Raw genomic sequence first — 144,179 nt, 5'->3', positions numbered from 1 at the left:
TAGCCTAAAGTTTATAATGGCTTTGCATTACATAACGCGGTCCATTTAAATAAGATTAAATATTTGGATACGATTTTGAGCTCTGTCTCCAGCACCAGATGGTGCTTTATTAAAAATTGAAGATCACAAATAGAATACCCATTCAAAGAATTCTGCACCCTCATAGCTAGTACCTGTCCGCGGCCACCTCCAAAGGAGGCGACAAAAAATATTATGTTAATTTCTAATATCGAAGTATTATTCATAGTTGCCATAATAGCTTTGTTATCATTATTCGGTAACATTTTGTTATAATTGTGGGCGGTAGGACAGCGATGTTTCGCCGGCTTCTTCTCAAATGGTAATAACAAGGTATCGGAGAATAGTGCACTTTTATGCTTGTCACTACAACCTCAATCATGAAATAAACAAAAACATATTTCAAAAGACGTTTAACTTTACAAACAGTTCGTCTATTTCATGTTATTTAGTTTGTTTCTTTACAAATATTCTAAATTATAAATTATAATATACCTTAACTGTTTTTTATCTAATTACTCGTAATAATAACAATTGGAATTATACAATTGGTGTGAATTAATTATAATTATTTAATTTTACTCTCAATTGAATATGTAAACGAAGAAAGTGTCAAAACCAGTGATCAAAATATTAATATAAAAAAAATACAATCTCTCAGATCTCTCGCCGAAGGTAATCATGAATTTTGAGGTCTGACGGACGTAACGAGGCGTGATAAAGCAAGCCAATACAGGCAGGGGGGCCGCGGGCTTTGGCTGCCCTCGCGCAGGGCGACGTCTGCGGCGTGCGCTCTGTAATCCCATAGTCGGTATCGGCTTACGGCGCCTCTCGCTGCAATTATCATATTCCACCTAAACACAATATTGTGCACGCAATTTTAAAAATAACCTGCGTCCGGGCCGACCTCAATCGTTGTTGATTTATAGCGAGCAGGGTGCCGCCCGCCGCGTCCACATTTTAACCGTATCACGCCAGAAATTGCATTCCTTACACAAATAATAACATTAGTTGTCAAAGGAAGAAAGAACCCTTCTCAATGCAAACTTAATTCCGAAAAAAGGAAACAAAGGGCCGAATACCTCTGGTTATTAAAAGAAATTCAACAATATCTACTTATAAGTATATTTTCAATCTAGGAAGTATCCACTAAGTGAAACATTATTAAAAGGAAAAGGAGGAAGAGGAGTAATTAAAGTATTATAATCATTATTATTACCATAATAAAAATCTGTAGCACAGTCCAGTGTTTAGAAAGTCATCCGTCATTAGATACAGGAACCTGAAATGAAAAGAACTTATCATTTCGCGGACGAAGCCGCAATAACTATACTTATTTGGCTATTTTTATGCTTTTTATATTAAAAGGTACATATTACTATTTTCCATTTATAAATTGTTACTAGGTATTTAATTATATAATTGCTATTTAGGTGATCACTACACGTATCGTCTTTGTTGATGCACATACTTACATGCTTAGGCTAGGTATTTTGTTGAAGTAATTTTACAAGTCAGTAATACTCAATTCCAGGTTTACTATCATAAGATGGTGATTCAATAGATGGTGATAGTGATGTGTGTTTGTGTACTTTATACATATGTAGCTATAGTAAATATGCAGACTTACGTAATTATGACAAACTTCATTCTGTTGGTAATATTTATAAAAAAAAATGGCTTCTCGACAATAATACTACTTATTATATTATTACTACCATATATAATAGTCGTAGTCGTATAATAGTCGTAGTCGTAGTACTAGATATTATATAAATGTTTAATATTTAGATGAGACCTTGTCGTCATTTCAGATATTTTTACATCATGATGAATCTCATTCAATTACTTGTCGCCGATGTAAATAAGGTCATTGTGTGTGTCCTAGCGCGCATACAATTTATGAATCAAATGCATGAATGAGCTTGCGTCTGGCCACGTGTCTGCGTTCTCACGCCTGCCGACACCGACTGCTTTTTATCGCAGGCCGCAGCTTCTGCGTTGTGGAGCGATGTGTCGCGTGGACTACATGTGCGGAGCGCACGACCCCCGCGATGTACCACATGGCGCCAGCTTCGCTAATTACTTCATCGTGGATCAACCACCTCCTTAAATATACAATTTATCTATGAATAGACCACGTATCTAATCCAAAAATAATAATGCCCGCAAGAGTCCGTATTAATCGAACAGAAGTGCTAATTCAACTGAATAAGTCAAATCTTTTATTTAAACTGACATGCTATGCTGAACTTGTACCCATGCGGAAATAAAAACAGACACAAAAGAGTAAGTAGGTATTTCAGACAAATTGTATTCGCGCGTGCAAATTGATCAAGTCAATACTCGCTCAAAGTTAATGCAAGAATAGAAGACCGTTTTCTTTTTGTTCGCCAATAGTTTAAGAAACGTCTGTCACGACTTGGGGGCCCGACGGTGAGACAGGGATCGCAGCGCACTTGATTACATCAATAGCAGATACGGATATTTTATAATAATGAAGTATAAGACAAGATACCTATTTGAAAATTTATGAAGTCAAATTAAGTTAATATATGAAATGGCTAGGATTGTGATACTTTGTAGTTTACTTCCAATATAGGTAATGGAGAAAGTATGTCAAACTAAAGGTGTAAATTTATTTGTGCCCTGTAGATTGATTACGCTAAACAGAGATGTTACGAACGAATTACTTACCGTATTACCAATTTTTTATTTATGTATGTCAAATAATTTATGCTTGGCTTCTGACCAATCTATTCTACGAGACATTATTGTCTCGAATCTATAATATAGATTATTTTATAGATTCGAGACAAGTATTTTACAACTTATTTGAGTTGATAGGTTCACCTCAAATAAGTAATAGTTTAATAATTTGTATGCCTAAAGAATTCTGTTAATAACTGTAAATTAACTTTATAGAATGACTATTGTATCATCTACTCGACTAATATAAGCCTCTAGATTTTAAACAAACCTTTTATCAGAATGGAGAACAGAAGCTTTAAAAAAGGTATCATATATTAACCCTTAAATCACATCCCGCATTGAGCAAACGTGTATTTTTTACTGTAATGTGCAAATAAATCATTTTAATGTGTTGGAAAGCTCGCTCAATATGTAACCTTTGAAACGCAAATCTAATAAACTAGACTTTTTTTATATCTCTAGAATAATATAAGTATTAAAAATTTAAACCGTTGCAAAAATTCGATAAATTGATTAATTATTAACATAAATTTACTTGCTACACAGACGTATTTGATAGTCGGTTTTAAATAACATCAAGCGATGATAATGCTTTGATAAGTAAAGCTTTATGCCAACATTGCAGTAACTATAAAGTACCTACTATGACTACGGTTTACAAAACGGCAAATAAAGTTAGCTCTGTTCGCTATCTGTCATCTCCTCTATAAGTTCATTGTCCTTTTAGATTTCAAGGCTTCTTTACATTTCAGGATAATACGCTCATGTACATAACAAAAAATTCAGCTAATGAATAAAATGTGTAGGTACGAAATAAAGTCAATTGAAGACATTTTTTGTCTCGCAATGTAGGTATTTATTCTAGTAAATAATGATAATGGCTATGAAATGCGTCTACGATGAGTAATATCAAGTACTGACTCTCGGCCAGGCTAGAATGATCAATGAGCAGTTAATAGTCATAAAGAAAACAATTTATCTCTGGTGACAGCAACTACGGACGTTCAAGCGAGTGTCACCTCTTGCTCGTAGAACATAGAAAGTATGTATACGTAGAATTAATAGCCTTTATCTATTGAGATAGGATAGCTAAATGCTTGTAGCATTACACAAATATATATATAACAAATGCTAAAAAATAGTATGGTAATATTCAATACCGTTGGTAAGGGAATTAATTATCGTTCAATAAGGTATTGTAACAAAACAAATATGTTTTGTTATTTAAATACCCATATGTTTATAATTTGGTCATAATTGATATAATGTAATAATGTAGAGTCGGAAGGGAATTAAAAATATGAGAATATTAAAACGAATGAACTAATTTCCGGCCTCCACTTTTATAAAAAAAATACAGTTTTTCAATGGTTCATAACAGACAAAAATTTTTTTTTCATTTAACTTTCATTCACTATGTTACTCTCTGTATTGAAGAATTTTAGAAAAAACAAGTGTCTCTTATTTTCAATATTAGGGACTAACATGCAGTAGAATAAAACAATTATACATAATAATAACTCAACTAAACATATTTCATAATTCAACCTTAGTCATTTAGGGCATTAGGCACAGGACTTTCAATATATTGTCAATGTAATACACTCAATACACTCAATAAATATTATGTTATCAGTGCAGTTTAAAAAATCTATTTGAGTTTCCTGCCAGTTGTTCTTAACTAAAGTTGTCACGTAAACACATTATACAAATTAGAAGTAAAAATATTAAACATGCATATAAAATTTCAATTTTCATAATTAACAGCCTTGGTGGTCTAGCGGTTTAGCAACCGCCTTACTTTCAATGGTCGCGGGTTCGATTCCTCGCACGGCAAAAACATTTGTATTTATTGGTATGATTATTTGTATCGGTCTAGTTGTTTTCTATGTATAATAAGTAGATATGTATTTATGAAAATAAAAATATATCTATGTGTTTGTATGAGTTATCTAGTGCCCATTACACAAGCTTTAGCTAGCTTAACTTGGGTCTAGATGGCGCTGCATGATGTGCTCTGTAATTATTATTATAATGCCATATTACGCAAAAGATGGAGACCAAATTATTATTTTACTCTGCATAGTTTAACAACAGTAAGTTTGGCAACCCTGTTGTCAAAGGTCACCGTATGCGCCACCGATGGCTGCGGCCGTTGTTTCCTGCGCGCGTCCTGACTCAATTAAAACTCATTGCTGGGGCGTGCGAAGTGACCGGCCTCCGCCGTCGACGCACATCTCCCCCAAGCACACAGGAAATAGTGCTTGTCTAAGTTGTATCTTCAGGTCAATAAACTGTATATTCCTAATATAATTTCAACGACTTTAACCACTAAATGTTTGATATAAGATGTGACTTTTTTATTAACTAGAATGGTATAAAAGATGACAGTTCGCTCTATGCTATGTGGTAACCGTCGCCTATAAATAAGTAGTATAAGGATATTAATAATATATATATATTAATAAAAAATAAAAATTATAATAAAAAAATACAATGGAACACATGTACAGGATAATTAAAAAGAAATATATATTATTAATATCATTATATATGTATAAATATCTGTACCACGGACATCACGTCACCTTTTGATTACCACAAGATTACCGTAGTACCACTTATACGTTACCATTCCGGAAGAAATCATGCTACCGTACTGTAATTACAGGGTAGTGAAATGTTACTGCCTTATATCACCATTCCACCGATTTACATCTTACAAAGTAAACACATCACAGTTCACAGTTTTCTTAATATTTTATACTATAATTTAATATAATACTAAGTATATTTATTATTTCTAATAGACTTAAACACATTTGAATAGTGTGTGAAACATCAGTATCTATATTAAATATTTAAATACTATACTATACTATATACTATTACTCTATACTATACGTGCCTATACTGTTAATTTATTAGATCATAACTGAGACATTTGAGATTACAAATATAATTTGCCATAGCTGTATTAATTCATATATTACTATGCATTCATGTTGTCGATAACGCCCCCATAGCTGATGGGGGCGTTATCGAATGGCTCGAAAGAGTACTTACTCATCGACATAAATATGTAATTCGATCGAATTTGAGTATGACCGACATTACCGTACCGATAAGAACTTTACAGTATTTCGCATAACATAATATCTAATAAACTCGTTGTGACTGGAGCGGGAACACTAAGATTGTTTAAAAAAATCGGTAATAAGTCATGAGCAATTCCCAAGAGGACTCAAAAAGAAGTCAAATATATGACACTTGACAAAAAAAGAGGTGTTAAATGATACAAATATTTATAAAAGAAACATGGTAGCCAAGTGGCCAGCAACAATCGCACTTATACATTACACATATTAATAACATCTGTAATATATAATCAAATATTCTGATATGAATCTTCTTTGTTTTTTGGAGACTGGCAACTTTCTGCAGTACTACACATTTGGAGTTTCGGTGCTATTAAAGCGACCCCTCTTATAGGTTGAGAAACGTTGTCATTTAGGAAATCCAACAAATAATATAATAAACCGGACATTATAGTAATATGTAACGTTGCTTATGAATAAATAGTATATAATAAGGTTTTTTTTTAATATGAGTCTGTAAACATCGGAAACGCTTAATACATTAGTTACCCTGTAGAAGATTTCGTATGATTTATAAACTTTCCAACAAAACAATCTACTTATCGTTATGGCTAGCCGAAAGTTCGACGAATTTCATGTCAAGGAAAGTTACCATCACTGTTACCATCTTGTATAGATCAACACAAAAAGTCACCAATTTGGGAGATTGTATTTAGAGCGCTATAAATGTATTTATAGAATAGAGAATGACTATGAAGTGAGGCCCGCCAATTCTGTCTACCATCGATTCAAGGCCCGCATGTCATTGGCACGTCCGCGATTCGCGCCGCTATGGTTTTGTCGCACCACCGACTCACAGTGTTGTCAGATGACCGTCTCGCTTTCCCCAGAAATTTGCCCAAAATTCCCTCAAAAGTCAGTCTTGAAGAAAATTACCATAATATGTAAAAGCGCTAGACCTTACGGATCGTGACCAGTTCCCTATACTTTAATTTTGCACAACACCGTAAACTTATTAGTTTATATCTAATAATTAATAGTTTATTATAGTATATATTATACTGTTGTTTATTTGTTTTATTTTATTACAAAAGTTGTAAAAATTAAACAAACAACAATTAATAATATTTCAAGTAAAAAAACATCTTTTAATCGAAATATTATAATCTTGTCGGCATAGTTGAGCCTCACCAAAACAAAAATGTAATGTACGAATGAAGCAAATTTTCCTATACAATTTTTTCTTATTTTTTAGGTGATATAATGGGGTATACTAGATTTAATGGGGTTTAATCCCATTATATCTAGTATTTAATTTTTCGTAATTTCTTAATATGTGTTCTGTGTCTAGAATCGAAGCAATCATTGCAAGCACGCACTGTCCGTAGCCGTCAAACGATATATCTATTTATAGGGGTCTTGAGCACGTTTACCATACACGCTTATCATATATCTATCTTTATTTACTTAAACGTATAAGGCTGATTATGTTTGGTTTTTATAATAGATAGAGAGACTAGATAGATGTAGTTTCATTAATTATGTAAATAGAGCAACATTTCTATTAAAAATGTAGTTTCATTAATTATGTAAAAGAGCAACACGCAAGTTTCTTGCTCGTTCTTCTTGTGATGAGAGTGTTCTTAAGTTTTGCGAATGAGCGGTAGATTAAAAAAATATAACAGTTACTATTCAAAAGTGCCTAAATTTAAGTTTGTTTTAATAAATTCTTTCTATTCCATTCATACTTATCACTCTTCCTATAATTTCTCTAAACAGCAATAGAATGATTCGGCTTACAATAGTACCGTATAGTACTCGTATGTATACTTCCGAGGCAGATACAAAGTATCGTGACCGGTATAATTAGTAAAATTATACATATTCCTGACTAAAAATATACAAAGCAAACCTAATAATGAAGCAAGGAAAGATATTCATAACTTTTGAACTACATTCAAGGGCTAATTATGTTACAGGTTTTATACCATTATCATCTATTAATACACAAATTAATCTATGCGCAGCCAGTCAGATAGAGCATAGCAAGCAAGCAATTTTTTATAACCGAAAGAAATCCAGAGGGAATTATATTTCTATTGAGGTATAAGCCTACTTAATTTATGTTATTGACGTATAGGAAATTGCATATGTCAGAAAGCCATAAGATACACATGAAACTGGATGAGAGGAGTGAGATGTAAGTACATTAAAACTCAAAATACAAAGACATATATAGCTATGTATACTTACAAATATAAGCGAATAAATACTGAAGAACATTTCGCAACTAGGTAGGTATGCAGTAAGCAAATTTAAAAACCGTCTCGCCTCGCCACATCATTGAGGTACAGTAGGGAGAGCCCGCTCACCCGCTCCCAAACGTCGGGCTAAGAGGCCCGATAAGGACACGGCTTCCCGAAATAAAGGTTTTTATTGTTCGACGAACTGACTCGAACTGGTTTTAGGCCTGTGCGTCTCGTGTGAAAAAAGGCGTTAAATTTTTTCCCAAAATAACCGCTAGTTGTTTTAATAGTCAAATAGCAAATTCATAATTTATTGACTTAGCGTCTCTGAGCATAGATGTCGTGGCTTAGTGGTTTACTACCCAAAAATTTTCACCTAAAAAATCGAAAGATCAAATCATAACAAGTAAAGCACAAACATGTGTGATTTGTATTTCTGACTGGCTCAAACACAGGTCACAAACCAATAATTAATCCAACTTCGTACCCAGTGAAATATGTCGCGTTGTTTTCACCGACACGTCAATAATTATCAATTCTTCTGACTACTCCGCTTAGCATAATTGTCGTGGTGGTACGGTTTTTGTTATATTTCATTTACTAAGTTTTAAACTATCACCGAAGGCGAAATGTACATTATTTATTTGTAACTTTATATAAAAAAAGACTTACATCTCAATTAACAATACATAAAAAAAATAGAAGAAATTATTTTTAAAGGTATCTGCTTAATTTACATAAGCACGAAATATTCAGTGGTTCATCCATCCAAACAATGACAGCAATGACAGAAATTTATATTCCCTACAGTTGAATATTATAGAACTAGGTTACAAGGTTATAGATATGTTAACATTGTCAATTGTTTGGAAATCTTGATAGCAGAACAGGGGTACCCACAGCGGCAAGAACATAAGCTACGTGAATAAATTTCAAAACACGCGTAGCAACTGTCGACAAAATTCTTGTAAAATTTCTTCAGATATAAAGTACAAAATCGTCTAAAAATACCGCAAGAGTCAGCCGTGCCAACAAGTTTTTATAAGTCCTTGTACAAAGTTATCAGTGGTGTTTTAGCGTACATCTGCCGAAACTATGGACTGATACCTACCAGTTGATATGTTATCCTTAGGGTTCACGGTCGCGCTGTGGGGGCAATTCTGTATAGCTATCATCTGTTTCGGCGTTTTCTTGAAGAGAACACGTGAACTCATTGCCTTGAGCTCTTTGCAATTATCAAAATTTTATTAGATATATAGATATAATATAATATTTTCTTCTTTGTAAAAAGGTATTTTAATATTTCTTGCAATGAAAATAAGCTGACAGCTCCCAGGATTAAAGAGGTATTAGGTAACCATCACCTGCACATCTTAGCCTTCAAACCGGAACACGGCTCACGATTTCTTACACAGTTTCTTATTAATTCGAGCGGGATTGAGAAGCTGGTAAATGGTGTGGGCTGTAGTAACTGTTAAAGGGTCATGATGAAAAATTTAGCAATTGCATGTGTTTGAAATGAGGAACGAATCCAAAAGTTGAATATTTAATACCCTGGTTTTAGAGTCATGTTCCTTGTAAATCACAGTACGTGAAAACATTAGGTAAATATCCTTTTATCCCCACGATGCCATAATACCTGAGCAGAGATGCGTCGCGGAGATGCGTCTGAGCAGCACAATGTAACTTGAAATATATCCCTACATCTCAGATGTAGGGATATATTTCAAGTTACAGTCGGACTATTAATAATTTAATATTATTTAAAATCGTGAGAAGTGATCTATGACCAACAATGCGACGATAATGTCATGAGGATAATGTGATGTACTATGTAAACAAAAGTAGTTATAGATTTATATAAAACACTAAAAGTTTTACCAAAGATATGAAAATAATTTATTGTTTAATTACACCGATAGATCTTAAGAGTATATTGGGTTTCGTAACCACTTTAGGGGTAATTCTAATGTATAATCGAACTTAGGTTATAAAATTATTTAATTCAAGCAATATAGTCAACGTGAGGTGTTAATTTTTTCCCACGGTAATTGACTTACACTGCGTCATCCTGCTTTGTTCGACGCGAGAATTCGATCAGAGTCATCAAACGTTACACACGTCTAAAAACAGCTTCGACCGGTCGGTGGGACAGAGCTAGCCATTTTTCATAGTATTCAACACTACTTAACTATTACAAATTTCTGACGGAAAGTAATTACACGCAAATAAATTAGAAATAAACTGCTTTTAAAAATCTAACAATGTTGTAGTTTTCACACCGAAGAAAAGTGGCTAATTGTTCTACAATATATGTCCGAAATTACAGCGTAACGTGCAAGAAATTTTCCCATATAGATATTAGCCCTTCTTAATACAATTAAAATAATAAAATTAAGAGCTAATTTTTACTCCATCAGTAATCATAATACATTAATATTTTAGTGTTAGATAAAGTAAGATAATTTATCCATCATTATATTAATGTATTTATTGTATTATTAAAGTAATAAATATCGCAGCGATTCAAAATCCAAACAATGTTAGATGACATTTGTCCTTGTGAATTATTTAGAAAAGTAACATTAGTAAGAGCTAAGTCGAATAAAACGTTATGCATTATCAAAAAATCTAATGTAATTTTATGTATAGTAATATTATAAATACTGAGAGCAAATTTTGAGGAAAGTCTTTTTCCAAATTTTGTAGCTGCTTCTATTTGCATAATATTTCGTTTGTATTCGTTTGTATAGAAGTATTTTCGTTTGTATTTATGTCCAGCATAAATTAGTTCTACAACGCCACAGCATCTTAAGTCTTGGCATGTTGAATATCCAGATTTACGCTGTTGTTTATGACTAAAACATCGTAGGTAGATGGTAGGTAGTAGATGCCACACCCACTTTTCGGCCATCTTTGTTCCCATTATTTAATATTCAACAGTTTAAAAATATTAAAGTAATCTATGCTTGCACGAATTTAGATACCAATACCAGTACAAATAATTTTTATAGTAATTAAAAGAGATGTGATCTTAATAATGACTCTAAATCTATAAAATATATTTTTTTACTAAAAATAAGTAATTAAAAAGAGTAACCCAACCAAAACATATCGAGTCACTGTCATTAAAAATAAAGATTAAAGTTGATTTTAATTTGCTATTAAACCACTACCATATTATTAAAATACCGATCCTGAAAACCGTTCAATTTGTTAAATATCCGTTATATTCGATGATGAGAAATATACAAATTTATGGTGAATAAATAAATTAAAATACTTAGTCAATGGAATGAGCACAGCAGCGACTTTTTGTTGCGAGGTATCCGCACGCACAGGTATTGGTCCATTACTGTTACAAAGTTGCAATACTTTATTAACAAGACCGTAAGTACGTTACCTTACTTATACACCATGCAGTATAGTAGCTATGTGGTGCAACTGACAGGCATACAAATTACAAAAACTTTTACCAATACAATTAATATTGTGGAAAAATGACATATAGATTGTTTTAGTTTTTTTACAGTAGATACCTACTAAACGAATTGCAGCAACCTCCTTTGGTATCTATACTATATAAAAACTTTACATATCAGATAATCAGTTTTAAATACGGTGTACTGTACCACACTTCGAAATTATTGGAAACTTTTAAGGGGAAACATGATTGTTAGTAATTTGGTTTGATGATCTTATTGCTAGCAAAATACCATGTCAGGTTAACCTCCACGTGGTTCCCCCTGCAAACCATCGTGATCATTTCTTGGCGAATTTATCACGATGAGCTAACTGACTTGACTTCATGCTCATCTTATCATCTTTCGCTGGTGCCCCCAGCAAAAATCGTGCGCAGGCGGATGTACCATTCCATTATCATCCTTAAAAAACACAAATGGGCGCATACTGTACAATATTTATTAGTTTGATAATAGTTTTCAAAAGAACTTACATAGAAAATATTAAATTATCAATATCTTCGATGCGCTTGCGTGGGTTGCTACTCGGATATCGGAATGCCACCTGGACGGACGGCATTTCCACTTTTCACAAAGCACTTTTTGAGGCCGCTGTATATCTCCTGTACAATATTATATATCGTCGTAGTCGTCACTTACCAAAGGAAGAACAATCACTTTTTTCCGCAATTAAGGCGAAGAATAAACGGTATATGTAATGAAAGTGCAATTTTCGTATATTACAACCGGCATATCAAAGGTACAAAAAACGTATCAATACATACGAGAAAACAAGTAAATCGCCGCACGTATATATGTATATACGTGCCTGTTCAAGCTTATGTATATGTGCCGCCACGGCAATCGAACCCGGAACTAAAATATAGATATTATCTATACCCTTAATGGTTCTCCCGCGTTTGTCATATACTATATATATTAGAAATTATTAGAATACATCAAATAAAAGTAGATAGTTTGTCTTCTCACCCATACAAAACACATACACATATAGAATTAAAATAATGACTAATCGAAGTCTAACAATCATAACTAATATTGTCTCTTAATCGATTTTTTTGTTAAATACAGTAAACCTTTATAAACTACGTCAGGAAGCTACGTAGTCGTCATCCATATTCGCTACCTATTTAACCGAAGCAACTTCCGTCCCCTCTTCCTTAAAGGACATTTTGTTATAAATATTATTACGACATTTCTATCTAGAAATGGTCGTTAATTAATTTTAAAAGAATAGGAAGATATAGAAAAATATTGAATTCATTTGGGGTTTGCTTTATACGCACCCAATGATACCTATTAGACTGTGGTAAAGTTGGTATTGTAATATCTTCCAACGCCAGGAAAACTCGAAGGTCTATTGAAACATCAAAGCAATTTTATGGCGTACGTTTATAGAATACCTTACCGATGACTGACATAATGACCATTATACTCAAGGCCACTTGGGTACAACATATAGGTATACATATGAAGAATTTATAGCACCTTGTTTCCGGTCACTGGATATTTTAATATACTTTTGATTTGTAGAAGTGATGTGCTTTATTACTACATTCTCAATTCAAAGACGAAGCACTGCCTACCTACAGAATAAAATAGAACAATAAATTTTAATAAAGTATACCTGACAATATAACTTAACAAATTTTGTTTGAGATCTGTCTGTCCAAAAAGATATTCACCAGACTACGTGTAGCAAGATCCTTTCATCTTGAACAGACTATAGAATAGCAAAATACGCCATATTTGCGAGTGTAAGTCCTTATTAAGTAACTTATTACTTTTATATGTTTATTATGTGTTTACAATATTGATACAGGGAGGACACCTAATCGGTCACCTAGTCGGTCACTATGGAGGGAGCGCTAGTAATAGTACAGTAAGTAAGTAATGGGGAATCAGCATTCTTAGCCTCACTAACTTGAGACAGCCTTGTAGAAGATGGAGTATGGACTAATGACTTAATTGCTAGCAAAATGCCATGTCAGGTTGACTTGCATGTGGTTTCTCCTTGAAACCATCATGCGAAATTCCTAGTATATTCGCCACGATGAATAATTGACTTTAACGTATGCTCATCTTATCCTTTACTGATGCCCTCCATTTAAACCGTTATACCAGACGGACCATTCCTTTATTGTACTTTTAAAAAGACGTGCTATAGACAAATCATTCAGTTATTACGAATAATTTTAAACATTTGTGAGTTCAAAGTGGTGTCAGGTGTTATTTTTATATAATTGGAATGGCAAATAAGGTGACGGCCCACCTAATAGTAAGTGATTTTTTTTATGAATGTTAATAGGAATGGTGTCACCCCTGCGTTAACAGTTTACGCTGGCGGGGCACCAGTGGAGGATGATAAGCTGAACATGAGATCAGGTCAGTTTAGGTCAGAATTAATCATAATAGTTTCCAGGGGGCGGTTCCCCCTGGAAACGTGGAGTTTAACCTGATATGGTACATTGCTAGAACAATCTCCTTTTCTCTCCAGTAAGTGGTAATTTTTGCCATATGTACTGTATACACAGACATCTTATCGTGTAATGACGGTGATAACATTCATGCATTGTTATTCCGGGGGCTAAGATGTTGACCTATTGTATAGTATGTACTGTATGTAGAACTTACAAAGCTCCTTGGCGGCTGAAACAGAAGATAATTTTTATAAAGTCTACATCGGGTGTAGTCTCTGTTTTTTAATTAATGGTTCACTATTTCACCATTATATCAGCTGTAAGGTACAATAGAATTCACGCAATTTTGTGAGGGATTTATTATGATAACATAAGATACAATTTTAGTCTCACATATCACGATGTGAAAGGAACAATAAAAAAGCTTGCCTGAGCGAAAATAAAATAAATATAATATTTTGATCTTCTTACTTTCTACTGTACTATAATAAAAGGTATAAATTCTATTCTGTATGCTCTATCTTCAGTATTTAAAAAGACCTAGCAACCATGGGTGAGTATCTTAATTGGTATAAGTACATACAGTTTTAACCTTTACGCTAGATTATCGACTATGCGTGCCCTTAACTATATTCATAATCAAAGGACTTGGCCGCACATCACGCTATAATCAGAAAATATGTCTTAAATATAGAAGAAACATTCAATAGGCAAGTTGTAACTTGAAATCACTACGGATGTATCCGTAGTGATTTTCTTTAGTTACAATTATTGTATCGCATAGCACTACCATCGGAGACAAACGCTTTGGTCCGTTCTCAGTTCCCACGGGGCGAGTGCCAGCGAACAATCCGGTTTTTGCGAACTTAAATGTTTGTTGTCAAATTAATCTGAAGTTATTTAGTATGCGCCACGAGACCAGTCAGGCGACTATTCATTCATAGCGGTTGGATTGCTAGACCGCTTGAGTGCCAGTGGCTCGTCTCGTCCGACCTTCGTTGGCGGACCGGCCGCGGCCTCTTTGCAAAAACAATATGGACTACTTAGAGGTTCTCTCAAGTATGTTGATGTAGGATGACTGGTGTGTAAGGATCGACTACATGTATGTAACAACTGATTACTTGCCTAGTATAGGACATAATTCCTGCTTCGCCTTATTATCTCGTAACACTACTTCTAAAATTTTTATAATGGTCAGTCTGTACCCATATTATAGTGCACAGAGCTATATTACGCAAACGAAACCTGTACCACAAAGTTACAAACGTAACCTGTATCAGCAGACTGCACAGGCTGTCGTTAAGCCATTAAAGAAATTTGAATTTAACGGTGTATTACAAACCTGGTATCGATTAACTACAAGAAACGTTTTAACGAATATTTTCACATTAGGTTTATGCTTGTTTGATATAAAATCTCTAGAGAAAACGACTTATACATATTACGTGTTCTGAGAAAAAAACGCTTGTATGGCCTCCCAAGAATAAAATAAAATTTAAAATACTTGCCACTCGCGTTGTATGATAAGTAAGTATGACGTCATAAAATAATACGAGCACCGGCTGTTGACTTTTAATAGTTTTAGTACTGGTAGTGGCCCCTGAATATATGTAATTACTATTATTAGTATGTATAGGTCCTTTTTAAAATTAATCTCGTTTGTTGGGATCCTCTTTGTTGATCATCCGGCCGAAGCTTACTATTCTTGAAGTTGATTACCAGAAAGTCGATCGTAGTCGGTATGTTCGACCCTAATATCCAGCTGATAGAGCGCATTTCATTAGCTTAATATACCATATGTCCAATACAATAGATAGTTTTAACACTCTCCCACATTGTTGAAATATTCATGTTTAATATCTTCACGTATAAAAACTATACATATTAACTTAATATATATAGTTTTTATCAAGAATATTTTTATGGTAAATAAAGGTTTTTATAAATTGTTTACTAAACGCAAAAGTAAATAAGTACTATCCCACAAGTACACTTTTATACTAAATATGTGTAATATTTTTATTTGAAACATCTTTGAAAGTATAAACTTATAAACATTTAATGAAAAGTTTATATTATAACGTTCAATCGCCAATTTCTGCCATCATTTAATGAACAGCACCACAGACATCATGTTGTCATGAGGATCACTATCCATCATGAGGACTATCAACTTGTTCCTGTTGCATAGAAAAACGCTTTAATGCAACATATTAGAAAATAAAGTCCAATCTTAACGAATGTCAACAAGTAGGTAGTTTAATGTGGTAATGACTGTTCGCATTTGAAATATAATAGTATAAACTGACGTAAACATTATTAATGTTAGTCGTCCTTTAGTGCCAGTTGCATACCAATTTTATTTATCATCATCATTTCAGCCAGGTCGTCAACTGCTGCTCAAAGACCTCATTAATCCTCATGACGATCGGCTGCTTATATTCTGCTCGCATCCAACTCCTTCCAGCGGTCTTGACCAAATCGTCGAACCACCTTGCTAGAGGCCTACCCACGCTTCGTCTTCTTGTCCGCGGTCGCCACTCAAGGAAGTCCTCGTGTGTGATTTAAGCAGGGACAGTAAAATTACTGTCCCTACTTAATTCATATAAGAACATAACATTTCTCAATTTTGTCTTAGATCAATTTATTCCTCTATGTAAATGGTCCCAATATTATACATTCACTATCCATGTTACCTCTAAGACATTGCTTATAGTGATAAAATAGTATTTTGAAATTTAACATAAGTATCTACTGTGTATTTAATTCTTGTCATTGCATTAAGTAGAGTCTTATAGGTTATATAAACATTTTACCTATCAATATGTAATAATATTTTAAAATTTTATTTAATTAACATTTTGTGGAGTATGACTCTAGCCTATATCTCAGTGTATTTAAGTAATGGAGATGCAAGAGACCTCTACACGGTCCCCGCTGGGTTCTAGCGTAGTCAATACCTTGAGAGTGCGTCACGATGGGCTACCACTATCCGACCTGAGGTCATCCTCTGCTATCGTTCCCAATGGTCCTGCCAACGTATACCGTAACAAGTGGGTCCAATGCTACGTATTCATCCATTAAATAAACTTTATATAGGTACATATTATATGTATATATTCAATAAACATTACTGTTTCGGGTCAATGATTCTATAATATACTGTGGTGCTTATATAATAATACCACTTACTTTTTTGAAGTCGGTTAATAATATTTCAACAGTCACTGACCTCATTATTGTCTGCTATTTATGAATAGAAATTTAATGATGACTTGATATAATTTTATTATTATGCCACCAGTTTCCAGTTCAATTTTAATGATCTGATAGCAATGATTTGTAATTATTGATTAACATGTACCGAGAATAATATTTATATTTCATTATTTTAATGTTTCTAAAAGCATTTCTACACAATTTGGGTGGAATTTCATTAATCTTATTCCTGTCAGAAGCTACATTTAGAATGTAGTATCTATAATAGAATAAAAAAATGTATTTAAAGTAAGTACATAAATAAATATAATAAATACGACTTCTATATATAGTAATTTAGGTATATATAATATAGTAAATAGACTTAATAACCAGAGGACCATTTTTAAGTTTAGTTCAGCGTAGGAATATCCATATTAAAAGACAAAGATAAATAATTAATCATATGTTTTAATATTACTTATGTAAATAAATAACATTAAACATACGATCGTATACCTAGTACCTTAACATCTTTAACCCTACCATCCAGTTCCACTAGCTACTTCAGTTGAGAAGAACTGGCCAGAAAATGGTATACTGGTTCTTCATTTTAACATTACGTTCAATCTTGATTCCATTTCTATCTTAGAATACTTTACCAGCTATTCGAAATGACTAAATTCAAACTTTACTTACTATAAACAAAGGTAGTTATAAACTAAATGGGAAGTTCAATTGAAACTGAAATAAGTATTTTGAAATATCTCTGGCCAAGACCTCATAGACGTTTTAGAGAGTTAAAAACTATTTACTTAATAGTCAAAACAAAGAAGAACAGAGGTAGACATATGGAGTGTGGCCTCCGCTGAAACCCATCGGCACCTCGCCGGTGACGTCACTCCGGCGTCTCGGTCCCGCGCCGCCGCCGCCGACCGCCTCGCCAGCCCGCACCGATCAAGGACAGTAAACATTTACCAGGTCAACGCACGCTGCTGTCTCTACTCGCTTTTTTTTAACTCGACCATGACTGCCCTACCTATACTCATGAAGCTCATTCTGCCCAAAGAGGCCCATTAATGACTATACTACACGAACCTACGTACTTATCACGGAAGAAGTGAAGGACGCTTACGTAACCCGGCTACTCTGATGAAAATAGTAATCCTTGACCTCAAGGGCTTGCAATCAAGAGAACATAGATTAAAAATCGTCTCATTCATTAAAACGAAAACCTGAACGAAGTTCCTCGTTACACTGCATTTTTATTGTGAATATTTTATAATTCTATGTATTTAGGTCCAATTAGACTTAGTAGTGTTTAAAAAAATCTAAAGTATTTATTACACGTTTAAAACGCGATATGAATTTGTTTTAGATTAATTAGAAATAATATTGCCTTTGGTACCTCTACTATTAGTTGAATTAAACTCGGGAAACAAAGAAACAATTATGTAAAAAATATATGCAAAACCTGTCCTATTGGTAGATGCGAAACAACAATTTATATAAAAACATTGGTAAACGCACCTTGTAGAATTAGGCCTCTCTTGCTAAGTAACATTGACGGACTAGTATGTAATTTTTCGAACTCAGGCGTAACATCCAGCCGTTATAAATCTATGAATATTCTTAATAAAAACATACTACGCCGCGTTGCGCCGACCCTAAATAAAGGGTATAAAGAAGAAGCATATGATGATATAATAGATAATAGATATAAGATATATAAGAAAGATTATATACGAGAAGACATATGAGAAAAAATATTATTAGGGCACTCTAACAACAAGTTATATAGGTGAACCCAAAACAATGATAGTTAAAATATTTATTATCTGTACATTTGTACGCGCTAATCTCAGAAACGATTTAACCGATTTAAACACAATTTTTACTAATGTATTGCTAAAATTTAGTGTTTTTCATTACAATTGCATTACAAACAAAAAACTTATGCACTAAATTTCGAATACAATGAGGAAATAAGGGCTTAGCTGATATCCCAATACTTTCTCTAACAATCCTAACATTTTAGGTGTCTTGGTACGCCTATCAAACTATTCTTTATTGTTTATTTATATTTCGATTTTATTCCTAGTATAAATCATTTCCTATAGAGCTTTGTATAAAAAAACTTAAATTGTGTTGTTCACAAACTGTTACTCACCATTGTTTCAACTGCAGCGTTCTTATTAATTCGCATACGAACTCCTAGAAATTCCGCAACGATAAATACTACGACACGTACCTGTTATCAATCAGTTCCATTGTTCCGTATTTACACTACTTGAAAGAAATATTCGAACAAGAGCTACTACATCTCATTAACAATTCCAACATAATAACATCTTTACCGTCACTTAACTCGTAAAACTTTTAATGCACTTTTACGTTTTAATAAACAGTATGTTGTTAATATCATAATAATCACTACACTATGTTCACACTTTAATATAATTGAATACATACACATTTTGAAGAAATGTAAAAACATAATAGGAAGCGTTTATGCTGAACCAGCGAACGGTCTCGGCTTCGCACGGATGCATTACAAATCATTGAATTTTTGAATCGGCTTGTTCTATACTACATATATATAACATGTATATATTATACAAATAAATCATCCTCCTGAATCACTGTACTTTATTTTATACTGTACTGTACTGTAAAGATTTAGTATACAATACACAACATAAACGCCACAAAAATATATATATAAAATATGTACAGCAACAGATTGTTTCACATATGAATAATATACATTATATTACTTTATGTAGGGTAACTAGTAGCGAAATAGTATCGAAAGTAAATTTAAAATAATAGTATCAAAGAAATTAATTATTTTATTATATATCGACCGTGTGTAAACAATAACCTATAGTTGTATTGATAATATACTTTATTGCTTATTTAATATTATCATTAATAATACTTTTTTGTTGTTAATTGTGAAAATTTATGTTAAACCTTTACAAAAATGTTATGTGTTACTTTACGTAAATTACATATTTTGGTGCATGTTATTCACAAAATAAAGTATTTCTGTGGAACTGCTATAGGTAGATATAATAAAAAACCAATTTATCTATTTTTTCCAATAAATAAAAACAGGTATTTAAACTTACATTATTTCTAAAATTGGTTAATAATTACCAATATTTCCCTATTAAGACATAGTTTCGTACTGATTTAAATTTTATGAATTTTTTTCAACTTTTTTATTCCATTATCATTTACAGTCATCTGTCTATCTATAAGAAATAATCTAGTTGTTAACGTCGATACTAGAACCTGTACTAGAATAGAACTATGTGAATTGCAGAATAACGAATAGGTACATTTACTCATAAATTTTAGATTCACAGCGAAGCAGGGTCGTATTCAAGTACAAACAAATGAAATCAGCCTACATACTGGTCGAATTTCTACTTACATTCAGAGATTGAATAGAAATGTCATGGTTTAGCAAATAAAAAGCTAAAAGCTTAAATACTATAAAAAAAACTATTTTTTACGTTATACGAGATGAAATTACTATGAGACGAACAAGGAGAATAAACCCTATCAGTTGCAGTAGTATTGTCCAATTGAGATGAAATTAAAGATTATTTTACATTAAAATGCGTAGTCTCTTAGAAATAAAACATCATTTTATAGCGATACTCTCTCCATGACCACTAAATATGTTAATTTTCTCTAAATATTAATGACTTTTATAGTTCCTAGTATAAATAATTATCTGTTCGTTAAAAAGGAAACAGTGGGCAAATCAAGTATCGTAGTTTCTCGTAATTGGACTGAATGTACAGAATTTATGAAATATTACCCGTAACCCGCGATTTCGGCTGATTTTGAGATAAAATATAGCCCATCTTTTCGCATAAATGCTCAAATGAGATACGTAAAAGAGAATGCAACATACAATAAAGTACAATATGTCACATGTTACATTTCTTTAAGATCCGCTCAGTAGTTTACTCGTAGATTAAAGGAACAAACAGACAGACAAACACAGTTTTAATATAGTTATATAGTAGTTAGGAGTATAGTAGTAATAGTTGTATGGATGTATATGCAAACAGCACTGAATACGGCACTGATTACAGGTGAGTGGCCTGAGTCGGAGCGCAGTGGGATGCACCAGCGACTGCATCCGACCGGCATCGGCAACCAACCGCGACGCATACCGTGCCACCGCTTCGAGAAGTAAACAAACGTACAACCGACGCAACACAATGTGTCGTCTGTACACGTAATATTTAGTTACTCACTACGTCCCTGCGTGTTTTAAATGCTTTCAACCGCCTTTGAAAACGGGGACGTTCTCAATTAGACTAGGTATATAGTTTTCACGATACATGATGTTGAATTTAATTTACAGAACAAAGTTTTATTACAGCAATTTTGTATATGTAGACACAATCCAATCAATGATACTTACACACAATAAGCACCAATCGATTAAAGTAAACTAGAGTTTGTTTTGCAGTACTGATAGAATATACATCATAAAAAAATGTAATATCCAAATATACAACATGAAGACGCTAACGAAGAACTTTATCATTAAACAACAATAAGTTGCTCACGAGTATACTTTAATAATTAAGTAAATTAAAAACTAATAAAGTTTAAATAAATTTACAAACAGACAAACAAATAAAACCTTATATCCATGAATAAACTTCATTTAATTTAAAATTATAACCACTCTCTATTTAGCTTTTCAAATAAAGTCATTTTCACGGTTTAATTATCACGTGTTTATTTTCTACCGAACACCCCCTGCAATAAAATGTTCTAGATCTCAAAATAAAAGTTCTATTTTAACTGTATAAAACTGAATAACGGTTATTAGTATAACACTCGTCTATTTAGTGACCGTTACAATAGTTGCCTAGACTTGTGATGTTGCTAAATGCATAAGTCATTCCTTGAAATTATATAGTTATTGTTTAGTTTTAACTATGATTATGCAGTAACGGATGATGCTTTATTTTATTACCAATAAAGTTGTTATTTCCATACCTAATAATTATGAATTGCTATATGCATCTTTCCGTACTGTAGACACTGGTGTCTAGTGTCTCAGGCGTCCATAGGCTACGGTAACCGTTTACCGTAGTTGGGTCACACTTATGCTTGTTTGCCACCATCGTTGTATAAAAAAAAGACTTTTGAACCTTGTCACTAAAATATTCTACTAAGTAAATGCTATTTGATAACTATTTAGAATTGACAATAATGTCACCATTATTAAACCACTGAAATTAAGTAGAACTTTGCTACTTATGCAAGTAAATTTTTTTTATTATCCTTACTGTTCGGCCAGATATTTCAGTTGCGCAAAAGCTGTCCGTATAAATCCGTATTTCAATTTATTATTGAAGTGCGACACATTTGTAATATATTTAACAAATTGTATTAAAATACTTTTCCCAAATACAACTAATATGATACACAGCCGTGTCTCAAGTAATTGATTACTGTGATAGATTTTGATAGATATTTTTTTTTATTTATTGATAGTAGACAATAAATTTATAAATGTATGACTATGTAGTGACTGCACAATTGAACAACATTGACAAACTTAACACCAGAGAGTAGCATAGTGATGAGCCATTATAATTATAATTAACTAAAGAGGATTTTCCGGACTTTTCATATTAAATTCATTATGTGACCCTGATGAAGGTTTGAAATCAATTTACAATTTCTCACCTTGCTACTTTGAGAACTTTGATTTATTTCATCCCTGCCTCAGCAACCTTCTTTACGTCTAATCCTTTATTATATAATAGTAGTATAAACTTTGTGTTTGCAGCACTAGCTAAAGTGATTACATTCATCCACGGAATATTAAGAATAATATTGAAATGAACTATATTGATTTTTTTTCTGTTTATTTACACTTCGAAATTATAAATCCTTAAGAACGTATCCCAGACTGATATTATACACAATTAACTTAATTAGTAACATGCGCTCTTTACAAGGCAACCTAATTTCAGAAAAACACTAACTGGTTGTATGGATAGACAAAAAGTCATATTGGCAGATTTTCTGACGAAAAAAAGTAAACGAATATAAATAATATGTTGTAAATTGAGAATTGAACCCTTTGGCAGTTGTTTGATAATGAAAAAGAATTTTAAGAACATTCTCAAAACAAGTAATTTGTGTTAACAAATCAAACAAACAGACACAAGGAATATGACTGAAATATAAATAATCATATAAATAAAAAGACAACTAAATTATGTATCATACATTAGTCCTACTAATGTATAGTTACAAGTTAAGTCAAGCTATAGTACTAATGTAGGTTTAGATCATGTGATCTCCGCTGAACGCTGACATTTTCATATTATTGCATTGAAAGTCATCTTGGAAAATGCTTACGTGTATCTAATTATATTCATTTTATATATTTAAACATTGGAGATCATCCCAATAACATTTATAAAAATAAAACTCAAGTACTAGATGGTATTTACAATTAATCTGCGCCTTAGTGTGCGCTTTATGAATGTAAAATTTCCTCTGTCTCTGCATCTTTTTTAGGTATATTTATTTAAATATAATTGATTTTAAAACAGATAAGTACTTATACTTTATGTGGATAGTCGCCTGGCCAGTGAACGGTGCCGGTTGCATTCCATTTAGCCGTGTTTCATTACGCAGCCTCGGGATTCCAAGAAAGACTGATGTCCCACTCGCACCAACCATTCGGTGTTATTGCCTGTGTTTCGGAATTTTGTTCATTGTTTGCGCTCAAACCAAGTTCATTTTCAATGTTCATTTCAATACATACAAGGAAACACTAAGCTCATCCCTGGTCAAAGGTCCTCCAACGTAATTTTGTTGAGCATTCATAACATTTTACAAAAAGTCATATTGGCAGATAATTCAAGAATGAGAATTTTAATGTCGATTCAATATTAATAAACTCCTTCAATATAGGTGGAATGGTAAAATGAAACCTATTTACTTTAATCGTCACATGTGTACCTAATTATTGCATAGAATATAAAGAAAATTCCAGCTGCTTGTAATAGCATACAACAAGAGGACGTTGTCAACACTGGTTGACTAAATGCAACAAGAAAAAATAAGCAACGAAACAATAAAAGTGTCACCCCTATGTTTGCCAGTGCTGTCGCTGGAGGAAGCCGACCAGTCGGTGATTAATGGTGCGCGGTTATAGCATACTTCCTGCGTTGCACCGTATATACCTACTTGTACCACGACTGTGACTGCACACCTCCAATTTGGATTAGCAAAAAAGACCACGAATGATTTGATTGCCACGCAGGTCATATTGCCATAAGCGGGCATTTTATATGGCCGTTGACATTAATGGCACAATGGAAACAAATCGCCAATCTATAGAATGCAAATTGGACACGATCGATCGTACAGATCGGTCCAGTTTATTAAACGACGCTCTGGACCTCTATTTTACAAACGAGATAAACGTGAAAAAATAGTACCTACCTATCTACAGTCCTGCACATAAAGTTTCTATTTTTATTTTTAAATAATGCGAATAAAACTAATACAAATACACATTCAATTATAAAAAAGTTTTATTATTGTCACTTGGGTGTTAGAAAAGTAACGGTTCATATGAAAGTCTAATGCTAACTTCACTGCACTCGATAGTTTTTATATCATATCATTTCCTTAAGAAACCCGTATACATCTCATCAGATATTCCAAATTCTATATGTTGATTTGGTGAAACAGGGAACCGCTAGAAATCTGCATTTATTTCAATCGTAAGATATATCGATTTCTTTTAGTACCTCATTAAATTGTGAATTCTTATTTTAAATGCTATAATATAAATGACAACAACAATGTTACCATTACAGAATCACTTATGCTTTAAAGGTATAAAATGAAATGATCATCAAAATCATATCCGTTCCGATTAAACTAAATTGTATCACGTTTACAATAAAACGTTCATAATTACTCTGACTAGAGCAGACAAGTAAAAACCTTTGAGTTTTTTACACTAAAATTCGCTTCAAGTGTATCCATAGATTTTTCGGGTCAAACACCGGAACCTTTTATTTCAACGAATCACGTAATACGTAGCTACCTAACTAGTCAATGTGGCAATAGATATTTTATGTATATACCTACCTACCCATATTCATTAAACTCACAATTAGTAGCTACTTCAATAATACCTACTGTTTATTACCTACCTACATCACGAAAGATATCAAATGATTGCCCAAGATAATAACTATCTGAGGCTTTACTCGCGCCATCTCTTTTTTTTCATTCTAGTAGTGGATTTGTTAGCTCCTGAAGGTACGAAGTCAGTCATTTACTCTGGATTGATCTTTTCACTCGTAAATGCTTTATTTGGGCCTTTTTTAAACTGGAATAACAAACAACCTGATGGTTCACCAAATGGAAAATGACAATGGACATCATCACGATTATCATGTCGTGATGGAGCCATCCCTTAGGATTAAGGTGTCATGCTTCTAAACTCTGTAATTAAATAAGTACTGCAGATGCTTCACGGTGGTCTACTTTAAGCAAGGAAACTTACGTTCAGCATTCATTGGTTCAGAATTGTCATTAGACATTAGATGCGATTATTCAATCTCTTAATATTAAACATTTACCCTCTATTCCATAAACTCTTCGTCTTTAATTATCCTTTTCTTTCCTGCCAATTATTTGATTTCAGAGAAACTTACAAAATAATCTTACACACATTTTACTGTTTTGGAATAAGTAAATGTTTGGGTAGTTTTTAAAGGTTGTATAACACGGGGCACTACACGTTATATGACTGCGATACACCAGTGGAGGACAATGAAATAAGCATGAAGTCGAATTCACCAGCAATTACGGTGGTTTCTAGGATGAACCACACTTAGGTCGATTTGATATGATGCATTGCTAATAACGGGGTCTCTAGTGCCCATTACTGTTAATCCCGTCCAATTTGAGTAGTAGTAGTTATAATAAAATTCAAATATATAAAATGATTATTGTAGCTATAAATACATCAAAATCCTAAATGATATTTCTGATTACAATTCTATGACATGTGTTAGAGAATTCCACGAAAATTACCACATGTTTTAAAATTGAGGTGGACTAGGTACTAATAGTGCTTTAAAACACCAAATAGTATATTTTACAATAATAGCATATAAAAGTACACAACATACTTTTTTAATTACAAAAAAAATACTAACGTGACCAAATATTTATGGAATCAATAAGATCGGTATTGATATCGAAAAAAATAATTAAAATCTGTCATGAGTGCGTCAAAGATATCGTATTACATTACATTAAGTTAATTAAGTAGATGCCAACTTGCACACAGTGGATTCCGCACAGAAAATATCTTAAATGGTTTGTCTATAGACAAAATTAGGGGGGGCAATCGACCATTTTTATTTGATTCGTAGGTATTATTTACTTACAAAACATATTTAGAGCTTCAATCGTCTTTAAGTCGAGGGCGATCATTTGTAATATTTATAAACAAATATAGCAACGTTTCAAAGTTTTAATAGATACCTAGATTATCCATAAGCTATATTTCCCACGGAAATTCCCACGGGAATGGGAGTTAATGAACTTATTATACCATCGGGTTATTATATTTTTGCATTGTAGTGTTAACTGAAAGGCATTAATACCTGTATTAATTCAGATTATCTGAATACGCTAACGTTGTGCCCGCGCGAAACCATTTAGTTGCGATTCCCGTGGGAATTTTTTGGGAAATGTCTTTTGAGTAATTGCCGACTTTATAAAATGGATAGGTCAAACTGTGCTCATAATTCACTAAAATTTTCGAGGTGTACCCCACAGTGCTACTAACAAGTCAATTATAAAATTTCGTTGGAATCCGTTCATCTATATCTTGTGACAACGTAGACACAAATTCTAATGATTTACCTCGAATTAATTTGGATTATTTTAAAATAAAATAATTACCATAAACCCCCATGAAATTGTAAAAAATACTTTTCATACGAAAAAAAATATTAGATAAAATTTATTCAAATATAGTTAAAATTAGATATTGTATGTTACGTGGATTTAAGTTATTACATATACATTTCTTTATTAAACGATTTGCAGATAAATATAATTGTATCCAGTCGTGTTTCCTGTAAACATTACCCACGTAGAATACCTAATTGAATTTTCGTTGTTATGGAAAGTTTAGGAAAATATTTTCTTAAGACTTACTTAGATTACATGAAGGAGCAAAAGGGATAAGTTAGTGTTAGTCAATACGCACTATTAGTCTGCATACTAGTATTGAAGTCCACCTCCACGTAATCACATCTGGAATGCATCGTAGTGAATTCCTTATAAAACCACTAAGTAAATATATAATTACTCTATTAATTTTATTAATGTAATTTTCCTGGTGCAATAAAGAGTCTATAAATAAATAAATAAATAAGTAGTTTAGTAGCGAACCGCTAAGATATGACTACTCCATCGTCATCCACAATAAAACCGAAAATTTCGTGTTACTAAATCAAAAAGTTTCGCCTGAATTTTGTTGATCTTTGAGTCTTTGAGTATCCAATAAACAAACTTTATTCTATGTGCCCTTTATCTTATACGTACCGTTTTATTTTCTTGTTTCTTGTGTCTATTGGCCTCGTATAAATATTGAGTGAGAGTCACTTTCAATGGTACCCATATGTTTTTACTTTTAAATTATATGTAGTAATACTCCTTTATTATTATTACTATACAATGAAGAAATCAAATTTTATCTAATGGTTCGCTCCAACATTTGTGACAAAACTTACACTTTTAGATTAGGTTAATACGCATCAGTCATACAATTTCATAAAAATCTTTAATTCCATAGTTGATGACGTACCTACTATAAGTGGATTTTTACACACAGATATTCAAATTCAAAATACCTTTTTCATGTAGGATTTATTACAGACTCTTATGATATGTCAAATCTACCGTCAGTTCGGAAACTTCGGAATGATTTCGTGAAGTGAAGGATGATTCTATGTACGTACACTTTATATAAGATTAAAATTATTTTCATCCGTTTTCTCGACTAGAGGAGTAGATATAAAATTCGTGTTTGTAATTTAATTTAAAGACACACATAGAATATTGTAAAGAAAATAGACTAGAATAGTTCCCACCCCATTTCTATCGTTTGGGGTTGAATTTCACAAACAGCAAATTTATACATAATTATTTAGTTTTCCTAAGAAGTTATATTTTAATTTTTTGTTTTTCTTACTTATAAAACGACAGACTTAATTTTTACCACAATATCACCTTATATTTTCAAACACACTAATTTATGTAGGAACTTTTTTATTTTATTAATTTATAAGATTCAACATGAAATTTTATTCTTCATATTTCAAGACTACTTTAGGTACTTCCCCTACATAAACTTTTTACCTCTATACTATCGTTGTTGCACCATTTTTGAATCAATGAACCTAGGCAGTATGCAGGGCTGGTACTTGAGGAGGAGAGGTAGGTAGGTATTGTTAGTAAATGGCACCATTCCATCTTTTCTATGATATGATTGTCACCTACCTGATATTATTATTAGAACATAACTCATACTGTAGGTAGCACCTACAAAATGAGTTGTCTTCTAAAAATAAAATTAATACGTATACTAATGGTACCCCACCAAGTAAGTACCTAGTTTGAGAAGCTTAGCAAGGTCGTTTATTATTTAGATACATAAGCAAAGTAAGATTAGGGAAACACTTATCTATACATTTTAATATTTACTTCTATTTTTTCCTTTTATAGGTAGGCCTATTTACCGACCAAATGCGCACATGTTTTATTATAATAAATAAACAGACTACAGGACTACCTATACAATTACCTTTTTATTATTGTTAATATAATTTTTATAGATGTAAGTACGAATGTACTAAAATAGAAAGAGAAGGATGAGAGCGAGTGAGTCAACAATATCGTGTTCGTGTTATGTATTTAAACATCGCAACAGGAGAAACCTGCGTGCGGGCCTCACCGCCCCGCCCTCCCCGCGCGTCCCGCCGATCATATGTTCGCCGCCCTGGCGCAGCACACTGGCCGCTCACTGTGACTCGGGCTGTCGCCGTCGTCACATCATAACGTAGACTGAAATCTACGCTACTCGCTCGCGCACGATCAGCTGTCCGCGTACCAACACGTCGCCGACACTGCATAGCGAGCCATCAATAAGCCGCAGTGCGGTGTGACATGGAGCTGCTGTGTGCGGAGCGTGTGAGTCCCAGTAGCAGCGAGGAGCCGCGGACGGCTCCGGCGCCGCGGTCCGCCGCCCCCGACCCGGTGCTGCTGCGGCGCCGCGTGCTCGACAACCTGCTGTCCACGGAGGAGCGGTACGCCGTCACTGCCAACTACTTCGGCACCGTGCAGACCGAGATAACCAGCCACATGCGCCGGCTCGTCGCCGAGTGGATGCTAGAGGTGAGCGCGTCCGCGCCGTATGCATGCCGCACCCACACCGCACACCGCTCCACCCGCGCGACCCAGTCGTTCGCCATTTTGTCGCGTTATCCGGCCACGTGTAGGTACACACCTCGTTCCCAGCAGCTCCAGTGGCACCTGTATGTCCATCCCACTGCTAGCTGCATCACAGATGCTGTATGGTACCCGACCGTGACTCTCGAACCCCAACCATTTGTTGTGAAGATGTGTTAAGTTTGTTTCTGCTGAGTGTTGCACAGATTTCAGATACGTTGATAACTATGACATTGTTTACATGAACAGCTGATTGCGATCATGATCTATACTCTCGTTTACTATGATTGAAATATGCATTCTCAACTGATAACTCACAAGAATACTTTTCATCATAGCATATTAGGTGTAGGAATATATTTGTTTAAAAAAAGTAGACATTTTAAATCGGTAGATTATATAGAAGTACCTAAAGTTCATAATACATTACGAAGCGCGAGAGGCCCCGGCGCGCGGCGTGGAGGCGCGCGCGCGCCGGCGGTCGCCGACCGATGCGATGTCTCGCTCGTTCTATTTGAATAATCAGCTGATTTTGACACACAGCTGACGCCGGTCGGACGCTCACTATTATCTCGCTATTATAATAGCTAGATGTATCTACAATGTGCAAATAATTACTAGTGCGTTTATAGTTATTACGTAGTCATGACCTAGATTATGTCTAATAATAGGTACTGTAAGTTTCATTAATTTTACCTAGTGCATACACGCAACGGGAAATTATTGTTTCGTTCACATAATTAGGTAGGTACACTAAGATTTCTGTATGAAAATTTTGTGTAACTGAAATGTAGGTACAAGTAGTCAGCTGTGTGAAATTGTTTAGGGCCACGTGGTCGTGCTAGTCATAGTCAGCCGGCATTGCGGGCTGACGTCATGCTCCGAGAGCAATGGCGGCGAATGCGCCACGAATCCACGATCCTTCTTCACCGACACCTCGTGGGTACACTCAAACCAGTCACATACCACATTTCAGCACAAGCAGACCGAAACGTTCCTCTGCGTCTGCAAGGTCAATGACATCTTAACGTGTACACGTTAACCATACATTAACTTTAACGTCTACACTGCCTACATACATAATCACTGAGCGCATCCACTGATTCGATAAGCTTAATTCTCTTGTCATATCATACTTTCATCGTTCATAGATTCACATCTACTATGGGGGTCCAACTGTGTACCTAATATGATTCATTCAACGGTTTCTGATAAGACAGAGGTTCTTATCAGTTTCATGTTTGGCCTCAATTCATCAGATTTTGCATACTAAAAGGAAGACACTCCATATAAACTGGACATAGATTCCATAAAGTATAGTATAGCCTCATAAAATTTCGCAATGACCATTTTTTAACAAAATTTTACTTGGACATCATTCTAATGTCTCTTAAAGATTTGATGAAATACCTATAGTCCTCCCCCTTTATCATATCTTCTAAGTTTTGTTCGTATGAAGTCAATAGTTTTCTATATATTTATGTTTATTTTTAAAAATAAATTAAATTACGAAGTAATTTGAAGATACTATTCGTATAAATACGTTTAAATGAATCTTTGTGTATTTACCAGTAGGTTAGTTTCTTATTTTTAACGGCCCTACTTTCTCACCTACTTAAAGATAAGGAAGTACAATAGTAAACCCATTGGTATGTCCGTCTTTTGTACCCCTTCAAACTTAAATGAACAAATGGTGATATTTATCTATTTTTGACTAAATATAATTGAACGACAAACTAAGAAAACATTTAGAATTAAGTAAATGGTCAAAAATATTCTAATTTTGCATTAGATCTACAAGTAGTAGTGATAGGTATAGGGTTCAAAAATATGTTTATTTTATAAAGATAATAATGTTATTTAGGTACTTACGAGTATATGAAGTAGATATTATATAAACCTATGTGTAGGTATTTAAACTGAGGCGTTAACGGATTTCCGTTAATGGAACTCATGTTTGTTTGATAAACTAAAATTTTGATAGGTACAGCTACCTACAATGTCAGCCCTTACCAAATCAGTTTAGACATGTTCACTACCTTAGTTATAACTACTCCACACCAAGACTATTTATGAAAAACGTGATAGGATCACATATGAGAACAAATTTGGCAGATTTTCTTTAAAAAAATCTTAAAGTAGTAATAGTAAGTAATGCCATTATTTTTTATTTTATTCCTTATTATATATCCTGTGTGCAAAACTTAAGTTAGAAATAGAGAACCCTCGTATCTCCCTAGTACAAGTTTAATATGCCCTTATTCGTGCAAAGTGATCATTATTTGACCGACCTCTTTATGATTAGGTACTACAACGTGACCAACCATTAACCTATAATGATTACTACAACTTTACCAATAACCTACTATGCTGATTGCTGATATTGAGATCGCTCTTGCCACCATGCAGCGGTTTCTAAATATAGTTCACGTTATCAGAAGCAATTTTTTATACTTATTTAAAATTACAACTGCACACGGGATTTGCAGCATAGTTCCCAGTTCCCAAGTCGACGTGTTAATTCAAATCTAGTCTCCATTCGTTATTGTTTGTCTGGGAATTACGACTGTTAGGACGGTCGGTACATCCGTTAATCAGCTGACAACATATCCAAGAGCGTGAGACAGTGAACGAAGCTGAGATACAAGTAGGTAGCTAATAAGGGGATACATGTTTCACGATGACTGCGATACGAGCCGCGGCCATATCGACATTCGACACAGCAGCGTGCGAAACTATTTGACAACAATATCAGACAATTGGATATCTCTCATTACACTCTCCACTTACATACTCATATTTACATTCTGGGCATTTTTTTCTCTTTGCGCATGTTTTTATTTCAGCTATACTCTAAAACCTTAATTGAATGTAACACGATCTTTATTCATAGTACTCCAGTTAGAACACATAATTGACCGTTCGACTTATTATCTTCTCAATGATAGATATTTCACTGAAAGCTATCATTGATATGTCACCTACTAACTATCGAAATATTGATTCTGTTACGCCTAAGTACGTGTGTGTACTTCTTTTCCAGTTAGAATTTGCTACCTACGTACGTTTACCATTCCCGCTGATAAGAATTATAGCTGCAGGAAAGCAATACGCGGCGTGTTTATCGCAATAATTTTATATATGGGTTATCGGGAATTCCGGACGATAAACTTAACGTGGCCTGGGTGCGGCGTTACCAGCTAGCTACTTCTTACTAATATGACTGCTAATGTAATTTGAAAGCTTAACGAGTATTTTATTACAGATATGTGAAGACCAAAGCTGTCAGGAGGAGGTTTTTCCGCTGGCAATATCATACTTGGATCGCTTTCTGAGCGTGTGCACAGTGGGCAAGAGTCAAGTGCAGCTACTGGGCACAGCTTGTCTGCTATTGGCGTCAAAATTACGGGAGCCTAGTTCACGTTGTCTGCCTGCTGAACTGCTTATCTTCTACACTGCGAACAGCATCACCCTGGCAGACCTCTGCGTAAGTACCTATATCATAATATAATTAATATAATTTCTAATCACATAATGTGTTGATTTATGTATATTGAACTTCTTGCGTCTAAGGAAATAGGCGAAACAGCTGATCTTGTTACTCATGCAATTTCTTACAAACGCTTTTTGCATTGCACACGCACACTGATTTTGCAAAGCGCTTTCGTGTCATTCACTCCACTGATTTCTGAACATCCGTGAGAGATTGGAATTCCAGATTTATGATGGCTCATTAATGAATCCCATGAAATTAATACGTGAACTCATTTTTATAAGAGGTTAACGGTCATGGATAAGTACCTATTACATTGAATCACTCATAACATGATCTAGTAAACGGAAAATAAAAAGTACTACTTATTTACTCGGCTAGAAGACTATGTATATATACTATACTTCAGTCTTCGTTATCTACTTTTAATCTAAACATGGATAGTGTCCTATATATTATTTATTATGAATGATTCCTATATAAATTTCAATAACATATGACTCTTAGTCATATGTTAAGCTACATGCCTTCCTTTTCTTCGCTAATCTAATAAATATTTTCACATTATGTATGTTATAATGAGACCTGCTTGAGCAGGTACTTATGACATAAAAATAATCCGTTAACTAGTATATAAAATCTTTATTTAGTATTTGTCGCAAGTCGGTTACAGTTAGGATTTATGCACAGCCAGCCAGAAATTAGGCTCAGGAGTTGTTACTCGAATTAGTCTAGGCTATTTTGACCTAGGTGTTCCTTCTAGGCATATTCCTAAATTGTAACGGTACAAAATGTATTTTCGCCGCGAACAACGGATATTCTTCTATTATTTTGATAACGGTCGACGATATTCGAATTACATGGACACTATTTTAGTATGACACTCGTATAGTATGAGTAAGTGGGAGTATATTTAGTGTTTTGGACAAAACATACTTATTAACATTGTATAATCGTCGTGTAAGAAACAGAGATACCTATAAAATAAGTAGGTACTCACTCCCAAAATTTATAAGTAAAATAGGTGCAGTTGCAAAATCTGTTTACCTATATGTATATGGCTGAAATACTCATCATAATGATTCACATACCAAACATATTTCCTAATCTTCTAATTGCATTATTGTTTACTTTCTTGGTCTCTATGGTTCGCATAGAACTGCAATTGTAGTGTAATTCCCGGCGTCAAGACACATCGCTGTGTCAACAAGTTGTTGGTTTTGAAGCGTGGAAATGTATTTAAATATTTGCATTTAGTGTACACGTATGTAAAATGTGGTCGTTGCAGTTCGGTCGGTGCGGCCACCCGCGGGGGCCCCGACCGTCGCCGCTGTCTGCGTCCCGTAGATAATAAGTGCACGCCATCTTCGCACCGCATATTGTATTCGACCTGTTTTTTTTTACCTACTAACGCATTCCGTGCACTTGTGCAGTCAGACTTTCACTTACAGCATGATAATAATGCTATCACTTAACTATTATAATGGAATAGAAGTTATCTTTGTTTAAATATTTTTTTACTTCTTTATACGATATGTTGATATCTAGAAAAAAACGTTTTTTCATAGGCTATCAACTACGTAATTGAGTACTTTTTAGTAAATTAGTCGAAAGTCGTGGATAGGCAAAGAATTTCATTAAACAAAGAAATACTACTATATACTACTATATGGAACTTGTTCTTATTTAGTATCAGATAATCGCTATGGAATGTAGAATGCCATGGTGTGGAATACTACTCTGCGGACACTATACCGCGCCATAACGAGCCGATCAGCTTCTCGGAAGAACCGCCGAACGAAACCCGCGTTTCAATCAGTCCAATTACAGACGAAACATGCCGCTTATTTTTTCTCACGCCGCGCCACCGCCGACGCCAGAGTCTTCTTTACTTTTCATCTAGTACCAAATGAAGACTTAAAAGCCAAAAAAGTAATATGTAATACAAAAATAATATTTACTTTATCAATGTCTGAACGTTTTGTTTTGTATTGATGGGACAGAGCATATGTTACACACTTGTCACTTGTGTTTGAAACAGACTTGAGTCATATACATTTGCCTTCTTACAATACAATAGTAGGTACCCATGTTCGTCTCGTATTTTAATTTTCGGTATAAATATAATAAATTCTCAATTGGTGGACTATCATTATATTCTCAAAGCAACAAATTTAATATAGTTTATATTATATTTAACAGTTTATAATAAATGTAGATTTTATTGCAAAAGATACATCCGTTGTTGCGTGATACAATATGTATATTTGTATACAAACAATCATACTAAAGTAGAATTCAAGAAACAATCGTTTTTAATATCAGCTGTATTGTATTAATTATGCTCGTCTGTGTAGTAAACTCTCGTATTGTATTAACCTCCTTATTTTATTATTATATACACATATTATATCTCTATATATTTATTTCTAATGATATTTGTTTATACACTAAATTCCCGTGCCTAAACATGTGTACTTTTTAGTTTTTGTAATCAGAAAAATATCCTTCAAAATTTAGTTTAACGCTAATTGATCAAGTATTCGTAGCGCCCTCGTAGAGCCTCTACGACTCTTCGTAGAGCTCAAGTTAACGATATATGAATAAATTAAGGTATATTTAAAATTGGGTAAACAATTTTTCTAAAAGTATATAAAATTTGCAAAGATTACCTCGATCTGAAAGACATATTACGGCATTGATTGTCCCCAAAACTCACATTATTAATTAGTAATTATACTATACTATAAATAATAATACGCGATCGATCATCGTTATTCTACATTATTTTAATCACTACATGATAAAAGAAATATTTCAATTAATGTTATATGTAATTAGATACTTGTATGTTATTAAGAATGAGAAAATTATGTTTTGGAAAATTCTCCAGATGAACTGGTACTTACGAGTACAGTCACCGAAGATTGATTGTTACTGGAATTAATTTTAATTTGATAAATTATATTTGTTTCTTATATAAAGTTTAAAAAGCCGAGTGATTGGTTTGATTGGGCTGATAGTCTGGTTGGTTGCGCCACGTCTGCGGCCAGCCTCGAGCAAAAAGAGCTCTGGCATCCGAGGCGGGTTTAATGCTGGGTTCCCGCGGTCGCCCGGTCGCCCTCGCGCCTCACCGCGCAGACTATAAAAGCTCGCGCATTCTCACATCCACACTAGCACCGTAAAGGTTTATTATAATTGAAGCATAAGTTTACGACTCGCGGTGCCAGTTTGTCAAAAGAGAAAATTCAATATCAACCACGGTTCACTCGAATGTTTCATGAGGGAGCCGAGAATTTCATTACTTATGCGCTCAATTATGCGATTTACAAATCTTGCCGTTTTTAATTTGTAATCTGTACTTATACCGTAATTGTAGCTGTGTATCAATTACTACATATATTATACATGCGATAATTATATGAAATATAGGTATGACCAGGAATATATACTATGTTAGGAACCCCAAATTCAATGTATTTGGTGTTTCCCGGTTTTACTTAATAATTACATATCAATAATATGTGGATCGAAAGACGATAGTGTATAATAATTGTTAATTATTATAGCTCATAAACTTGTATTGTTCATGAGGTGAGGATGAGAATATATATATATATACCTTATCTTATAAGGATCATAGATATATTTGCCCATCTAAGGGTCCGAACAGTTTTGATCATAAATATTTGTAATAGGTACCCATGTAACATTTAGCTATAAGTTACTGAACAATCGACTGTGTATAATCTTGCTAGTTGGCGTACTTTTTGACACATGACAATCACACAAAGATAACGCGTACAAGAATTTATTAGGCAGATAAATAAACACTACTTCTCGGCTTACAAAAATATTTAATTTCTTTGTTCTGCAAAACTAATTTCGCACAATTAAATAAGAATTGAGAGCACACTTAGCCATAACATACGTATCAGTAAAAGGAAATGAAATCTATTGTTTAGAATAATATGAGGAATGAGCATATTAGCACGACCGACGGGCGGCGCGGGAGTTGTTTGCTGATCTCACGCCATGGCCCGCTTGTTTCCGTTGCAAATGAAACTTCCCTTACTTAATGGTTCAAAACAAAATACTTCAAAGAAATCCTTTTTCTTTCCTTCATGTAAAATTATTAGAAATATATAAACCATCTAAGTACAACGTTAAAATTCCTTAAAATCTTAGTGCAAAGCAACAGGTTTCGTTTGAAACCTTATTACTGAACTGACTCCAGGTATCATGAACAATGTGGAAACTGAAAAAGATATATATACAGCAAGCAAAAAGTATACCTATTGAAGCTGTAAAGACAACAAAGGTTCTTAATATATCTAATAATAGGTTTTAAAATTTTATTCTACACTATTGTAAAAAATGACTAATTACTAGACATAGGAGGACGAATAAAGTTATAAGTACTAAGTTATAAGTAGTATGCTACTATAATGATAAGCCTTACGCTACATTTAATAATGTAGAAGTCTAATTTTGTGTAGTCTTATTGAAATTTTATATTACATTTATTTACATTATATTTTACTATTATATTGTTATAAATTTAAAATATGTTATAGTAAGCCAGTCATTATTAATTAATACAACTAACAAAGTGAAGTGTCAATATAAAGGTTCTCACAACAACGATAATAAAATTCCAACGTGTACCAGTTGAACAAGCTATCCTATGCGGGCGGTGGCCATGAGGGAAGAAAAAAAAATGAAAATTTGTGGTTGGGAGAATCGCGACGCGAGGCGAGAGCGGTCGTTTCATGGTTACCTGTCATATCGAAATTCGTAACATCAAAATTTAAAATGTTACTTCTTATTCTAAAATAACTTAAAATATTTATTGTAAAAAGGAAAGATCCGATTTTTTATTTGTCTTTTCATTTCGTTGCGGATCAACTCAAAAAATGCTGAATCTACTTTAAAAGTTCATTAACCTACAGAAAGCTGTACTGTCAACGAGAAGGCTAGGCCTGAATGTAAAGACGTTTCAGAAATTAGCTAACAAAAAAATTTAAATCATTCTTTTGGGTTTTAGTGCGTTGATATAATCTCCTATTCATAGTTTTTATCATATATCTTCCATATACAAATACCGATCAGTTTAATTTTTATTGTTGTGTATAAATTAACGTTTGCTACAAGTAATACTACCTTATGTACAAAACACGTGACAATATCTATGAATGTTCTAGGAAGATGTAGATCAGCAATTTTGTACTTATGAATGATCTACTGAGTGTTATTGCCAGTCATAAGTTGACTGACTTCGACTTGTAGACTTCAATATCATCGTTTTACAGGAATTTGCTGATAATAATGACTTACGTAAGTCTTGCAAAATTTTACAGGCTTAACACGTTTTGTACGCTGCGCTCGAAGTAACTTAAGTATTCAACGCTTGTTCGTTAGGCTTCCGACTGATAACTATCATAGTAGCAAGAAAAATGTTTGTAACGTATTCAACAAAAATTATACTCACATTATCATAATCCTTACCAATATTATAAATGAGAAAGTGAGTTTATCTGTTTGTTATCTCTTGGCAGCTTAACGGTTAACGGCTTTGAACTACATATAAGTACTACCTGTAGGTAGATCAATTTGATACGTTTTTATACTTTATATCATCTATGGTAGCAACTATTATGGTTCTAATCTAAAATTCTAAACTAAACATATCGATAGTTAACTATTGTATAAGTATTCAAATTTGAATTATTAATAAAACTAGTGAATTTAATTACATGCTGTATCCGGACCTGGAAAATTCCGTAGTTGTTTAGTCTCTGGAGCGGAGCGGCGACACGACACCGAACTTATTGTTCGATCCTAACAGCGGTGCAGTCACACCGTTCAATGAAATTGGATAAAGCATGGGAACCGTGCAAGGAATTCAGCGAGTGTGTCGAGGGCTGTTTGCATAGCTCGCTTTATTGGCTGTAACGCGGCCCGATAACTGCTGGCACAGCCGATCCCGCTCTGTTTTAGTTAACACAACCTGCCTATAATGAACAGGCCTGCTTTACGAGCTGCATTCCATCAGTCTCGGGTTCTAAACCAAACCATGCATACCTACATTGCAACAGGCGTTAGATAACCTTATACTGTACTATACAGTTGATCATATGATTATAAACAACTAATATATTAAATAACTATATATATATCAATTTAACAGACATAGTGCTGCGTCCATATAGTAGACATATCCATCTGCCATCGTATACAGCGGAATCTGTGGTGAATTCTTTATGAGCGCATTGTTTTAGTAGAATTTTTCAACCACTCGTGACTTCTGCGAAACACCGAATCTTTACATTTCGCGGTCGACCCGCATGCGACTACTACCATATCGTTAACTGAATCAGTACACTTGTCTTTTTATTTTCTGTTCTCAATTAGTTAGCTATATTCATAAATGCGTGGACATCATACCTACTATTTCACAATTCAATTTCACATCTGTGTTGACGCTACGATGTTATAGCCCATACTGATATACAGTCTGATTTCAACTCCCAGTGATGAGACTTCATTCATTCACAAATGCGACGCATTGAAAACCGACAGGCCCTAAATACTAGGTCCTGCCACACGACAACAGACTCTAACTCTTCAGTAATGAGAAACAATTTTGTGTGTAAGAAATGTTTGCTGGAGCACAGTCGCGGTCGACCCCGCCGATTGAGTTAAGTAAACATGAGTATTATCTGTCAACGGACATGCACCACTTACATATATAAATGTGTGTGTCTATGTCTGTATATTGAATAATCAAGTTATTCATAAAATTAACTGACTGACAAAGATATCAGCCAGAGTTACGTTTTTCATTTAAATTTATTGTAATATTAATTAATTTAATCTGGGTCAGCTGTTGACAAAAACATTATAGTTGACAAAATGATAAGAGAAGCGCTTTTTAAGTATTATTAAGTGCATTTAAAATTTCTGCTCTTTGGTAATATGGTAGATATATTTGCAAGAAAGGTCTTAGGTAAGTATAATGAGTAACGTACGAAAAAAACGTCGTAGGTATAGATTACGGGTTCTATTGTATACAATGTATTCCGACCACTAGGTAATGTCTGTTCCTGGAATTCAAAGTGAGCCTTGCTTGTTTACAACTAAACAACGGATGTAGCAGCACGAATGTCACATTTCTTGCTCCAATCGTCACCTGAGTAGACACACTAGACACTGCAAATGTATATTAAATCAACAACCACCAGGCAATTATTAAATGTGCTAAACTATTCGTGCAAATTTTACTTATCTATTTAGCAATCACTTGAGTCATGTAAGAAACAAATAATTGATGAACATTAAATGCCATCTGTGAAACTTGCCAATGTTTTTAGTTAGCGTTTCTATAATTCGAATCATTTATTTTAAATCATATACGTAGATATCACTTTTTATTATCAATCTGTAAAGAAAAGTATATAGATTTAAATCTTTATTACATATTATTTTTGTTTTGTTAACAGAGCTGGGAATTGTTGGTCTTGGCGAAACTCAAATGGGACGTGGCTGGCGTGACAGCACACGACTTTTTGCCACTACTTCTGACAAGATTACCACTACGGGATCTCGTTAACACCGAGATGGTTCAGAGACATGCGCAAACCTTCATTGCACTGGCTGCTAGGGGTGAGTAATAGAATATTTAATGAACTAATTTACCAATATTTTCTTAGGGGCTGACTACACGTTGGCAATGTACATTTATTTTTAAATGAATTTACTGAGAAGTAGGTAGAAGGTAATAGGTATTTCTTGTTTGTCGCGGTAGACAGTAATTAACATCTAGATAGCACGTCACAACACGACAATGTAGTCTAGTCGCGCTCTGACTTGTACACGTTTCTTGTCATTATGTCAATGAACCTTATAACAATATAAAATCCACAAAAACTACGTTTACACCAAAACTAAAAATCATAAAAAAATATTCGGTTGTTATTATTATAATAGTTGAATATAGCTGCAGTTGATTTCCTTAATCATTTGAAGTGAGCAACAACAAAAAAGCAGACGCTATCATCCAACTTGAGATTACGTAGGTAGGTATTAATCATTTTTATAATTAACTTTGCTGTCGTGAACACTACATCTGTAGGAAATCAGATTAATTAGATGGATGAGACTATTAACGCTTATGATCATTCGATACAATTGCTGTGAAGTACTGTTCCACGATTCTTATAATCAGACGTATAGTTTACATATATTATTAGGTATGTATGCCATCTAGTCGGATTTCAAATGTAGAGGTCGCTATGTCTTGTTTACAATGAGGGTAGAGTAGAGTACGAGTAGAGTACAAGGGGACAAGGGCGGCACGGCGGACTGTGTGTGTGTCCTGCCTGAGCCTGACTTGGCCGCCGGCGGTGGCTGCGGCGCCTCCCACGCCGCTCGCTCGAGCGCATTCCAGCACGCCTCAGGACTCCCCCGCTCCCCGTCACCGTCTCTCGTCTCACCCGTACCCTCATGGGATCATATGTTTTTGTGCAACGGTTTTTGTTGTTCGCCGCCGCTGTCATATCGCTCTATTTTTGTATATGAAATTTACGTTCCCAGTTACTTCACTCTTCGGATCATTAACTCATTATTTGAAGAAAATGTAATACAATTTGTTTTATGGCACTATAAATAAGCCACTATTTATTTAAAAGCTCAGATAAATAGGCTACCAACTATAAGTGATTGTTATATTTTTAACTCAAGGAGTCTCGAAGGTCAGTTCGGCCCAGAGCGGCGAGATCGTCAAGTGGAGAGCTCGCATATTCCGCGATATCGAGATAGCCCGCATTATGTATCATTATTTGAATGGCACAATTTACTCGGGAATCATAACTCGTTGAGATATTAAATTATAATGGCTTGATTTACACGGCTCGGAGGGTTCAAATGAAGCAGTTGGTATTTTGTTAATTAAAATTATTTTACTCTGTTCGATTTCATCATCCTCATTTGGATACCGCATCTGCTAAAATTATAAACTTCTCGTTTATACCACCTACGTCGATATATTAAGATGTTTTGTAAGTTCCCATCAATGAACACCAAGTGAGAATACCTCTACGAACGGTCTACACGAGTAGAATGGTATGCTTTCCTATAATGTTCAGTAATAATTTGTGATTGAAAATGGCCAGTATTATGTATCTGTGGGGGCCAGTACGGGTGTTTGTTCCGGTGGGCACCGCGACGCATACTAGTACGGCCTCGGCGGAACGTTCACCTCGCAAATAAGCCGGGCGGGCCGCTCCGCTGCCGACGTCTATTACCACATCTAGTGGTTCCACGTTCAAGGGCAATACGATGATTATGTCACCACAGTTACACCGTACTCCTGATGAGCCACCGCCATGTTGTTTTCATGAAAAAGCATACTTTTATTATATATATGTATATATTATGAATTGATTTGTAGCCACTTGCCTCATTTTAAATGGTATAGCGCCCGCTATCTTCATCTGAATTTAGATTAAAGCATCAAATCCACAACATTAGCATTAACAAAATTACGTGAATTCTCCTTGATCTTAAGAACGTTTTTACGATTCTCGAAACTCTATGTAAGACGATATATATACTTAAAACACTAAACAGTATAAGAAGGAAAACCCACTCGATTGGTATAAGTTCTTCTTTAGGTCAAAAATGTAATATCGTCCCACGATGCTTTTGTCAGCGTGCTATTAGTACCATAAAGTAATAATTGACGGAATTGTCTTTAGACCATATTGTACAACATTTCATCATTTATTCCGGAGATGACACCTAATAACAAGTATGTGTGGAGTTTTGTTGAGATCATGACGAGGTATTCTGTCGTCGTCCCCGAATCACCCGTCGCCAGCTCAGCCAGTAGTAGGTCCGATGTTTGATTAACATCAGATTATGCAAATGCTTCGAGTGAGCGGCCGCTCTCGTTGTTTCGTCCTTTTCGTTTTGTTCGTTCCTTCTGCCCGTTTTCTTTATCTCGAGTTTGCCGACATGCAAATAAAAAAAATGAAAGTAAATCTTTTAAATGAGCTGAAAGAGTGTTCGATATCCATACGTTGTGTATAATGGAGACTACTTAATGATGAATAGAGGCCCGTTGAAGGGTTCAATCGTTTTGTCTGCGAATTCGTGTCTGGCGTGGCGGTACTTGTGGTTTTTCACGTCTCGAACATCATTCCTGCCATAGCGTGGGAACAATTTTAGAAAATCTCTAATAAATAAGTAATTTATGTTATTATGAACAGTATATATATGTAAGTTATAAATTGCGCACAAGGACGGTCATTGTAAATTTCCTGTTAATTTATCATTTTAATATAGGTATCATAAGTATTAGAATAAATAATTATATCAATAGGTAAATAATATTTAAGCATTGGTTAGAACCATAACATAATAGTACAACACAATACCTATTCTAATGGTGATTTGTAACATAAATAACAAATTTTATTGGGCAAGTACCTACCTATTAATGTATAGAAAAACCCCATAGTATGAATTGAGGTATACATAAATAAAGTGTGCCGTATAGTATTTTTGTTTGCAAGCAGCAGATATGCTATTCCAACCAAGCCTCTGTAGTTCTTGGTATGCTTTTGTTAACTTGATTTTTATTGTTGTCATTACAAAATTTTTGTTTTGTGTTAATATTGTTGTAATATTTTTACATAGTTTGATATTGTTACTTTTGGCTCTCATTAGTCTATGTACCTATTTATTATCCTACTACTCATGTAAGTATAATAGTTTTACTTAATTTATATATAGTCACACAACTCATAACATTGACGAAGTTATCGGTAAAAATAATGCCCCCAGTTATCGTATAAGAAATAATTTGATTACTTCAAAAGACACACAAGTCATTTAGCATCGGTTTTGTTGTCTTTCATTCTTATTCATAAAATAGATACCTTATTATATTAATAAGGTGGACCCACAATGTATGATGTATGTAAAGTACTTAGCTGAAGCCCTGAGAAATATTTGAGTGAATCGGGCGCGCAAGCGCAGGCTATGGAATGCGGTCGCGAGGGCGGGTGCCGGCTCCTTTGAGGTTAACTCTGCCGAGAGGGACTGTTGTTCCGCAGGAGAGAGAAAGGAACATTTCTTTACCCACCGGATATATGTTCCAACTATACTTGCTCGCTTAGATAGGTATAAAATATACGAACGCCAACGGGCCCCGCGTAGCACGTAGACATAATGTGTGTACACTGTACATACAACATATATCAATGTTTCATACACATTATCGTGTCATGAATATAGGTATATGCTTAAATACTCTGTTAATTATAAATCTAATTACGACTCGACTCTGAAGTAATTGTTAAAACAAACAGGAAAGAATCCTAGTTTCATTTGCGCGTTAAAGTTATATTTATTTTTATTTCGTTAGGTATGTAGGTTTACTTAAATAGCATGATATCCACAGTTCACAAATGTGTAGATATTTGTTTAAACTTAGGTAAATACAGTATTTATAACAATGTTTTGAATTGTTACAGATTACCAGTTTACGCTTTATTCAGCGAGCACGCTGGCATCGTGCAGTATTGCAGCAGCTCTGCGGGGCCTCGGGCTCGACGGTCACCTGCAACAGCTACAGGAACTTACGCGTATAGACTTGGTAAATACTATAAATAGAATATGTACATATAGTCACTATAAGATTTTGACACTGATATACATGCCTATGGGCCCGAGACATCGTTTAGACCATTTCCACATTTTTATCATAGCCATAAATAACAATGTTCCGTCAAAAATCATCCTAGGTCGTTATTGGCGACTGTAATAAGGCAAAACTGTTGTCATTTAGTTGTCTTTATTATGCTACAAAGTAGCATAATAAACAAAATATATCTTATCTCATAATATTTATCTTACATTTTTTATACTACGGCGGTAGCAAACAAGCATACTGCCCATCTGACGATTAACGTAGCCTATGGACGCCTGAGTCACCAGGAATGTCCTGTGCGCGTTTCCCACCCTTAAGAAACCTTAATATATTCTTCCTAAAAACCCCGTACTGTAGAGAAAACCTCTGCAGGTAGTTCATTCCACCATCTATGTGTAAGCGGGAGGAAACTCCTCTAATACAGCACTGTCCGAGACCACTTAGCTTCTAGCGTTTCGCAGAACACGGTAATTACACATTACTAAATTAAGAATTACTTTACAGGACTGTCTACAAACGTGCCTTGAACAAGTGGAGCAAATGGTAGAAAACATGATTGTGGAGCGAGCCATCACAGTCCCAAACGGGCAGCTCCGGGAGACGGCGGGGTGGACCCCCCCGCCGCCCCAGGACAAGGCACATAGTAACGCAGCCACCCCCACCGATGTCAGAGACGTGCATTTCTAAATGACGGCGCAACAGTGCTGTGTACGGACTAGTTTCTTATAAATTGCTTTAATTACGGTGCAGTACGAAAATACTTTAAACTAGGTAGATCATTTAGTTGAAGAGTGCATCCGTGATAGAGGACTGATACTAAGACTGACAATCATGTGTCTAGATTACTACTTACATATGTAGTCTATTATAAGCCCGTTTTTTTTTAATAAGTTATGTAAACCCTATGTACTATGTATATACGGTGCGGTCTAAACAAATTCAGATAACCTGTTCCAATAGATTGCCGTACCGTTCTCGATTTGATTATATTTGAATTCTCTAAATGATCAAATTTATTTAGTTCAATATTTCAATCGCCTCAGCTTACAGCCCACGCAGTGGTTCTTACGAGGCATTACATAGAAGAAACTAACCTAAGATACATTTTTCAGTACTAGTTAATACGGTTCTTGAAATTACAAACTACCTCTTAATTGTATAAGTAATAAACTTCAGACTCGCCTGGCAAGTGACCATATCAAATTATTAGACGATGCCACTAAAATATACTATAGATTATATAAAATTGCTGATCCAGATTGCAAGGGACCAAAGTTAGTTTTGAATGGCTCGATTGTTATTGATATGAACCGACTCGTCATAGTTTATTGAAAATATATTGTGTAGAATTTAATTAGAAGTTGCGTAATATGAAATTTCGTAAATGAAAAGGGTAAACTTAAAAGTTTACCGAAAGTTTACAATTTGATTCAAAGCTCATTTTATAATCATATAGATCATAATAGCTTTACTTTGGTCACGTTTTAAATATACTGTGTGATCATTTTACACCTCTTCTTGTTTACTTTTTTGAACCTCTATGTCTTTAGTGATAGAGAGGACTCGGTCTTAGAAGGCCAAAAGGTTTAAGGTAAACAAAAAATTTGAAGACGTTCTTTTACGATAATTAATAATCACGGCGACTCGCAAAGTAGATTAGATATTAAATAGTACCTACTATTTTGGAGTTATTCGAGAGTTCCTTTTTATTTAAAGCACCTTGTAGAGTGAATTTCTGTACATACTAAGTATTCTGTAACGTTATTAAAACATGACCAATGTAATTCGTGACGTAGTTTGAGTTTATATTCTAGAATAGTTTTCAAATGTGCCCAACATTTATTTTGTTTAATTGAAAAATATATATACTTAAAAAATTAATCACAAAATAATAGTTTAAAAATGCCCTAAATACACATGAACTTTATTAAATATTTATATTTCTGATCCAATTTATATCGGGGGAAGGCAATAAATTACGCTTTGTTTTGTAAAAATATAACAATTTTGTTCAGTTATTATTATATTTATAAATATTTACGTTTATAACAGAATCAGTAAGTAAATGCACGTATTAGCTAGACGCCTCTACATATACAACCTACCTATAATCATTAGTTTTATGAATAGAATGTAGACAAAGGGCTGTATACTTTTGTTATTTAGGATTCTCCATTATGTTTAGTGAAATAAATTGTCTTTGTTCCTTTTTTTGATAAAGTACCAACATTTTTTTAGTTTAGCATTAAATGTGAATGTGATAGCGTTAAAAGTTGATCGGCGGACTTCATATTTTAGTCATTTCCAGTCATAATACGTTAGCAAGTTATTATGTAAGATTTGTTTAATGTTAGGAAAAAATATAAAAAAATGTGATTTAGATTCGTATCAAATAAGATATCTATGATATAGTATTTAGTAATTTAATTTCATATTATTGTTCCTATATTTGAAACCATTGGAAATAATATGCAATAGTCAAGTTCCACTAATTTGTACTTAATGTCTACAATTTAGATGAAAATTCGAGTTCACTAATTTTATAAATTGTGATAAGTAGTTTTATAAAATTTAAGTGTCTTGCTTTTTTATGTAAGTACGGGTGACCCACGCACTTTATATTGATAATGATAGACGTAAGTAATTGTACAGGTTCAGTAAGTACAGTAGATAGCAACCAACACGTGCTTAATGTTTGAAAAACATCTCAGAATAAATGCCAATTCTCTTGTACTACAATATCAACATTATTTTTAAATTATTTAGTGCATTTGTTTAATTATTAGGAAATCAACGATTTTTATTAGACGAACTTCCAAATATTAAGCACGTGAAAATGATATAGTTTATACTAGATATTCAACAATGCCATTATACTATACGGCTTACTAAAAATGTATACAAAAAAACATATAGATCATCGTCTTCCATTAGTTTATAAAGGAATCAGGCAATAATTATAATGATTAATATGACATGCCCGATTACCTACCTTAATTATATAGACTATTAAATGATAATATTGCGATCTGGGATCTTTGTAGATAATTTAGAATTAACTGTAAATAGTTTCATATAATTAGATAATGCTAAAAGCATGTCGTGCCATAAGTAACTACACTAATAAAGTATTTTATAAAGCAATAACTATTAAAATATACACCTATAGTGATATGTTTATGTAAATACCTCGTCACACTGAAATAGTCCCTATATAAAATATCTATAAATTATAAATATACAAATGACACAGTTACACATTTAATTAATATTTATTATCAATTTCTAATATATTACAGAAGTAAGTTACAGTTTATGGTTGTGGCAAACAGCGCTGCCTAAAATTAATTTTAGGCATTAGAATCTGACTTTAATATAGAAAGTTATATTTGTTAGTTTGTATGTAAAATTATGTGGGAAAATATACGCATTACAAGGTTAGTCTTATATAATGCTTATTGTTTGGCTTTTGGACTGGCTTCTTGACATATAATATTAAGAGATTAAGTTACGTTTTTATTGTGAATTAGGTTTATGTCAAAATTAGTGAAATAATGTTGATTTTCCTATGCTGTAAATAGTGTTATAGAATCGCACCGTGTTAGGGTGTTTTATGTTTTTTCATGTAATCTTTAAGAAACACGTATATGACACGCAAGAATCAAGAGTTTGATTTAATATGTGATTATTACATTGAGTTTGTCTTTGCATGTATGTTCGTTGAAAAGCTGAAATGTAAATATTGAAAAGAAATAAAATTATTCAACATTATTTTATGGTTGTATTAAATTTTTTCTACCTGACCCTAAAAATAATAGGAATTAATAAATAAATAAAACAGTCCTATTAATGAAACGCCTTTAATGAAAACCAAATTTACAATTGTAATACAAAGGTTTACATAATATATATTGTAAACCTCATTGATTATAATATATACATTAAATTATACAAGTATTATTTTTAATAAAAAAACAATAAAGGTGATCAACAACTCTGAATAAGATAACATTTACAATTTGGTTTATGAACGAGAAGGCACACCTTGAAATCGTTTCTATAACTTTAGAACACGTTTCGAGAAGATATTTCTGTACACAAGTAACATCATAGATAAATAATAGTCAATAATTTCGAAAAAAAAATTAGTAATGGAGATAACTTTTGATACCAGAGTTTTTAGACTTTATGGAATCAGTGCCTATTAATTTTATTTCAGTCTAGCAATTCTCAAAATGTAACATAGACAGGAATGCATTGGATTTAAGAATTATCTCGTTCGTTCGTACTTGCCAAAGCAGACATCTATAAAACTATAGTTACTATAACATATAATATGCACCATATTTGAAGGAAGTAGAATGTCAAAAGTTCAGGTGAAAATAATGAATAAAAATAGATTTTCTTGTAAAAAAGAGAGCTGTGAGCATAGCTGATGCAATTACATGGGCTTGTAACCTTTATCTGTCAGTAAGTTTTTTCTTTTATGTGACTGGAATGGCAAACAAGCTGACGGCCTACTTGATGGTATGTGACAACTGTCACCTATATACATATATACATTATTAACACAACGGATATAACGACGTCATGTGACGCGCGTGATACTCCCTATAGTTGCCATTCCGAAGGACAACGGTGTCATGCCTCAAATTTTTATTAGTCTCACTATGAAATATTATAAAAGTTAAAAGATAAAAACTATTAAAGTAATAGTGTTCGATTTATGTCTGTCGGCAAGATAAATATAAGTATCACAATTAGAAAAATGTTTTTACAAACATTTAATAATTGTGTCGTGCTGGGCGGTGGAAATTATATGCGATAAATGCAAAGATGTAAGTACATATATAAACAATAAAACAGAAATATTTTTGACTACAACAATGAGACTTAGGCAATTACGTTTGAATTGTTTAATTTTCTCGTTTTAATAGTTATAGTGTACCCTATTTTTTATAACTTACATATTGTGTACTATTTTCGGAGTGCTTTTTCCTCGAAGCCAGTTTAATAGTACGGTGGACGTGCTTTGGGAATCTCGTGCTGTAAACGTTAAAAAAAAACAATGTTATTTTTCTCATTTCAATAATTTCTACACAGGCTTATCAAACATGAATATAATAATAACATAAGTACAAACTTAAAAAATATACCTTCCAATCAAAGATAACTTTCTTGTTTCTTTTACTAGTTTCTTTTAATATAATGTTAATACATAGAATAACGGAGACTTCTAATTAAAGTTCTTATGAAAACAGCTCAATTTTCGATAACAGGAGGGTTCCATTGATTTCCTCAGTCATGTCTCCGTTATTTGGTTTTTGAATATTTTTCTCACGAATGGTACAAAATTGTCATTTTGAAATTATTTTCCAGTCGAAATTTATACATAATATACAAAACTTAAAAGTTTGTTTGATTGTGCACCAGATCTCTAGATCTGTTACTTGGAAATTAAAAAAAAAACCTTTTTATCTGATGGCCCAAGTATTGTGAAAAGTTATAAACCATTTAACATCACTCTACGATACTTAGCTAACCATCATAAAAATAAAATCATAATGAAGGCCGAGAGAAAAGAAATAACACGGGTGATGCTATAAATTGGGTGGACGCCATTCTTTCAAATAAAACGGTGTTTGTAACTACGAAGCATATTTAGTATAATATACAAATGTCTGAATACACATACATCTGCATTAAAAATATATATGACGCACTTTATTTTAATTATTCCAAGTAAATAAGATATCAAAATATTTTTTATTAGTGTAACTGTACTACTGTTCTAGTAGTGTACTGTTGGAATTCATACTTTTATCTCAAACAGTGTTATGTTAGATATATGTTTTAATAAAATAGGCTTATTCTAGAACTTTAAGTGAAAAATGAAAGAAAATTTGAAAAACGCATTTTCTTTCGCTAATTTGTTTTTTTATCTATGACGCCATTGGAGCGATGGCACGATATTTAGTGCACTTACAAAGGGTATGGTGCGCCTGCGCCAGCTGGTCAACTGCTTCTGGCGGTAGATTGGCAACATCGCGTTGTAGCAACCGCAAATCCATCTGCCGCTGTTCACTCTCGTGCCTCAGCCGCACATCTCGGCTATGCTTTACGCTGCGTAGCTCTGATAATCTAGGAAATCATATTCTGTAAGCTTGTATGCTACCATTCGGTTGAGATTAGACAGTCAAATTTCAGGATTCGAATCATAACATCGTAGACCTCTCAAATGGCACATGACAATGTAGTTGTACTGCTGCTAATTCTCTTCGAACCATATAATTCATAAACAAATTTGTAATAATGTCTCCAGACATTATAACAGGTGACTTAGCCTTAGACTTAGACTTAGCACAGGTGGTTGCACTATGCCATTCGATAGTATTGAATGGGACACTTGTACATTACACTCTATATGTTTTCTATATATAACTAGCTCAAGCTTTATGACGTGCTGTCTTTGTGTATTTATATACTAGTATTTTTTTATTTAACTAAAAATGGTAATGCTATACTTACTTGGCCTGTAATTTTGGTTTGTCTCCATCCTGATCGCTTATACTGCTGCTCCGTGATGTTTGACCGCGGTGAATGTCTACAAATGGCTGTTCTTTCTCTACCGTAAACGTCGGTAAATCCGATATTGTCTCTTGACTAGAGCTCATAACCTCGTCCCCACCCGATCTTTCCTGTCCTGTCTTACATTTAGATTTCCATTCTTCGTTAGAACGCAGACTATCTGACAAGCGTAGTTGCAATGTATCCCTCTCTTCGAGCAGTTGCGTCAGCTCCATCGTAAGTTCCTCACATCGAACATCTCTTTGATGCAACATATACAATGCTAAATCTAATTCAGCTCTGGGCACTGCATCCAATAATTCCTTATTTAATGCACCTTCAGATATATCTGGTTCCATCCCTGATTTCGTTCCAGACGCGAAAGTAACGTGTTTTTCTATTTTACTACTGGATGCTCGTAAATTTTGTTGCAAATTGGATAACTCATCTTTAAGTGCAACTATTTCCACTTCTTGGCTTTCTAGTGCCATTTGCATGTCAATAGCTGTTTTGGATTGCTCTTCTAATAACCGGTTCAATTCAGTAATATTTTTGTTGAGGTTTGTGCATTCTACAATTTTAGCATTTAATGTTTCAGTTAATGTTATATTATCATTTTCTAAATCTTTTTTATATTTTTCATAATGTTCATTATTTTCATGGATCTTTAATCTCAAAATAGCCAATTCCGATTCCTTCTCAAAGCTTATTTCTTCTATTTTGTTTTCATATTGAATTAATTGTTTCCTAATGTTCTCAAACTCTTCGTTTCTTTGTGCTAATGTGTGAGTATATTCCATCGTTTTCTGATATATTTCACTTTCTTTTATTTGTATTTGATTAGACAAGTCTATATTTTTTTCTTCAGATATTTTTAAGCACTCTTTTACTTCTTCACATTGTTTTTCAATATCATTAGTATTATTTCTGGTTATGTTTAGTTCAGATTTAATACTATTTAAGTTCTGTTCATAATTTTCTGTATTTTGTTGATTTGTCATTGTTAACTCTTGAATTAACTTTTCATACTCATCTTGTTGTGCAAGTAACTTATTATCGTGAATAACCTTTTCATCTTCTATTTCAGACCGCAAAATGTCTAATTGATTTATTACTTCTGCATACTTATTTTGAAGATTATGTAGATGTTCTTCTTTATCTTGTAGTTTATTTTGTAGGGAGTTTATTTGTTCCATTATAATCAATTTATTAGTTTCTTCTTGACTTGATGATTGTACATTATCTAACAGTTGCTCATACTTTGCTTCAGATGCACTTAATTCTGACCTAAGTTCTTGTTCGGTCTTTTGAAAATCTGACTCTCTTTGTGCTAAATGTTGTTTCCATAACTCGGATATTTCAAATCCACGTTGATCTACAGCACTTGACACAGATGAGCGCAGTTCGGTTACAGTTGATAGCAACTGATCGTTCTCAGCATTCAGTTGTTGTATTTTGGAATGGAGTTGATTAATCCGATCATCATTATTTTCGGTTTCTATAGATGTAGGTGAATTGTGTTCAGTTTTAGAACCCAGCTCAGATACACGTCGCTCTAACTCATGAATCTTTTGTTCATAACTAAGTATTTGTTGCTCATAAGAACTTATTTTTATTTCATACTCATTCTTAAGAGATTCTAAATGAACAATTTTATTATTTGCTGCCTCAAGGGCACCATTTAACCGATTATAATTATTTTCTACAGTATTGTATTTTTCAGATAATAATAACATATCAGCTTGTAATTTTGCATCATTTTGTGGTTCTTCGATAAGCTTAGCAGCTTCTATTTCTTGAAGGAGACTAGTTATTTTATTATTAGCTTCGCTTTCCAATATTTTTAAAGATTTCACTTCGTTTTGTAAGGTAATACAATTTTCCGTCAAATCTTTAATATTACTTTCAAAATCTTTTTCCATTTTTTCTTTATTTAACTTTAACTGTTCATAGTTATGTGAGACTTCATTAAAATTTACTTCAAGTTGGCTTAGCGTATCTTTTAAAAAATCATTATTTTTTAAAAGTTCAGTGTTATTGGTTTGTAAATCTGCCAAATGATGACTCATACTTTCACAATCTCTACAAGAAGATTGTATTTGTACCTGATTTTGTAAATCATTGATTTTGTTTAACAATTGGGCTTCATTTGACAATATTTCTTTATTTTTCACAGTTAATTGGTCAACCATTTGTTGTAATTCGTCATTTTCAGTTTCAAGTTTCATCATCTCTTCTTTTACTACATGATCGCTTGTATTTAATTGAATTCCTGAAGTTTTGGTGTCTGAATATTCTTTAGCATCCCACTGTACAGTAGATAATTTATCATTAACTTCCTTAAATTTAAATTTCCACAGTTCAATTTCAGTATCTAAATTCTCTTTCAATTCTGTCCATCTGTCATTGGCACTACTGAATACCTCATTCTGCTTCCTAATAGCTTCTTTTTCGCGTCTTTCCTTATTAATTTCTGCGTTAAGATTTTCAATCTTCTTCTCTAACTCCTGAACATTGTTTCGTAATTCATCTTCAATAGCAGTATCTAATATTGAACTCTGAGGCAACTCTTTTGACAATTTTAATTCTTTAGATAACATATCGTTATTTGATTTCAATTCCTTCAGTTTTCTTAAAGCTTTGACCAGCTTATTATTGCTTGTCTCAAGATCTGATTTTAAAACCTCCTTATCTTTTTTTAACTGTAATAATTGATCATTAAGAAAAGACAAATTTGCACTTACGTCTTCTTGTTCTTGACATTCTCCTAATCCCCAACCTTCATCTGAATTAAATGGATCTTCACCAATATTTAAATCATCTTCTCTACCTTCGCCTTTGTAACACATATACGCTTTTTTAGGTACAATTGCAGCTTCTATAGAACTATCAACATTTGAATCAATTTTAGTTGCAGAATTACCCTGAAAATATTCAGATATTTTCAAGATAGCAGAATTATTTTCCGATTCTAAACGATCTGTATCCGAAACTATTTGAGATTGAATAGATGATATATCGAATTTAGGATCCTCTTCATTTACTGCTTCAATTGTAGATGAAATAACCATACCTTCAGTTTTGGGAATATTCATTTCAAATATAACCTTTTTTTTATCTTTTAAATCCTTTATTACTTCTTCTTTATGTAGTAGTTGTTTTTGTAGTTCCTCAGTACTTTCTCTCAAAATATTTAATTCGTTATTAAGATGATCTATTTGCAAAGTATATTGTTGTAATTTATGAGTTAAATCTAATATACTGCTCTCAAAGTTAGATACCACTGCCATATTATTATTTTGTATTGTTTGTGTTTTATTATTAAGATCCTGAATTTCCTGGTTTTTATTATTAATAATGGAATTCAATTTGTTTATTTCGTTGACATACTGTTCTGTATAATCTGGTAAAACAGGCTGAACTTTATTTGCTGCTTTTTCAACCAAATCATAATTAATTTTATTAAGGTCCTCTAAGTTCAAATTAAGATTTTCAATGTTGTTCCTATATTCCTGAAGTTTAACTTCCAATTGGCAAACATGATCACTAATTTTTTCATACTTTTCACTTAAAACCTTCTTTTCTTTAATAGCATTTTCAATTTGTACATTAAATTCCGACTCTAAATCTTCTATATCTTGCTTCCGTTGAACTAACAGTATTTGGTGTTCATGTGTAACACGTTTCAGATTTGTCTCCAAGTCGTGTATCTGTTCTTGGTATTTCACTATTTCAGCTTCAGCGAAATCACTTTTGCTTGCTTTTTCAACTAGATTATTACAGTGTTCTTGTATATCAGACACAGCTTTTCTAAGTCTTTGATTTTCATCATTAAGATGTTGAATTTTATGATGTAACTCTTTATTATCGGATTCTATAACATGAAGCTGTTTTTCAACAACTCTATCATGATCCATTAGCACAGCTAGTCTGTTAACCAGTTCATCCTCATGACTTGAATATTCATTATAAGCTTTTTGCTTTTCTTGTAACTGAGTATCTAACTGATCTGCCTTGCGTTCTAACGAATGTCTTCTGTCTTCCATGATTGATACACTTTCTTCTAAACGCCCAATACGATTTTTGTATTTCAGTATTTCAGTTTCCAAATTTTCTATATATAAATCACGTTCCTGGACTTTGGCATTATGGCCAAAATGTAACTGATTTAACTGCTGTTCTTGATTCTCAAGTTTATATAACAAATCTGAAATCTGATTTTCCTTTTGATTTATGTCACTTTCCAAACTAGAAATTTTTGTTATAAAATTTAAACTGTTCTTTTGATCTATCTCATATTCAACTAATTTATTTTGTAAAGTATCTATTTGATTCTTAAGATTTCTATTTTCTTCAGACATCGCATGCAGGTCGTTTTGTTTAACGTTAAGTAAATCATTCAACTTCAAAACTTCTCCAGAGGATATGGCTATTCTTTCCTCAAGTGATTGTACTTGTGACAGCAATTGTGAAACATTTTCAGATTTTTGTTTTTCCATAGTATTTTTTTGTAACAAAAGCCGATTTACTTCTTCATCAGCATGTTTCACTTTTTCTTGCAATGCAGGTAAGGTTTCCACTTGTATTAGTAACTGCTCAATATGTATATTTTTGGCCTCAAGCTGTTTTTGAGTTTCCATCAACTGATTTTCCAATTCAGTGTACAGTGCTGTTTTTTTCTTAATATTAACTGCAAATTTCTTTAACTTTTCCATTAATTCTTTATTTTTAGTCTCCATTAAAATGTATTGTTCGTTAATTTGACTTTTCTCCAAAATAGTTTTTTCTATGTTTTCTTTATTTTCTTGCAACATCTCTGTAATGTCTTCAATAGATTTATCTTTTTGGGATAGATTTGTGCGAAGCTTTTCATTTTCTATAGATTCTTTCCGTAATTGTAGTTTGATTTCGTGAATCTCTTCATCACGTTCCTTCGCTTGTAGCTTGGCATTAGATACCTCCTCTATATGTTTTTGTTGTTGAGACTGCAATTCCTTAATCAAATTTTGTTTCTCCACAAATGAATCTTGCAATTTTTTCAACTCATTGTCTAAATTGATATTTTTGTTTTCCAGGACAGATTTTAAAGAAAGTAACTGAACTTTTTCATCTTCTAGATTTCTTAATTTTTCTTCATATTCTGTAATTTTTTTTTGATATGCAGAAATTTGCTTGTTCAATGACTTTACAATATCAGCATTTTGACCTTTTAATTTTTCTTCTTCAAGTAGTTCGATAGTTGACTTTAGTTTGTGTGAAACATCATTCAACTTGGTAACCTGGTTTACATATTCTGTGAGTTCTTTGTCTTTTACTTTCAATGCATTATTATAATTATATATCTTATTCTCGTATTCTAACAGAAGATTTTCTAGTTCCTGTATTCTAGAATCGCGTGTATTAATTGTAGCCGTATACTCTTGTCGAACATTATGTAATTCTTCCTGTATTTTTTCATACTGTTCAGATTGTAACAATTGCCTTTCTGTGTTTTTATCTTGTTCTAAACTCTCAATCTTATCTTTCAGTTGTTGATTTTCTTCCACTAACAGCTTAATTTTCGTTTCAAAAGACATATTGTCTTGCATTAATTCATTTTGCTTCTGCTGATATTCTTCCAATGACAATATCTTCATCTGACAATCTGCTATCTCCTCCTCCCTCTCTTTGATCGTATTCTTCAATTTCAATATTTCTTTCGTTAATTGTTTAACAGATTTATTTCTGCCTCCTTTTTCGCCTGTCGGTTTATCATCTTGATGCAAATCAGTTATGCCTGTTGTATCTCCTCCCTCATCGAGGCTTGTGGCTTTTGCAATTTCTACAGTTTCTTTCATTAGTTCTATTCGTTCTCGCTTTAATTCGTCTATTTGATTATTAAGCATGTCATTTAATTTTAGTATTTCATTCTTTTCTTCATTTAAGACATCTATATTACTTTGTAATATCTTGCACTGATTAGTTTGCATTTCAATTTCTTTATGTAAATGTTGATTTTCTGAATTAATCTTATTCATTTTTTCCATTACTTCCTCCCTTTCCTGGGAAAATAGTTCGATTTTTCTGTTTAATTCAGACACTTGTTCTAGTAAAATCTCTGGTGATTTTTCACTAGTTTGAGCAGCCTCTACTTTGTAATCATCACCAAGGTCATCACTAACTTTGCCTTTGTTGTATTCCTCTAATTCTAACTTTTCTTGTGTTGTTAAAGACTCTACTATTTCGATCGATTCTGCCGAACTTACTTTTTCAGGACTTAATTTCTCAAGTTTATCTGTCAATTCAATATTTTCTTGTATATAATTTTCCAGTTTGTGCAAAAGTTCCTCCTTTTCACCTTGTAATAACTGTATGGTTCCATTTAGTTGATCCTTATCTAGTTTCAAATTTTCAACAATTAATTCTAATTCTTTTTTGGAGGCCTCAAGTCCATCAATCTGTTCCTCTAATTGCACGGACTTCATTTCAGAACAGACCTGTTCATTTTGAAACTGAGACATGTCTGCTAATTTATCCTCTGCCTCTACATATTTTTGTTGTAATACATGTAATTCTGTAAATAATTAAAAGATATAATCATTTTTACAGATATAATTTATATCTTAAAGAAGATTATAAGCACATGCACATACCAAAGAACCTATATAAATTTAATTATTGAATTAATAGTATAAATATATTAATTACGTACAAAAATCAGTTCATTAGGTTTTACTAAAGTCATAATGTAAAAGCAGTTTTATTTCCATCTTTTACCACCTACTATGCAGTAGACAAAAAAAAGTCTCTATAGAGCATTAGTAAATAAAATTACTGTGTAAATCTATTGTGAATAAATGTACAGTAAAACTTGTACAGTTTACCTTGCACTAAATCAAATTTTTGAGTTTCCAGTAAACTAATAGCTTTAAGTCTCACTTCTGCCAAATTTTCCATTTCCATCATCTTCTTATAAACATCTGACTCAGTTACTGAAAAGATAAACATAATATTGTAATTTTTATACAAAATAGATATACTAAAAAGACATCTGATTATTTCCTATAAATATACTCACATCTACCACTGTCATAATCTACAAGGTGTAATTGCAAATTACCCTTTTCTTCTTCCAGCTCAGCAACTTTTTGTGATAGTTGATGAAGTTCTTCATTGAGTTTTATTATTTCTGCATTTGCATCTGACACTTTACTGAAATTTTCAATTGTTTTATGCATCTGTTTAATTTTCAATTTATGGTTAGATTTTACTTTTATCATATTTTTATTGGCTGTATCTATATCTTGATTTAACGCTTCAATTTGCTGTTGAGCAGCATTTAGTTCAGTTTCAAGTTGTTTAATATTACTGTAATGTTTATCACCAGAGTCAGTGTCAGTTGTTTTTAATACTTCTGTATTACATACTAATGGAATATTGTCATTAATATTTGCTGTAATTCCGATATCAGCTGTGTTCTGGGTAGGTTCTTTTCTTGAATCTCTAAGAACATTTAGATTAGCTTCTTTTTCTGAATTTTCTAATTGTAATTCAGATATCAACATATTTTTCTGCGATATCACATATTCTTTTTCTAATATTTCTTTATTTAAGGATTGTATTAACATTTCGAATTTAGCTGCTTCACTTTTTTGTAGTTTTGTTTCTGACTCTTGAGGTAGTGATTCTGATGTCAATTTACTCCAAGGCGACTTACTTTTACCGGTATTTTTACCCTTACGGGCTGGAAGTGGGCTTTGTTTTTTTAGTGGTGAGGTAGTAGACGCAGTTTTTTGTTCACTAATAGTAACAAGTTTGTTTTCTAGATCTTTATTGGTTTGTCTTATTTGACAATTTAATTGTTCTAATAATTCTATCTTTTTCGTTAATTCAATCATATTAGATATTTCCAAAGAACCTTTTTCGTCTACAGTATCCTTTTCTTCTTCCGGTGTAGCAAGATGTTCTTTAGATAATTTTTCAATTTTATCATGTAATTGTAAAATTTCTTTATTCTTTAAGTCCAATTCTTCAGCTAATTTTGAATGTGCTACACTGACTTCAAATCGTGTATTTTCCAGAATAGTATTAGCTTCTTCTAAACTGTTAATTTTTTCATCTTGTACCTGTATCTCTTTCTGCAATCTCTGTTTTTCTTCTTTCCACTCTGTTTCCATGCTTATAAAATTCTCTTGCATTTTGGTCATTTGTTGTTTAGTATCTTCCAGCAATAACATTGAATCTTTTTCTATAAAAGAAATGTTAAAAAAATTTGTAACAACTTATAACACAAATAAATGGGTATGGTGGTAATCTTACAATAAATTACAGTTACATTTTAGTTTTAATCATATTATTATTGCTTGTAGCCAAATAACAAACATTTCACCTTTATATGTTACTATAGATTTTTTATTCAATGTATATAATCAATGTTTACTGTAATAGGATTGGTTGGCAGATGGCAATGATAGTCTGCAGTTCATTGAGTGCAAGACTTCTTATTTAATGACACCCTCTGGCATAAATTTACGAATTAAGAATGGTAGTGTTGTCTACAGGATGGACACTCAGCTGAGTGTTGTATTTTGAGCATGTGCTAGCAAGCTGCATTCGGTAAATTGTAAATGTAGTAAATAGATAAAAATAAAACACAAATTCTTCACCTTTTTTACTGAGAGTATCTGACATCAAGCTGGTCGCCATATTTTTAGCTTCTATGATTTGGTCCTTTTCATTGATTTTTTCCTGTAACTCCAATATAGTAGTTTCCATTGCTCTCAATTTTACTTGCATTATACTAACCATATTTTCTTTCTCCTTTACTGTGTTCATTAGTTGGGATACATTGCTGATCTCTGATACCTGCATTAACAATCAATTATGTATATGATTGCATCAGTGGTCTGACAATTTTACTTACTGCTGATGATTGCAGATTCAATTCTTCACAGGGTAAAAACATTTGTATTCCTGCATATGATTGCTTGTATTGGTCTAGGTATTTTCTATGTATATTATGTCTGTATTTACCAAAAAAATGTATTTATGTAGAGTACTATAGTAACTGGCTGAGACTTAATTTGTTTCCAATTGTGAAATGGTCTATAAATTTCTAGAATATATAAGCATTGTAAAAGCTTTAAAATAGAAAAAACATATATAGATATTTTTATATCATAATAATCATAACACACTAAATCTCTATAAAACAAAATGCTGTCTTACTCTTTTGACATCTGGCTTCAATTCATTACTTGAGTCCTTTTTACTGATTGGTGATGATTTTATCAATGATGGTCGTTTACTTATTTCTTTATATTGTTTTATCCTCTCCATGACCAGCTCTTTTTGTTTTAGTGTGTTTGCTAAATTTTCACTAATACCAGGTACTGAAATGAGAATATATAACTCATGAACAGTAATTGATACTTATGATTAAATAGACATGATTTCAATTATTTCTAAATTAGTCATGTCATATGAAAGATCTGAAAGTATATATAAGAAAGTTTCTGAAAATAGATGGCTGTTTGAACTCTTTCAAGTTAAAACTATTGAATAGATACAAATGTTGGATGTACTACTGGATTAATAAGTTGGTTACAGTTAGAGGGGAATAAAGCAAAAATGGACATATACACGTATACTTATATATTTTATATATTGTGTGCCAGACATTATCCAAATTTTATAATAAAAAGTTCATACATTAACTCCATTTTTGTACATACAACATATATTTACAAAATCTTTAATAAAGAACTATAATTAATATAACATAAGTAAGTTAAGTTATAGATAAATTATATACTTACTGTTCAAGGCCTCCTTTACAGATAAAGCTGTTGAAGTGTCTGTTGCTACTGAGTAACCCGATTTTTTGCTCATGGTGGATGCAACTTCAGAAGCACTGTCTCCAACATCTTCATCTATAAAAAGTAGAAAGCAGACAATTAAAACAGGTTTTATTAAAAAACAGTAACAGTAAACAAAATAAAATAATTATTTTGTTTCATTTAGAATTCATTTTCATTATTAACAAAAACATATATACCCTGAAAAGGTATGGGGATTCAATTTCTTGCACTTTACAAAAAAATTCTATTCATGAGTATAATTGTTTGTATTGGTCTGGGTATTTTACATATATTATGTTAAAAAAATATGTATAGAAGTTTTTTTATCTGTGGTTTAGTATCTAGTAGTTTAGCTTTGATTAGCTTTTAGGACTAGAGGGTGCTGTGTGCAGTCCATGGTTATTATTATTATGGCAAAAATATTGAAATAACATATTTACAACAAATTACCATCATCAAATGGTCGTCCCAACAGTTCTGCAGTTGCTTTCCGGCGTTCTTTAATATGTTTTGAGACAAGCGCAGCATTTTCTAAAACTCTCTGAGCTCGCTCAACTTTTATTTGTCTCTCGGAAGAAGATGAAACGCGATGTGGTGTCTGTAAAACATACCCATATGGCTTAGTTATGTAAATCACTTTATGCAATTTCAAATATTATTGTAAGCACACATGAATTTTAGATTAATGCTAAATATTGTTACATCAAAACGTATATTATAGAAAAAGAATTAAATAATCTTTCGTAGTAATAGAATTACGCATAAAAGTATCCTTGAAGTGACAAGTAAGTAACAAAATATGAGTGTAAGAATATTGAATAGATAAGTATATTACTACTATTTTTAATTACTTTTGTAATTTTAACACTTCCTGCGATGCTGGATATGTCGCTAGCTGGTATTGTTGCTAAATTGCTGCCAATATTATCCGATGGATTGCCTTCAAGGGATTCTTCGACATTTTTATTGTCAGACATTGTTTTTTACTCTCTGAGAACATGAATGCACAAAACTAAATGTGATTTAAAATAAGAACAAACTATAACAACTCATATACTGTTTGAGAAAAATAAAATAAATATTCTGTTTTCGGTCGATAATTAACAATAAACATAATTAACCACCACCACCACTTAGCACTTGTTTGGCTCGAAAGTGTCAAATAAGTTTGCCATTTTTTTCATCCACGTCACCCAACTGCTTACATTGCGCAGAGTATAGTTTTGGCAGTTTGACACCTCAAAGCCTAAGAACAAGAACTTTTCTCAAAACGTTCAAATTGGTATTGTCAAAAATGACAAATTGTATGGCAGTCTTATCTTGCCAATTATTCATTGACGTTGAATAAAGATTATATTATTCATGGTTACACTTTAAAATTACATTTCAAGAATAAAATTTATTTGTTATTGAGTCAGTAGTTTATCAAAATCGATACAATATAGTTAAATGGCTTCATCTCGTATTCAGGTGGGATAATTATTTTTTTTATTATTCTCACGCAAGGTCTATCTTACCTTGCTCACGACCTTTCTTATTACTTTCAGGCAACTGCGCGGCATTTATCAAAAACGTATAAGAGAAAAAGTAGATTTGAAGTTGGTATAGCATCAGAATTACCTCAGGCTTACAAAAAATTTTGGCATGAATGGAAAGTTCTAAAGCCAGCTGCGGTTCACTTTATTCCTCAAGAAGGGAAGTGGAAACGGGACGAGCTCACTGGAGAAACATTACCAATTCAAAACATACCTTTACCACTGAAATATCCAGCAGAAATTCATGATGGTATATGGGGTGGTGAAGCTGTTCTAAAAGGTTAGAATTCTTGGTATCATTTGTGTTCAAATATTTTTCTTCATTATCTCTTTTTATCTGTATATGTCTTATGAAGTAGATTGTAAAAATATAAGGCAATTGGTATAAATAAATATCAAATAGAAAATTGATTAAATTCTCATTGTATTGTTATATTTTTTAATTATGTTGTTAGTTATTGAAATAATATCATTGTCTGTAGCTAACTACAATCAAATAATAATCACATTGGACAAACAAATGTACATAACAACTAAGCTGTGAAGGCAAAATGGCTTAATCTTCAGGAATGACAATGCATGAGATACTATCACAATATAATCTATGATGCAAATCGACAGTACCAGCTATTAATCAGTTTACCACTTTACATCAGGTGGGCCAACAGCATAATGGCCATTCAAATTTAATAAAAAAATATACTTTTTTTTATTTAAGTACATGCCTATAGAACAAATCTGCTGGAATTTAAAATTACATAATGTATCACAAAAAATATTCCGGAATTGATTGAATAGAATGTAGTGAGTAAATTAATTTACTTATAAATTATTTCAGGTTTTCAAAAACGTGATCCATTACGTCGCCGTGTTCCACATTACTGGGTGCCAGTCTTGAAGAGAACTGTGGTAAAGTCAGAGGTGCTAAACACCCACCTCTCTGTCACTGTCACTGATAGGACAATTAGGTTAATCCATGACCATTATGGGTTTGATCATTACTTGCTCAAAACACCTGCCTGTGACTTAGTGTCCATGCTTGCTTTGAAATTAAAAAAGCAAATACTTACTGAGCTTATGAATGGATGTCCAAGATATGCATATGATGAGCAGAAACAGAAAGAAATTTATGACGAATATAAGACATACTTGTCATCTGTAAGTATCTTATTGTTATAGCTTTATAATACCACATAATAAAAATACATGTGTATTCATAAATTGGTCTATGGTTTTGTTCGTATGGGAGTGCCCACCCTGTAGGCTGTCTCTATTTCAATATAAAATTATATATTCATATCCACATTTTTCATTAAAAATCTTACTGCAATGCACCAATATGTTGTTTCAGAGTATTCCAATTGGATAACAATCATTTTATTTTGATTTCCATGTAATGATTGCAATTGTGCAATATACAGTATCAAATATATGGGATGAAAGCCAGATAAATATGTGAAAGTACTTTTGTTATCAGAATATGTATTAAATATATTGTTAAAACACTTAGGAACAACTGAAATAAATTTTGATTTCATTAGGTATTTATGGCTTAAAAATGTATATTTGATAATGTAATGCCCCTCATATCTATACATGAATAATTCAATATGCATTGATTTACATTTATGCAGTATACACCTGAAGAAATTGAATGGTATGGTTTAACCTGGTATGAGGCTTTAAACAAAATGGCTAAACAAAAGGAAGCAGCCAATAAACCAATTCCTTTAAAAAATGTCTATAGAAAGAACCTTGTTGAAAAACTTAAAGCAGCAGGCATTGAAGGGAACAAGGCCTCTGCTGATGAAATATCGTAAGTTAATTATTATTGTCCTCATAGATTATTATAATAAGATGACAGATAAGCTAGGCAAAAAGAAATATGTCATAAATGCCAAAAAAGAGCTGTCGGTTTATCTTTTTTTGATATATGTCAGAACTAGTTTAAATTTAAATAGATTGTATAATGACGTTAGATATTAGCTATCTTTCATTACAAAATATAATTTTGTAAAAAAAATCTTTGTATTGTTGTCTGCAAGGGTACATTAGTTTCACCAATTTCACCTAGTTAACAGCTTGATTTATAAATTAAAAGGATGATTAGATTATGAAATTACAGGATAATAAAAGTGGCATAATATCTTAGTCTTCTGGAATGAGCAATGTGATGTCAATACTGGTTTTCATGTATCTAGGCTATGGTTTACCATCTGGTGGGCCTTCAACTAGTATGCCATTCCAATTACATTAAATAAAATATATTTTTTTATAAAAGGAATGCAGAAAATTTCATATTATTATTTTAAGTGATCAATATTTATATTATTTTCAGAAATACTACATCATGGCTAGCCAAAATGAATCCATTTGGTAAAAAAGATGAAGCTTAGTAACCAATGTAGAGACAAATTATGTAAAATTGTTGTTTTAGACTTGATGTAATATTTAAAGTAGATAGAGGAGTTGTTTCAATATATTGTTGTTTTAATTCGTAAATCCCGTCCAGATATATCATGTAGTATTTTATTTTATATATGACAATCTCAGTAGTCTAGCGTTTTAGCACACTGCTTTAATTACGATGGTTGCGTGTTCGATTCTTTGTACGACGCAAACATTTGTATTCATGAGTATAATTGTTTACATTGGCCTGGGTGTTCTCTATGTATACTATGTATCTATATAAGTATTTGTATCAGTTGTCTAATAATAAAAGATAAATATACATTGATACTAAGATAATATATACATTGTTGCCTATAATTGCCCCTTTTATTGCGTACTAATGAAAGCTTGTTGGAACTAATATCAGATTTGGAAAAAATAGACAAGACTGCAATAGTAAGAATGAGTAAGATTAGATGCCCGGCCGAAGGTATAGAAGATCATAAACAGTTTATATTATATTACATGGGAGATACACTTGACAATAATAATAAGTTTATACTGATGACATTATTTATATAAGATGCTACTAAATAATCTGCATTCAATGCTACACGACAGTGTCATTGTAGATAATACAATAAAAATGTCATAGGTACTTTAAACAATATATCATGTCAAAATTTATGTACTGCAAATAAAATTAGAATAACCTCAATATACATCGGGATAATGAGAATACATAGGACTTCACACAACCTTAACATTGTACTTGTTGATTAATTATGAAATAGGAAGAGGACAAGAATAAAAGTAATATTGGTCTATACATTATATATTTCTTTATAAAAAATAACAATCGAAATGAAGGTTAAATGACTATATTTAGTATAATGTCAAGAATTATTATATTTCAATATTGTACAGTTTTAAGCAAGATGCACTAATCTTATTAACAATAAGAAAATATATTGTATTATCAGAATGTTATTAAAAATATTGATCTGTTATTAACTTTGTGACGAAACATAGTATAAATAATATAATCATAAGCAAGCTAACAACTAAAATGTTCTACCTCTTGGTATTATTATGTAAGCATATCACACGTAAGATACGTGAACTAGACTTTCAAAATAAAGTTGATCCTAACACTTTCACCATGTAATTGTTGTTATTAACATGAAGCCTATTTTAGAAGATTTATTTATTATATTAATATGTAATGATTATATGTTGGTTCGTTCTAAACGGGGGATATTATTTTTCATAATTGTAATGATATATATTATTATTATTAATAAATAAATGATTGACTAACCTAAGAGAAGTAACGAGCCAAAATACAACTATCTATAAAAATAATAAAATCTTATAAACTAAGCGCAATATAATGTGTAATATATAACGATTAAAACGTATTCTTCTTTAGTTCATACGGGCAATTTCATACATATTATATACTTCGAGAGTTCAGTAAAGGGCGATCTATACGTTCAGAGAGGGTAGGGGTCCGACAAAGTGTGACATGAGAGTGCTAAGAAGAGTACTACATTTTGAGACTTCACATTTCAAAATCTATTGTAATGTATCTAATAATCAAAACACGTTTGAACTATTAGCGAAAACAGTTCAATTTTTAAAATTTTCGGCATCTTACAAATTTAACTAACTCTGACAATGATCGTTCCTTGTCACAGTTCATTCAATCACTAACATTTGCGAGTCCTGCCTCGAGACAGAGGACAGAAATCACAAAATGAATGCGAAGAAATTAATTAATTGTCCCTTATGAAAGTTCTAATATAATTAATTTCGTGTCACTTTTTTTATATACTACGATAGTGGCAAACCAGCCAGTCGGCCAATCTGATGCGAAACGGTTACCGTAGCCTATGGACTGCCTGGAACACTAGTTTATTTTTTTTATACTATGACTAACAAGGACTCGGTCCAACTGATGATATACACGATTACCATAGCCAATGATGGCCTGTAATACCAGGGAAGCCACGTGAGCGTTGCTTACCCTCAAGAAACCTTAATATACACTTGGCAAACCCCATGCTGTAGTCTCTCGAAAAACTTTGGCAGGCAGTTCATTCCCCAATTTAAGTGTACGCCGTAATAAGTTCCTCTGAAACCGCACTGTCCAAGACTACTTAGGTTCCAGCGTGTGGTGATGAATTAACTGTCGATGGCGAGCGGTGCGATGGTGTAAGGTAGCCGTGGACATCATAGTAATATAAATTAGTGTTCACGTGATGGCACACTGGACGGGTGCGGCGTCGGGTATGCGTTCGGCGAGTAGCGAGGCAACCGCGCGGGCCAGGTACGTCATGGTACCGTAGCTGCCGCTGGGCGCACTGTCGTACAAGTGCTGGCACACGCCGGCTGCGCCGCCACACACCAGGAGCCCGCTCGCGGCTACTTCGGACGGAGCCTTAGCGCAACATAGGGTAGCGTCCCCGTTGCAACGCATCTGCGGTCAAACAAACTCGTATATAAATATAAAGCTTCATAAATCACTGCCTTTACACGACACATTAAAGATTTAAACACCTACTAATGCCTATTGCCATTAAGAGCACCGATTTAGCGCGGGAAAGCCAGTGCGCGCAATCGTGAGGAACTATTTTGAGCATTCAACTATTTTTTTGTTCATTCTTAGCGTATGTTTGCGCGTATGATTCATATCAAATCACTTTCTTTTAAAATTTTATTTTTTATTCCATTTATATTAGATTTCAAAATAATCAATAAATCTATGACATGTTTTTCCTTCATAGTCAGATGTCCGCCATTTTGCAAAGATAAATAATTACTACAAAAGGCGCTTAAACACGCACGTTTGAAGAACGCATGAAGCACGCTGCCGTGCGGTCTTCTCGTTCTTTTTGTCTACATTTACACGCATATTCTTTGCCGAGTTAAGGTTGCTTATGTTTACTGATAAAAACGCTGCGTTGACGCAGACTCTCGTAGTGATCACTGTATCAATAAATGACGACCTCGGTGGTCTAGCGGTCTAGCGGTCTAGCACACCGCTTCACGACCGATGGTGCCGGTTCGATTCCTCGCACGGCACAAACATTTGTATTCATGAGTATGGTTGTTTGTCTGGGTGTTTTTTATGTATAATATGTATATTTACAAAAAAGAATATATCTATATACTTGTATCAGTTATCTAGTACCCATAACACAAGCTTTAGGTAGCTTAACTTGGGTCTAGATGGCGATCTGTGAATTGTCCTGAGATGATTATTATTATTAAATAATTTACACTAATATTATGTAGGAAGGAAGAAGCAGATGATGATGATTATGTAGGTGTTTGTAAGGAGTTGCATCTAAACATCTAAACAACATCTAGGTTTAGTACTTAACGCCCAACAAAGACACAAAATATTTTATGAGTGCAGACACACTCGTTTCACCATGTCTTTATAACATTATATAACAAATAACCCACCTGATCTTCCAGAAATATCTGGTTAGCTTTATGCACTAAATTTTCGACACCGATCATTTCGCCCAAATGGCCAACTGCTTTATATTCCACCACAAGCGTCAGAACCATTAAGGCTTCCACAACTAGTTGTCTGTACTCCGGCTGCGGGATCGAGTTCAATACTGTTTCAACTGCTAGAGCAAATTTCAATTCACCAGAAGTCATCTCTTGTGTCAAGTTCGGCTGAAGGATTTTGCCTTGAATTATTAAACCTTGACACTGAAAACAATATGCTTAATTAAAGTATGCAGAGAAAAATGTGTTTTGAATGTTACATGAGTTAATTACAAGGCACTTATTCCATAATTAAATAAAATTTAGGCCGCCTTCCAAAGTCAACTTTATTTGCATATAGTAATTAAGTATAATATAGTTTATTACTATGATTATGACATTGCATAGTCATTGTCTTCACTCGTCATAAAACATCATTTAAATATAACGTAGATAAGTTAAACATATGTTAATTTGATACTTAAATAGAAGTAGATTATTATTTTTTAATAATGTAGAAACAGTGGCTTGATACCTTTTCCAAAACTCCCCATACACGTGGATAGAAATCACGAGGGACTCTATTCAGAGCGCCATCTAATCTTCGCCGGCGGAGCCATTGTCCTTGACGATCAGTTTCTACTATAGGTGCTGCAACAAATTATATAGATAACTTTTTTTTTTTGTATAAGTAATAAATCAACATAAAATAATCCATAACTTCTATTTTATTTGAGTATATTAATACCATGAGTATAATATAAAAAATATAAATATAGCAACTATTCTTTTTGAAAAAACAATAAACTAAAATTTAAAATACATTTTTTTGGCATGTTATACAATATACTGTTTCAAATTAAGTGCAAATATGCTCAAACATAAGCTGATAATAAATATAATTAATTGAAGGTTGATTAAATAATGAAGAGTTGAAACTTACTATCTTCAATGGTGCCCTGAAGTGATTGGCCTTCCAATACAATCTGCGATTTCTTCCCATATCTGTTGGATTTGTTGCTGACCACCGAAAAATTGCCACGACCAACTGTAAAATATATTAATTATTCATTTCTTTTCTGATATATTAATTATGCAGTCAAAAGTTGTCTATACTAAAACTGTACACTATTTTCTTATGTGGTCAAATATATATATATATATATACAAACTATTAAATCCATGCATACAGATTAACATACTGCATGTAACATATACAAAATTTAATAAAACATTTTTACGTAACTTCAAAATCGGTATAAAATCTTAGTTCCAGATCATATTTAAGGACAATTTAAATAAAGTTAACAACATATTACACATGATATTAAATGATTTAATATATAGACAGATTTTTCAATGGATATACATAATTATATGTAGCTAGAAGGTCCCAATTAAAATAAATATAAGTTAAGTAGATCACTAAATCTAAAATTTTAAAGAATTTAAAGAGAAGAATGAACAAAAACATGTCTATAGAATCATTATTAACAGACAAAAAAAAACTTTTTTTTTGTCTTGATCTCAACCATTAACAAACATGGAAAGGACAATTTATTATAAAAATAGCTATCACAAGATTTTACAGCTGTACACTTAACACACAACAAAGCAAAATATTTGTATCACTCGCCTTTACTTTTACTGATCTTTTCCCGTATTACATACAGTGAGTTTACTGCAAATAAAAAGTCAATTTTATACTAAAACTGGGGACCCACCTAGGAATTCTAGTGTATTTGATGGTTGGCCGTAACGCTATGTATATATGTATGTATATACATATAAACCACCCCGAATTTTCGTCATGATAGGGTAAACCGTAATGCGGTCAACAAACAGATAGATGAAATAAGCAAAGTTGCTTTAATTACAATCTATAATTTTATATAAATTATATGTAGATTATAAAATTAGTCGTATCTCACGGTATGAGATCAGACTATATTTCCTATCTTAAAAAGTATAACAATTGATATACTCGTATATTCGGTTTTATTGCTGTATAAAATTGTTCATACCACTATTGATAGCAAATTCCTTTCCACTCAGGATATGGTAGAGCAAGTTCTTCATTTCAAACGGTGATAGATTGAGCAGGTATTCGGATGCCTCTTCACCGTCACATGACATTGTTCGCGACAACTCTGTCGCCATTACCTGTAATAATATATTATAGATATTTTTTATGTAATCCGAAATGCGAACACACTAAGGGCTCACCTGATGGTAAGAGACATCCATTGGCTACAAACAGCAGTTTAGACATCACGTCATTATGTAAGAAGTCATGGTAACCCGCATGCATTGGAGGGAAAGGGATTTTTAGTAATGTGGCTTATAACCCGATAGCTAGCAATGTAACATTACAACATGTACATATATTGTCATCTGCATCTTCTTTACCCCATTTATTTGGGATCAGCGTAATATGTTTTCTCTTCCATTCATTCTTATTCGCAGTTATCTCATTATTTTCTCCTTTTCTTACCACATTATCTTTCACACAGTCCATCCATCCCTTTTTCAATATTCCTCTGCACTTATAACCATCTACATTCAAATGTAACACCTTCCTTAAAATATTATTACAACATGTACATATGTAAATATACAAATGTAATATACCTAATACAAATATAAACACGCAATTTAAACATTTAAATTTTTATTTCATGGTCTAGTTTAGATACTAGTAGTAAATACTCTAAAATTAATCCTGCGTATTTAATCTTATATATAAAATTCTCGTGTCACAGTTTTCGTTCCCATACTCCTCCGAAACGGCTTGACCGATTCTCATGAAATTTTGTGAGCGTATTGAGTAGGTCTGAGAATCGGCCAACATCTATTTTTATTTTAAGGCAAAACAACGTTTGCCGGGACAGCTAGTAAGAATATAAAGGTTTATGAGAATGTCAGTAAATATGTAAAAATAGTGCCGGGACAGCTAGTAAGAATATAAAGGTTTATGAGAATGTCAGTAAATATGTAAAAATAGTGTGAATAAAAATTATTATTACTATTATTTTCGCCTGAAAACCATTGTGATAATTTTGGTGAATTTGACCTGACCTGTTCATCTGTGACCTGTTGACCTGATCGTGTTCACCTTATCATTCTCCACTGGTAACTTTTTTTTAAATAGTCATAATAGTTCCACATATAGCATTAACTTACAACACACTCTAAAAATGTCACTCTCACTTATAATATCAGCGTAGTATAATATATCTTGTGTAAAGACTTTGTACCTGGATTATTAGGCCAACTCTGAGACGCAACATCTCGAGGAACAGCTGGGGTTCAGTACGAATAAACATGGCCAGATATACCAGCAACTCTTGCGTTAACATCGCTGTACTCTCGTCGTCGCCATACGCCTGCGTAAATTAACATTTACAATAAATTAATTATGAACTGGACTAAAGTATTCCAAGTTCTTAACGACTATTTAGGCTACCTACATAGTGCTCATAATATATAGGATATCATACTATATAGGGTACATTTTATTACTTATGAATATTAAGATTACATGTATAAAAATTACTTTAAAATGACGACTACTAATTGTTTATCAGTTTAAAAATTACCTTTCTCTGTTCATTAGACTTTTGACAGCTAAATGACTGCATGCAAAAAAAATTGTATACATTTAATTGTTTATAGAAATATAATTAAAATAAAAAAATTATATGTAATAAATTTAATTAAACCGGACTCTCACCAGATGTATAAGCTGTCTTAACTCGTTCTCAGGCAGTGGTGCGGTAATTGTATGCTCATTGTTGGGAGGCATGCCAACAGTAATTTGTTTCTGTCTTACAAGCAGATCTGTGACCGCTTTAGCGAGGTCCTCCACACGTTTACCAAGCATGCCAGCGGTATGCCTGACTAAGCCCCACAATTTCTGGGTGCATGCTTTTTCATAAAGAACTTTTAGTAAGTCCTTCACAGTCACCACTTTACCGTTTTCTAACATGCCTGTAAATAGATACGACAGAGTTACGATTTGTTTCTTTGTAATATAACATTATACTTAATAAATACATTCTGTAATAGTTTTATCTTTAACTTTTTAACAAGCAGTCATCATTAAATATTATGTTCTGAATCTAAATAGAAAAAAGTAAGTTAAAGAAGAAAAATATGTTTTAAGGTACTTTGTATAAAAAAATATATTAAAGGCAAATTAATTAACAGTACAATAGATAATAAGATACAAAAGAAAAATAAAGGATACGTAGGTACCAGTGTTGAAATCAAGTCCATGCGTGTCTACCAAATATTGCAAGATATCTCCCTGTTCATCCAAGCTTTCAGTTTCGCGAAGCATTGCCATGAGTTCGTCGGTTTCCGTCTCAGCGTATAAGTTCTGGCTATCGGATGTAACTCGGTTGCGGACTATGGTTGGGATGTTCTTATTCACTAAAATAGTCATCTTATTATTTTTACATCATAGCTAGAGATAATAGAGAAAAGTAGTCTCAGGGAATAGAATACATTTTAAATTCGTCTAAACGAAAACATAAATACATGTTTTCATGCACTGTCTTATATAGCAGAAATATACTATATACCTTTCAAATATACCGATTGAAATGAGCAAATATTGCGTTTAAGCGTATGTATAACTAACTATAAACTTATTTCGACATGAAAACAAGATTTTAATTATTTTATTACAAAATTTACCTTCTTTAGGTGGTGATGGGCTTTCCTCATTACTAATTTCAATTGTTGATGGTCCTGCATTCGAAGTTATACTTAATGTGTCCCTGAAAACAAACAGTGTAAATAAAACAGTGTAATTAAATTACAATAGAAATAGAAATAGAAATAATCTTTATTCAAATAAACTCATTACAAGCACTTTTGAATAGTCATATTTTGATTCTACCACTCATTCGGAATGCAGATTCATCACAAGAAGAATGAGCAAGAAACTTGTGTGTTGCTCTTTTTAATAGATGTTTTTTTTTTATATAAATAATTACAGTGTAATAAGTAAGAGGCATGCGACAATCAACATAGAAATCGCTACGCACTCATTATTAGTGTAATCAGATAATATTGTCAGTGCTATGTATTTAAAATTTTTCTACAAAAACATTATTATCGTTAAAGAATTCTTCAATTTTATAGTAAGCTTTTTTGCAAAAGAAGTGTTTTATTTGACATTGAAATCTTTTTTCTGGCAGATTTATAACAGATTACTGGAGATTACTGGAGATTACTGGAGTTTAAAACAAAAATTACTTAAAATTATAATTACTTTGTAAAGATCATTTTCTTCGTATCATCTGGCGATGGACTGCGCCCTACCATAGGGTCTACTTCTAGCCAAGATGGTTTTCTCTCAACGGGTGGGCCCACATACTCGCCTTCCATTCCAAGGGTTTCCGCTGTACAAAAAGCAAAACATGCATACTTATGAAAAAGTAGTCACTTTATGTTAAGGTTGCTAAGTTAACAAATTAAAAAATACTTGATTTGAAGTCGGATAAGGCAGGACAAATCATTTTAAAAACAAGAACCAATAATTGAGTTGCAATAGTTATATTAATATGTAGTGCAAATAGGCGCAATGAAATTCAAGTAATTAAAATAATCATATATTTTAATAAAAGTATTTGAATAAATTTGATTTTTTAATATGTTTAAAATCCTAGGATGCTCCTTAAAACTATTCAAGATGTCAGGAACAAAAACTAGGACGGTTGGCAACTCTAACTTATGTTATACATATAAGTATTGCAATACACAAGTATTTTGTAATAGTACTTTATTTGTAATCAGTGACAATTTTGCTTGTGTAAAAACGACTTATACGACGAATACATACAGTCTACATTGATAGAGCGTGTTTTTTTGATGGCACCACGGACAGACATGCGACGCCGTAGAGAGCGCGTGCGTGACGCTGGCGGCTTCGATAGCACCGACACCTTGTTACTAAACGACTTCAGCAGGTGCTCTTCTAAGTAGCTCTGCACTTTTGGATTCAGTCCTAGTACAAATAAATAAATTACTTTTTATATTACACAGGACAATCTAGTCCCAAACTATACTATAGCTACACTATTTATTCCAATTACATATATAATGCAAACTAATGTTATAAGTGAGTCAGTGAGTTTTGCTTTTTGCTTTTGCACGCCGTAACAGCTTAACAGCATCTTAAAGTCTGGAATATATGCAGCATATGGTATGGTAAGGTTTATATTATAGGCTTATGACGATAGTAGACGGAGTAGAAACAGCGAAAAGAAACTAGTATATATATAAAAACACAAAGAACGATATAAACATAGATATTCATTATATAAATATTTATATTATGTTATAAATCATAACATAATAAAAACATTTATTATTATTATAACTTATAATCATTATAAATAACAGAAGTTGAGGTAGAGTGCTAAACTGATGTAGCACTGATGTCGATCGATACATGGACAAACACGATCACATTTTATATATGTCCGTAATGTTAATTAAGCCTAATTAATATTATGAATCAATACCACATGTATCTTATTTTATTAACTACTAGCTGTTCCTACGACTTGGTCCGTATCGTATTTTCTAAAGTGAAAGATTTTTTTCTAAAACAAAAGTAGCCTAAATTACTCCTTATTACATTAGCTACTTGCCAAAAAAGTCTCGTCAAAATCGGTCCAGCCATTTCTGAGATTAGCCGGAACAAACAGAAAGACAACATTGTAAAAAAATGTTATTTTGGTGTATGTACAGTATTTATATTCATATGCACGTAGTAAAAAACGGTTATGTCAATATTACAAGTACAAACTCCAATTTTATTTATATGTAGGTATAGATAATTTAATCAAAACTTTCTAAGTGCATACATAAAAAAAAAACATATTTTAATAGTGTACTCACTGTCAGGATAACCATCCTCTTGGCTGCCCAGGAAACTCAAATTTGTTATGGCAGACGTGCTAAGGAAATCTCCGAGATTTCCGAGAGTCACCCGAGTGCCGTTAATATATCCTGACTTTAATTTCTTCATGGTTGTTATCATAGCCATTGGTATCTTGCCTTGATCTGAATTCACACAAACATATACAGAACATAGAATTTTAATATAAAGGCATGTAAGCAAAATAGATTGATAAAATAAATTTTTATCAATAAAGAATTAGGACCAAAATGAATGTGCAGAAATTTATCCGCTGTATTCATTATAACATGATGTAATTTTTTAAATTGTGTTTTTATCCGTCTGTGTGTATAGAAAGAGTTAATAGATACGTCTTTAGCCGATATTGATATATCTTTTATTTGTAAAAGTTTATAATGACTAATAAATAGCCGCACTGTGTACATAAATAAAGAAATATGAGCTTTTCAAGACGCGCATAGCAATAATCCATCGATGGGCTATAGTAAGATGAGTGCACAAATTTAATTAGTACACAGATATACCTGCAGATAATCCCGCATACGACTAGTATAATATAAAAGTTAATACAGTTATCAATATATTAAAGTTAAATATTTGTAATACTAATAGCGTCTGTTTACCTAACAGGTTCTGCGTGGCGAGTAACGTGATGGTAGGTCGGCCTAGCATTTGTTTCCAGCTCATGCCCAGGAACGCAACGTTGGCCGTGAACGTACTCGCGAGAAGCGCCGGATCGCGAGACATGTAGTACTCCTCGTAGTCGAAGTTCTATGGCACACCCATGCACGTTATCACACCAGGTGAACAATTCTATTGAGTAATTAATCTGTACTAATTAGAATGATGTTCTATCAGATCTACATCTACAAAGTGTAACACTATTCATGCAATTCTACACACAATTATGTAGTTTATACATTCCAATTGGAAAGTTCAGTTTATATATTATTGAATAATGAATTCTATTTTTTTACACACATCCATTTTTTAGCACAATAGTTAGGTACGTACCTACAACAAATATATTATATATGGTAGAAAATATATTACTGGTAATTCTTTTTTATGAAAAGAATGATATAAAAATGTTAGGTTTTCAAAACCGCTTAAGATATATACCGGTAACAAAATATGTAAATTAAAAACTAAAACAACTAGTGATATAAATGTTAATTCATTTAAAATATAATTAATATATCTACCACATTATTAAGTTAGATCAACAAACAACGCTTGCAGTTCAATAAACACTCTCCCTAAAATGTATGAAAGTAAACAATTTTAAAACCACTTTGGCTATAACGGTTACTAGTAATGTTTGATACAAAATACTTAGAGATCATTCATCTGTACACAGTGCGGCAACAAAAGCAGGTGCGGTTGTTCTTTATTACATTTACAGTTTTCTATAAATAGAACAGAATTACTTAAATATATTAAGTAATTACATTAATCTACAGGTACTTTTTAGAACTGCATTTGATACGAAATAAAAGATTCGATTGAAGCTAAATTCGTAGGTGGCTCAAATATTTTCGGGATGCAGTTGAACACAATGACCCACTTGCAAGTCATATAGGTATACCGTCATAATTTAAAAATCGTAATTTCAAATTGGTCGATATTATTATTAATAATTATAATAAGGTATAAGAGATACAGCAATTAATAAGCACACAACAACGAATAAAGGTCCGAAATAAAAAACACTGTGACAAACCAGCAAGCACAAGGAGTAAAGAAAATAAAATGTTAATACCTAAATATGTTTGATTCAATGTCAAGACAACAAGCGGCCGCCCAAGAAGGTTTTGCCAAGAAGACTTCAAGAAATTAATTTCTGCTTTGAGTATATCAACCATCAGTTCATAGTCAGAAGCAATGTAGAAACGCTTCATATCAGAAAACTAACAAAATAAAATTAATTTATTAGAAAGCATAGCATGTCAATATATATTGAAATGTAGATATTAATACCACAATTTAGAAAATAATATAGTGTACGAGGGAATCTTTGATTTTACTAAGTTTGGGGTTAGTTTCGATTTCATAACCCAAATTACAGCTGAAACAAAAGCTACGCTAGAGATTCAAAGTAATTATAAATATATATGTTCGAATTATACATAGAAATTATTATTATTTTATAAATTAAATTTCTTAAAATATTATTTCATGGCAATAAAACTAGTATGACTTCTATCACTACACATTTGCTATTCTTTGCTAAAATTTTTGTATATTTACTACCTCAATGGATAATTACAGTTTCAGCTGTCAGACTGAAGTTCCGTCGCACACTACATATTTAAACCTACACTTAGTATCTCTTTCATTGATAAAACTAGGAGATGAAGTAAGTACCTAACAACAGAATAACATTACACAAAGGTATCCAGCATGTTTAAATGTTAATCTTTCTAAAAATAACTGTTTCATGTAAAATATTGTTGGTTTTAAATGGAACAATTATGGTAAATATGCACAAATGTTTGGATGCATCATAAGTAAAACAAAAAAGTTAAAATTTTGTCATGATGTAAAAAAATACCATCTGATAATACAGATTTTGGACGCATGTTATGTTTCTGCTAGCAAGTAAATCCAACATAAAAAGTTTTGTTTAGTTTAGTAGTTTTGATTTATTTACGCGACTGGTACATACCTGTGGCGTGAAAGCGAAAATGCGATCATTCAATGAATACAATTTACTAGTACTAAGTATTCCGACATCGCGAGACTTTCTTCCAGACAAGCCCAACTTTTTGTTTCTTCCTGTAATTAACAAATATCCAAATGTATTTAGTCACATATAATCTCATATGGAATGCCATTATTTAACACAATTATTAATACTAGGAAGGGACCCAATTATCATAAAAATTTTTTCAATTTTATCATATAAACTAGAAAGTCCTCTGCATGGGTATCTCCACAGAACAAAGTAGTTTTTTTGATACCTCAGTCAATTCTATTTCACCCGTCAAACAGCTTGCTTTGTAAGCTGTGTTTTAGTCGTAGGGTGAGATTAGGTACAGTGAAATTACAGAATAAGAGGCATAACATTATACTCCTCTGTAATGGCAAAACATGATTGGGCTTCTAACATGATATAGTGATGATTTTAAATATGAGAGACATAATAGATGCATATATTTTTTAAAGAAAAAAACTGTACAAATAACACATATTTTAAAGTTATATTAAAAACAAATTTTATTACCTAAATATGTATAAAGGTGGCTTAAAACTCTTGCTGGTTGAACTTCAATTGGTGCAACTTCAGTAATAGTTTGAACATGCAAATCATATTCCAATAATTTGTCCCTGATTTCATTATCTTCTGCCAATATTACTATCTGAACAACTACATCTGGCTTTTTTTCTGAACAAAGTCGTCTGTTAAGGGGATCTAATTCACCTACAGCTAAGAATCCCTGCAACAAATTGCAGTTTAATCAACATTTCTCTTTAATGTATACATATAAATAAAATTGGAGTGTCTGTTTGTAATATTGAAATACCCGTTTTTTACTACATGCATATGATTATATATATGGTACATATACCATAATATCTGGCCGACAAGACCATGACCGAAATGGCTGGACCAATTTTAACGGGACTTTTTTGGCAGGTTGCTGTTGTAATAAGTAGTAACTTAGGCTACTTTTATTTTAGAAAAATAAAGTTAAATTCCATGCAGACGAAGTTGTGGGAACAGCTAGTATATTATATTGTTAATATTTCTTATTACTACATAAATTGTGAGGATATAAAAACAATTTTATGTGCAGCTTATATAAAAAAATATATATATTTATTACACAAGGTACTTAAATATACTAAGCAAATAAAATACTTTTTATAATAACAAACTCCATTTTTACTGCTGAATATTTAATTTTGACTGTCATTAATTCTTTGTTTCTTTGATAAAAATTAAATAGATTTTGAAATAAATATTTAAGGACTTACCTCTTGTAATAATTTTCCAAGAATATATAATGACTGTGCCCAAATGAAAGGGCACCTCCCTAAAGGTATGCGATCCTGACTGCCAGGGTCACACTGCTCTTGATCAGCCTTATCAGGGGGCACTGAATACAACTCTGGCACCAATTTCATTCCATCATCTTTCCGTATCATAATTTTCTCTAATTTGTGACTGTAGTCACTGACATTTGCTTTATCGCCTTGGAAACAGTAATCAAGAATTAAGTAACAAAAAAACAGTGGCCATTCACATTCAATGTTCTCAAACATTCTTAACTCCCATGGCTCATAGTATAATCTGTTAGGATCTTCTTTAGGTGTTTTGTGCCCATCTCTAAGAAACCTTTTACAGCCATATTTCCCTTGAAGTTTAGTTACAATTGTATCTCTAGTCTTCGCTATTAACTGTGGATCGTCAACAGCAAATGCTGGATAGCTTATAATAGACAATAAGCCAGAATCAAGTTCTTTACTATTGGATTCTCTTGGCAACATTGACTGTAACACAGCCTGACATTTCTGAGCTTCATCAGCCAGTACATGTATTACGCTTGAGGGTCCTCCTCGAGCTCCAAATAAATCTAATTCATTCATAGCCTCAAGAGCAGCTTTGGCCATTCCAATGGAACTAGCATTTAATTCTGGTAGGCCATGGTTAGTTTTATCACCTCTCTCCCAAATACCATAGTCAGGGGTACAATATGCTGATTCAATGTAGAAGACTAGGTTTTGTATAAATGCAACTTCATCAAGTGAGAAAACACACTGTAGGCCAGAAGCAGTCATTTGGGCCAGGATTAGCAAGTACAATGATATAGCATCTATTTGTAGATGACCCCATTCATTATCCTTTACGACAGTACGCCCCGTGGCTGAGGAATATTTTGCATGGAGTGAGTCTAGTGGGTTCTGTGAACTTTTAAACTTTTCTACCTTATCTTTTTGTTGCATCATAGCCATTAAAAGCCCTGCACAAAAAGAAATGGACAAGTATTATAAATGTAAAATGAGCAAGTTTTAATAAATTTTATTTAATATTGTACGGAATACAAATAAATACCTCTCATTAATTTTACGCAGCTTTGTTCTAACTCATAGGTTTTAGCGCGGTCTTCGTCTTGATCTGCAATTTTCTTAAAGGCCATCGACAATCCCCATACTGCCAATATGCAATATAAATTATCCCGAATCCAGGCATGATCATTATGAGGACTGGCAGGAAATAATCCAGTAACAGGTTGCTGGTGATTTAAAATGAGCTTGTGTACGACTCTTTGATAATAATCAAGTCGAACCCCAGAATTACTGCGGGTTCTCATTTTGAAATCAAGTGTTCATTTCATTAATATAATCAGTCAGAAATCATAAATAGCTGCAATAACACCTAACCGAACTAAAATTTATGTTTTTTTTCCTCTTATTGGTATAGACTTTGTACTTTGATGACATCTGACAATGACAATGACATATAGTTGATTTTTCAGATTTTTTTCTAATTTATTATTAGCCCAGATTCTCTCTATTTTCCTACTTTATCTTTACAGCCACTGTCGGCTATGCCTATTTACTTTCAGTTATGTATATAATATTTTTTACATACATAACTGAAATGTATTATTTTACTTTTACAGACTACTACTAAAAGTAATATTTCTGAATAGTAGAAAACCCAAAGAGCGGGAGTCAAGAAGATTAATTACTTGTATTTTTAGATTTGTCACAAAAGCAAATTTTGAACATGAACAGATTCCATTGTTCTGAAAATAAAATAATGAATATATCTTTCGTAATCATATTTTATAACAATAATTAGATAGGCATATTTATTAAACTGTATTTAATACTATAACTCGATTCAATGTATACTATAGATTAATATCGATATTTTATCACGTGTGAGGCCTGAATTTTGACTGCTCTAGTTGTTTTTGGCATTTGTCAAATTTTTTGATTCAATATATTTTTCTTATTATTTTATTTTAGTTTTGTGTTTTTAATAATTTTATTACTTTATAATTTTTAGTTTTATCCCAAAATGTTACTAATTTACTTTTATTTTAATCTCCTGTTTCTTCCTTTACTATATGGAAAGAATTCAATTGAACATGACACAAATACAAATATGCCATCATCGAAAAAATCACATGAAGATGATTCAAATATTGCTAAAGTAACATTAGTTAGCGAAGGTGGCCCTATTTTACCTATTACATCTCCCTTGACAGTGCTCAAGGAGAATCATACTAATCTTATAAGCATAGATAAAGAATTTGGTAAAAATAAGGAACGACCAGTTGTACCTCGTAAAGGTGTTAAATATCCAACTTCACAAGAAAAGAAATCCCTTTCGAATAATACTACGGAACTACCAAAAGATTCCAAGCAAAATAAATCGACTACCTCTGCAATAATTTCTATGTCTTCAAAAGATAATAAAAACAAGGAAACAACAGAAAAAGTTAATAATGTGCCAGAAATAAAAAATATAACTGTACTACCATTGAAGCCTACTGTGCTATCATATGAAGCCCTTGCAGAAGTAGATGAACATACTAAGAATGAACAATTATCAATTAAGTCTTCATCCGAATCTGTTATCGACCAAATACCCAATCCAAATGTAAAAAAAATTGAGGCCATGAACTCCAGCCGTCCTGATTTGATCATGCCTGTTGTTATTACTATATTAACAGTGCCATTATTTGCTGTATTGGGTTACATGGCATTACGCCGTGGTCAGGAAGCATGGAAAAATAGGCATTATAAGAGAATGGACTTTTTGCTTGATGGTATGTATAATGATTAGAGATGTTACAGAAAGAAGAGAATTGTAAATAATTTGTACAAGAGAATAGTAAACATTTCTTATAAGATGTTTTTTTTACAAAGTTCTTGGTATGTATTTAAATAATAAAAAAGGAAAAGAAAGGCAAATGCCTAACAGTAGGATGCAGATTACCCTAAGAAAAGGGGTGTAACTTAATGTAAACATATACTCTTGTGTTATAGACTGCAAATAAGAGTATATGTTTATAGACAACAGTAAGATCTTTTGAAACATAATGGTGCTTATTATGTGCCTTATTAAAAAAGTATTGAAAATATATAATAGAATATTTTATTATCAATTACAATATGTCATATTAACTGTGTTGATAGATTGTCTTCCAAGATGAATAAAATTATTGTGATATTAACAGAATTTATTCTGATATTATATTATTGTTATTATTATGAAGATAAGTGGTTACCAAAAATTGTTTATAAATCTCGCAGACTATTTATTCCTAACAATTCAAATAAATTCATATCTCATATATCGCATAAATTCTTGAGATAAGAGATGAAGCTCTCTAAATCAAACTAAATTGTTCTAATAATTAATCATCTATGTTATTTTCTAATTCAGAAAACTAAAGCATGTATAATTTTACTAACTAAAGAACTGATAGAAATACATAAATTTATTTTTTGTAACATATACAGTATACACACTACAGTATAATATTGTTCACTTGCACCAGATATGATATGCAGATACAGTAAGTACTTCCTCCATACTGCACTGGGCTTACTAGAGTTAAGAAACAATATGGAAACCAGTGCAAATATTTGATCAATCTTTGACATGTTCAAAAAGCTCGGATATCTATACACTAATTTTTACTTTGTTGGGTTATGTGAAACTATGTCTGCTCCAGCATTATAATTAGTTGTAGTAAAAGACACAAACATATCCACTCTGACAATAAAACTAATAGAATAGTTGTTGTGTGAAGTATATTTATAGATATAATAGATTTGTATCATATCATTGTGCACTCTATCAATTATGTCATATTGTGCTTAATATAATACAATTGTATACTTTTTCTGTAATTAAATTAACATTTTGTAAATGTATATTAAACTTACTCGAAAACTTGTTGAATAAAAATAAATGTATTATTTATTTTAAAATTACTTTACTTACTTTTTATTCACTATCTTATATTTTATACTAGCTGTGCCAGCGACTTCCACCTCATGTTGTGACCTGAACTAAACAAAAAGATATTCAATGGCCTAACCCAAAAAAGCAAAGAAAAAAGTTTCATCATTCTAGATTCAAAAAGGACGATTTTCCATACATCTCTTCTTTTATTTCACCCCATTAAATAACTGTTCCTCACATTTTTACAAACTTTGAATATAGTATATATTTATATTTAATCAACAGCTTAAAAAATAAGTTCCACGATTCCACTTTAAATATAACGATAATTCCATACAATCATTCCTCTCGCCTTTTATTTTATTTATATTTAAACAACAGCTTAAAAAGTGTTTTAAAAATGACGATAGTTCCATACAAACTTTTATCTCCGTTTTCAACCCCTTACACCCTTTGTTGGATATAGGCATTAAAAAGTCCTTTCTCAGGGTCTAGACTATCTGTGTACAAAATTCGGACATACACAGATGGATAGACAGGTAGAGCTACTTTCGCCTTTACAATATTAGTAAGGATTGTTAATGCATATATAAATAAGAATGAAGTAGATCCCAGTAAACAGTTGACAAGGAACCAGGTACTGGCTGTTAATATGAGTTAGATTTTTTTTCTTGCCTGACTCTTCCTCCGCTGGATCGTAAGCTAAGAACAGAGCAAAGTGACCAATTTCCTCCCGATCAAAAATTTCTAAGACAGTTGAAAAATTCGTGTTAGAAGATTTCGACGGTGAGCAATTAAGTGAGGAAAAAAACGAGTACTACAAAAATAAACCTGAATAAAATCCCTTCAATAGCAAACTATCCAGATACCTGCAGTTACGAATGAATATTCTTGATTATAGGTATTTATAAACAAAAATAAATATATAAACAAGACCTATTGCTAAAATGTAAGATTACAGTGTACGATTTCTAATTCAGAAGTAAAAAAATCGATAACTGGTTTTGTGTACTCTTAAATGTCGACGTTTCGTTATTTGAAACTACCGCCATCTCTCCAATTCATATTTTCTTAATACGCAAACTAGTCAACTTTAAAATTTGGTTTAACTTTTATTGAAATAAAGATTTAACTCTTTAAAATTTACAAGAGAGGGGGTTTTTATTGATGATTGTTGAATAGTGCACCGCCTGCACTTACAGTTGTTATACATTGGAACGGTACCGATGGACAATGATGAGTATGAGTTCAGTTTGCCTATCGTGACAAATTTACCAATTTATTTTGCTGTTCTACACAAATTTATCCATAAAGACAAACGACGGTCATTAGCCATCGCGGAGGTTGCCCGACACAGTTCTACTCCACTGCCGGTTACGAATGACGTATACTTAGTACTTTGCTTAATACGAAGTACGGTGTTGGTAATTTATTACTTAATTTTTGAAATTACTGGAGTATATAATAGCTATAGGTGCTATAGTTTTAGTAATTGTAGTTACTAAATTTATTTAGATACTGTAGATATCTTGTAACAGAAGGTATCTGGATTTTGGCTGGTTATTATAGTTATACTTTTAAATGGGTGATTATGGTTTGTTACACTCGCCTTAGATATATATGATCTGTGGAGGATTCTAGGATTATAATGAAGTCAAATCAGCCAGTAGCAAATTCCATAGGATTTTTTTTCATCCTCTCCTACATGGATGTCGACCTAAAATGAAATAAATAGATGACACTACAATTTATTATAACGATACCGTTCTTATTTTAAAACCATCAGACAATCATCAACTGCATCAACCAATCAGAGTACAGATTATCTTGTGGAAGGCAATTGTGATTCTGTGGTACAATTACCGTCGATACGAGTCAAAGTCAAATATTTTTTGACAATTAGTATTTGTATGTATACCTGACTGTCTGTCATTTTCTGTTCTTGTAATGTTTCTGTATTTATGTTCTGTCTCTGTGTTTTCTCTGTAATTTTTTATGATACATTTATTAATTATTCTTTTATCATAGTTCAGAGATGCATTATCAAATATTTGTACGTCTAAACAGAGAACTAACTGTTATATCGTGTTCGTTACATAAATGACAAAATATGATTTAATAATTTGTAAGTGAAGTTATAAGCCTTGGGAGTAGTGGATTACTACTTTATAAGGTAGGTAAAATATTATATTTTTGGCATTACTAATTGATTGTATACTATTTTTGTACTTAGTTTTATTTTACACAATTCGCATGATAAATAAATACAAAATAATTACTGATTATACGCTGTCGTACTAAAATGTATTCCATAGAAAAATAAATGAAAAAACCACAAGCAAAATTTAAAATTAATTCAATTTGATCATTAGTTGTTAATTAAATATTCTTTTATTACATACATATTTTTTTGTATTTAGTGTTTAGTTGAATTTATATTGGTTATCATTATGAATGTCACATACACATTACTTGAAGAATTATCTCTTAGGTCAATTTAATTTAAATATAATGTAATAATAGAATTTTGTATTTTGTAAAGAATAAACAAAAACATTTATTTCAATAAAACAGTTTTATTTCAGTTTATATAAACCACCCATTCACCACAAATTGAGAGTGACCTTTATAATAGTTAATTAATGATAGCTGCTGTTATAATGATCATATGTATAACATATATATATATATATATATATATACATAGATATACAATTATAATAGCAATAAGTAACAACCAGAATCTGGTATACAAAAATCCCTAAATCTTCAGTGATAAACATATGAAAAATATATAATAAACATAGATACTTAACTATTAGGTAAAAGTTATAATATTAGATATTATATGCACAATATAGTGTCAGTTATGTCAAATTGTTGCTATATATCTATTGAAAATACCTACAGTTTTTGACTTCATATAAGTAGTAAGTTAAAAACTGAATGTCAATCTGAAATTCATAAATACTGTAAAGTAATGTTTGATAATTAAATGTAGCAAACATAAGAGATTTAAATTTATAACAGGTTGTACCTACTTTGATAACATTAGCTGGACAAGTTTATCTATCAAGGTGTCATGTCTGGAAAAATGTGATTAAACAAAAACAATTAAGACAGTAGGGTGAGGCTGGGTCGACTCTCAGATATTTATTATATAATATGTATAGGCAATTATTTATAATTAAATATAACTCATTTATATTTTGAATTTAACATTATTAGCAGTATGAGCTTGTATGGTGTTAGTTGTTCAGACAAGGGATTTTTGATATTTTAAATATGCAAGATATATACAAACTATTGGTATGCTATTATTTTTAAATTGGTACTGAATAAAAAATACCAGTCGAGTTTCATGTTAGTTTATATCAAATGTACTTCATTTGAGAAAATTGTAGTACAGTAGCTAAACTTTATGGCACATATTGTCATTATAAGGTTTTTACTTACATAAGTGGCTGAAAGTGTATGAATAAAAAATTTTGACTTTTACTGAGTATGTATGAATATGATAAAATCTATTAAGTAATGACCTTTTTCCCTGCCAAGTTTTATAAGCTAATAAGTTATATATAGAGATATTTGTATATTACACAGATTGTAAACAAATACAACAAGAATGGTGAAACAATATTATTAAAATGGAATGTAATATATTTTCTAAACAATGAGTGCACCAAGTGGATGTGTAAGCTGCAGTGATGGATCACAACAGTTTGAAGGCAGACAGGATGTGGAATGTTCAGAAGGTGAAGACATTCAAATTCGCTTGGCACCCCATGTGCAGGCATATTTGGCGCATAACAATTCCACCACCAATTGTTGTGGACTTGCTATACCTATTGCCTTTGAGCGGGCAGCACCAGGAACATGGTGGAACCCCAGATTTGATTCTGAGATACTCGAAGGCCAATACCGAAGTAGTTCCTTTAGGCAAATAAGATTGAGATTCAGGTGAGTTCTAATATTTTATTACCTAGTACTGAACACTGCATGAATATATGTGATTGTATTTATTACATTGTTTTATGAAAATTTGCATACTTGATGTTTTTATTTTCTCCTTTTCAGATTTGCACTTTTATACATTTTGATATTTTCTATATCATGGTTTGTCTACTTTGTGGGCCTTGGCTTGAATGGCGTAACAGTCAAATGGCCATTTCTATGTTCAATGTTTGCTGGGGTCCTCTTGATAACATCTGTCATGTTATTTGTTACTTTTACAAAAATTTATAGGGTGTATACATTTAAGCTATCCCTGGTCATGGCACTCGCTCTGTGTACACTAAGCCTCTCATTAGTGACTCTGACCACACAGCTCGAAGTAGATTCCACTCAAGCTGCCGATATTAGTCAGTCGGGACATTTCACTATGTGTATTGAAATTCTTCTGATTATATATACACTGACACCATTGCCGTTGTATGCTTGTGTTATTATTGGACTTTTATATTCTATTGTGTTTGAAGTTTTAAATATATTCCTGCATTTGACTGAACAGCAATGGCAAAGTCCTGGAATGTTTGTCAGAATTTTACTTCAACTCTGTGTGCACATAATTGGTGTCCATATTTATCTTATGACATTTGTCAGAATGCGTGGCACATTTATGAAAGTAGGGCAAAGTTTGTTGGTAAGAAGGCAGCTAGAAATGGAAAAACAATTAAAAGAGAAGATGATACATTCAGTCATGCCGCCGAAACTTGCTAGTTGGCTGATGGAAGAGCAAGTACTGGAATCGGATACTAATTTAAAAAGCAATGATCCACTAAACCCTAGAAATTCAAATCCAGGCGCATCAGATATTAAATCTCTATTTAGACCATTCAATATGAGTTCAATGGACAATGTTAGTATTTTATTTGCTGACATTGTTGGCTTCACAAAGATGTCCAGCAACAAAGGCGCTGAGGAACTAGTGAATATTTTAAATGATTTATTTGAAAAATTTGATGAACTCTGTCAGAAGCATGGATGTGAGAAAATATCAACTTTAGGCGATTGTTATTACTGTGTATCTGGTTGCCCTGAACCTAGACCCGACCATGCTACTTGCTGTGTTGAGATGGGATTAGGTAAGTAAAATTGTATAATAATCCATACCATGGCTATCGTATTTTGCAATATTTTTTAGTTTCGTTCAGAATAATAATTAGTCTAATAATTAAGCATCTCCGTTTGAATCTTCGCCGCGAAAATATATAATTAAGTTCACGATAGTCTCAGACCATAGAACTCACTATAGTCTGAGGAGTAGATTCCTCTGGATAAGTCTACTGTAGACGTGGTGAATACTACATTTGTCATATTTCGATGAATAAATTTAAAACAATGTGACAGGGCGCGGACTTTTACCCGTCTCACGTATTCATTTCACTTGGGTTTTGTTTTAAACTATATTGTGTTTTTTAATGTCGCTACTTTCGAACTCACGACATTTGGAACTACAAGGTCTATATTGTACTATACTCTTTAAATAAAACGCTCTCAAAAAGGTATAGTAGTAAGATAGTACATTTAGATAATTTAACTGCTATTGTTAATTTCATGTTAATACTTCAGGAATGATAGAAGCTATACAAGAATTTGACAGAGAGCGAGGTGAAGGAATTAATATGAGAGTGGGCGTTCATACTGGCACTGTACTGTGCGGTATTGTGGGTACCCGCAGATTTAAATTTGACGTATGGAGCAATGATGTAACTTTTGCCAATAAAATGGAATCCACTGGGAGACCGGGGCGCGTACATATATCGGAGGAAACAAGCAAGTTCCTTGGAGGTTGTTATGTTTTAGAAGAGGGCGAAGAAGTGTTTGGTAAGTTATATTTAGAAATTAATATTAAATTATGTGCTTCTTGATATTTGGATATGTGTTTAATGCATAAAATTTTGTTTAGGTCATAAAACATACTTCATAGAAGGCCGGCAACTGTATTCTCCATATGACTGTGACCACTGCCTTACACCTTCCAATCCTGTTAATTTACGACTCATTATATCTCCTGCAGCTTCTCCACAATCAGTCCTCTCCTTCAATAATTCCCCTAATCCTCATGCTTCAAGAGAACTACATTTGAGGGAAAGAAAAGATAGTCCACGAAGAGCAGACTCTAACAACTTTTTGTCACCAAATCCATTCAATTTCCGTGCTAAGGCTAGTTCTCTGCCTAGCATATTGGATTCAGAGGCGGAGTTAGAAGAGAAACGCGAGAAGGGGTACATTGACAGAAATGATAGCTCTTCTAAAAGTCCGACGTCTGTTGGTAAGTGATAACAACTTATACATTGTATTTGCCCAGATCAGTGTTTTTACCTATGGATAATATTGTGTGTATGATATCGTATTTTATGAATTTATTAATTAAGTAATCGTAGTTTTATTATTATTAGGCTGTACTTAATTTGAGAAATAACGATCGTTTTGTGGAACGAGGAACTGAACTGTGAACCAGATTAACCGGCGACGAGGTCATAAAATTAATGTTGTGCACACGTTAGAGGATTGGCGCGTCGATCGATGTACAGTCTATATCTGTTTCGTTTGTTTACTTGACCACGCTGATTATGTATTGAACTGTGGAAAACTCTTAGCTATCAGAGGCAGAAGGCAGAAGTCGTAGATAAGATATGTAATGACTCCTCGCCACTAAAGGTGATGCTCCCGCCACATCACCGCATTATTAATCGAAACAATCACAAATTACACAAATAGAAATGTTTGAACGCGTTCATATGATCTAGAACACAAACACTAAACACTTTATATCACGTGATGCTTGACCCTTTTGGACTAAACAATGACTACAATATTACTGACAACAATACAAGTGGGTACTTAATATAATTAACTGTAGGAGAGTTATGTGTCTCATTATGGAAATCGCCAAGGACAGAGTTACGTAAAATGAACACATTGCTTACTAGTAAAGATCATGCGCAGTTTTGACTGCATTATAATAAAGATGAATAGGGTCATTATCACATTATTAATTTATTAGCGACGTTTTTTGTCTGATGGTTATATTATCATTATGTAATGAGTCTATGAAGACGGTGCGGTGATTAGGTGATGAATGATCATTAGAAAAACTAGTAGCAGTAAGAATATTGATGTTCTTAGTTCCAAATTATCCATGGATCTAAAGACATAGGTACAATTAGATCGAGAATCGGAAATTGGGCATCTGTCAACTCATTAATTTCATACATACATGAAATTTAAATATTTAAAGGCTAAAAAAAGAAGTTAATATCTATTGTGTGTGTCATAATTGTTAGTCAGAAGAGTGATGGATAACACTTTAAAAGTCAAGTTATATAGTAGAGTTCTTATTGATAATCTAAAATTTTATTTAAGCGTCTTGCGGTCCATTTCAAATTTTGGTAACACAAATTCTTAAAATCGGTTAAGCCAATAGTGAGATTTACTTGCACAGACAAAAGACGAAAATTCTAACAATTGTTTTGAATTATATTACGTTGATAAAGTCCCCCGATAATAGATTTTCTCAATATCTTCCTTGTCTTGAAGTAAATGAATCAATAATAATGAACGGACAGCTATCAGTTAGTCCTATTGTATGTATAGATTAGGATATTCAACCGAGATGTAGAATCACCTGCATAATATTATAATATTAATAGTATTTAGATTTTTATTTTTACTTTTTATAGCTTTAGATGAAAGCCATGATATAAAAATAATAATTTAATAATAAAAATTGTATATAAATACACTTATTGTACCTTGTACTTAGAGTACTTTGGCAGAACGTTCTAAATATACATATATATGTGTCTGAGGCCGAACTACAGTTGATTACAAATATATAAGGATATATTCGTATTATAATTATGAGATACTACGGTTTGAACACATTAATTATAATTTATGATCTAAAAAATAAATAAGAGAAATAATATAGATAACCTTTTTGTAATTCCCCGTTGTATATGTTATTATTTCGACAAGATTATATATTAAAATAGTTGTGTCCGCGGTTTCACCCGCATAAAATTTATAGCCTAGATGCTTTAAGCTATATTACTGTAAAGTTTCATCAAAATTCCTTTAGTAGTTTTTACGGCAAAGAGTAACACACATCCATCCATCTATTTATCCATACTCACACTTTCGCGTTTATAATATTAATAAGATACTTGGTATAACCCGAGATTTCGTCTTTTTTTGGGATAAAATATATGTCCATGTTCATGATACAACCTATATTCACGTCTTTCATGAATATTCAGGTGAACAGTCAGTGTAACAGACAGACAAATTATACAATATTAGTAGGGATACCTATCATATCAAGAAAAACAGAATATAAATAGTAATTGGCTTAGTATGTAGACCTGCTGTGATAACATAGTTGTCGTTTATAATAAAACGTCCAAATATCTACTTAATGTACCTATAAAATGAAATTATCAGAAATACCTACCGACTCCTAAATACATATGAACGATTGATCAAACAGCAACAATGTGTTAAATGATTACTTGGTAAACAGAATGTATGACATCTTTACACTTTTCGCTCTGCTCCAACTACATAATGGTAGTTTTGTAGATAATAAATGATGTAAATATACTACCATTTTGACGACTATCCTAGGTGGGGTAGTCAGGCATTATCAACCTTCGATGTCGAGAGTGTCGAGAAGTTATTGGAGCTTAGGAGTAATTGCGTTTCTTATCGGTGTTTCCATCACCGAATAGTGAGTCCAAAAAATAAATTATTGCACAAGGTTTCGGTTCTGGTGTCGGCCAGATTGATATTCATGACCTTATGGTATAAGTCAGTGTACTAAACCACTGGACAACAAGGCTAACTTATTTTATATATGTTTTAATAGATTCTATAGAAATTTTGAATTACGTAATAATCTGTGTTAAACATATTCATAATCTATTTTTATAAATTCAGTATCCTCACTTATTACTTATATTTTATTACAGGAAGTTACGGAAAATATACAAATAAATTAAAAAACTGGAAAGTACCCAGGTTTCTGCGAAAACATTCGGATACACCTTTGCATGAGATAAAGAAAGAATTGAACGAGAAAGCTCTACATCTCTTGGAGTCTGACGGTGCTGGCCTACAGTCAAATAACGGTTATCAGCAAGTGCCCATAGTGATAGAATCTCAAGACAATAAGTGTACTAGACCTGTACAGAGTAGTAGTAAGCTAAACGTACATCCGAGTCGAGATATGGTATCGTTTGAAAAGGAAATTATCGATATACGATCGTATCTGAGTCAATCACGAAGTAATATGTCTCCATTTGCAAGAAGTAGCAGTTATAGGTCCCAATATGGAAGATCTAATAATATAGAGGTAATGAGAGTCACATGTTATTAGTACTTTAAGTTTGAAATTCCTTTACAGTTGTAATAGAATACCAGATAGAATAGTCACGAGGCATTGTCAACTGCTGACATTATGGTGAACGTAATACTAAACCTGTGCTCACATTATCTGGTTCAGTTTCCCAAAGATGACGAGCCGTAGTGACTAATGCGCCAATCGAATAGCGATATCGGCACGGGCTGAATCTGAAATGTGTGGAGGTCCTAATAAGCACATATTTTTTTTTCGAACTATTCTAATGCAATAGCATTAGCCACGGGCCACGGGCCTTTAGAGCTTTACTGAACGATAAAGTTCTCCGCGGGTTTGGAGTGGAGTTAGTGCAGCACGCACTCCAAACCTGCAGAGAGTCTTATGGAGCGGCTGAAGGCTAACTCTGACAGATATGCCTTTAGTCTAAGAGCACCATTAGGGGTTTGCACTTTGTATCAGTTCCTCGACGTAATTTTGATAGTTTGATTGGGTCGGGGGATCGATCGGGGGGCAAAATGTACGTGAACATAATACTCACTAAACACTCCAACGTTGTAGAGGGCGAACCTACCTCTATGGATTAATTTGGTTTTGTATCGGTATATTGGTAAATATACCTATATAAACTATTAATTTGGTAATATTTATTAATTAGGTACAAGTTGCACACGATATAAATATCCATAATAATTCATAACCGATGAACACACAAAATAGAAATACATAATTTATTTAATAAACATTAAATTTCATAATATCGATACAAAAACCCAGGCCAATACAAACAAATACATACTTATGAATACAAATATTTATCTGCGTGTATCCGCGAGCATCGGAAACTAAGGCAGTTAAATAACTCGGCCGCCAAAATCGGCATGTATGTTTTTTTGTGTACATAGTGATGCCATTAAGGGAGTCCCCCAATTTTGGGAGTTCTTCTTGAAATTGTGATGGGCAAAATTTAGGTGAACATATGGTAACACTTTATTTATATATGTGTATGTTACTAGGTTCCTGTAAGCCGCGCTCGTAGCTCCACAATTACAGCACAGGGTGAAGTGGTTCGGCCTAAAGACCGGCGATTGAATCTACCTCTTCCACCGGCGCAACCGCGACCTCAAGATGATGCCGTTAGTCTTTGTCCCTCGGTGAACAGCAGGAAGGACTCCGGCATTAGGAGTACTAGTCGCCGGTCTAGTATACAGCAGCAGGTGAGATACGCTTTCATAGAAAACGTACGTATTACATTACAGGCAGATTTTATATAAAGTTTTCTGCGTGGGTGACCTTTGTCTCACTCCTTTGTTTTTTTTGTAAGATATATTTCGGATGAGGGATCAAATGTGAAAGGCTGTGAAATTCCAGGGCACGCAGGCATGATATGTAGTTACATTACATTATTATTTTCTAATTATTTAAAAATTTAATTTTCTAATTTATTCATTTCGTTTTATTTAAAACCCATTTTACGTATTGCGTTGATTGATCCTTTGTAGCTGTCTTATCAGTTTGAAAGAAAGTGAGATATTACTAATATATCGAAGTTGTACTGGTTTTTAGTTTTAAGAGGAGCGTCCTCCACCCCACCGGCCGTCCCAGTTTTAGTATTTGGATTAGTCCTCTGCCGTAAATGTATTTTGTAATGTTTTGTAAAATATAATATATCATTAGGTAGGCCACCAACTTTATGTACACCACTATTAAGAAAGTGGAAGTATTGTAGTGTAGGTAATTATTACCAATGTATACATATGTAAATAAATTTTATGTTATCTATTAAACAATGTAGGTAGACACAGTTCCTTTTATACTTGATAATACTAGTTTAAGCAGGTCAGATAGTTGAGCACCGTCGTAGTGATTTATGACCGATCATAAATAATAAATGCTAAAGTATTAAAAAACATACATGTGTATAATATATTATATTTATATGAAGTGTAACAGAAAAGATATAACAACCCAGAATTCAGTGATAATATTCGAGAACGAATTTTTCCTATGGACTAAAGGTTGAAATATTAATTATTTTCTTGGAGATAGTCGTTTTAGTTTAGTTTTGATAATGTTTTATATTCTTATGCCTATTACAGCCTATTTATATATATTATATTTCAAAAATTTTTTTTTTTTTCGAAAAAAAAATTGTTATTTTTTATGATCTTCAATGTACATTTAATAAACTCTTTAACAGTGTCATCATTTTAATAATATGTTATTTTAATTTCAGATTTTTGCATTGAATCATGCCGCAATCGCTACTTCTCAAGCTGATATGATGGCGCATCGTGTATCCGGCTACTACACCTCCAGTCAGTCGTCACTCAATGAAATTTCATCGAGATGTCGCCTGCCACCGCCGCTCAACGAGCAACAAGTACAATCTCTACAGAAACTACGGAAGCAATCTGATTTACAGTTGATTCGCTGCGTGCAAGACAACGCGAGGTCAGGAATCAATTACTTTGTACAACCCCCACTAAATAGATTCACTTTGTTTTTCAAAGCGAGTGATATGGAGAAACATTATAGGGACAAAGCGCACAGAAGCGATGACTGTGAGGACTTTCCACCAACCCTAACAACTTCAAGATTCAACACAGCTTTAGATATTTTAGTTTCTGCCATTATTTTTTTAGCTGTGACAACTTCCGTATTTATATTGTACAGAGAATGGAGGTATTCTATTATCTCCTTCGAGTTCTTGGTTCTGATCGAAGTTTTAGCCATGTCATTGTGTGTTTATAGGCACTATCTTAAATGGAAAACTAAGACAAATCCTCTTCAAATGACAAGTACTATGAAACGTTTCGTGACAATATTTAGAAAGTGCTCTAATTGGTATCCTTGGCATTTGTGTGGCAGTTTGCTAATTAGTTTGCCAATTTTAGCTGTTCTTACAAACTTCTCTTGCGTAAATTCCACAATGGTGATTTTAAAAGGCGAACAGTCATTCTATGTCTACCTTTTATGCGTAAGTATTGTACATTTTGTTAATTTTACTCAAATGTGCTGGCTCGTGAAAAATACACTGGTGACGTTGTATGCTGCACTATTCCTTTTTCTCGCTTTGCTCGGTTGTCGCGAAGCAAATACTCAAACTATAAATCGTAACATTATAAATCCGCAATTATTAGCTCATAATTTTACGTCAGAATTTCTAGATAATATAACAAATGTGAATGATTTATTAGAAAATGTAAATGGTACCCGTGCAGAGGAGGCAGTGTATCACATGTTGCATTTGACAGAACTTTACATAGATGTGGCACTACTGTTAATGTTAGTGTGGTTTCTGAACAGAGAGTTCGAGATAAGTTATAGGTTAAGCTTCTATAGCAATGTCGTCGCTAATCGGGATAAGCAGAGAGTTCAGAACATGAGAAACCAGGCCGATTGGTTATTACATAATATTATACCTAGGCATGTGGCTGATCAATTAAAAAATACAGCTAAATATTCGGAAAATCACAAAGATGTAGGTATTATCTTTGCCAGTATAGTTAATTTCAACGAAATGTATGACGAATCTTATTTGAAAGGGAAGGAGTATTTAAGGGTACTAAATGAGTTGATAGCTGATTTTGATGAATTACTAGAGAGGCCCGAATTTCAGCACGTCGAAAAAATTAAAACTATAGGTAGCACTTTCATGGCTGCTAGCGGGCTTAACCCTGATCTAAGACATGCGTCTCGCGATACGAATGAACATTTATATCAGTTGATGGACTTTGCTTTGGAGATGCAAAAAGTGGTAGATAATTTTAATCAGGACCTTCTCGAATTCGATTTTATATTGAGAATCGGGTACAATTTTGGCGATGTAACAGCGGGTGTGATAGGAACTACTAAATTATATTATGATATATGGGGCGATGCTGTCAACATTGCTTCCAGAATGGATTCCACTGGTGTGATTAAACGAATTCAGGTCGGAGCGGCCTGTATACCAGTTCTGTCCAATATGTACGAATTTGAGCCGCGTGGTAGTGTCTATGTCAAAGGCAAAGACAACATGAATGTATATCTTGTAGTATGCAAAAAGGACCCTAGTTAAATTTTTTAAATAATATTGAACGTAGAATCTGTGATTTAATTAATATATTCTATATATTGATAATGTTTAAATATGAGAATTCCTTATTTATTGTGTGCAGTGATATATGTAAAACTGTATAAGCCACAGAAATACTCTCGAGTCCTGTAATTTATTATTATTTAGTTTAAGTTTCTGCATAGATGCAGTATGTGTTATGTGTGTGATTATGGTATTTTATTAAAATATGATTGTATTTATTGTATAATTATATATAAAGTGCTAAAAATACTTGCCTATAGTGGTAAAGAATGAAAAATCTGTGACCAGAATTCTAGTCCCAAAAGAAATGTTCCGTGGGGTGGTCCTCTTTATTGTACAAAGATGGGATATCCACGATCTTTGTGCATAGAGATTAGATCATTTAATCTACAAATAGTAGGAGAGCGAAGTACTATGTTTACTTAATACTTCACAGGAAATATAATAATAGAAAATTTAAACAATGGATCGTCCCCGTTTTATATTGTTCGTTTCGAGTAGGTATATCTACTTTGTTATAATAGACAATATTTGTGTTTTGTAAATAAAATATTATACTAGAAAATACCCAAATCGGGCGATAGTAAATATTGTTTTATATTTGATTGTATTAGAATGCCATTATATTAAACGAAATAAATGGTACTAATAGTATGTAGTAAGTAGAGTGAACTTAATATTTATATAATACATACAATGTGTTGTATTTGTATATTTGAAAACTAAGACCCTTAATGTTCGTGTGAAACTGAATTGCAGTTGTTCATATTAGAGGTGCGTAGTTTAACAATGTATGAAAATATAATTCTATTTTAAATATAACTAGGCCTTTGGTGTTTAAAAGAAAAAAAATATATTTATCAAATGATAATAAAATTTAGATTTCTTCTAGAATTTAATGCACAAAGCTCCTCTAGAAAAACATATTTTAATTTGTAATGTAACTTTAATTCTCGATTCTTCATTGACAATATTTCAATATCTCATGTATTTAATTCATATTATATAATAATAATAATATTTACTTATATATATTAATTATAATAAGTTTAAAAAGTGACACCTGATAACGGTAATAATAGGGTCTTGGTACTGATGTCACTTTTTCAATAGAGTATTTTTGAGCATTCCTTGACATTTATTAAAAACTTACTATTCAATCTATTTACAATAGGAGTAATACTAACAATGGAATAAATTGCCAAGACCTTTTAAAATTAGGATGAATCCAATTGACTACATATAAATAATAGATAGGTAATGTTATATCCTGTAATTGTTTTTTTTATTATTTGTTGTAGCAGCTAACAATTGATGTATGTCTTGCATTTAGACTAAAGTTGACTATTTTTACTAACTATTCTATGTCCAAACTGTATATTCTAAATTATTCTGTGAATTTAAACTTTCCCAAAAGATATTTATTGACTTACATTTAGCGGTGATCTTCAAACTTATGATGAAAGCCTTATACTATACATTCCATTTGTATTTAAACATGCCTTCAATAAAAAAAGTGTATTTTCTACTTTTAGATGATGAATTTAAGAGATACGCAATTTTTAAATGAACAAAAATATAATAAATTAGTATTTTACAGAATGTTGGACCAAACAGGAACATGACTGCATAAGCATAAACTAGCTCTCTGAAATTTATCTCTTGTGAAATAAATTCTTATTATATGACGTGTAACGGAAAGGTTGTAATAAGTCTAATCCCGCGGTAGGTATTCATGATCCTGAACGTCTAAAAAATATCAATTCGAAGGTTGTAACAACAATTAATATTTATCTTAAATTCTGCTAACCAATATGTCAACATTTTATTACATTCATCCACTAAATAAGGATTTTATAAAACTCCCACAGTAATTATAGATATAATACAGACGATAAGTTGTGGATAGTCGTAATATAATTATTGACAATCTTAAAGGTGAACTTACACCAAGCAAATAAATCTTGTTTATTTTAAGTACGTACGTACGTCCCAACTTTATGTACGAAGTAGAAGGGTAACCTTCTACTTCGTACATAAAGTTGGGACTAAACACGAGTAAATGTGGAAATAAAATTATATAGCTATAGAGCTATATAATTTTATTTATATATATTTATAAAACAAATAGTTTTCTGTAATTTCTCATATTTACTCTTTGTCATTTTAGTGTCACTCCATCTTTAAAATAAAGGAAAAAGTCTATAAAATATTGTAAAGCTGCTCTTCAAGATGGGCCAACAGCTATGGGTCGCATATTGATGCTGTATCACTTGCTTTCTTCTGCTTAAATGATATACAACCGACTTACATAGTTGCAAAATAACATATTTCCTAATAAATATTAACAAAAACATTAGATACCTAAAGGAATTATTTTTAATGATTTAAATAAATATAATTGTCTTATAACATGTTCAGTTTCATGAATATTATCGCTTCACTTCGATTGATTCTTATAGCCTTTCAACTACTTTTGTATATTTGCTACTTATATACTTGTGATAATATACAAACTCTGTACAAATATGTACCTAGGTATTATTAAAAAAGAGTTCCAATTATTTAATTTTGTCAATAATGTCGTCAGGATCAATTATTGAGTTTAAGAAACTTAATGAAATTTAAATTTTCGTGATTAAAATTTTATTTATGTAACGAATTGGTAGACTGAATTATATTTAAAAAAAAAAAACGTTGTACGAGTCCATATTGTACATAAAGGGCTATGTAGGTACCATAAAATACGAGAAATGTGGGTATAAAAAAATACCTAATACGAATTATAGATATAAAACAGATATAGGGGATAGATAAAAAGAAAGAGATTAATAAAAAATTATAATATATTTACAATTTTTCACGGCTGTAAAATAAGTTTGACCATTGAAATCAACTATTATGAAATGCGATAATTCAATTAAAATTTGTAATTCAATGTAAGAATTTTCAAATTTCAAAACGTAAGATGGTCGAATTTTTTTAGTGTCTGGTAAATTAATGTATCGTAAGTATGTCATGATGATATGCTTAAATTTTAAGTTTATATGTCAAATGATTTCTAAGGTAAAAACCTGCGACAAATAGACAGAATATACGTCATTGATCATAGGTACATATTATTATAAGGGAACTATTTTATATTATCAGGTCTTTACAAATAGACCAGACTCAGATAACTGTAATAGCGTACGGAAATTCTATTTAATATACAACTTTACTTATCCTAGTGATATGACATCAATATTCAGGTTTATTTAATGTGGTGCCATTATACGAGGATACAATAAATGTTAATATGTAAGAAACTATATTGCTTAATTGATTTTTTTGGATAGGTACATCACTCGGGAAATATGCTTTTACGTTTCGGCCGCCGCCGCGCCTTCTTGGACTTTAGACTAGAGTCCATCCTACAACGCGAATAATATAAGCATCAATCTGTCTAATTAATAAAGTATACATATATAAATATATAATTATCATTGTTTTTAAGTAAAAAGTATCAAATGCAACGAAGAATATTATATTTGTGACTCCGCGTACTAATTAAATATTTTCTTTATATGTGTTACAAAAATCACAACTCGTGCCTCAGTAGATTTCAAAACTATCTTTTATAAACCTATGTAGGATTTCTGTGTACAAGTATATTTTCTAGAATACCTATTAAATTAATCATATATTTTTTTACTTCCTATTTGTATCTGTTGTATCCTTGTGGTACAGCCTGAAGGTATGATTAGAATATGACACGTTTTGACTCCTTTGTTACTTTAATTCATTAGTTATACCAAAGCACACGTGTTTTTCTATGAATTTTGCGAATGCTTACTGTAATGGTACTAGTAATATTATAAGTAGATGTTGTTTTTCTTACTATATATTAGATTTAGGTGTCTCTGTCTTTTTGTGTTTATATATATCTACGAATATATTTATTCTGCAGGCCGTAGGTAATGGAGAGATAGCTTTTATAAAAATCGAGCTGTCACTACTTAAAAATCTTACAGTTTAAAAAACTACTTTAAGTATTTTAAAATTTATATAATACGAATTTTCTATTGAAATTAAATGTTTCTCGGCGTTTATGTTTTCTGCAAGGAATTATGTTGGACAGAATAAATTTAATCTAGATACACAGAAAGACAGTAATACCTAATAAAAGTGCATAACATATGGCGGCAAAATTTTTAATATTCAGGTAGCTTTGCATGTGTCGTGTGTGTATCCATTCCTAATTAAGTATTAAGTAAATGTAATAGATATATGTATTGAACCTTATTATTATTGGTTTAAGGGTCAATTACCGTCAGTTAGTTTCATACGTTGTATAATCGTGTGCTTTGGGATCAATATGAGCCATGATAAAAATGTTAACCGAGGCTGCCATCTTGTATACTTCCTGTTTTATATACCTACATTCATCCTGTTCATATACTGGTAATTTAATGTTACTCGCTCAAACGACTTTTCCTCGCTTTAGTTCTTGATAACTTCAACTGTGAAAATATAAAATGTCTTACCTGATTGTTCGTTTAATTTTATATTTCCTTGTCCTTAATTTAAATTGCAATACTATTTAATTACTATGTGAGTTTTTGGGTATAACATGTATGTATTGACGATGTCTATGTATTTGTAACAGTTATCTAACACCCATACCAGAAGCTTTAGCTGGATTAACTTGGGTCTAGATGGCGCTGTGTGAATTGCCCTGAGATTATTTTATTATTAATTACATTTTTTATAGCTTCTGGGATATGAGCCTGTTATTATAAGGAAAATAAATAGATATAATCCAACATATTCATAATTTATTAAATAATAAATAATATCCATATATATGAGGTATATTTCTAAACAATAACAATAAGTACACACTTACCTCGTACCACCTATATTGTACATACAGTTATATTTAACCAATTATGTAATCTCTGATTTAACTAAACGTTACATTTATAGGTAAAATTATTTGATAACAGTAATATACCCGTATTAATATCTAATATATTCAACAAAATAATTAACTAGTACTTATTTGTCGAAACGAAGTATAATATATTTACTCAAATGACTTTCAATGCGAGAGGGTGTTTATAGGGTTGTCGCTCCAGGCAAAATCGTCGTTGGAGAAAGCGTATACCATCCAGTAGAAAAGATTCAGGAGTGCAAATGAAGCTGGAAACATGACACGTGCAGCTCTATCAATGTGTGACACGCTGTTTATGTGACCACGGTTTCCTGAAAAATAACATAAATAAAATAAAGAAATAATCTCTATTTGTATGAAAAATAGAATGTTAGTAACATTATGGTGTGAGATGGAATGCGATTACGTGTGATATTGGAGAAAAAATGTGAAGTTGTTTTACTTTTATTAAAAAGGACGACGAATAAATATTATGGTAGTAATCATAGTAATTATAATATTTTCATTACTAAAACTACGTTAAACCGTATCATTTACCGTAAAAATAATAGACGACAAAATGCATATTGATATATTTTATATCATTGGATATAAAAATATATTAATGAATGTATTGATGAATATAATTTTATGTTATAGGAAGGATTATGGATTATATAATTCAATATGAATTATGAGGACGCCTGCTTTCCAAGAACGAAAGGGTTGTTTAGAAACCCCAACAATTATTAAACATATATGTAATGGTTTTTTAAATATTTTAGATAGATTATCTCACCAGCTTCGACTTGCCTCTGTCGTCTGTATCGGTCGTCTCCAGCTAAACAGTATAGCAGTTGCCTCCACCGCGGCACTCGGGTCTCAGTTTGAGTTGTCCGTTCCATTGTCAATCGTACAGCGCAGGGTTGTTCAGGTGCATCCTGACTGGTATTGTCCTCTGGGCAGTTGTTGCTGGTGGGTGGGACTGTGAAACTCTGAAAAAGAAGTACTGTTTATTTATATAAAGTGAAATATCCTTCACACTTATGAATAATGCTGCTATAGATATACCTAGCGAAATGTGAGCATGTCCAGTGTCGCGGTTGAATCCATCCTGACACCACTTACCATATGGATCCATCCAGGATAACGTAAGTAAATTATTTCGCTATGGTGTGTGCTGGCGGATACTCACATATTATATTAGAAAATAGGTTAAACTACTTATTATAGTTATTAGGTACGGTACGACTGTTATCCTGGGTGGAGTGGTAAGAGGTATTATCATGTCAGGATGGACGCAACCGGTTATGTATAACTAAATATTTATCAACCTATTTTACTCTCGTGTTATATTTATATATTGAATATATTCTACATGGTGCTATATAGTGAATATATTTGCGTAAAATCTTAAGTGTAAAGTTGAACGATATTTGGAATTAAAGATAGCACCAGGCAAGTTTCTTGGTCATTCTTAGGTTGTTTTTTTAAGTTGATTCTGTTCTACATATGATTAGTATAATAAATACATAGGTATTAGGTAGGTATCTATATAGTATACATGAACATCTGTCTTCTATTCGGGTACGCAGACTTACCATATGGATCGGTTTATGTGCAAATCGCTTCAGTTTTGCATTTTTTAAAGTACCTACTGTTACCTAGATTTTTTTTTATAAAAGACGGGAAATTATTCCGCCTCCGCTATGGTGTGTGCTGGCGGATACTCACATATTATATTAGAAAATAGGTTAAACTACTTATTATAGTTATTAGGTAGGTATCTACAAAATACTAACGTAATTAGCGGCGGAGCGAACAGAGCTACGTCTGCGAACTGCCAGTTGTCTCGCTGCGAAAGCATCTCCGCCTACTTCTTCTATTAGTTCCTCCCATTCAGAGTCGTCTATTACAATTTCACCCGAACCGACCTGTTTCAAAGTGGACATATAAAATAAATTAAACTTCGTGAAATATTTAACTGATAGGTAACAATATTTTTTCCCCAACTAATGATCTGATAAAACGCGAGTATATATGTAACTAATGGTTACCTCATCACGTAAGCTGGTTTGCCAATCAAGTCACATTCAACAGATTTACAACTAATATACTAGACATATTCCCGTTGTCATAATAACACCCCTAGCAATAACGAGCTCCAAATGTAACTACACAAATTGTGTCAGTTAGACATTCTACCTATTCATGGCCAAGTAGTTTTCTTTCACATACCTATAGGAAAAATTACATCAGTTCTCCTGTTTTTGTTAAAGACCTGTGCATGTCATACAGTTCCGGAGTATTAAATTTTGAATAGTGGTTATATAAGAGTATTATAATTGAATCTGTCTAACCGTTCTCATGTGATGTGGTAACAAATATAAAGGCAGCCTACCAGAAAAAAAGTTTTCGTACAAAGCGGTATTAATCTTTAGGCAAATTTTGGGCACATTCTGAAAGAACAGTCGGTTTTTCTATACGTAATACTCTCAACTAGCTTCTACCCGTAATCTCGTTTGTCTAATTATAAATACGACTCCCTTGTTAAAGGAGGATTTAAAAGGTCGCGTCTGTTTAGAGGATTACAGGTCCGTTGGCTGGGTCGTTATATTAACGTGTATTGATCAAGCATTGTATTGTGTATTGATGAATGGTGTCCATCAAAAATCTGTACGTATGGTTAACCGTGATATCTAAGCAGTGTACAATTATATTTGCAATCTAGATACTTTTATAATTCAGTTTTCGGAACTGAGTTGTGTAGATTCTAACCTTTACAATTAAATTAGTGTATAGGAAACACACGGTAGTTTTAGCTTTATAGGATCTTCTATTATTACAGGGGTTACGTTATCATTATAATCTCTAGTTTGGAGAAACGTCGATAACAACTTACATACAAGAAGACATAAATAACAAATAAGTGAACACTATACAGGGGTTACGTTATATTATAATCTATAGAAAGAATTACTATAGGGTATCACGTTTTAATAAAATATAGGTATCTAAAATGATTGGACGGCCCTTCGTTAAAATGGGTGTCCCACTCAATGTTAATATCAGATATTTACCTTTGTAAAATAATGAACTCCAGCAAATTCTAGTAGCGTTGCGATACAATAGAAGAAGCTCATTAGAAGGAACCAATCTAAAGCGGTGGCGTAGCGGACTTTAGGGAGATCTGTTCTAGAATCTAAGCTAATCGTAGACAATGTTAAAACTGTAGTAATTCCCAAACCCACGCGATCTGACGTAGCCTAAAACAAAAAGAAACGTGAACATGTGATAATATAATGTAATAATATAAACATAATGAACATTTTTACGTATTTACCTCACGGTGTATCCAGAAAGACACCCAGGAGAGAACGACGATAAGGATGCATGGCACGTACACTTGAATGAGGAAATAGCCCGTGTGTCGTTGAAGATTGAAGGACACTTGTAGAACTGAGAAGTCTCCTGTATTGCGGTATCAAATATTTTATTACTGCTTACACTGTTCTCGAAAATGACATGGATATGTATTCAACTTTGACACATGATCCTCGACTCTATATTGCTCTCTCATGAAACCATTAAATAGTATATAGGTATGTAAATATTGTAAATAAAGGGTCTATCTAACGTAATCAATGACGTCACACACCTCCAGACATTTCAGTAAATGTACGAGTGGATGCCTCGAGGCGTAAAAGCCGATTCGTGTTGTCGTCGCCGTAGAACGTTGGCGTTTGCTCGATATTATTTTATATTTGCTTCTGACACGAAAAAAGCAAATCATATTATTGCAGAAAAGCACTTGGCGTGTACTTTGGAGGGCAATTTGAGATAAACACAGTAGGTGATTGACGTAATAAGTATGCGAATACCACTTAGTATGGAGGTGTGTAATATTATTTAAATTCGGGAGCGTCGTAGTCTAGTGGTTTACTACCCCGACCTAGTCTGTCAGGTCATGAGTTGAAATCTAGCCGACAAACTGACAGACAAGTTTTGGTTTGATTCTTTTGTGTTGGAGACACCGATTAACTATTCTGACGTCAGACGGCGGTAAGTTTGCCTTTTACCACATTGTTTACACTATGACCTCGACAATTGAAAAAACTTCTGAATTTAATTGAAATTAGAACATCTGGGATTAAAGTCATGAAGTTATATTCTACTTGTATTATTTATTTATTATAGACACTAATTAGGTGATTTTTAAAGCTTTAGGTTCTCTTAAATCTTCATAGATCTTTTAGAAGATTCAAGTACTATTTAGTATTTACTATTTATGTGAAATACTACAAGTAGTATTTCACATATTATTATATAGATAGATACAAATGAAATGTAATTATATCCGCTGAGACTTCCTTCCTATTCACGTGTAGCAGACATAGGTTTACTATAATAGTTGTCTACAATAGTTTACTATAATACATATTGAGGTGGTCTGTTTTCCATATCTGAATCCACGTGTGTGAAATTATATTAAACGGTAAGCGGATAAAGTCGGCACTGCAGGGTCGTGATTAGTCGAGATAAAAGCTGTTATGAGAGGCTGTGGGAGATCGGCTTGAGGGCTTTTTCGCTCGTTGCTTCCAATATTGATAGCATCAACAAAATTTTCAAGTTTTCTCTCTTATTAAAATGTTTATTTATTAATGGTCGGTAACGTAATAATTTATTACGCTATTTAGCATTTTATCGAAATAAATGAAAACGTATTGCACACTTAGAGGATTCAATAATTATTAGGACTTATAATTTAGGTTGTGCAAAATAACTTTTCACTTTCAAGTCTAAGTTAAGTTCATAGATATAATGTTTAGATGTTGATATACATATACATTTTTAAAGCATCATTGAAAGTAAGTATTAATTATAGAATTGTTGAAATAAATACGTTAATAAATTAAAAATCTTATTTTTAGTTTCTAAAGTGATCGGTAATGCCATGGTCACTTCTGGTCTAAAACATTTAATATAATTGGGGTCAAATGTTTAGGCGGGATATAATATAAATTGTCCATTATTTTCAACATCTGGCACACAATTAATGTGTCAGTAAAATAAATAGCACTTTGAGAATATAACAAATCACAGGAAATTGTGTGAGAGAAAATATGTTTCTGTTTGTATAGGCCGAGTAATAACCGAGGTAACTTTTGTTTGCGTCAAATATTCTCCCTTCTTAATGAATACAACTTCTTTCTAATTACGTCGATTAGATATACAACTATGTAGCGACTATATTGTCAATATTGTCACTTGTCTTATGAATGTAAAAGTAAACTCATGTGTAATATTCTTTTTTTAATAAAAAATACTTTTAAGTCTTGTGCAGATAGAGTGTAATCACACATATTATAATATTATATAGGGAGTAAAAGAAAAAATAATCACACATATGCATTACAGTAAAAAAGTCTATAAAAATAAATTCCACATTCTTTATGATTTATTACAAACCATTTTACAACTATTATGCATTAAAAGAGGTTTCATGTGTTAACATTTGCGAACAAACTAAACCAGCCAGTTAAAATGCAGTTATCTTCCACTTTCTTGTGTCCTATTATTTATAGGACTGGGTACAAATATTTATAGATATTTTAATTACTTTTTGACTAAACGATATGTCACATTGTATCTGTCTGACTGTCAATTTCATTTTTTCCGATACTCTACAAAGAATGTTGCATCTGAATATATCATACTCGCAGATGAAATAAATGCAGGGATGTATAAAATTATTCCCGGTTGTACCTATAATACTTAGCCAGGAGCATTCAAGGAATGCTCTCTTCCGTCTTTTAGAATGTTTAGGTACTCCTCTGAAGAGAAGCTGGGAAGGCATAGAAAAGAACACATAAGCGCTTTCATAGTCACACAGTGTTAGTCTAATCCACCTCAATTACTTAAACTTAAATTAAATATATACTTATTAAGAATACAAAATTAACTTTTATCAAGTCGTCAATATTCATAAGTTATTTATAGATTTCTTTCGTGAGATGAATTATAAAATAATTGTTTTATGGATCCTCTTAAGTACGTCATCAACGAAAGTCATTTTGAATTAATTCTAACATTTATTAAGTACGAAATTATAAGTATTTCTTACCTTCCCTTCTTGTGAATGTAAAGTTCCGGTAGGGAAAACTGATGAGATCGAACTGGGATAGAGTCATACCAGGTACAAAGTTGACGCTTTCGGAATTTTGCCACTGGTACACCAGCTGTTGGTTTGAGTATGCATCTGTTGAGTTATATATACAAGTTAGTTATATAATAGTTATATATTACGTATTTTATTTAGAATGTAACTTTCAACTAATATTTCACCTCCTTCCAGATTTATTTCTTAGACAAAAGATAATCTATGTCGGTCCCCGTAAAATATATCTTCATGTTAATTTTCATTAATATCTGTTTAGCCGTGAAATGTATCCTTTGGGGTACATTTCACAGCTAAACAGATATTAATGAAATACTGATTTCGCCTAGTACTATGAGGCTTAGTTTACCTACACCTACCATAGATAAGAGAATTTTTTTTTGTTGGGTAATATGTTTCTGGTTTATACAATAGTTGGGACGGGATAAATGGGAGATAGTGGCCCTATTTCTAGCAATATATGCGATCAAGTCGATCTTCGTGCGCTTTCCCCTGGAAATAATCGTGATCAATTTCTTGTGGATTCGTCACGATGGACTTACTAACTGACTTCATCTTCATCCTATTATTTTTGATTAGTGCCTGACAGAAAAAAATACGCTTTTCGGATGTTTATTTTACAGTTTAAAACTTACTGTTATGTAAAGTCTGTTGAAATTGAAATGGTCTATACAAGAAACATGCATTACTTACAGCTACCAAGAATAAGTGGACACGACTGACGATCCATTGGAAAATTTCGTAGCTCCATAGGACATTTGGCTTTAATTGTTAGTCTGCAAAAAAAAATATTATTATTGATTGTATTAATCAATTTACTATAATATGCTCAGTGTAGGATATTTTATTGTAATCAGTGAGATTTTTGTAATATAACGTTAACAACATGTTAACGATTGCAATAAAATATCCTACACTGAGCATATTATAGTATAGTTATTCCATAATTACATACAGATATTGCAAATAAAAATAATAACTATATATATTTATTTACATATCTTTAATTATAACCCTTTCGGGCGTTTAATCGTAAAATACTTAGTAACAAACAGACGTATGGACATACTATTGGATTTACAATATTAGTATGGATGCATAAATACATAATTAGGTATCATTTTGTATAATCACTAAATGTACCAAAGTTTTGTAACTTGTCTAAACAACAGACTGTCCTATTTTTAGATGCTTTTGTAGATATTGAAATTTTATGTTTTAATATTGTACTTTGGTACCGGCATTTTAAACTGAGCATGGTAAACTATTCTAATATTGTTGGCTGTAATAACCTTTTTACATAAAAATGGGAGCGAATGCAGAGGACTTTCCAAATCTGCGGAAGGAGCTGCTTACGGAGCGGCTGAATTCAATTCCTGCCTGAAGCTTACGACTAGGTATAGTCCGAGGGTATACCTAGAGGTTCGTAACTCTGCTCAGGCCATTGTATGAGACTGCGTATCGATCGGAGATAAGTATTTATTATAATCTTACATCATTTAATCTTACATATAATCTAACATTATCTCTCAATGATAAATAAACGTAAATAAACGTGTCATGAAAATGTTGAGCTTTACGTGAAATAGTCAACAATTTTATAAAACTGCATATTTGCTATGTAATCGATTATCTTTGTATGGGCATGTAGTGCGAAGAAACGAGTATATTATTTTTAAATTGTAAGTAGTGTCGGTACCAGTAACTTTGTCTGCATTTCTTGGAATAAAAGGTAGCCTTGTAATATAAATATAGGTAATCTATCTTGCCAAATGACAAATTTCATTAAACTCTTTTTAGCTGTAGCTCAAAAAACAACGACCAGAAAGACATATTTTCGTATAATAGGTAAGAATTGTATATTTATTTAAAAAACATACCTATTGAATGACTTAAAATTTCAAATGCAAATTGAATTACTTATTTTGTCTGCATAACGTTACAGACCCATATTACGGCATATGAAATCTGTGTTCATTGCAACAATAGAGCGGATTAGCTAAAAGGCATGCCATTTCCAATTCTGTTTACTGAATTTAGCATCAGAGGCGGCCGATCGTCCACTAAACCGATTAACAGCTGACTAGGCTAGGCATTGAATGCCCAGTTTATTGATACTGATACAAACTCAATTGTACTAGAAACTAAATACCAGGGACTAAAATAATAACGTACCGCTGTTAGTAATAATTTGTATGTAAGTATATTAAAATGTATGAAGATCCCTTGGACTTCATCATTAATAAATTAATAAAGTAGCCTAAGTTACTCCTTATTACATCAGCTAGCTGTCGAAAAAAGTTCCGAGAAAATCCGTCCAATCATTTCAGAGATTAACCGTACCAAACAGACAGACAAAAATTGTAAAAAATGTTATACCATATTTATATTCATATGCATGTAGTAAAAAACGGTCATTTGAATTCAAATTCAAAATATCTTTATTCATGTAGGTCTATTACAGACTCTTATGATATGTCAAATCTACCGTCAGTTCGGAATGATTTCGAGATGAGAAGAACTGACAAGAAACTCAGCTCGTATTTTTTTTTTAATGTTGTACATATTTACAGTAATACTATTTCATTTAAATTCAAATTTGGGAGAATAGAGTGACCACCAGCATATGCTATAAAAAAAAAATCAAAAACTCTAATCAGTGTTCGCAACCTGAACAGACCAGTCCCCACAAGCAGCACCCGTACACGAGTATGACGGATGAGCCAGCCATCATTGCACTCAACCATATTAGAGGGAGCACATCGACCTGGCCCACCACGCCGCCACAAGTTTGAACTTTATAGCGAGCATGACTGTTTCAAGTTACTCCACTACGTCATTTATATTATTTACAGCATAAACTGTACCAATCACAGTTTTCACCCATTACAATATTTAATTTACATTATTTAAATTACAATATGTCATTACTAAATTTAGGATAAGTTTCTTTAGTGTTTATGAATATTACAGACACTCCAATTTTTAAAATTATTTTAAAACCATCATCAATGTTATTAGTATTTAACAATTCTTACATCAAGCAGATTTAAATTTATAATGTTGTATGAGCTCGAGTTTATATATTTACTATAGGTATTACAGTTACAATTACGAAACATAGGTACAACTACTAACTACAACTAATAACTCTCAAATGGAACGGCGTGGAAGTCAAGCTGACATGATACCACATGGCTGATATGGTATCATAATAATGAATGGTTAATGGCAATGGAGTTATTTGTATTAATCCCCGAGAAATCGTTACATATTGACTGATATTATATCAATGGTCTTATATACATATATTGAGTATATACTAGATCCACCAGATGTAGATAATAATAATAATCACCGAAAATAATGTTTTATAAATTATTAAGATGAAGAATAAAATATGACTAAGAAATTCAGCTGAAGAACTAATTATTATGTTACTGTAGGTATCTATTTACTTTTATTTTGTACCTTGAAATAACTGCACTATGAAATAACCTGTAATCGTGATGAATGCTAACAATTTTTTATTGTACAAGTATTTCCACTCTTAAATTAAGAATATCCATAGTAATTTACGTCCCATGAATAACTCGACGGGTAATCGGAGCGCGGGTATTTTTCACTCTGCCAATTAAAAATGGTTTACGCTGTGTTAAACGCTATGTTAGAAGCTGTGTTGGTTCACAGACTATAAAATTTAATTATTATTTTTTATTAAATTTTAATTAATTCGTTTATTACTGGATCATATTTGTTTTTAATTTACAGTACAATTCATTCATGACATTTGAGTTCTCTGGAATAGCAACACATCTCGGGTAACATGGGTGTTACATGATAACGTGATGTTCGTAGGTTTTGGTCATGGGCCTATAGGTCACGGTTACCACTTGCCACCAAATTATATACCATTTAAATTTTATAATAAGGTACAATTTCCAGTCGAATATAATCCACTAGATACTATAAAATATAAAACTCACCTCATTGAATACAAAATGTCGCCATGTTGACTAATCCGCAAGAGCTTGTTGGGAACTGTGATAGTATGTACGTAAGAATGTTTGCCGTTGTAGAAGTAAGTGTCGGGCCGCCATATTCTTTCAAGCATCTTAATCGAGAGGGACAAGGAGCGTATGGGACCGAGGAATGACAGGCGTGTGTCGCGCCAATACTGTCTGAAGTAGCAATCCATTGAATAATCCTGAGGACGAAAGTTAAGTACTGATAGAATAGTAGTAAAATAAAATTGAAATATACAAGTAAAATTACTGGTAAACACTCATAAAGTGTTATACTCGTAAAAAAAGAAATAACAATATGCTACTACTATTATTTTTTATTTATGCACAAAGAAAGAATTGTATTGATAACGACAGTACTTGCTTTTATAGTTCTAATATATTTTGTATTAGTTACATTAAAACTCTTAAATACGGCGTCATTATTAGTTGATAGGTGTTATCCCTTTGTATTACGTTATTAATTGTATATTATAATAATGATATTTTTTTATTAGATTCATACAAGAATCTATAAAATACAAACTTTGTTACGTCATAACTCACCATATCAAGTTCAGATACCGGACCCATACTTCTTATCAATATGTTTGTTTGTACAACAGTTGGATATCCTAAAACAAAGAAAGGTGTCTGAAAGAAGGACTTTTTAAAAGTTACATTTCTAAGTTTATCTCACGGTCATGAAATAAAATTGTAATTTCATTATTTTAATTACACTATTATTAGCTTTAACATAAAATCATAAAAAGGATACTTAAATCAATGCCTTTATTAATTGGCTTACCTTTTCCATGAGTGGGTAGCTGAGAATTTTCATAGTTCTTTAAAAGATTCTCTAGTACCAACGTAATGTTTTTCGAGACTACGTCGTTTATGCTTCTTTTATTATTTCTCCAGCGAGATGTATCAACATTCTCATATGACGAATTCACGTAATTGGACAGCAACATTTCCTCGGAGTCACCCCAATAGTCGCGGTGTTTGCGAGCATTCTGAGAATGATTTTTAGTGGCCGCAGACAAAATTTTTGCAGTATGTTGCGGTGTGCTGTCAGTGCGGACATTCAGGGACGTCAGCATTATTGGAATTGTTCCATTTTTAGTGGTCAAATATATTGCACCTTTTGCTTCCGCTTCCAATATACTGCAATAAAATACAAAGGACTGAAATGATACAAGATTTTGAATGCGCAATTTTGAAATTGCAATGAAACGATAAAAGATATGACCTTAGACCTCTGAAATGACAACGTATGAGTGGTGTTGCGGATGTAACATATTGATGTTACATGTTGTAACGAGATCCGTAATGATGTTCATACGTTTGTTATTTTAATTAAATAGAAAAATCAGATATGATTAAAGCGAACTCTACAACTACATAGATCATACGGTTCATTTATAAACAAGACTGTTGTAGTGCTGAATCATTACTTTATGTATCTACTATACTTTATAAAGTCCGTAAAAAAGTATCTAAATATATTTTACTATATTTGTAATTAATATTCATTAATTAATTTACAATATTTAACTCATATTTAAATGTAAATCTCAGTCTATTAGGTTCGGAGGGCTGAAGTCGTGGTTAGATGTTAGTATTATTATTATTGTACAAATAAAGCAGAATATCCAATTAAAGAAAATATATTTTGGAATGTTCTATATAATTCAAATAATAATTTCATTATGATCTGTTATAGTACAGAGTAGTCAAATTGGGGCACTGAAATTAGAGTCTAAGTTGCGCAGGTATATTATCACAATTTATTCTATATTCAAAGAGATATTTTCAATTTATATTTATGAGGGAGAATATCTTTATTTTTATTTAGACTGTAAGATTGATGTTCTACGACTGCTTATACAAAACAGAAGATTTTGTTACAATATCCACTTACAAGACATGTTTCTTGTTCTTGTATGCGGCAAATAAGTATCACAAGTTGATTTTAGAATCTGAATAACCCTTATTATTATATAATCTAGTATCTACCTACAGTTATAGTTATTATCTGTATGTAAATTGCAGTATAATTTGTAAATAACGGTTCATAAGGCAGTAAGTTATCGTAGATACTAATAATTTATATAATTTGATAACACTCTTAAAATCTCAGTTTTATTATGAAATGCATCACTTACTTGATCACTTTTTGTGTCTAGTTTGTATTGAAAAGGGTACAAATCATTTTTTATTCATAGCGACCAACACTTAGTGTTATGAAGACGTTTGTGATCCGATTTTTAAAATGAAACTACCGCTACTTCATTTGGTTTTTAAAGATAGGACTGTCCCCATTGGTGAATATCACATCTTAATTAAAATTCGTTCAGAAATTTGTCCGGAATAGATAATAAATAGACAGACATCCGATAGAGACACTTTGCATATACACCATTAGTATAGATTTCTAATAATATACATTCATAATAGTTACGCATATAAACGGAGGCATTACTATTTATCGACATCGTGCCTACATTTCATTCGGTATATTTAAATTTAACATGAAAGGGGCTGAGCATTTGGTTTGTTATCGGTGTTTTCTTTACTAGGGAAATAGGCACAAATTAAATATTTTAAAATTTTTATTGTTGACGGCCAGGTTTGAATTAAAAACATTTCAGTCTAAGCTAGCTCATTAAACCAGGTTAGTGGTTTAGGCGCTCTCAGTTTCGATTTATGTTTCTCAATGTGGCTTTAATTGATTTAATTTCCCCCGTTTGTGGACGACGTAGGCACCTACCGAATGGGTTCAGCGCACGTTTCCTACAAATCCGATATAATCAAGAGCCGTCATGGGCACTACAGAGGAAGGTGCCTCATTTCCTATACCGTTTAACTTTGAGTTTTCGGCAGTTTGGTCTTGATTTAAAGTTCCAACCATATGCGTAATTCACGAAAATGCTTATTTTTGAAATTAATGCCATTGTCTATTTAGTTATAGTACATCAAGTTGTAGTTTTTATTATTTTTTATCCGTAACTAAATAAAAAGAAATCTCAAAAAACAATCTTATACCAAGTCACCTGGGCAGTTAATATATTTCTCATATACATACATATGGTAAAGATTTATGCTTAGCCAATTATATTGAATTACTTTTAATTCAACAACTTAAAAAAGATCCTTTTTTCCTTGTACTATATATTTTCCTATTATAGTATGATTTTAAATGCTTCAAAGTATTGAAAGGTAAACCCGGCTAATTTGTGTAATTTGTATTGTTGAGAAGTGGATTGGGAGACTTATTTTCTAGTCGATGGTCTTCAATTTGTTCCTACGTATGTAACTTGGCGTATTCGTTCTCGTCTTGTATGAAAGTAGGTATACATCTAATAGAACATTAATTTCAATTCAACTAGCGACGATTGCGCCTTCTCCATATGAAGGAGATATGATTGCCAGCATCCAACATCTATCTCTGATGTTATGACATCAGAGATAGATGTAGGATCGTCAATTGCAAATTATGAAGTATGATTGCGAATTATTGAATATCAATGAAAAATACTATCTAAAGATAGAGTATACAGTTTGTACATTATCTAAATGTGATCCATCTTAAATAATATTAACATGGTGATATTGTAAAGTGGTGAAAATAGATCAATAGTGGATTTATGCTTGAACGTGATGTAGTTATGAAATACCGGAATAAAATATATCGTTCTTCTAAATAATAATCTAGACAGGTCATTTTCTTCAGCCATTAATGATAGAGAAGTCTAAATATCTAAATTAAAAACATAAACAATAAGTAAGATATTTTAGATGTACTTTCTGTAAACGTTTTCATATAATTTCTTTAATATTGTTAAATGTTTAATGAAACTGTTACCCATTTATGTAGGTATAGGTACGTGCAACCGAAAGTTATAAACAACGCAGTAAGAATATAAAAGGAAAGATATATAAATGTTATCTACAGCACGAATTGATGAGAAAAGTCGTAAAGCATACTTTGAATTTATTTGCAAATTAAAGTTTAATAACATAATTTTCTTCACATTTCCTTTCCTTAAATATATTTGATAATAAAAGAACTGCAGAGTACCCAATGAAAGATGTTTGTATCTCTGACAGGTATATATAAACAAGCATTCCGTACATATTTTCTTTGATAACAATGTGTTATTTTTCTGCAACTACCTATATTGAATTTGTGTCTACACAAAATGACTATTTGTCAATTTATCGTAGCGTTATACGGACGATTGCTTGTGATTCGTGTTCAAATAAATATCGTGTTCACTTTTTAAATTGCAGCATTATTTCGTAACAGGTATTTAACGAACAATTAATTCTAAAAAATGTAACTGTCGAAACTACATATATACAGTTAGGATTCCTCGTGGAATGACTCGTATCTATTATACAATATAGCATATTGTTAAAATAACACGCAATATATTAATAGTCCTGCTCCTATATAAATAGCAGGATTTTTGAATAACTTTAAAATATTATGTATTTCATAATTTAGAATCATATAAGGTACAATTAAAAATGCAGTGTATTTACTCATTGGCACATCTTAACAAATCATAGGCAGCGTCTAGTTGAGAACAAAAGTTTTACAGAACACCAGGAGCATATTAGAAGGCAGTGCCGAGTCATGGTCACTGTGACTCGTAACTGTGGTAACTGCAAGTTAGTGCGACAGTGATGACGCCCACCCTACGCTACGTACCTACATACTCGAGGCCCCAAACAAAGAATTACGAGAACAACTCGCATTAGCTCACCGTTACATACGGAAGCTGAAGTTTTGTTTTAGTAGATAGTTTCTTGGCAACTTTTTTACTTTACAATAGAAAGATACGAACAATACGTCAAGATCTTGTTCATTAATAAATTACTTTCAACATGAGTTTATTGTCAACCACCAAACAAGTGAGGCTATAATAATTGTAGGCATGATTCTGAAGATATTTATTAATTTAATTAAAATTTGGAGATTACAAGATTTACTGAATATAGCAAATCTGTTACTAGGTGTATGTACAACAAGTTATTCACCGTAGTTATATCTACCTGCGGGAATTTTCTCTTTTTAAATTTTTATTTTTTTTATAGCATCCCTTTTCTCTTAACTCTTGTTATAATATTAGTATAGATAAGGTGAATTGTATATACCAAATTGGTACCATATGTGCATCAGCCGAAGTACACTTTGTAGAAAGTCGTTTGCTTCAGTCTCACATAAGTCAACCACCACCCTGTTTTATAAGTTGTTTCAGTTGTAGGGTGGGGTCAGCAAGTGAATTTACAGGATATGGTGGCACATCTTGGCTCGTGGTGCTGTTCAAGTACATAGGCGACGGTTACCACTTAGGTACCATCAGGTATGCTCGACAGCATGAAACCATTCCTATTCCAGTCACAGAAAAAAATCTACGCACCAAATAATCTGAAGATACTTGACTATTATTTTTCCTGAAAATATAAAGCGCAGCGAAGGCGATGAGCCTTACCTAATTGTGATTTATTGACGTAACAATATCGGCAAGCGATATTAGTATTTACGAAGCCATTCGTTTGATAATGACGGTAATGCGATAAAAGCCTTTCCTAAATTAGGTGCTTATTGAGCCGTTTTCAAATCTTATTACTATTGAATGGTGAGAATTACGTATTAGCTTATTAAGTATCTCAAATAAGACAATAGTGGAGAAAGGCGAGTGTTGGTAATGTGGATTGATACCCCTATTGCTAGCAACGTATCATGTCAGGTTGACATTTACGCGGTTCCCCCTGGAAAGCATCCCGATAAATTCCTAGTTATCACGGTGGGCTGACCTGACTTTATGCTCATTCGATCATTTTCCACGGGTGCCCCGCCAGTCTAAGGTGCACGCGGCTGCATCCACTGATTATCATCTAATAAAAAAATCTAAGACAGTTAGAAAAATAAATGCTCTGTAGCATAATAGGTATCATGTTACTACAGTAACGTTTAGGGTGACGCTATTTTGAATAGTGCCGAGTGTTGATTGAGAATATTGTTGCTTGTTTATCTATACATATAAATAAAATTGGAGTGTCTGTTTATAATATTGAAATAATCGTTTTTTATTACATGTATATGAATACAAATACGGTACATACACCAAAATACTATTTTTTACAACTTTTGGTTGTCTGTCTGTCTATCTGTTTATTCCGGCTAATTTCTGAAATGGACCGATTTTGACGGGACTTTTATTGGCAGGTAGTTGATGTATTAAGGAGTAACTTAGGCTACTTTTATTTAAAAAAAAATCTCTAATTAACTTTTTTTTTAATTCCACGCGGACGAAGTCGCGGGTACAGCTAATATTATTATAAATACTCGTATATCAATATGAATAATTCGTATTTAAATAATGATATTTATTTTAAAATGGATTAGAATCTCTATTCCTTGGTATGGTATGTATGGTATGTTAGACTCCATTCTCCGCAATTAGCCTCACATTCGGGCCGTTGTGCGTGTAGAGCCAGACTACTAACGTAGCCAGCCAAGCTCCTCCCAAAAGCGCAGAAGACTCCTGGTGTCTTCGCAGGCTTCACGGAGCGACCTCACCGTTCCGAGGATTTGTTTTCGTTGTTCGGCCACTGCCATGCACTCCAGGATTACGTGAGCCGCCATTTCTTCAGCTTCAAAGCAGCCCCGACAGAGGGGGCTGTCTGTAGCATCAATTTTGTATAAGTGTTTGTTTAAGGAACAATGGCCCGTTATTGTCCCTATCATTATTTTGAGGTTTTGTCTATCTAGATTAAGTAGACGTGTTGTTAACCGATGGTTCGTTTTTGGAATTGCCACTTTAGCTTGTGCAATCAGTGGTTAGGTTCCATCTTTGGTTTTGTATTTCGGTGGATCTCTGGCGAATCCAGGTGCGAAATTGCGAGAATGGTATTGGCATGAGCGGGAGGGGGCCTGCAACCACCATACCGGATCCTACTCTCGCTAGTTCGTCCGCGGCGTCATTGCCATATGATCCGCTGTGCCCCTTTATCCACTGGATAATTACTCCGTTGTGCGTTGCAATTTTTTATATTCTTTTTATTATTTATCTCTATTCCTTTTAATGATAAAATAGTAGGCCTATTTAAGTGTGTGTAGTAATAATCTTTCGAAATATTTAATTATAAGGAATGTGACACATATACCACAGATTATACATAAAAAGAATTAGCTAATATTATACTTAAAGTGAGAAAGGAACTTTTTAGCAATTAATTTTCCTGAAATTATCATAATATAGCACAAAAACTGCCACGTAACCAATCCTCTTTTCGACACAAAAGGAGGTAGACCTGTTTACATAAGACGGATGCGAAAGTCCCGATGTTACTTGGAGCACTCTAGGGAGCTTTATGTCCCTCAGTCAACCTTCCGTCGTTTCGTCACTAGTTGCAGAAATACCATTTACGTGTTCACTGTCCATCAAGATATACCTACTTAATACATCATGTCTACAATTACATATACTCTCAATTCCCTTTGCTACTTCTTGTAGGTACGATCCTTTCTTACAATGAAACTATATGGCAGGAGAATATAGGGCATAATTAATTTTAAATGTATGAATTACATCAACAATATTAAAAGGTTACAACCACGAGAATCCGAATAAATATAGATTTGTTTTATTTTTATTTATTTATTAAAATTTTATACTAATGCTAATGTGGACATGTATTCCGAACATAATATAAATAAGATGTCGTTGTAAAGTGACCTCCATTAATTTCTTTTTTCTTTTTTCATTGACAAAAGTGATTGTGCGGCCTCATTGGAGGCGCTGAGGGCTCTCTCGTCGAGCACTCTCCTCTCGTTATAAAATGTGCCAAATTGTCAACTCAGGTTTCGATCGCACTTCTGATATTGCAAAGTTCTCCTGTAACCTTTTTTGACAGTTGACAAAAATCGTTGTGATTTGATATGGTAACAATTATGAAAATAATATCCAATGTGTGAGTGAGAATAATAAACAGATTTGTGTTCTATGAATTTATTAACTAAAAATTATTAGTAGTTATGCTTTTAAATAGTGCCTAAGTTGGTACTATTTAAGTATAACGAATGAAAGAACAAATGAAACCTTGGGTATTAAGGTCATATAAATATCAATTTTTTTGAAGATATATAGACAAAAAAATACCTAGAGCAATCAAAACAAATATATGTTTTGCGCGGATAGAGCCCGCATCGTTTGTAAGGTATATATGTGTAGTAACTGTTGAACCATCAAGGTGTTTAAAATTAATTAAAAAGTTTTTACCTCTATTGTTTTAATCTAATATTGTTGCTATTTAGTCTCTATTATCAACACTTTTATTTATTAATTTTTAATTTCAGTGTCAAACAATAAAAGTTTGTATAGCTGAATAAGGTGAATTTAATTTGCCTGTACCAACATTATCAAGCAGCCAATTAAAATTTTCTTATAACTAAAACCCTTCTTCATTTATTATCCGTTGCAAGGGTTTATTTAATATTTTAAAATGGGGGTAAATTTAAGTCACATTTATTTATTATATATATATATATATATATATATATATTATATGATAAATAAATAAATGATTTCATAAATAATTTCGATTATGTAAAATGAATGTAAAAATAATTATAAAACAATATTATTATACCGTTTATATCACCTACTGTAATAATAATTATTATAATTTTCTTTATAATATACGTTCCTGTATCTTGTACAGAATAATGTTTTCAAGAGTTATCTAAAGTATGTTAAATTTTGCAAGTAATGTACAAAATATTATATAATATGGTTGTGCAACTATTTATAGAAGGTATTCAGGGTTCTCTGGGATTGAATTTTATTGATGATAATGAAATGGTGCACCCGCCTTCGCAATGATTTACGGGGCACCAGTGGAGGATGGTAAGATGAGCATGTCAGGTCAGTTAGCCCATTGTGACAAGTTCACCAAGAATTTATCACGATGGTTACTAAGGGAAACCGCGTGGAGATCAACCTAACGTGGTTCATTGCTGGCAAGAAGATCATTAGTCCACATTACTAACAATCTCGTTTCTCCTCGGTTTCTCTAGGATTAACTTTTTTAAATAATTGAAATATTACTTTTTTTATATGCTTTATTTTTTTATATATTTATTATTTTAAGACATTCGAAAGTTAAGTAATATAACGATCCATTTCGTTTATAGGAACGATATACTGTAATGCCGTTATAAAATCATACGAAAATACTAAAATGTTACTGATTAAAAAAATGATATTTGTAACTTGAACACGTGGTCTACTCGGAGACAGTGTACGAGGATCTGCGAGGACGCACAGGTTACCCACCAGTACTAGAGCACTTGGCACCGGCGCTGCTAGAGTATTCAACTATTCCAGTATATATCCCCCAGCCATTATGAAATGGCCGACATACGGTAAGTATGTTTCTACTATCATTTGCAAATCTAACATTTGAATAATATTTCTGTATCAAATTATTAATCACGTTGATTATAATTATTGAACTCTGATTTCCACTCCTTGTATTCTCCTATTATAGAAAGAATATTTGCTATAACGAAGTAGCTATTGAAGTTGTAGTCTCGATTACAATGCCTTATGTATAACAGATCCTCATAGATAGTACTAACATCAGTTAACATGGTTATTAAATGTCCGAATAATATCAGAAAATTTCCTTTAAAACATGAGTAAAATTGTTCACATATCGATCCAAAAACGTACCCAAGAACTGTTAAGGAGTTGCTGCAGAGGGATAGATAGAAATTAACAGCGGACATAAAAATCGAATGTAAAATATGTCTTTCTGAATTTAATAAGTGATATTTTATTGACGTTCTTCCATGTCTCGTATGAACATATATGTTTCAAGATTCATTTTATCTTTAATTAAGAAATTGGTTACGGATTAAACCATTTTTTGTGTTTTTGGTTACCACATTCTGTCTCTTCTAATTTGTATCATATTGGCATATAATGATGTATTCATTTTTCTATAGTTACAATTGTTGTGTTAACGTTATTTAGAGTTCGTAGATTTTTAAGAGGTTATATTTCAACCATGACATATATTTATTATTTTGTCCAAACTCCTTTTACCTGTGGTCAAAACCAATCAAGTAGGTTGTATACAATTCCGGTTAAAAATTGGTAGGTTAATACCTACCATTTTTTTGTGGCTGCTAATGTATGAAAATCTAATGAATTTCATATATTAGCAGTCATGTTAAAAGATTTTGAATACCTAGGTTTTTTTTAATGAAACATTCCCATTTCTTCGCAGATGAAGTTGATATCTTGTATATCCTTACAACATATATTTACAGACTATGTTTATTACACTGATTCAGAATTGTAGATGCATTTCTTACGTCGACTGTTTTTTGCCTTAATATATAATTCTACAGAGAATAAAGTATGTCTTGAAGTTTACCCTAATCATTATTAGAATATTATGCAATGACATTGGGAAAGTAGGGGCAGGCGCACTGGCGGACAAAGGTATTTGTTTTTAGTGAAGAAAAGGGTAAATTCCTGAGGGAAAGGAGTGTCTTGGCCACGGTTTCAGCCATAAAACGCAAAACGCACAGATGTGTAGCTGCTGTACAAAAATAAATTAGCCATATTTCAGGATTAAGTAAAGAATATTACTTACGAGTACATTTTTTTTGATAGAATATTAAGTATGAGTAATTTATTTCAATACTTGAGAATATTTTATAGGTTTAGGTATATATTACACAAAATTCTAATGTGTACATTGCTTGTAGTACCGCCAAGAATATATGCATACCTATATAAAAAAATCATTAATTGCTAACTTTAGCAAAGTTGTTTAATTTCCTGAATACTATAAATGATTTTCTACGAGTTACTGCGACCAAATAATTATATATTATTTTCTGTGCAAATGCAGCCACGAGACGCAGCTAGTTGCATAAAATGAACGATATAATTGTGCGGTGGAACTCCAAAACTTTTAAATGAATCAGAGAACAATAATTATGACTTCAAAGTATCTCGAACTTGTTACAAATTGTTTCCTTGTGGAAAGATTTGATTGTTAGTATTTATTTAATAGGTACGTATATAACTGTGACATTTTAATGGATTCTATCGCAATCTAAAATTAGTTGAGATATAAAATCAACGTTAAAGTACGTATACAAAATATGCTAATTTATTGGTATATTACTTGTAATGTAGTCAGTTAATATTAGATAGAACATTAACAAAGACAATACTTATGTTAATGTAATCTAGGAATATGAAATTATCAGCGAGTTTAAGTAACATTGTGATTAGCTATTATTAGTTCTAATTTTCAGTTTAGCAACAATATGACGATCGTACTAGCATCGATTATACATACGTATTATCATTGTTTGGGCACGCTAATCTCTAATATGATTTTGAACAGAATGCTGTTTTCAATATTAATGAGAGCATATCTGCAATAAATTTTAGATGATTTTTTTTATACCAGATGGTAAAAAAGCTTGGGGTCCATCTGATGGTAAACGGTTCCCGTAGCCTATGAACGCTTGAAACACCAGGTGTGTCATGTGCGCGTTGCCGATCCTTAAAAAAACATAATATACCCTTCTCTTCTGAAACCTTCTTCTCTTGCTTTAGTCTCTCGAGAAAACCTCAGCAGGTAATTCAGTCCACAATTCCACAATTTTATAATGTTATTGCACAATAATACTATTTCGCTATTGCCTTCTCAATATTTATACTAGTGTTTAACATTCTAGAAGTATTATACAAATAAAAGACGTACCAAGGTTAATTGACAATTTAATTTTTGCATTACAATGAATACATGTAATGATCAAAACGAAACTATAGCGCGTTTTAGAATTGACACAGCGCCATCTAGTATTTCATACTGTAAACTGTTACGGCCAATACTTATTACAATTTATACATACCGCCCACCATGGACAACTACAGTACTTTAGTTGTTCATCACTACAAAAAAAATAAAATTAACATACAAAATCAACAATATTAAAGGTGAGCGAATAGACAAACAAAAATGCTATAAAAATATTACAAAACATGAGTAGAAATTAACATACTTAACAAAATTACTTTAAGCTTAATTAAACAATAACAAATTCTGACAAATTGACAGATTTACTTAGAAAATAGACTGCCATTGCAAATCAACTTATTCTGTTACAGGCAGTAAACATATCTTAGATAATGGTCTTTTACTAATATGGCCCTTACATTTAAGACTAACAACGCGTGTAATCTTGTCCAAACCTTCATGTTTATCAATTATTATACCAAACAACCATTTAGCAGGTGGTAAATCGTCCTCCCTTACCAACACTACATCACCAATATTTGGTTCTTGAATGAGATGTTTCCATTTACGACGATGAAAGAATTGAGTAATGTAATCTTGCGACCAACGTCGCCAGAAATGCTGCAACATCCTTTGTGTTAGTTGCCAACGCTTGAGATTACTAAGGTTGCAAGCTTCATAATTTGAATCAGGAGCCTGAAAAAATGCCCTGGGGTAAGTGCACATGGTTCACCAGGGTTGTTACTAATCTGAGAGAGTGGTCGGGAATTTAAACAAGCTTCCACTTGGGTCAGGACTGTTGCCATTTCCTCATATGTAAGTGTGGAGTTTCCAATTACGCGCTGAAGATGGTATTTTGTGGCCTTTATCCCTGCTTCCCAGAGTCCACCAAAGTTTGGAGCGCGAGGAGGGATAAAATGCCACTTAGTGCCATTGCAAGCAAGTGAATTTGCGATTTCTGTCGCTATAGCAGACCTTTCTGTAGAAAAAAGTGATTTAAGTTCTCTAGCGGCACCTATAAAATTCGTACCGTTATCACTCCATATATCGGCACAATGTCCTCGCCTTGCTACAAAGCGCTTAAAAGCTGCCAAGAAACCCTGAGTGGTTAAGTCACTCACTGCCTCCAGGTGAACAGCTTTAGTAGCCATGCAGATGAAAAGACATATATAACCTTTATAGGAATGATGACCTCTACCCTTACTAGTACGAATGCTGATAGGACCGGCAAAGTCTACACCGCTACGAAAAAAAGGTCGGCAAGCTGTAACTCTTACCGAAGGAAGTTGACCCATTAGCTGATGTTTTACAATAGATCCATGACGAATACAGACAACACATTTACGAACGTACAATTTAACCATATTTTTAACGTCTATAATCCAATACTTGGTTCGCAAGTAATTTATCATGAGCTGAGGTCCACCATGAAGAGTTCTGGAATGAGCCTCAGCAATCAATAAATGAGTAAAATGAGATTTCTTAGCAATGAGAATAGGATGTTTCATTTCTTCAGACATTTGAGAATATTGTAATCGTCCACCAACTCGCAAGACACCAACATCATCAACAAATGGACTGAGAGAGGTAAGTTTGCTTTTATTATTAAGTTTTCCAGATTTTTCTAAATTATACAGATCTTCTTGAAAATATATAGATTGATGTTGTCGGATACATACATTCAAAGCTTCAGTATATTCTTCATTACTAACATATTTGTTTTTCTTTTCAGGTTGGAGAGCAGTTCGTGAAAGAAGAAATCGTCTACATAGAGCAACAACTCTGACAAGTTTGCGCAATGATGAGTATTTATTCCATAGACTAAATTCCTCGGTTGTAGTTGCATAGCATACCTTGTTTGTTTTCTCTTCTAAATTTGTATCATTTACCTCTTTGTTTTTATAAATAATATTTTCTGATTTCAGCCAAAGTGGTCCTGTGCTCCACAAATCATTTTGATAATCCTGAGGCTTGACTCCTCTGGAGGCACAATCCGCAGGGTTGTCCTTTGATTGGACATGTGACCACTGGTTACTATCAAGAACCGTTAGTATTTCTGAAACCCGATTAGCAATGAAAGTCTTCCACCTACTCGGATGACTTCTTAGCCAAGCGAGTACAACCGTTGAATCGGTCCAAGCATAAATATTTTCTTTAGGTACAGTAAGAACCGTTGACACTTCCAGGAGCAGTTTCGCGAGCAAGACGGCGCCACACAGTTCGAGTTTGGGAATGGATATCTGTTTAACAGGAGCAACTTTGGTTTTAGAGGTAAGTAAATTTACATGTATTACACCATTTCTACTAACTATACGTGCATAAACTACAGCAGCGTATGCCACATTTGACGCGTCACTAAAACCATGTAATTCAACTATCTTGTCATCGGCCCTCGAGTTAATCCATCTAGGAATTTGTAAATTTGTAAGTAAACATAATTCGTTTCTGTATATAATCCACTCTTTTAATAACTGAGATGGAAGTTCTTCATCCCAATCGATTCCAGAAAGCCAAAGCTTCTGTATGAATACTTTAGCAGTTATAATGGTGGGTGCGATCCAGCCAAGAGGATCAAACAATCGTGCAACATCCGATATAACTTTTCTTTTAGTGACAGGTTCGCTCAGTGGCGGCAACTGAACGGAGTATTCGAAGACATCAGAGCGTCGATTCCATGTAAGTCCAAGTATCTTCATTACTGAATCTATTTTTAGTTCTAGATTACCTAATTTATCCTCGTTTCCTTCCTTTATCTTCTCTAGCAAACTTTCACTATTGCTACACCATTTCCTGAGTTGAAATCCTGCTGAGCCTAGTAACATCTTCATATCTTTATAGACCCTTTGACCTTCTTCAACGTTCTGACAACCGGTCAACAAGTCATCCATATAAAAATCCCTGAGGACTCTTTCAGAAACGTGTGGATATTTATTACCCTCATCAATAGCAACCTGCTGTAAGGCCTTTACCGCTAGATGAGGTGCGGCAGCAGTCCCAAAAGTAACTGTGAGTAACCTATAATGTTGTAAGTCATCTTTTTGATTATCTGGATTACGCCACAAGATACGCTGAAAGTTTGTATCTTCAGGAAAAACCTTCACCTGTCTATACATTTTAGTTATGTCTGCCACTAGACATATAGGATACAATCGCCAGCGCATGATAAGATGTCTCAGATCGGACTGAAGAGTCGGACCAACCATTAGATCATCGTTCAAGGATACACCGTTGCAATCTTTGCACGAAGCATCAAACACAACGCGTGTTTGAGTAGTACTTTTATCTTCTCTGATGACCGGATGATGTGGCAAATAAACAGCGTTTTTATTATCACGTTCATCATCAGGTACAAGCTCCATATGACCCAAATCTAAATAGTCCTTTATGACATTTGAATAATCCATCTTTAACTTAGGATTTTTTAATAATCTCTTTTCTAACAAATAAAACCTACGAGCTGCTATATCTCGAGAATTACCATACATACAAGTTGGATTTTGATCACGAAATGGTAATTTGACAACATACCTACCGAATGAATCTCGTTTGGTAGTGGCGACGAACAGTTCCTCACATCTCTGCTCTTCAGGCGTGAGATGTTTACGATTCAGATTGGAATTGTCTGATTCTAACTCCCAAAATTTACGTAGGAGTTCGTTTTCATTACAATGAGAATGCAAACTAACAATTGAGTAACAACACTCTTTCTCATTGTTACCAGAAGATTCTATCTCTCCTGACAATATCCAACCTAACTTGGTTTTTTGAGCAACTAATGATTGAGATGATCCCCTAATAAGACCCTCTTCCAAGATCATTCCATAAACTTTAGCACCCAATAACAAGTCAATCTTGTTGGGTGTGGTGTACATAGGATCTGCTAAATCTGATTTAGACAGTTCTGTTAATACTGGTAAGACAACCTTTCGTTCTGGAAGAAAAGTAGTTAGCTTCTTTAAAACATGAGCCTTTACATCAACAACAAAGTTGGGGTCATGGAGTGATTGAATTTTTAAAAACACTACAGACTTAGAGGTCAAAGAACCAGCCTGATCACTTCCTAGCCCTGATATTTGACTTCTGCTTGAATATTTCTTTAACCCAAGAAGCTGAACTGCTGCTTCAGTAATAAATGAAGCCTGCGAACCTTGGTCTAACAACGACCTGAGGGTGATATTCTTTCCAGTCTTTGAAACAATTTTAACTAAAGCGGTGGCCAATAACACTTGGGTGTCAACCCTAGAAAAACATGCTACGACATTTCTAGCTTCGTCTTGTGTTGCTGATGTCGTTGGTACGACGACATCACTATTAGCCGATTGATCACTACCTACTTCATTATCGGCTGATTGTACTATACTTCTAGGATGTAGTAATGAATGATGTCTTTTCTTACATATTTTACAACGAGTGGTTTGTTGGCATGAGTAAACCGAATGCTTAGAACCTAGACAATTATAACATAAACTGTTGGTTTGAGCAAAATTACGCCGCGTGTCAATGTCTGCTTTTGCAAATTTTTTACATTTGTAAATGTTATGGTTTTCTTTACAATAAGCACATGAAAATACTGTAGTTACATGAAGTGATTTTGTATTATATTGAGTGCGATTAGAATAATTTACTTTTACAGATCTGTTATCTAAAAATTCTAACGATCTAAATCTACTCTCAAGAAAACTTTTAAATTGTGTTAGAGAAGGTAAGTCATCACCAGTTTCACTAATTTTTACTTCCCATAATTTTCTAGTTTCAGTATCCAATTTTAAACTAACTATATAAATTACAATGATATCCCACGAAGTTACATTAATGCCTAAATTTATTAATGCATTTATACACTCATTTGTTGTATCCAAAAGCTCTTTTAGACCAGTAGATGACTCTGACGTTACATTTTTTTGACTCATGAACCTCTTTAAAATACAATTAGCAAGATACCTTTTGTTGTTGTAACGTTTCTCAATAAGATCCCAACATACTTTATAATTACTCTGTGTGATAGGAACGTGACGTAGTAATTGTTCTGGTTCTCCAGAGAGATGGCTTTTTAAATAATGTAAACGTTGTACATCGTCTAACGTCTTATTGTTATGTACCAAAGACAGAAACAAATCTCTGAAACTAACCCACTCTAAATATTGTCCTGAGAATACAGGAATGGAAATTCTAGATAATTTTACTGTGAGAGACTGACTTTCCTTTTCTTTACTTGACACTGTATCGGTACCAGTTAAATATTTTGTTAATAACCCCTTTAATTCAGTCTTGTAATCTATATAAGTCTCTTCAGTTTGCTCATACATATCAGTTTGAGTATAAGAAGACTTTGCAATTTCAGACTTAGGTATGTCACTAATAATTTTTGAATGAGTGTTGGTAAATTGTAGCCAAGATCTTTCTAAATTTTCCAACCTAGTTTCGATATAAGCCTGTGTTAAACGTTCCTTAGGCGATTTTTTAAAATTACTTCTGGCTTTCACAATTTTAGTTTTAATATCATCCTGTATATTAATTAACGACTCCATTATAAAAGAATACAATTTTAGAAATAATAAAGAAACAAAGTTTACCAACTCTTACCAATACAATGAATAAACAACCCAAATATTCTATTGAAACACCTATTAACTTATAAACAAACTTTGAAATAAAACAATATTTTTATTTAACTATTATACTTATCTAAAACTATTTAAAGTCTATAACAGCACTGATGCACAAATTCTTCTATGTCCAGTAGATTGAGTAATTTTGCGTTAATTTTCTAAGTTCAAAATATCAATTATTTTTCTAAGTGTTTGAAACTGTATTAACTCTGATTGAAAACCGGCATGGATTCCCCGTATGTTCACTTTTTCTCGAATTATTCTAAGTCCAATTTCACTACTTTTATGGAAATTTTTCTAAGTTAATAATTTCAAAGTACTTACAATTTTTTATTTTCTCACTATTATGGCACTCACTCACACTTTAACTTCACTTTCCTTGGTGGTTTCTCTCCCGGCTGCTACAGCGCCCCCTATCGGATATATCCGACAGGCGCTCTCGATGGACTCGTAGACCGGCGACACCACGCACCATAAGCGGCAATCCACCACTGCGTCGGTACTCGAACACAAAAACTTGCCAGCCACTCAAAATTGAACTTTACTTCCGGCTTCGATAAGGACCACAATGTTTAACATTCTAGAAGTATTATACAAATAAAAGACGTACCAAGGTTAATTGACAATTTAATTTTTGCATTACAATGAATACATGTAATGATCAAAACGAAACTATAGCGCGTTTTAGAATTGACACAGCGCCATCTAGTATTTCATACTGTAAACTGTTACGGCCAATACTTATTACAATTTATACAACTAGTATTATAATAATCACTCTGGATGATTCAAAGAGTCTATCAAGTCCTAAGCTAAGTAGAGCTTGTGGTGTATGTAATACCGTTACTAATACTAGGACATATTTTCTGCTAATACATACATAATACACGTAGAAAACACCCATACTAATACAAACAATTATACTCATGAATATAAATGTTTGTACCGTGCGAGGAATCAAACCAGCGACTATTGGAAGTAAAGAGGACGGAGGGCTAGACCACAGAGGCCGTCAAGGTAAGGATGTCAATAATATAATAATAATAATAATCTCAGGACAATTCACACAGCGCCATCTAGACCCAAGTTAAGTTAGCTAAAGCTTCTGTTATGGGTACTAGATAACTGATACATATACATTGTTTTTTTTGTAAATACATACATATTATATATAGAAAACACCCAGACCGATACAAACAATCATACTCATTAATACAAAATGTTTGTGCCGTGCGAGGAATCGAGCCCGCGACCATCGGTCGTAAAGCAGTGTGCTAGACCGCTAGACCACCGAGGTCGTCGATTATTAGGTAAGTATACAAATGTTCCATATTCTAGTACGGTATTCTAGTATAGATGTATGTAAGTCGTTAAACATTCGTGACAATACTTATGTAAAGAGTTGTAAAGATAAAATATTTTTACAATTTGAAAAACTTTGATCTAGAATTCGTCGGACAGTTTTACTATAAAATAAGATTGATGAGGAGCTCAGTATTTTATATGGAGTGGAAAAACACGATGCCATCGGTCATCGCGAGACAATTTGCAAGTCTGCCGCTGTCAAGTGTCCAAACTGTGATGACACAAACTGCCTGCTTGAATGATTACTTTAATATTTATTTGCACCATTATTTTTCTGTAGTGCTCAGTTTAAAGTATTGTTTTTTGTTATAAAATATATTTTTATAGTCGTCTGATTACATACCAGAGGGAGGCCATTTCTATGACCAAGCAACTGGTTTTGCAAACGTTGTTCCTTCAGGATATGGAAGTGGAAATATAGAGAATGTGTTTTTAAAGAAAGAGAGTGTGAAATTAGTGTTTCAATTGATATATATAAATAAACTATAGTCATATTTTTAATTAGACGAAGTCAACTGACGTTTACTGTGTTGTCAGTATTTGATGAAATAAAAATAGTGTTGTGACAAAGTGAATCATTGAAAAAACTCCTGAATTAATGGAATTGCCTCGATTGTCTAGTGAATAGTTAGTGTGCCGAACTGCCGATATCGGGTACGGGGTTTGAATTTTAGCCGTGCTTTATACATACCAACGAGTTTACGACGATTATGTTCCTATTGTATCTACCTATACTGAATACCGACTATTTTAAACGTAAAGAAAAAATTGCGTGGAAACTTTTAAGACTGTCCTAATTACAATTCATAATGTAATTGAAACTATAGATGTACAAAATATAACAATATATAACATAATATAGTTAGGTAATAAAAATAAAAAACTGCGCTTATTACAAAATTTGTTTTTATTCATCATCAGATAAAAAAATCATTGTCGCTTTCAGTGACATTAATTATAAATCTGTCTAAAAATTGATAATAATTTATCTTTGAAACAGTGTTTCGCTCCACGTTTCTCCGGAGACTTAAATTGTTCACTTTGTATTATTTTAATACATTGTAGACTGAGGTCACACCAATTCCCAAAATGTCAGCTGTTTTCGAAATACATTTGTTTTTTTGGGAGCCTCAATAGGTAATAGTGAAGCAGCTTTCTCAAATACGTATTTGTAGACGTTTTGTATCATAAGTTTTTCGGTAACGTCTTTCTTGGAGACAAGCTTTGGCTTGACGTGCTTGGTTGAGGATCCATATTGTTTGTATGAAACAATATAGTAAATATACAATATACCCAACAATTACCACAAACACAACATGAGGAAAAACTTAACAAAACAGCGTGAGCGCAAAAATAAACATTGGTGCTCTCAGACCAGAGGTTAGAAGCCGAATTACGAACAAAATGGCGACAGACGCTCGCGACGTTGATTTGTGTTGGCACTAGTAGCCGCGCGCTTTGTAATAAGCCGTCAAAAAACTGATTGTAGTTACTAGTAACTTATATCAGAGCACTTTTATACAATTTTCTTTTGTAGTTTGTAATGATTAACTATTCACACTCATTGTTCATTCATCTAACTGAGAACTGAACGCATCACTATTACTTTAAATATGGCAAAATTATTTTACAAACTGACATTAGCTACTGTCAGCTAGCTTCGTCTAATTAAAAATACGACTATATCTATCCATTATTAATTTATGTAATTAAAGAAATGACAATAGTTTACTTTGTAATTAGAGTATTATTTTATATATACTCGTATTATTGTTCGGTGAACAAACTACAAGAGTCTTACTGACAGGCGTAGTATTTTCGCTAAACAATCAACTATATTCAAACTCTATTCATTGCATGATGATGCCTCGTTTAGAGGCGAATCACGTGTCGCAATATGGATGTAGATCCGATAACGGTCGGAGTTTGATCACTAGTGGGGAAGGTTGTAACGCAGTGGTTAGGTTTACGCGCTAAATGATTGTGGTCTCACACAGCGTGTGACACTACAAATATTTAATATATATTAGCGGAATTAAACAAAAAAAATATAAATCCAATAAGTGATGAAATGGATATCCGCAGAATAACAGCTAATCCGATAAACAATATATATTATTCCAGGATTTACCGTGTGGATGACGACCTGATTTGGTACTATGCTAGGAATGGAGTAACAATTTAAAAATAGTTGAATGTAAATATTATTTTTTATGTAGTAACAAATGAACATATTATAAATTAAAATTTATCAAGCCAAACAAAAGAGTCCAGGCTCTATTAATAACTTATTACAGAAACGTTTGTGATAATGAATCGTGGGAGTGATCGTTGACATTGAGGAATCATCTTGGTCGATAGTTGGCAGGCCGTCAAGTTTGCAACTTGCCCTTGCACACAATGCTTCACGGTATGATGAGATGGTTATGTCATTGAACACATTTTAATTATATGCAACAACAATGTCTAACCTCTAATAAAAAAAAACATACAAGAATCATTTAGCAAAAAAATATTGCATTTTGGTTAATGCAATATTTTGTTTGCTAAATGTTTCTTGTATGTTTTTTTCTTTATTAGAGGTTAGACATTGTTGTTCTATAAGTTAAAATCAATAAAAACTATATTTTTTATAGTTATACTATATTTTAAATTTGTTAATAGACGTTTATTAAAAAAATATTGTTATATTAGGAATAATCATTAACATCTACGATTTTGTTTTGACAACTCTATGTATCTCGTTCAGACATAAGCCCACCCTTGCCCATATTATTTTTAAAATTCATGTAGGTACTATTTTAAGCTAGAAGATTAATAAAGAGTGTGCTATAAGTACATGAAGACGATAAGAAAATAGAAAATAAAAAGATATCGGGAAGATTATTATTGGGACGGAGGACTTTATTAAACCCATTACAATAAATAGTAAGTAACATATGTAAAAGTACGTTTTCAAGTTCTTAATATAAATAAATTGTATGGTGTACGTACACGTGACACTGTAGTTATGATGGGCTTCGATATTTGCAGTTATTGGTAATAAAAAATTGCTTAGCGTTGTCGCAAACATTTATTACCTCACATCAAGATATATTCAAGCAAAGCGAATCAGCCAGTTTATGTGATGTATCTTTCAACGAAATTTGTCAGAAACCCGTCATGTCAATGCTGGGTAAACACTCAAAGGACACTCGTAAATTTCAATACTCTTAAAATGTATAGGGTCGAAACTCTTGAAAGGTCTTTTCTATAGACTACGTCGGGTGCGATAAGCACGTAGAGGATGCGATATTTTCTGTTAACGCCCCTCACGCGGGAGGAGAGAGTATTCCTGTCAGTAGCGGGCACTTTATTGAATTCGTATGCAATGCAATAAACTAACTTTTTTTACATGAATCGACGACACCATTTTCTAAGCGCTTTAACAAACATATTTATAAAAGTACTCTGCATTACCAATTATAGAGTTAGCTGTATAGCTCCGTAGGGGGCTATAATTAAATTATGCACGAATTTCGCCTCTAGTGGGATATTTAGGAATACTACAAATATTCTTTAAGGTTAGACCATGGACTTCACAGAGTAATATGTGAAGTTCATGAATATATATAATTTCCAATAATACAACGATAGCTGTACAAAATAATGCTTGTGAACGTGCCGCTTTTATAAATACAAAGAAGAAAGTTATGAATATTTTTCCTTAAGTGTAATATAAGCGTTGCGTAGTAGGTACTTAATCTTATGACGTAAGCAAATGGTGATTCCTATTTCGATAGGTAAAGCCATAATTTATGTTTGGCGATATGTTAGGTGATTTCGATAATGTTATTTTCCGATCTATCACGTATAGTGTGGCCGAGGAGGCAGGAAGGCCGGTGTCGCCGGATAGGACAATGAGCGATGGATGAGATAAGCAAGTTTTTTGGCGCCGGATCTATGCTTCACTTCTCCGGTACAAAACAACTTTGCCTGTTTATAAAATATTAGGTGACGGCGAACTTTTGTAAGTTAGGTCCTCATGTTATTAGGAAGTAATAATAAACAGTACAGTTAAGAGTATTAGTGACGTATTAAATGCTTTCTATCAAATGTAAAACAAAGCAAGCAGCAGACCAGTGTTTCTCCTCACCTCGGCACGAGGGGGCCCACGCCACGAGGGGTAGTAAGGTAGCAATAGTAATAGGAAGGGGCAATTTTATTGTTAAGGGGGTCTTCCTATGTGATGGGTTGAAAAAATCGATTTTTTTTTTCATAAATTGCTCCCTTAACATGTCTAGAATACGGTAGTAAAGCGATTTTAGAAAATTCGAAGTCGTTTTAAAGATACAGCAGGTAAAAGAAAGAGCGGTTCGGAGCGGTGAGTTGGCAGTTAGAGACCGGGCCTATTGTGTACCGTCGGCTTTATACCTGGCCTCCCTTTTATTAATATATTTGTTTATACAAGTTTAGACACGTTTCTACAGACTTAAACAGAAATTTCTATTGTTATAATATTTTACCGAAGTTATTTTAGTCTTGGTTGAACTTCGAAGAGAGCAACAGCTACAAATTATTTTTTTTCATAATGAGTGGACGGAAAGGAAGTACGAGTGGAAATGTTCATCCTGGTCGTAGTAAAAAAAGAAAGTTTAGTGGAAACCGTTTTACCCACCAAAATGATACGGTATTTACATCAGCTTCGGCCAAAAAACTTAAAAATAACATGAACATGAATGTTCCCATCGCTTCGAATTTCGCATATTGCATTTTGGAGTTTGTTTCTGTATTTGCTGCAATCTCTGAAATAGTTGTATGTAAAACTTGTAAAAGTGACGTGTCTATTTCGCGATCAAGTTTCCGAGGCCTAGGCTTTAAAATTATTTTATCGTGTGAGTGTGATTTGGACTTTCGCTCCTAAACATCTTCATTCTGGTCCCAAAGTTGTTGAAATTGCTAGCTACTTAGCAGTTATTATCTTTAATGAAGGTTTTCAAGGTATTTTAAAAGTTATGTCGATTATGGGATGCCCTGTTGGTCGTGAAGCCCAAGCGTATGTTGAGAAACGGGATGAAAAGCGAATCTTACGCTCTGAGCGGCGCGTAAGTGATGTCGTTAAACAAGCCAGGATTGACTCAAGAGCTGAACAATCTGCTTTAAAAGAGTTTCACGAGGAAGAGGAAGGAATACTCTATGGACCAGGCATCGCCGATTGAGAGTAAGTTGATATTTTAATAGTTTTTAACGGACTTGAAACTTTAAACGCGTTTTTCTCAAAACTGTGTTTTTCAAACTTTCCTCCATTGTATCTCAGAAACGGCTGGACCGAATTACTTGAAATTTACAGGGCACACTCAATATATGTAAACGCATGGAATGAACTATTATCAATCGAAAATTTTCAAAACTTCGATTTTTTTATAGCAAAAAACAAAAAAAAAACGCCTAATTTGCAACTTTTATTTCAAATGTCTATCAAAAATCCAATTTTTTTTATATTCATTTGATTATAGGTCATTCCGTGCTTTTAAGCCTACAAATTAAAACGCCGTTTTTTTTTTTTTTCAGATAAGCCGATCAGCCGGAATCGTGGAGGAAGTGGGAGCTCTTTTTTTCGAGGCGGGGGTGTTCAGAGCGCTGTAACTCTAGTTTGACTGAATATTTTTAGCTGAAATTTTATATTTATACTGTCCAAATATGTGTTAATAAATGATAAAAAACTTGAAGCTCTAAATATTTACTGGTCGTAGAAAAAAAATCCTAAAATATCCCTAAAAAACAGGCCGTCACATAGGAAGACCCCTTAAGGGGGACAATTTGAAAATTTCATATCTTCATTATATGCTTTGAAAATTTACTTACTGTTTCATTAACACTGTCCTTGTGATTTCATCCTAAAACCTATTGTTTATGTTTAACAATTCGATTTTCTACTATTAGAAATTATGTATGTTACATAGGACGATCTACCTGGAGTGTAGACCTATATAATATCAGCCATATTTAAATTGCTGTTTTAATTATGTGATTACAACATTGATGGTATTTTATTTTATAAAATTACCATGACTGTATTGACTTGGTTGTACCCTTAAAATTTTAAATCATATTTCTGTTTAATCCTGTGATCAGAACCTCTGCATACAACAAAGGGATGTGTTTTATTTACCAAATAAACTCTCTAAGGATCCATACCCATTTGTCAGAAACGTATCTAATTAGGTGTGACTCGGATCTTTTATATCATTAAGTCCTTTGTGTATAAGGGTTTACGTGTCTAATACATAATTCTCATGTCTAAATAGTGTAAGTAGTTACTTTTATCAAGTAGTGAAAAACAATATTAAATAATCCTGATTTCTTCTAATTTGTTGTATTCTAGATTTATCTATGTATATAACTAATTTAAATGTAAAGGTAGCTCATTGTACATACATACTATTTGCAATGTTAAATATTTTCTCCTACATTAATTCTACGATTTCACTGACCGATGATTTCACGAACTTCTTCGAACGATGGAGGACTATTAAAGAAATCGTAATATAAGCAAATATTAGTATAAGCTCATACTTTATATGAGCTCAGAAGAATTAGAATAGTGGTTATTTATTAAAAATGTTCACAAATACATCGATTAAGAGCGTTAATTGGATGTAAAACAAAAGTGACTACTTAATATTTGTGTTGATCCTAAAGTGTACACCTAAATATGGAAGTTGCAGACTTGCAAAATAAACAGTAGCAAATAAATTTGAGAACGTAAATAAGAAACAGTTGAATATTCAAAGTGAAACAATGAAATGTACCTACTGTATCTATTTAAATAAGAAATTGTGGAGATATAATTAAGATAATGGCATACTCGTTTACAAGATTGTACACGTTGTAAGAACAATTGTTTGTATATTGTGTAGTAAACTTATCTATAAATGATACATGTTATATGACAGTACATTTAAGTTTAAAGTTTACTATGGAATGTGTCGATACTGAGGAATTTATATATAAATGTTTGTATCATACAAATACACGATCATCGGATTTGCCTTGCCGAATTAGAGTTTTAAACCGATATATCATCATGGAAGTAGTCAGTCTATCTAAATTATAACAAGAATATCATCAAAGTTCTCCGAATTCTGAACCTTAAGACTACCACTATAAATTTACTACACTCGCTCTTTGTGTGGAAGTCGGCACGTAAATAGTCATCTGTGTTTGAAATATCATTTTTTCATGTCGCTTAGTCCTTCAATATATTTATTTTCAACAATATGCCGACCCAACGAGATTGTACTGACTGACGCTTGAATGGGGTCGTGTGAAATATTTCGAATTATTAAAAGATCCTATGGAAATGACGTGGGCTCACGTACACACATGAATATGTAAGAATCATTTGTTAAATTGGTAAAATCTGAGGGTTAGTTCGCATTTGAAATATTTATTAAAGTATAATTTTAATGTCTTATGACAATAGAGTATAAAGTTATTTAAGTAGCGCGCGGAAATATAATCTGTACTCATCTATGCGGATGCGAAAATTATTCGGGCTAATTAAATAGATCAGAAAAGTTGTATCGTATATTTGCACAACAAAACTTCTCGTTCGAATGTCGATAGTTATAATACGAATCGATACTCTTATGATATTTATATATGTTTACTCTTAGCGCTATGTAAGAAAAAAATCAATAAATTTTGTCTTATATCAAATATTATTATATCGTCAATATTATATTGATATTATACTATCTTAAAATAATATAGTATCTTACCTATTCTGGTAAAACTATTAAAATAGAGTAATTTGACGGACAATGTGGTCCTTGGTCCGTTATCGTCATGTTGATAGTATAAAATAAATTATATTCAATATTCAAACGCTGACAAGAAATTTACCATTCGTTTCTTAATCAACAATTACTGAGCTTAGTTACTAATGAACGTTCCAGGTATTTTCCGCAACTATTATAAGAAAATTGGAATAGTACCTGTACTTGACAGTCTTAGCTCACAAAGATTTATTTTCAATGGACATTTAGAAATGGATCCTAATGAATTATATTGTTAAATGTAATGTTAAAACATTGACTGTGTTCGTAACTCTGGACTTAAACCCCTTATTATTATTACATACATATTATATGTGTTATATTATAAATTAGTTAGAAATAAATACCAATTATTCATATCATTGGTTATTTCGTTTGCTAAATCGTGACAATATTTATGTTTTACAAATACGTCATTTCTTTTTTAAACTCTGTCATTTATAACTATTAAAGTTTCATTTTTAGTCATAGTGGGGTATATATTTTTTTCCAATAATCTTTGGTTCAAGTAATTTTATCCTATATCTATTGAGTTAGTCAAATAGTAGATATTAATATTATAAATAGTTAATAATTATTACAATATATTCTATTATTATGAAACTGAATGAAATTGCTTTGTTTTATTAAAAGTCAAAGTGAGCCTCACAATGAATAATTGAAATTCTAAATTAGATAGGGATAAAAGGAAATAACCGGAGTGGACTTCGAGGATTATGACGAGATTGGAACGTGAAGCATTTGTGGTAGGGATTGGTAATTTTGAGGAGGTTTGGAAATGCATACCTAGACCAAAGTACTCAAGATATCATTCTGTAGGTTCTGCAATTTGAATTATTCTGCATACATGGTCATATGTAGCAGTAGTTACCTATGTTCAATATTGTATTAGGTTTCGTTGATTGTGGTTATATTTCAGATATGATTTTGAATATAGAGTACTACTTTAAAATGTTTGTACGTGGAATGGTAAATAAAATGACGAGTCATCTGATGGTAAGTCGTCAGTGGTAACCGTCATCGATGCCTATACATTAACAGCGTATTATAAATATTGCTTTAATCCTGAAGATGCCTTGAAATGGTAAAAAGCAATCTCCTTTTGATGTTTATAATATTGTATTGAAACTTAATATACATATAATAAATTTTAGAACATAAATTCTTAAATTATACAACATAATTAATTTAATATTAAATCTAATAGCAAGATGGCAGCAATTATATGTACAACATGATAAATGCGAGTCTTTAATGATGTTGCCTCGTTAATTTATTATACACATATAATGAAGTTTATAATCAACAAATTATAAACATCATTTCAAGTTTAATTATTGTTTATTAAATACGAAAGTACCATTTACGGTGTGAATTATATTCGACAAAAGCGGTAGGTATAGCGAAAAGCGGCGCTGTTTACCTCATTAATGATTTTCAAAGAAGTCATTAAAAGTTTACTGTGTTCGTTAACATAGCTTTTGGTAAGGTATAGAATTAGGGGAGGATCGTGGATAACTTTAGAGATAGTTCCCGCGTCCTTTGTATCAGTCCAACACTTATTTCAGGTATGTTTTAGAATATCACAACTCGCCTCGTTGCATAAAATTTATAGTAAACTTTATTCTGAAGTTACGTAACTTTGTTTATAAGACTGTGATATTACAGATCGAACGAAAAAGTAAAGTACATATATACTTATCATCATCCATATATTTACGTTCATGTTATAATTATTTTTTATGGCTTAATAAAAAAAAAACACGAAAATGTAGATTGAAATGTTTGAATAAAGACTGTGTTTGGGAGAGGATTTTTATATATTTAGGTCATCACCAGATTTTACAATACATACTTATAATAATAATTGAACAGAGTGACATTATCAATTATTATGCATTTGTAAATTCATTTATACTACTAATACAATGTACAATAACAGTAATTACAAACATGACATTTGTAGTTACTAAAACAAAGAAAATAAGTTGATTATTTCTAATTAAATAAACAGCCTATAACCAAAGTGAGAAAACAAAAGAGGGTGGATATAAGAAGTGAGCGTACACCACTGTTCAAGACACATATCATGTATCTACGTATATTACGTACGTCATTCTCAGTAAATAAATTACAATAATATTGCACGTTGTGTCATTATAAAAAAATATTAAATTGTATTACGCACTTGAATGCATTTATTGGTGACGTATTCGTCGGTTTATAAGAAGAATGTGTAGGTATGTATTTTTATATAAAAAAAAACAATATCGCTTGTGTTTATTTTTAAGAAAAGTAATGGTTATATGCATTCAAATTGAGAATGTGGTTCTGAGCAAGACTGGACATTTTAAAATGTTCGATGATAGAATATTAACTATAGAGAATGAATACAAATGCTAGTGAGGAACGCCCTAGGCAATATGTTGCAATAAAATCGAAAACGGTAGGTATAATTTGTATAATAGTATTAGGCGTTCCTTAGTTCATTCTGACTACCCAAATACAATAATTAATACATCATGAACGCTATGTAAATTTTTTTAGATATAAAATGGCGAATAATTTAAATATGACACCTTACAGAAAATTTACTTGCTACATTCCCCTCATGTATTGAAAGGATGTAACAGCTACATATAACCGACACCGACGACACAAAACTATTATTCACGGTAACGAGAAAATGATGTTATGGAATACATTTTGATTATACACGCATAACACCAGACTATATTTTAGATATGCTCTTTCTTTTTTGTATAAATGTATGGAACCGTTATAAAAAGTAGCTTATCATTTATTTATTTTTATTTTTAAATAACTATTTATATGGTAATTAATAAATTTGTAATATATACACATTATCTTTAGTTAGGTATATTATATTTTATACTACAACATAATTTTAATGATTTGATGTTACCATTTCCATGATGGTTTCATGTGGATGATTATTACCATAATTTAATTTTATAATTCTTCTTCTTCTTAAGCTGTATTTCTGGTTAGACAAGAAATAAATCTAAATATAAATAAATCCTTCTTAAATCCTCTCCATTTTATTCTGTTTTGGGTAATTGATATCCAGTTGTACCCCGCCACGGTAGTTGTGTCAACTTTTCATCTCATCTGTGGCCTTTCTACAGATCTATTGCGATCTTATGGCCACCAATTCAATAGGTCCTTATACCACGAGTCAGATTTTCGAGCTACATGTTCTGCACACTGCCATTTCGACGTTACCGCTCTCTTAGTACCATTAGTATATAGTACGATAAAAATGTTGTGAGTGTCTTATATACTTTTAATAATTTGAATAAAATCTAACCGTCTTTGAATCAGTTCGAAGATAAAAAATCCTTATTCATAAAAAAAGTGACCAAATAATTAATTTAACTAGGTCAATGATATGTCCCTTCGATTCAATTCAGCTATTTGAAACAACTAATAGTTAAAATGTGGTTGTAGGAGGTTTTTTATGTACAAAGAGGGTGTTATCCCTCTGTACGGATTGTTTGGGTACGGAGGGAAAGGTAAAACCGTAGTCCACAGAAAGATATTGCTCAAAGGAGAAAAACGAGCGTTATAGGGACTGTCAGGTTTTCATGTAATTGGAATTACAAACAACCTGACAGCAGACCAGAAAGTAACTCGCAATCGAGGACTATGTACCAAAACAGCACGCTCATGATGTTGGTCTTGAGTAGCCATTCCAGACGACTGATGGAGGATGATGTCAGGCCTTGTACTCGATAATTAAAAAACCTTCCTAATTGTAACAATATTTAACATATGCCTTTTCATCTTGTCATGTAAGTATTATATTTATACATTGTATATACTTGAGGCGTATACTAATTGAATAATTATTCCCAAAAGCAGTAATTTTGTCATTTTGAGATTGGCAAAGGTCCTCTGTATATTCGGCAGGTAATATAAATTATTTTTAAATATATGCCCAAAATTCTTTATCAACTTAATAAAAAATGGCCATCACATTGTTATGTATAATATATATAATAGTTATATATATGTAAATATGTTTGGTTATTAATAAGTTCAATATAAAAGAAATTGACTATGACACCATGACGAATGTAAAAACTTTGGTGTTGAATAACATCCTCTATAGAACTATATTTATTTATCGTTACTTTCTATACCAAACAATGGACTTTCAAAATTATGAGTTATAAATTAACTAAGTTGTTAAACTGATAATTTGTTTCAAAATAACAATTAAAGTTAAGAATAATGAAAGTGAGATGGAATATAATTTATTATCTTTTTAAGTCAGTCTTTGCTGTCAGTGTAATGACGAAAGTTAAGTGTTCAGTTGGTACAGTTTATAAATTTACCACGACACGTAATGTTTACATTGTAATCTATTGATATTTTGTTCCTGAAAGTAGTATGTTAACAAAAGAAAACAATTACATGTAACGTCTGACGTCCATGTTACTAAACAAAGGAGGCGTAAAGTCGGTTCTTGACGAAGGTCCAGCCATTAGGAAAATTTCAATTAAACAAAACAGTTTCGTTTCCATTTTCAACAATCTTTTGGTGTTACTTAATATTAATATTTAGCTATTACCGTTATATATTGACGTTATTTAGCTATTACCTTTATTTAACATAACCCAGCTTTGGTTTCTACGAGTGTTACATTCATCTTAATGTTATTCAAAATAGAATATAGCTGATGTTGATCGTCTAGCCTTTTATAAGTAAAAGAATAATGTAAATCAGTTGATTGTTATATTTGTCTAATACAAATAAGTATTATTACAATGTTTTTTCTTTTATATTAGTTTGAATTTTTTATTTTTACTTTTATAATCTTTTTAACAGACGTTAGGTACGTAATTTACAATTAGGTAGGTAATTAGTTTCTATGTATAATGAAAATGACACTACGAGTACTCACCAGAAGAGTATTAGAACGAAACTTGCCGTCAACATGTTTGTACGCATTAAGAATATTTTGCGCTTATCTCAACCTTACTTTGTTGTACTTTAAGGGTGCTTGTGTACTTTGAAAGTGTTGTTGCGTGTTGTTACCGCGGCTAGTTTGTGTTGCGCGTCTGTGGCGCCGCAGTCGGCGTGCGGCAAAGATGTTCAACGTTTTGTAGGATTCGTCATCTGACTTGATTTTCTCACGGACGAGCCACGCGCATGCGCGGTAACTGAATACGGCCGAAATCAAATATGCCACAAAAGTGAACTTGGAATTCAGCACTAGCCAATAATTGAAAATTCAAATTTTATTGATTGATACTTGTGTAATTCCCAAGTTAATATGCCGACATTTATTACTGGAATCTAATAAAAATTATTAAATATCATACT

The 144,179-nt window shown here is 32.6% G+C and overlaps 6 protein-coding genes and 1 pseudogene across 7 annotated transcripts; 4 read left to right on the top strand and 3 right to left on the bottom strand.

Moving 5' to 3' along the window:
* Positions 1 to 28,662: 28,662 nt before the first annotated feature.
* On the top strand, positions 28,663 to 45,804 carry LOC131853283 (G1/S-specific cyclin-D3-like; annotated as a pseudogene).
* A 2,977-nt stretch (positions 45,805 to 48,781) lies between these two features.
* Positions 48,782 to 62,318, bottom strand: LOC131853355 (uncharacterized). The gene is made up of 10 exons (XM_059204223.1): positions 62,193 to 62,318; positions 61,792 to 61,939; positions 61,300 to 61,413; positions 60,710 to 60,873; positions 60,148 to 60,346; positions 58,560 to 59,729; positions 58,366 to 58,473; positions 51,464 to 58,055; positions 50,922 to 51,076; positions 48,782 to 49,981 (listed from the first exon to the last, which is right to left on the bottom strand). Exons 1-10 carry the CDS (start codon positions 62,316 to 62,318, stop codon positions 49,899 to 49,901), a joined length of 8,859 nt encoding a protein of 2,952 aa, XP_059060206.1. The 3' UTR covers positions 48,782 to 49,898.
* A 327-nt stretch (positions 62,319 to 62,645) lies between these two features.
* On the top strand, positions 62,646 to 65,356 carry LOC131853284 (large ribosomal subunit protein bL28m). Its single transcript, XM_059204136.1, has 5 exons — positions 62,646 to 62,811; positions 62,889 to 63,156; positions 63,715 to 64,034; positions 64,511 to 64,692; positions 65,215 to 65,356. Exons 1-5 carry the CDS (start codon positions 62,791 to 62,793, stop codon positions 65,270 to 65,272), a joined length of 849 nt encoding a protein of 282 aa, XP_059060119.1. The 5' UTR covers positions 62,646 to 62,790; the 3' UTR covers positions 65,273 to 65,356.
* A 298-nt stretch (positions 65,357 to 65,654) lies between these two features.
* Positions 65,655 to 81,117, bottom strand: LOC131853282 (probable phosphorylase b kinase regulatory subunit alpha). 2 transcript variants are annotated; one of them, XM_059204135.1, is made up of 17 exons: positions 80,771 to 81,117; positions 79,693 to 80,678; positions 78,938 to 79,151; positions 78,380 to 78,489; positions 77,474 to 77,621; positions 75,690 to 75,854; positions 74,626 to 74,790; positions 74,056 to 74,185; positions 73,476 to 73,558; positions 73,032 to 73,208; positions 72,508 to 72,764; positions 72,032 to 72,160; positions 70,799 to 70,937; positions 69,718 to 69,822; positions 69,310 to 69,425; positions 68,742 to 68,999; positions 65,655 to 67,749 (listed from the first exon to the last, which is right to left on the bottom strand). In XM_059204135.1, exons 1-17 carry the CDS (start codon positions 81,027 to 81,029, stop codon positions 67,525 to 67,527), a joined length of 3,666 nt encoding a protein of 1,221 aa, XP_059060118.1. In that variant the 5' UTR covers positions 81,030 to 81,117; the 3' UTR covers positions 65,655 to 67,524. The 2 variants fall into 2 exon arrangements, with proteins under 2 accessions (XP_059060118.1, XP_059060116.1); XM_059204133.1 differs by lacking the exon at positions 77,474 to 77,621 and adding an exon at positions 76,335 to 76,482.
* A 532-nt stretch (positions 81,118 to 81,649) lies between these two features.
* LOC131853387 (uncharacterized) lies at positions 81,650 to 82,972 on the top strand. The gene has a single exon (XM_059204254.1). The coding sequence runs from the start codon at positions 81,746 to 81,748 to the stop codon at positions 82,514 to 82,516; it is 771 nt and encodes a 256-aa protein (XP_059060237.1). The 5' UTR covers positions 81,650 to 81,745; the 3' UTR covers positions 82,517 to 82,972.
* A 2,815-nt stretch (positions 82,973 to 85,787) lies between these two features.
* LOC131853384 (adenylate cyclase type 9) lies at positions 85,788 to 97,944 on the top strand. Its single transcript, XM_059204252.1, has 8 exons — positions 85,788 to 85,817; positions 87,248 to 87,604; positions 87,722 to 88,728; positions 89,216 to 89,470; positions 89,553 to 89,918; positions 92,620 to 93,002; positions 94,022 to 94,222; positions 95,242 to 97,944. Exons 2-8 carry the CDS (start codon positions 87,318 to 87,320, stop codon positions 97,066 to 97,068), a joined length of 4,326 nt encoding a protein of 1,441 aa, XP_059060235.1. The 5' UTR covers positions 85,788 to 85,817; positions 87,248 to 87,317; the 3' UTR covers positions 97,069 to 97,944.
* A 4,038-nt stretch (positions 97,945 to 101,982) lies between these two features.
* Positions 101,983 to 143,813, bottom strand: LOC131853385 (gamma-aminobutyric acid receptor alpha-like). The gene is made up of 11 exons (XM_059204253.1): positions 143,758 to 143,813; positions 112,995 to 113,353; positions 112,754 to 112,821; positions 112,169 to 112,389; positions 108,876 to 108,958; positions 108,129 to 108,263; positions 105,348 to 105,475; positions 105,085 to 105,270; positions 103,807 to 103,938; positions 102,804 to 102,999; positions 101,983 to 102,336 (listed from the first exon to the last, which is right to left on the bottom strand). Exons 1-11 carry the CDS (start codon positions 143,802 to 143,804, stop codon positions 102,173 to 102,175), a joined length of 1,719 nt encoding a protein of 572 aa, XP_059060236.1. The 5' UTR covers positions 143,805 to 143,813; the 3' UTR covers positions 101,983 to 102,172.
* Positions 143,814 to 144,179: the final 366 nt, after the last annotated feature.

This window comes from Achroia grisella, unplaced genomic scaffold (genome assembly GCF_030625045.1).
Source record: "Achroia grisella isolate CSIRO2021 unplaced genomic scaffold, CSIRO_AGI_Agris_v1 utg900, whole genome shotgun sequence".
NCBI lineage: Eukaryota > Metazoa > Arthropoda > Insecta > Lepidoptera > Pyralidae > Achroia > Achroia grisella.
Note: the sequence above shows the minus strand (reverse complement) of the source record. Positions and strands in the feature narration are given on the sequence as shown.

Bases quoted from the DNA above. Each gene is read 5' to 3' on its own strand.
- LOC131853355 (XM_059204223.1), bottom strand. From the start codon at position 62,318: ATGTCTGACAATAAAAATGTCGAAGAATCCCTTGAAGGCAATCCATCG. The intron at 61,414-61,791 runs GTAATTTGTTGT...TACTTTTTATAG, and splicing joins GGGACGACCATTTGATGATG to ATGAAGATGTTGGAGACAGT. The intron at 59,730-60,147 runs GTGAAGAATTTG...TTTCTTTTATAG, and splicing joins AGATACTCTCAGTAAAAAAG to AAAAAGATTCAATGTTATTG.
- LOC131853284 (XM_059204136.1), top strand. From the start codon at position 62,791: ATGGCTTCATCTCGTATTCAG. The intron at 64,035-64,510 runs GTAAGTATCTTA...ACATTTATGCAG, and splicing joins ATAAGACATACTTGTCATCT to TATACACCTGAAGAAATTGA. The intron at 64,693-65,214 runs GTAAGTTAATTA...TATTATTTTCAG, and splicing joins GCCTCTGCTGATGAAATATC to AAATACTACATCATGGCTAG.
- LOC131853282 (XM_059204135.1), bottom strand. From the start codon at position 81,029: ATGAGAACCCGCAGTAATTCTGGGGTTCGACTTGATTATTATCAAAGA. The intron at 75,855-77,473 runs GTATTAACATTT...GTGTGAATTCAG, and splicing joins ATTGAATCAAACATATTTAG to ATCAAGGCAAGATACCAATG. The intron at 73,559-74,055 runs GTAATTATAATT...GTTTGTTTTCAG, and splicing joins AAGAAAATGATCTTTACAAA to GGACACATTAAGTATAACTT.
- LOC131853387 (XM_059204254.1), top strand. From the start codon at position 81,746: ATGTTACTAATTTACTTTTATTTTAATCTCCTGTTTCTTCCTTTACTA.
- LOC131853384 (XM_059204252.1), top strand. From the start codon at position 87,318: ATGAGTGCACCAAGTGGATGTGTAAGCTGCAGTGATGGATCACAACAG. The intron at 88,729-89,215 runs GTAAGTAAAATT...TTAATACTTCAG, and splicing joins CTGTGTTGAGATGGGATTAG to GAATGATAGAAGCTATACAA. The intron at 89,471-89,552 runs GTAAGTTATATT...AATTTTGTTTAG, and splicing joins AGAGGGCGAAGAAGTGTTTG to GTCATAAAACATACTTCATA.
- LOC131853385 (XM_059204253.1), bottom strand. From the start codon at position 143,804: ATGCGTACAAACATGTTGACGGCAAGTTTCGTTCTAATACTCTTCTG. The intron at 112,822-112,994 runs GTAAGCCAATTA...TCTTTGTTTTAG, and splicing joins GCTACCCACTCATGGAAAAG to GATATCCAACTGTTGTACAA. The intron at 103,939-105,084 runs GTAAATATCTGA...ACTTTGAAACAG, and splicing joins GAGTTCATTATTTTACAAAG to GTCGGTTCGGGTGAAATTGT.